The 115,063-nt window shown below is 43.4% G+C and overlaps 6 protein-coding genes and 1 pseudogene across 6 annotated transcripts; 3 read left to right on the top strand and 4 right to left on the bottom strand.

Moving 5' to 3' along the window:
- Positions 1 to 2,675: 2,675 nt before the first annotated feature.
- Positions 2,676 to 13,390, bottom strand: LOC124121966 (GATA zinc finger domain-containing protein 14-like). The gene is made up of 5 exons (XM_048395487.1): positions 13,210 to 13,390; positions 8,416 to 9,030; positions 6,803 to 7,374; positions 5,719 to 6,527; positions 2,676 to 2,973 (listed from the first exon to the last, which is right to left on the bottom strand). Exons 1-5 carry the CDS (start codon positions 13,388 to 13,390, stop codon positions 2,676 to 2,678), a joined length of 2,475 nt encoding a protein of 824 aa, XP_048251444.1.
- A 335-nt stretch (positions 13,391 to 13,725) lies between these two features.
- Positions 13,726 to 15,374, top strand: LOC125379238 (cytadherence high molecular weight protein 1-like). The gene is made up of 3 exons (XM_048395486.1): positions 13,726 to 14,901; positions 14,957 to 15,189; positions 15,371 to 15,374. The coding sequence occupies exons 1-3, from the start codon at positions 13,726 to 13,728 to the stop codon at positions 15,372 to 15,374; spliced, it is 1,413 nt and encodes a 470-aa protein (XP_048251443.1).
- LOC125371692 lies at positions 15,289 to 59,460 on the bottom strand (annotated as a pseudogene).
- Positions 59,461 to 59,823: 363 nt separating this feature from the next.
- On the bottom strand, positions 59,824 to 61,559 carry LOC125379237 (transcription initiation factor TFIID subunit 1-like). The gene is made up of 3 exons (XM_048395485.1): positions 61,547 to 61,559; positions 61,224 to 61,442; positions 59,824 to 60,392 (listed from the first exon to the last, which is right to left on the bottom strand). The coding sequence occupies exons 1-3, from the start codon at positions 61,557 to 61,559 to the stop codon at positions 59,824 to 59,826; spliced, it is 801 nt and encodes a 266-aa protein (XP_048251442.1).
- Positions 61,560 to 61,572: 13 nt separating this feature from the next.
- LOC125379236 lies at positions 61,573 to 63,216 on the top strand. The gene has a single exon (XM_048395484.1). It carries the CDS (start codon positions 61,573 to 61,575, stop codon positions 63,214 to 63,216), a length of 1,644 nt encoding a protein of 547 aa, XP_048251441.1.
- Positions 63,217 to 66,822: 3,606 nt separating this feature from the next.
- LOC125379235 (keratin-associated protein 16-1-like) lies at positions 66,823 to 68,097 on the top strand. The gene has a single exon (XM_048395483.1). The coding sequence runs from the start codon at positions 66,823 to 66,825 to the stop codon at positions 68,095 to 68,097; it is 1,275 nt and encodes a 424-aa protein (XP_048251440.1).
- A 2,628-nt stretch (positions 68,098 to 70,725) lies between these two features.
- LOC124121957 (galactoside alpha-(1,2)-fucosyltransferase 2-like) lies at positions 70,726 to 102,089 on the bottom strand. The gene is made up of 3 exons (XM_046485094.2): positions 100,959 to 102,089; positions 90,590 to 90,655; positions 70,726 to 73,423 (listed from the first exon to the last, which is right to left on the bottom strand). The coding sequence occupies exons 2-3, from the start codon at positions 90,633 to 90,635 to the stop codon at positions 72,216 to 72,218; spliced, it is 1,254 nt and encodes a 417-aa protein (XP_046341050.2). The 5' UTR covers positions 90,636 to 90,655; positions 100,959 to 102,089; the 3' UTR covers positions 70,726 to 72,215.
- Positions 102,090 to 115,063: the final 12,974 nt, after the last annotated feature.

The following is a 115,063-nucleotide window of genomic DNA, read 5'->3' as shown; positions in this document are numbered from 1 at the left end:
ATGTTTCTAAATCTATATTATTATACATAAGACATATAACGGATATATATTGGAATGTCTAATATGTTAAAAACTATAGCTGTGTTCATAAAACATTCATTCTACGTACACAATTCATAGCACTGGAATGACTACAGTGGCAATAGTGAGTGAGTGAGTGAGTGAGTATGGTTTTAGGCCGCTTCTAGCAATATTCCAGAAATATCACGGCGGGGGACACCAGAAATGGGCTTCACGCATTGTACCCATGTCGGGAGTCAAACCATACTCACTCACTCACTCACTGAAATGCTGTGGAGCAACTGAAACAATCGCTTATTATAATTGAACCGAGGCACAGTTGTGTAGCTTCTGGTCACCTTCTACACCCTGATGACAGATACTACTCTTCAGCATGTCGAGGTTTACTTATCACCCATCATAGGAAACACCGGGACAAACTAACCTGGTCTGTAGACATGTAACAGTGAGCCAATCAACGCAAGGCAAGTGTCAACATAACTAACCTGGTCTGTAGACATGTTACAGTGAGCCAATCAACGCAAGGCAAGTATCAACATAACACTAACCTGGTCTGTAGACATGTAACAGTGAGCCTATCAACGCAAGGCAAGGAACTAACCTGGTCTGTAGACATGTAACAGTGAGCCAATCAACGCAAGGCAAGTATCAACATAACACTAACCTGGTCTGTAGACATGTAACAGTGAGCCTATCAACGCAAGGCAAGGAACTAACCTGGTCTGTAGACATGTTACAGTGAGCCTATCAACGCAAGGCAAGTATCAACATAACTAATGTATAACAGACCACGTATAGAACTGTAACGTCTCCTGCTTAGATAGAAAATATATAATGGAACCAAAATATTCAAAAGTTTTAAAAAGACACCTGCCACGTTCTAACACTGGTTTCAATCATCCACTTCAACAATGGCTTTGGTGGAACAACTCCCATGGCTTTGGTGGAACAACTCCACGTTTACACGTGCTTTTCCGAACCATTTTCATGAGTAAATTAATGTAAATTTGTACAGCCCTTGTTTTGAAACAAGCAATGGTACATGACATTAAATGTCAAGATATCCAAAGTGTGCGGTGAATCCACCACTACATCTTGCGTGTGTACTTCTACCCCGGCGCCACCATCTTGCCAGTCATTCTCGAGCGTCACACCATCTTGATAGTCATTCTCGAGCGTCACACAATCTTGACAGTCAATCTCGAGCGTCACACCATCTTGACAGCCAATCTCAAACGTCACGCCATCTTGACAGTCAATCTCAAACGTCACACCATCTTGATAGTCATTCTCGAGCGTCACACAATCTTGACAGTCAATCTCGAGCGTCACGCCATCTTGACAGCCAATCTCAAACGTCACGCCATCTTGACAGTCAATCTCAAACGTCACGCCATCTTGACAGTCAATTCCAAGCGTCACCTCATCTTGAAGGTCATTGTCAAGCGTCTCCTCATCTTATCTCAACCAAAATCAAGTGTTTCCTGAAACGTCACGCCTTTTGACAGTCAAATATTTCGAGAAGCACCTCACCATCTCGACACTCGTCACCACACGTCCTGGTGGTCCACATCGTAGTGCCTCACGCCATGCAACTGTCCTGCCCGAGACCTCGGTATGCAATCCGAAGTGCCGCTTGAAACATCGCACCATCCTTATGTGCCACCCCAAGTGTCTCTTGAAACATTGCACCATCCTTATGTGCCACCCCAAGTGTCTCTTGAAACATTGCACCATCCTTATGTGCCACCCCAAGTGTCTCTTGAAACATCGCACCATCCTTATGTGCCACCCCAAGTGTCTCTTGAAACATTGCACCATCCTTATGTGCCACCCCAAGTGTCTCTTGAAACATCGCACCATCCTTATGTGCCACGCCAAGTGTCTCTTGAAACATTGCACCATCCTTATGTGCCACGCCAAGTGTCTCTTGAAACATCGCACCATCCTTATGTGCCACGCCAAGTGTCTCTTGAAACATTGCACGATCCTTATGTGCCACGCCAAGTGTCTCTTGAAACATTGCACCATCCTTATGTGCCACGCCAAGTGTCTCTTGAAACATCGCACAATCCTTATGTGCCACCCCAAGTGTCTCTTGAAACGTCCCCCACCTCGACATTCTGCCATCACAAGTGCCTCTTGAAACGTCCCCTACCTCAGCATTTTGCCATCATAAGTGTATCTTGAAACGTCCCCTACCTCGACATTCTGCCATCACAAGCGTCTCTTGAAACGTCCCCCACCTCGACATTCTGCCACCCCAAGTGCCTCTTGAAACGTCCCCCACCTCGACATTCCGCCACCCCAAGTGTCTCTTGAAACGTCCCCCACCTCGACATTTTGCCATCACAAGTGCATCTTGAAACGTCCCCCACCTCAGCATTTTGCCATCACAAGTGCCTCTTGAAACGTCCCCTACCTCAGCATTTTGCGATCACAAGTGCCTCTTGAAACACCACTTTACGTTCCCCTCAGTTGCATCCTGAGACAGCACACTACTCAGAAACGAAACAACTCGAAACTTACGAAATGGGTACAGCAGAGTTGATCACATGAGAACTGTTTCAACCTGTAACCCGCCTCATGAGTCCTCGCTTCGGTCATATCTGTTTGGTGTGACTGGGATGCACGTACACGAGCACAGCGGGGTGTCACAGCTTCCGTCTAGAGAACAACGAGACTGACACATGGTCCACAGACGGGCGAGCCTGGCCCCGCCAAAGGACCGCGTCCTGGGGCCACACTCTACAATTTGATCTTGTGGACAAAATGAGGATGATGTGGTTGTTGGTGTGGTTCTTGTCGTCTGAGGAATCGTAGATGTGGTTGTTGAGGTTGTTGTTGTTGTTGTTGTTGTTGTTGTCGATGGAGTCGTTATTGTTGTTGTTGTGGGTGTTGTTGCTGTGGTCGTTGTCGTGGTAGTGGCTGTAGATGATTGCTGTCCGGAGACTTGCATGAGACCGAAGTCCATCAGAAGGTTTTTCAAGGCATCTAAGACTCCAGGTTCCTGAAGTTGATTAGCAGCAGTAGCTGGTGTTGTGGAGGAAGTTGGAGCTGTAGCTGTAGTGGGTGTAGTGGTAGTTGCAGTAATGTCAGTAACATCTTCAGTGGAAAAGGCGCCTGAGGTCGTAGATTTAGCTGAAGTTGTTTTAGATACAATGGGTGCAGTAACAGCGGTTGCTGTAGCAGTTGTAGCTGAAGTAGTAGTGTCAGTAGCCGATGATGCTGATGTAGTAGATGTGGTTGTAGTTTTTGTTGTGGTTGGAGTACTAGAAGTGGTCAGTGTAGTAGTTGTAGAAGTTGTTGTAGTTGTTGATGTAGTAGTTGTAAGAGTTGGTGTTGTGATTGGTGTGGGAGTTGTGGGTGTTGTTGTTGTAGCAGTTGTAGTGGTTGGTGTAGTAGCTGTAGTTGTTGGTGTAGGAGTTGTAGTTGTTGGTGTAGTAGTTGTAGTTGTTGGTGTAGTTGTTGTCGTGGTCGGTGTTGTAGTTGTAGTGGTCGGTGTTGTAGTTGTAGGAGTTGTTGTAGTGGTTGGTGTGGTAGTTGTAGGAGTTGTTGTAGTGGTTGGTGTGGTAGTTGTAGGAGTTGTTGTAGTGGTCGGTGTAGTAGTTGTAGGAGTTGTTGTAGTGGTCGGTGTGGTAGTTGTAGGAGTTTTAGTGGTTGGTGTGATAGTTGTAGGAGTTGTAGTGGTTGGTGTGGTAGTTGTAGGAGTTGTAGTGGTTGATGTAGTAGTTGTAGGAGTTGTAGTGGTTGATGTAGTAGTTGTAGGAGTTGTTGTAGTGATCGGTGTAGTAGTTGTAGGAGTTGTAGTGGTTGATGTAGTAGTTGTAGGAGTTGTAGTAGTTGTAGGAGTTGTTGTAGTGATTGGTGTGGTAGTTGTAGTGGTCGGTGTTGTAGTTGTTGGTGTAGTAGTTGTAGTTGTTGGTGTAGTAGTTGTAGTGGTCGGTGTTGTAGTTGTAGTGGTCGGTGTTGTAGTTGTAGGAGTTGTTGTAGTGGTTGGTGTGGTAGTTGTAGGAGTTGTAGTGGTTGATGTAGTAGTTGTAGGAGTTGTTGTAGTTGGAGGAGTTGTTGTGGTCGGTGTTGTAGTGGTCGGTGTTGTAGTTGGAGGAGTTGTAGTGGTCGGTGTTGTAGTTGTAGGAGTTGTAGTGGTTGGTGTGGTAGTTGGAGGAGTTGTAGTGGTCGGTGTTGTAGTTGTAGAAGTTGTTGTAGTGGTCGGTGTAGTAGTTGTAGGAGTTGTTGTAGTGGTCGGTGTTGTAGTTGTAGATGTTGTTGTAGTGGTCAGTGTGGTAGTTGTATGAGTTGTTGAAGTGGTCGGTGTGGTAGTTGTGGGAGTTGTAGTGGTTGATGTAGTAGTTGTAGGAGTTGTAGTGGTTGGTGTAGTAGTTGTAGTGGTCGGTGTTGTAGTTGTAGTGGTCGGTGTTGTAGTTGTATGAGTTGTTGTAGTGGTCGGTGTAGTAGTTGTAGGAGTTGTTGTAGTGGTCGGTGTAGTAGTTGTAGGAGTTGTAGTGGTTGATGTTGTAGTTGTAGGAGTTGTTGTAGTGGTCGGTGTAGTAGTTGTATGAGTTGTTGTAGTGGTCAGTGTGGTAGTTGTATGAGTTGTTGTAGTGGTCGGTGTAGTAGTTGTAGGAGTTGTAGTGGTTGATGTTGTAGTTGTAGGAGTTGTTGTAGTGGTCGGTGTAGTAGTTGTATGAGTTGTTGTAGTGGTCAGTGTGGTAGTTGTATGAGTTGTTGTAGTGGTCGGTGTAGTAGTTGTAGGAGTTGTAGTGGTCGGTGTTGTAGTTGTAGGAGTTGTTGTAGTGGTTGATGTTGTAGTTGTAGGAGTTGTTGTAGTGGTCGGTGTAGTAGTTGTATGAGTTGTTGTAGTGGTCAGTGTGGTAGTTGTATGAGTTGTTGTAGTGGTCGGTGTAGTAGTTGTAGGAGTTGTAGTGGTCGGTGTTGTAGTTGTAGGAGTTGTTGTAGTGGTTGATGTTGTAGTTGTAGGAGTTGTTGTAGTGGTCGGTGTAGTAGTTGTATGAGTTGTTGTAGTGGTCAGTGTGGTAGTTGTATGAGTTGTTGAAGTGGTCGGTGTGGTAGTTGTGGGAGTTGTAGTGGTTGATGTAGTAGTTGTAGGAGTTGTAGTGGTTGGTGTAGTAGTTGTAGTTGTTGGTGTAGTAGTTGTATGAGTCGTTGAAGTAGTCAGTGTAGTAGTTGTAGGAGTTGTAGTGGTCGGTATAGTAGTTGTAGGAGTTATAGTGGTCAGTGTAGTAGTTGTAGGAGGTGTTGTGGTTGATGTAGTAGTTGTAGTTGTTGGTGTAGTAGTTGTATGAGTTGTTGAAGTGGTCAGTGTGGTAGTTGTGGGAGTTGTAGTGGTTGATGTAGTAGTTGTAGGAGTTGTAGTGGTTGGTGTAGTAGTTGTAGTTGTTGGTGTAGTAGTTGTATGAGTCGTTGAAGTAGTCAGTGTAGTAGTTGTAGGAGTTGTAGTGGTCGGTATAGTAGTTGTAGGAGTTATAGTGGTCAGTGTAGTAGTTGTAGGAGGTGTTGTGGTTGATGTAGAAGTTGTAGTTGTTGGTGTAGTAGTTGTAGTGGTCGGTGTTGTAGTTGTAGGAGTTGTAGTGGTCGGTGTGGTAGTTGTAGGAGTTGTAGTGGTTGATGTAGTAGTTGTAGGAGTTGTTGTAGTGGTCGGTGTTGTAGTTGTAGGAGTTGTTGTAGTGGTAGGTGTAGTAGTTGTGGGAGTTGTAGTGGTCGGTGTAATAGTTGTAGGGGTTGTAGTGGTTGGTGTAGTAGTTGAAGTTGTTGGTGTAGTAGTTGTAGTGGTCGGTGTTGTAGTTGTAGGAGTTGCAGTGGTCGGTGTAGTAGTTGTAGGAGTAGTAGTGGTCGGTGTAGCAGTTGTAGGAGTCGTTGAAGTGGTCAGTGTAGTAGTTGTAGGAGGTGTTGTGGTTGGTGTCGTAGCTGTAGTTGTTGTTGGTGTAGTAGTTGTAGTGGTCGGTGTTGTAGTTGTAGGAGTTGTAGTGGTCGGTGTTGTAGTTGTAGGAGTTGTAGTGGTTGATGTAGTAGTTGTAGGAGTTGTTGTAGTGGTCGGTGTTGTAGTTGTAGGAGTTGTTGTAGTGGTCAGTGTGGTAGTTGTAGGAGTTGTTGAAGTGGTCGGTGTGGTAGTTGTGGGAGTTGTAGTGGTCGGTGTTGTAGTTGTAGGGGTTGTAGTGGTTGATGTCGTAGTTGTAGTTGTTGTTGGTGTAGTAGTTGTAGTGGTCGGTGTTGTAGTTGTAGGAGTTGTAGTGGTAGGTGTGGTAGTTGTAGGAGTTGTAGTGGTCGGTGTGGTAGTAGTAGGAGTTGTAGTGGTCGGTGTAGTAGTTGTAGGAGTTGTTGTAGTGGTCAGTGTGGTAGTTGTAGGAGTTGTTGAAGTGGTCAGTGTGGTAGTTGTGGGAGTTGTAGTGGTCGGTGTAGTAGTTGTAGGAGTTGAAGTGGTTGGTGTAGTAGTTGTAGTTGTTGGTGTAGTAGTTGTAGTTGCAGGTGTTGTTGTAGTGGTCGGTCTAATAGTTGTAGATGTTGTAGTGGTTGATGTAGTAGTAGCTGTTGTAGTTACAGCGGCATTGGTTGTAGGTGTACTGGTAGTGGTTGTCATTGTTGATGTGGTGGTCATGGCAGTAGTACTAGTTAATGTAGTTTTAGGAGTAGTGGTAGTAGTTGTTGTCTGTGTATATGTAGATGGAGCAGTTGGTGGGATACGTATGCCCTTACGTGTTGAGGTGCTGGGTTGTGAGAAAGTATTTGATGGTGGAGATATATTAGTAGCAAAAGCAGCTACTGTAACTGTACTAGATGTTGTCGATGCAGTGGATGTAGATGCTATAGACCTAGTTTCAAAACTAGCTGGTGCAGCTAGAGACTCAGCCGATGTATTCCCAAGGTCAAGGGCAGTTGATGGGATAACTGTAGATATGGGGATGGACATCGCCGGTACAGATGCAGGGCCCGATTCTTTGGCAACTGTTAAAGAGGTGCTTCTCCTTGTCACACTAACAGAAGAATAATCAGCACCAACATCCTTGGAGGCAGGCAGTATGAAGTCACGAGGGTTTGCCAGTAGTATGCTGCCTAGTACATGGGGGTTATTCCTGAGGGAGATCGAGTCCAGTACATTCAGATCACTGCCTCTTTTATTGTTTTCACTTACAGGTTTGAATGATGTCACAACATTCCCATTACGATGAGGAATAGGGAACCCAGGATCTGCAGAATGACTCCTTGGTAATAGGTTCTTCTCGTACAGCCATGATAAAGGAGTCAGCGTATGGAAGTTTGCGAAGTTAAAGCCAGATGGTTTACTGAGAACAAAGCTGTTCCTGTTATTCTTGACGGGCATCACTGGAGCATGTCCTGTGGCATGCACTGCGGAACTTGAACCAGATCTGGTTGAAGCAATATTAATTTGCTGAATTCCTGCAGGCCCATGTCTTGTGCTGGGCACTGATGAAATGGGAGGTTCGAAATGAGGTGCCGTTGATAGAGTTAAGGTAGGGGTAAAGTGTGTTGTTCGGGGAGCTTTTGGGGCTGAGGTTGTTGGTGGTGTTGTCAATGTTGATTTTGATTTTGTAGACATTTCTGAGACATTTAAATGGGTAGTAGATTCATCACTAATTGGAAATTCTGTCGCTGCTGCTGTTAGGATTGACGTTGAAGAAGTCTTTGTGGTCGATGTTTGGGCAATGGTTGGGGTAGTTTTTGGAATAGATGTTGGCGGTGGAGTGTATGTTGTTATGGTAGGCGATCCAGTATATATTGTACTTGATGCTAGAACTGTCACCAAGGCAGGTGATTCAGTCGTTGTTCGAGACGTTGTAGGAGCAGAGGTTATGTTAGTTGTTGGGACAGCTGTTGATGTTGTTGTTGAGGTAGGTTGTGTGGCAGGTGTTGAAGATGTTGTTGTAACATTTGTTGAGACAAGTGTTGAGGTAATAGTTGTATATATAATTGGTGTAGTTGTTGAGGTAGTGGAAGTTGTTGTAAATTCAATCATTGGGATTGCTGTTGTGGTAGTTGTTGCAGAAGATAATTCAAAGGAATCTGTTGATGGCGGAACATGTGGTAGAGTTGTTGCGGACGATGGAGAGGCTGTTGTTTCAGTTAATATGGAAGTCTTTGGTAAGAATCTTGGCATAGTTATTGGAGTCACAGGGGAAGTCAAAGGTACAGCAGCTTCTTCCGTCAACCTCTGGTCCAGAGTGATATTTTGCATTAGCATTTGTTTGAGTTTTCTTAACAATTCTGCCTTCTTTCGCATTGTTAGGTTTGAATTGTCTGTTTTGTTGCTGCTACTTGGAGGTATGACACGTGTGACATATAGATCACTGGGATCATGTTTTCTTGTATGAATGTCTTCTGTGGAGGAGGGCATATTTCCTCCAGCTTGCGACGTACCTGACACAGTTGGAATGATGTCTTGCACGGCATTCTGCCTTGGAGTAGAACCAGTTGGCACAGTAGTCACCAATGATGACATTTGAGTGGTGAGTATTCCTAGTTTAGTTGTAACCTGTTGTGTTCTCGTCATTCTTCTAGACGATTCAGTTGTCATATTATGGATGAACATTTTCTTCAACTTCAGTAAAAGCTCTGTCTTCTTCTGTGTTCTTGATGTAGCTTTGGTTGAGATGCCTGAATTAATCATAGTGGTAGTTGCCTTAGGTAATGCCTCTGTCACTGTTGGGCGAAAAGTTACACTTGGTTCGAATGCAGTGGCAATCCTGTTCTGTTTACGTAGATTGTCAGAACTGGTAAGCGTCAGCCTTGTCCTTGGTGGATGAGTGGATGACATGGGTGGTGTTTTGTTTCCATGAAGGACATCCTGCTTTATACTCGCTTTCAGAGTCAGATTGCTTATCATCATCTGCCTGAGCATGTTAAGAAACTCCATCTTCTTCAGGTTCACATCAACAAGAACATCAGCAGTCATCAACGACGTAGGTGGTGTACTAGTTGAAGATGTACTTCTAGTGGTTGTACTCCTTGTAGCTGATGTTGTTGGTGTACTCGCTGGAGTATAGGAAGTTGAGTCAGTGGATGTGGATGTAGAGGTACGACTAGTTGTGTCTATATTTGTACTATGTAGCTTTGGCGTAGTTGTAGCGGTCGTAGGGGTAGTGGTTGTGGTTGTACTACGTGGCTTGGTCGTAGTTGTAGTTGTAGCAGTCGTAGGGGTAGTGGATCTGGTTGTACTAGGTGGCTTGGTCATTGTCGTAGTTGTAGTTGTAGAGGTCGTAGTAGTTGTAGGATTAATGGCAACAAAAGACATCTCTGTTTTGGTTGTTGCATTATTAGAAAGCATCTGTCTTAGTTTCCTCAACAGCTCTGCCCTATTTTTGTTTCCCATCAGAGAAGGCCGAAATTCAGAGAGCATTCTTGGTGTCTGGGGAATATTTGTCGTAGTTGTAGCGGTCGTAGAGGTAGTGGTTGTGGTTGTACTACGTGGCTTGGTCGTAGTTGTAGTTGTAACGGTCGTTGGGGTAGTGGATGTGGTTGTACTAGGTGGCTTGGTCGTAGTTGTAGTTGTAGCAGTCGTAGGGGTAGTGGATGTGGTTGTACTAGGTGTCTTGGTCATTGTCGTAGTTGTAGTTGTAGAGGTCGTAGTAGTTGTAGGATTAATGGCAACAAAAGACATCTCTGTTTTTGTTGTTGCATTATTAAAAAGCATCTGTCTTAGTTTCCTCAACAGCTCTGCCCTATTTTTGTTTCCCATCAGAGAAGGCAGAAATTCAGAGAGCATTCTTGGTGTCTGGGGAATCTTTGTCGTAGTTGTAGCGGTCGTAGGGGTAGTGGTTGTGGTTGTACTACGTGGCTTGGTCGTAGTTGTAGTTGCAGCGGTCGTTGGGGTAGTGGATGTGGTTGTACTAGGTGGCTTGGTCGTAGTTGTAGTTGTAGCAGTCGTAGGGGTAGTGGATGTGGTTGTACTAGGTGTCTTGGTCATTGTCGTAGTTGTAGTTGTAGAGGTCGTAGTAGTTGTAGGATTAATGGCAACATAAGACATCTCTGTTTTGGTTGTTGCATTATTAAAAAGCATCTGTCTTAGTTTCCTCAACAGCTCTGCCCTATTTTTGTTTCCCAACAGAGAAGGCTGAAATTCAGAGAGCATTCTTGGTGTCTGGGGAATCTTTGTCGTAGTTGTAGCGGTCGTAGGGGTAGTGGTTGTGGTTGTACTACGTGGCTTGGTCGTAGTTGTAGTTGTAGCGGTCGTTGGGGTAGTGGATGTGGTTGTACTAGGTGGCTTGGTCGTAGTTGTAGTTGTAGCGGTCGTAGGGGTAGTGGATCTGGTTGTACTAGGTGGCTTGGTAGTAGTTGTAGTTGTTGTGGTCGTAGGGGTAGTGGTTGTGGTTGTACTAGGTGTCTTGGTCATCGTCGTAGTTGTAGTTGTAGAGGTCGTAGTAGTTGTAGGATTAATGGCAACATAAGACATCTCTGTTTTGGTTGTTGCATTATTAAAAAGCATTTGTCTTAGTTTCCTCAAAAGCTCCACCTTATTTTTGATTTCAGAGAGCATTCTTGGTGTCTGGGGAGTCTTGGTTGTATTGCTGTGAGCAGCTTGACGTGCGATAGATACATGCCCGTTTTTAGGAATATCGGTATTACCTCTCCCTACATCAGGCTTGTTGAAAGATGAAGCATGGGTGGCATCCTTCCACTCAGTCATGGGCGTGGTTCTATTTGAGGCTCGTTCAGCTCCCCTAAATACATGTGTAGTAGCAAGGCCACCATCCACCGAATCAAGCATGGGCGATTTCCGGTGATCAATGGTTCTATTCGTGTTTGGTTCAATTCGTCTAGACACAGATCTACTGTCGGATTGATTCATGCGATATGTAGATGTGAATGAGGTTGCCACATCCACATCATTTTGGTTATTTGAAGAATTTGACAAAATTGTTTGTAACGTTTCTTGTGATCTGTTAGGTATAGGCTTGTTGAGGATCGCTTCACCTGTTTCGGTATTTTGATACATTCCTTTCCCTGGTACTTGGCTGGTTATTTCTTGATTTCTGGATGAGTGTTCAGTGACATTTCCTTGTACTATTCTGGGTGGTTTAACGGAAACATCCTGATGGTTAGATGACTCAACTATGCCCTGAGTGTGACTTACAGGTGCTCCACTTGTAGAATGTGGCACTGCCGCACTGCTGCCTTGTTGGTTCCAGTTGAAGCCTCCTGATGTCACCCGGCCATTAAAAGATGAGCCAATTCTTCCTGCTATAATTGGTATTCTTACTGGTGCCTTGTTGGGCCCTAAGTTATTTATGCCATGAATATTTGTTAATGGTACCCCAACTCCAACAGTGAAAGGTGCACTTTGTGGAGCTCGTTCACTGGTACTCTGCAAAGCTCGTTCAATGGTACTCTGCAAGTGATTTTTATTCAAATTTGTGTTTCTTCCATTGATATCAGAACGCACAGGTTGGTTTATAGGATTTTGAAAATGATCTATCACGAAAGAAGTATCACTCTTTTGTCTGGTTGACTGGGATGTTCTTTGCGAAAATTTATCATTCATCAGTTGAATATGGTGCTGATGACTCAACTCTTCAGATCTCCTGTTGGATGGAATGAATTGTTTCCTATTATGTGATGGCTTATGTGCTGGATTGGAGGACTGTTGTCTTGTTCTCCATTGCATGTTATCCCAAGTGCTATGACCAGACCCTATCATTGCAGGTTGATTTGTGTTTTCATTCCTTCTTCTCACAGATTGCACTGGAATGTTCAAAGAACTTCTATGATGCTGAGTAGCATACCCTCTAGTGTTTCTGAAGGTGTCTGACATTTGACTTATTGATAGACTTGACTGTCTTGAAGGAACTTGTGAAACAGTAGCATTGTTTTGGTTCATCTCATTCACTGTGCCTGATATTGTGGGACCTGCCTGCTTCCCCTGGATAGAAGATTGTGTTCTTGGTATCTGCTGAATGTCTCCATTCTCCCTTGACAAAGATTGCACAGATATAGCAAAAGATGTGTCTTCATGTCCAGAAGTCTGCAAGCTATTGTTTCTCAACTGGTTTGCCATGTGATTTCTTGGTACACTCGGTTGACTAAACAGCACTTCTGAAACATCGGAAGTGCGTTCCTGTTTTGGATCGGCTCTTTCATTAGACCTGATCCTGCCTGTTGGCATCCCACTGTTGTTGCTTGTTCTAGGGAAGGTCTTCTTCGCTGGGACTGATGCTTGTGGTCCTATTATCTGAGGAATTGTATTCATAATACTGTGATGAGAACCCGAACGGAAATGTGTATGTTCGTTTCTGATCCCTCTTCCTTTGGTAGATAGGTTCAAGGAGAGGCCCTGGGGCTCAGCTGTTGGCAAGTTATTTGCAAAAAGTGTCATCTGACGCCTTGGTGGACTTGGTCGACTTGGAGGAGCTGTTGAAACATTGGCATATTTCTCCATATTTATTTTGAGTGACGTTTTATCACGTACATTGGGTTTTGCTTCAGATGGCATAACTCTATTGTTGCTACGTGCTCTAGGTAAGGTTGCCTTTATTTGGTCTGACAATTGTGAATTTGTTCTATTTTGGATAGTTTTCCTATTACTCCTAAGGGACCATGTATTAGCTGAATTATTTCTGTTTTCAATCCTCATTCCTAAATATTGTCCAGGTGTGTTAAACAAACCATGTTGGCGTTGAACACTGTGTCCAACATTTCCTTTTAAATTGTTTAGCATTTGTCTTGACAAACTTGGTTGACCTGATGGAACTCTTGAAATACTTGAATTGTCCTCCTTCATTATGGCATTCAAATCATTCACCTTCATCTGATCTAAACTTGTGGAAACTGTTCCTAAGCTATGGCCCTCTTTGACACTGTGCTGTGCTACTCTCCCCAATTTGTTTAAAGTTGAACCATTTGCTTGAGCATCTGAAGCAGGCATTTTCCCAACACCTCTTTGTCTGGCAGTCCTATTTTGAAGAAGCTTTGTAGAGCTACCTAGTCCAGGATGGATTGGATTGGTAATCCTTGCTTTGACGTTTCTTGTAGTTAGACCTAGTTGTCTCCTAAGCTGCATAATAGAAACGTTATTCCTTACAACTGGTCTGAACTTGCTAGACGTTTTGGGTGCTTGCAGTGTAATGTTTCCTGCATTAACTCCAGGCTTCGAAATGCTGGGCGTATTTACCACCCTTTTCCTAGGTACAAAACCTGATGAAAGTCCAACCTTAGTACCTGGATCACTCGCCTGGGTACGCTTCTGATGTGCACTGTCTTGGCCCTTTTCTACCTGCTGTTCTTGTACAGGTTCCAATGATGAGTCCATCTTGTCTTTCAATTGACGAAGTAACATCAACTGTTGTTTTCTGTTGTTATTAGAGTCCGTCCATCCTGATGATTGCCCTCCAAGTCTCATGTGGAGTAGTTGCAGCCTTCGTTTATCCTGTTTGGATGTTGGTAAGAGGTGTCTTATGTTCGTCGTTTGTTGATGAGCTTGAAACCTATTCATATTGTTGTTCACAAAAGCCAATTTCCTTCTCTGGCTACTATAGTGATCTTGTTTATTTCTTGATAAGTCTTGAATTGTTTCCTTTTTATTTCCATTGTGTCCATTCTGTAACACACCTTGGAATTGTCTGTGAGATGGTGAAGGCAGACTAGGATTATGTTGACTGGACTTTGGTCGAGCTACCTGGTTCAAGTTACCTCCGCCTGGTGTGCTGTTATTAGCTTTACGGAGTTTGGCCCTGGATGAACGTAGTCTTTGTTGCATCTGCTTCTGAGACTCAATGTTTCTCCTCAGACGTAAAAGCTGTTGCCTTGTCAGACCATGTATTTGGCGCTTTTGTTTGTGTTCATGTTGAATGGCATGCTGGTTGTGATATTGCTGTTGAATCTGATGTTTGTACTGATGCTGAGGTTGGTGTTGATCCTGTCGCTGATGGGGATTTTGTGGTTGATGCTTATTCTGCAGTTGATGTTGATTCTGAGGTTGGTGTTGATCCTGTCGTTGATGGGGATTTTGTGGCTGGTGCTGATTCTGCGGTTGATGTTGATCCTGTCGTTGATGTTGGTCCTGTCGTTGATGCTGATTCTGCAGTTGATGCTGATTCTGAGGTTGGTGTTGATCCTGTTGCTGATGGGGATTTGGTGGTTGATGTTGATCCTGTCGTTGATGTTGATCCTGTCGTTGATGCTGATTCTGCGGTTGATGTTGATCCTGTCGTTGGTGTTGGTCCTGTCGTTGATGCTGATTCTGCAGTTGATGTTGATTCTGAGGTTGGTGTTGATCCTGTCGTTGATGCTGATTCTGCGGTTGATGCTGATTCTGAGGTTGGTGTTGATCCTGTAGTTGATGGGGATTTTGTGGCTGGTGCTGATTCTGCGGTTGATGTTGATCCTGTTGTTGATGTTGATCCTGTCGTTGAAGCTGATTCTGCATTTGATGCTTATTCTGAGGTTGGTGTTGATCCTGTTGCTGATGGGGATTTGGGGGTTGATGTTGATCCTGTCGTTGATGTTGATCCTGTCGTTGATGCTGATTCTGCGGTTGATGTTCAGGTTGGTGTTGATCCTGTTGCTGATTGGGATTTGACGGTTGATGTTGATCCTGTCGATGATGCTGTTTCAGCGGTTGATGTTGAGGTTGGTATTGATCCTGTTGCTGATTGGGATTTGACGGTTGATGTTGATCCTCTCGTTGATGCTGTTTCAGCGGTTGATGTTGTTTCTGAGGTTGGTGTTGATCCTGTAGTTGATGGGGATTTTGTGGTTGATGTTGATCCTGTGGTTGATGTTGATCCTGTCGTTGATGCTGATTCTGCGGTTGATGTTGAGGTTGGTGTTGATCCTGTTGCTGATGGGGATTTGACGGTTGATGTTGATCCTGTCGTTGATGCTGTTTCAGCGGTTGATGTTGTTTCTGAGGTTGGTGTTGATCCTGTAGTTGATGGGGATTTTGTGGCTGGTGTTGATCCTGTAGTTGATGGGGATTTTGTGGCTGGTGCTGATTCTGCGGTTGATGTTGATGCTGTCGTTGATGTTGGTCCTGTCGTTGATGCTTATTCTGAGGTTGGTGTTGATCCTGTTGCTGATGGGGATTTGGTGGTTGATGTTGATTCTGTCGTTGATGTTGATCCTGTCGTTGATGCTGATTCTGCGGTTGATGTTGATCCTGTCGTTGATGTTGGTCCTGTCGTTGATGCTTATTCTGAGGTTGGTGTTGATCCTGTTGCTGATGGGGATTTGGTGGTTGATGTTGATTCTGTCGTTGATGTTGATCCTGTCGTTGATGCTGATTCTGCGGTTGATGTTGATCCTGTCGTTGATGTTGGTCCTGTCGTTGATGCTTATTCTGCGGTTGATGTTGATCCTGTCGTTGATGCTGATTCTGCAGTTGATGCTTATTCTGAGGTTGGTGTTGATCCTGTTGCTGATGGGGATTTGGTGGTTGATGTTGATCCTGTCGTTGATGCTGTTTCAGCGGTTGATGTTGTTTCTGAGGTTGGTGTTGATCCTGTAGTTGATGGGGATTTTGTGGTTGATGTTGATCCTGTGGTTGATGTTGATCCTGTCGTTGATGCTGATTCTGCGGTTGATGTTGAGGTTGGTGTTGATCCTGTTGCTGATTGGGATTTGACGGTTGATGTTGATCCTGTCGTTGATGCTGTTTCAGCGGTTGATGTTGTTTCTGAGGTTGGTGTTGATCCTGTAGTTGATGGGGATTTTGTGGCTGGTGCTGATTCTGCGGTTGATGTTGATCCTGTCGTTGATGTTGGTCCTGTCTTTGATGCTGATTCTGCAGTTGATGCTGATTCTGCAGTTTATGTTGATTCTGAGGTTGGTGTTGATCCTGTCTTTGATGCTGTTTCAGCGGTTGATGTTGTTTCTGAGGTTGGTGTTGATCCTGTAGTTGATGGGGATTTTGTGGCTGGTGCTGATTCTGCGGTTGATGTTGATCCTGTCGTTGATGTTTGTCCTGTCGTTGATGCTTATTCTGCGGTTGATGTTGATCCTGTCGTTGATGTTGGTCCTGTCGTTGATGCTGATTCTGCAGTTGATGTTGATTTTGAGGTTGGTGTTGATCTTGTCTTTGATGCTGATTCTGCGGTTGATGTTGATTCTGAGGTTGATGTTGATTCAGTAGTTGATGGGGATTTTGTGGCTCTTGCTGATTCTGCGGTTGATGTTGATTTTGAGGTTGGTGTTGATCCTGTCTTTGATGCTGATTCTGCGGTTGATGTTGATTCTGAGGTTGATGTTGATTCAGTAGTTGATGGGGATTTTGTGGCTGGTGCTGATTCTGCGGTTGATGTTGATCCTGTCGTTGATGTTGGTCCTGTCGTTGATGCTGATTCTGCAGTTGATGTTGATTCTGAGGTTGGTGTTGATCCTGTCTTTGATGCTGATTCTGCAGTTGATGCTGATTCTTAGGTTGGTGTAGATTCTGTTGCTGATGGGGATTTGGTGGTTGATGTTGATCCTGTCGTTGATGTTGGTCCTTTCGTTGATGCTGATTCTGCAGTCGATGTTGATTCTGAGGTTTGTGTTGATCCTGTCGTTGATGCTGATACTGAGGTTGGTGTTGATCCTGTCGTTGATGTTGATTCTGATGCTGACGTTGACGTTGATTCTGATGCTGATGTTGATTCTGAGGTTGTTCCTGATCCTGACGTTGACGTTGATTCTGAGGTTGACGCTGATTCTGATGTTGATGCTGATTCTGTGTTTTTATCTGATCATGGCGTTGATTCTGATCCTGACGTTGACGTTGACTTTGATGTTGTTTCTGATCCTGACGTTGACGTGGCTTCTGATCCTGACGTTGCTTCTGATTCTGAGGTTGGTGCTGATTCTGAGGTTGAGGCTGATCCTGACGTTGAGGCTGATCCTGACGTTGACGTTGATTCTGAAGATGATGCTGATTCTGAAGATGATGCTGATTCTGATGTTTATACTGTTTCATATGTTGCCCTTCTTTCGACTGCAGGTGCTGAAGCTGACTTTTGTGCTGGTATTCATGGTGCCATAACTGAATATGTTGCCGATGATACAGTTGTTGCTTCTGCCCAATGTTCAGATGTTGAGATGTTAAAACTGAGACACCCTTGTTGTTTGATTCCTTTGAAGGTGGCATTTTCACACTCAGACCTGACGTAATGTGAAAATCTAGTTGTTCAAAGGCGTCATGCCCCCGTCTCGGTCCTTTCATTTTTGTTGGTGTGACTTGATAATGCGGGGTTTTCCTGTGCCTGGCTCCACTATGGTTTGTAGTTTCAGCATTCTTGTTGATGTTGTAAAGATGTTCTAACTTTCTTGTTTCATATTTATCGCTATGTTGTGATTCGTGGTGTTTCAGCCTGCTTAGAGGACAATCTGCACTTGGGAACTGCACCACCGTGGATGGGAGTGGTGCCTGGAGAACTATTACAGTTGAAGAAGGCATGATGAGCCGGACATCTGAAGTGCTCGTAGTCTCCATTACTATAGGAGTGGCTTCATGCTTTATAGCATCAGACACTGAGAGTTCAGGGCCCGGTGACGATACTCCCTTTGAAACAGTCACTGGGTCGGATGGCATCCTGGAGATAGATGCTAATGTTAATGTACCGCTCACGTCTACGTTTGATTGAAGCATAACTGACGTTCCCTCCACATCACCAGCTGCGGTGACATTTCTGGACATACGTTTGTCGGGAAGTGCATCAACAGGTTGACTGACAGAGGCACTTTGATGCATTCTTGGCGTGTGGAGATGAGTATCAGTCACGGGGAGTACAGAACTGTCGTGAGATTCTGAGAATGGATCCACATCTGAAGACTTAGTCACAAAGGTCTGTACCATGTAAGTCTCTGTTTTAGTAGGCTCGATGAACAAATGTGATGGATCTGAAATATTCACCAAGGTGTCCTCTGCATTCCCCACGCTTACAGTTCTTGTATTGTGCACAACCGCATCGTATGATGAGTGAGTGGTATTGATCATTGGTGTATGCTCCCCCCTAGACACGGAGGAACTATCACCATTGCCATCTGAAACATAGGGAAGAGTGTCCGTCTGCAGGAACTCGCTCTCTGACAAAGGGTGGGGAAAAGGGACAATTGTTGAGGAGGGCTGGATGTCAGTATGATGTGAAGGCTGAAGCTGATTTGTTGTATGAATACTATTGATAGGTACGGGCGAGTTGGACAGCATTTGAGACACACGATGGACGCCGGTTCCAGGACTGTGAGTAGTCTGGCCACTGTTCATTGCCAGGACACTATCAGCTGGGTACGCAAAGTTACTGAAGTACATTTGACTCAGTACATGTAAATAGTCCGAGTAGTGTGCTTCTGACGGTGTCTGTTGGGTCTGCCCACTGTCCTTAGATTTAGATTGGCGCTGAAGTTTATTTTTCAGGTCCTTATCGAAAGATTTAAGTAATGCATGAGGGAACCCAGTGTAGCTCTTTACGTTGGATGATGCGAATTCTGTCTTCTTATGCGTCTGTTTCTGAACATTGAAAAACCCGGAGGCCAGGTGGTGCAGCATTCGCAACTGTTCATCCTTGTTGGGTTCTTTCTGTAACTGAAAATAAAAACCAACTGTAGTTATTCTTGTTTGTTTGTTGGTTGGTTGGTTAACGCCGCACTCAGCAATATTCCAGCTATATGACGGTGGTCTGGAAATAATCGAGTCTGAACCAGACAATCCAGTGACTGACATCATGAGCATCGATCCAAACAATGGGATCGATGACATACATCAACCAAGTCAACGAGCCCGACCACCAGATCCCGTTAGTCGCCTCCTACGACAAGCATTGTCGCCGTTTATGGCAAGCATGGGTTGCTGAAGACCTATTCTATCCCGCATCTTCACGGGTCGTAGTTATTGTTGACAATTGTTCGTAAATCAACTCCATGATATTAAATACAATCATAATGTTGACTTTTTCAAGGTCATTGTGGTTGAAGAAATATTTTCCCGAAAATATTAAAGATTGGAAACAGTCATTGTTAATATTTCTCAAATTTGACCAAACTCAGTTGACCCTGTATTTATTGTTGGTATTTGAGGGTTAAAACACCTTTATTTATTTGACAAACTGAATTCCTCAGTTAATTAAATGCAGTGCAGTTGCTGATACTTGTAGACTTTCGTAGTAGTTTGTGTTTGTGTCTCTTTCAATTTTGACCATGGTAATTGTTGATAAAACAGTTTCATTATTTTCTAAACTGACTCGACCGCCTCCGTGGTCTAGTGGTAGAGCGTCCGCCCGGAGAGCGGAAGGTCCGAGGTTCGATCCCCAGCGGCGTCATACCAAAGACGTTATAAGATGGTACGTGTTGTTACCCTATCTGACGCTCGGCATTAAGGGGCTAAAACAAGGATTGGTCGGCTTGGAGTCCGTATACTGTGTCTGAGTGGGGTACTCATGTTAAACTGCGGCATGGTATCTCAGTGGACTTTCACTATAAATCGTCGTCAGTCCGGACTAGTTCAAGCAGCCACACACACGCAATAATCTTGGGCGCGCCGTTAAACCCCATTCCACCTCACCTCACCTCTAAACTGACTCTCTTAGTTAATCAAATGCAATGCTCTTGTTCACCTTTTTCAGATTGTTGTAGTACTGGTTCCAGTTATCAAATTGGTTTAGCTACGATAATAAGATGTAACGTTCACTGATGTGTATGTCTATCACGTGACATTTGGGAGAACAAATTGCTCCGAAAACCAAATCAACCTCACTTTTTTTTCTTACAGAAGTCATGAATCCTTTGATGACAATGCAATTACACACCTGTCACTCACAGTAACCCATACGCCCAGATGTAAAACAATGCTGGCTTGTTTTACTAGTCCAACATTAACGTGTTTTTCTTTGTTTGAGTATGCACATGGTTTTGTCGCTTTTCTTCTTATTGGCTACTCCCACAGCTTAAAGTACAAACCTATATAACTCCAACTATTTCACGAGATCAAAAACCCTCAGGTGCTCAAACATCCCTTTTTTGACACTCAAGAGGCGCTTTGACAGCGCAGTATCATTTATCAAATTTAAATTTCAAAGAATGTTTCCCATTCCTGCTTAACGTCAACTTGTCAGTTATAGTCACGTGACATCTGCCTTTCAACACGTGACACAAGCGTTTCCAGAAATACCACCACTTGTCAATAAAACCTGAAACGTGACCCTAGAATTAGTGAGTGAGTGAGTATGGTTTTACGCCGCTTTTAGCAATATTCCAGCAATATCACCCATGTCGGGATTCGAACGACCCTAGAATTAAGAATGACTGTTATAAAAACACTGACAAGTTAAGTCGAAGATGCTTCAACATCAATACACATATTATATGTTTAATGATAAACTCAACTTAATTAAGTGAGTGAGTGAGTATGGTTTTACGCCGCGTTTAGCAATATTCCAGCAATATCACGGCGGGGCACACCAGAAATGGGCTTCACACATTTTACCCATGTCGGGAATCGAACCCGGGTTTTCGGCGTGACGAGCGAACGCTTTAACCACAAGGGTACCCGACCGCCCCCAACTTAATTAAAAGTTAATGATATAATGTACTGATTATTTGTTTATGTCTGTATATGTGAGGCCAGCTGAAACATGTTTACATCAGGTGACGGATGAACGTGGGTGAAGAGGAAGGGTTATTTGTTCTTCTCTATTTCTTCACCGATTTAATCTCGACTCCCTGATCATTATACCCCCGGCTAAATAGGTCTTCTGTATCCCATGCTTATCGTAAGTGTCGACTAACGGGATCTGGTAGTCAGGCTCGTAAACATGGTTGGTACATGTCATCGTATCGTGACAAATATATACTCTGCAAATGTTCTGCATATCTGTCTACATCCACACAAAAAATGAGTGATTGAGTGAGTTGGGTTTAACGCCGCTATTAACAGTATTCCAGTTACATCGCGGCGTGTCTGCTTAATATGGGAGGAAAGCCCGAAGTCTCAGACTTTTACCACTTCGGTGAAACCCACGAGCACGGGTATGGTGCTGATAAACCTAGAAACATAATCAGGGCGAACCGGGATTCGAACCAACGATCATAGGTTTCTGGCGTGCCAAAGGGACGCAACTCTGCACAGCGAATCGCGGCGCCTCAGCTGACTAGGCCACCCGTGCCCCCGGACGTCGCTTTGAACGGTATTTTAGTTATTTCACGGCGTGTCTGCTTGATATGGGAGGAACACCCATAGTCTGACAGTCTGACAGTCAGACATTCAGACAGTCAGACAGTCAGACAGTCAGACAGTCAGATAGTCAGATAGTCAGACAGTCAGACGGTAGAAACCCATTGACATGGTTATAGTGCTAGAATAAACAATCTCTTTACACTGATTCATGTTCCGTGTCTGACGACTTGTATGACCGCAGTAAGCTGAAACATGACGCGTGTGTTACATATCCTACATCAAGTTTGGGAGGGCTTACTGTTACGTATTTAACTAACATTGTCATCAATAACATCATGTCAGACGGGGGATCTTTTTACTTCCGTCAACTCAACCAGAAAATCCAGTGATTGTGATCATAAGTATCAATCTACGCAATTGGGATACGAAGACGTGCATCAAACAAGTCTGCGGCCCTGACCACCCGATCCCGCTACTCGCCTCTTACTAAAAGCATAGTCGCCTTTTACGGCAAGCATGGGTTGCTGAAGACCTATTCTACTCATCGTCTTCACAGGTCGACTAGCTAAACCGTTGCTCTACTCTCAACAGTCTCTCTACCGTAGAGTGGAGGGTCCCGGGTACGATCCCCGGCCGCGTCATACCAAAAGACGTTAAAATGTGGTACTTGTTGTTTCCCTGTCTGGCGCTCGGCATTAAGGGGCTAAAACAAGGACTGGTCGGAGTCAGCATGGTATCGCTCTCTCCTCTCTCACACACACGCACGCACGCACGCACGCACGCACGCACACACACATACACACACACATTTCCGTGGCAAAATTGTAAAGATTCAAAGAGTACAATATCTATTTACATGTACATGCTTACTTGTGTGTGGCCACAGTTATGTTAATTGTGTTAACATCTCTTTCATTCATCTTGGTTTTCTGTATGTATTATACAAATGTGTGATAAACAGTCAGCACTACCATGTACTTCTGTCGTTCACGACATAGGGGTTCACCTAAACACGTGTATATCCCCTTCAACAGACAGTGGGGAGCCTGGCGTGACGAGAGAACACTTTAACCTCCAGGGATACATTTACCTACAACCCTTATACCGGCAGTGAGGAGCCTGGCGTGACGAGAGAACACTTTAACCTCCAGGAATACATTTACCTACAACCCTTATACAGACAGTGGGGAGCCTGGCGTGACGAGAGAACACTTTAACCTCCAGGAATACATTTACCTACAACCCTTATACAGACAGTGAGGAGCCTGGCGTGACGAGAGAACACTTTAACCTCCAGGGATACATTTACCTACAACCCTTATACAGACAGTGGGGAGCCTGGCGTGACGAGAGAACACTTTAACCTCCAGGGATACATTTACCTAAAACCCTTATACAGGCAGTGGGGAGCCTGGCGTGACGAGAGAACACTTTAACCTCCAGGGATACATTTACCTACAACCCTTATACAGGCAGTGGGGAGCCTGGCGTGACGAGAGAACACTTTAACCTCCAGGATTACATTTACCTACAACCCTTATACAGACAGTGGGGAGCCTGGCGTGACGGGAGAACACTTTAACCTCCAGGGATACATTTACCTACAACCCTTAAACAGACAGTGGGGAGCCTGGCGTGACGAGAGAACACTTTAACCTCCAGGAATACATTTACCTACAACCCTTATACAGGCAGTGGGGGGCCTGGCGTGACGAGAGAACACTTTAACCTCCAGGGATACATTTACCTACAACCCTTATACAGGCAGTGGGGAGCCTGGCGTGACGAGAGAACACTTTAACCTCCAGGGATACATTTACCTACAACCCTTATACAGGCAGTGGGGAGCCTGGCGTGACGAGAGAACACTTTAACCTCCAGGGATACATTTACCTACAACCCTTATACAGACAGTGGGGAGCCTGGCGTGACGAGAGAACACTTTAACCTCCAGGGATACATTTACCTACAACCCTTATACAGACAGTGAGGAGCCTGGCGTGACGAGAGAACACTTTAACCTCCAGGGATACATTTACCTACAACCCTTATACAGGCAGTGAGGGGCCTGGCGTAACGAGAGAACACTTTAACCTCCAGGAATACATTTACCTACAACCCTTAAACAGACAGTGGGGAGCCTGGCGTGACGAGAGAACACTTTAACCTCCAGGAATACATTTACCTACAACCCTTAAACAGACAGTGGGGAGGCTGGCGTGACGAGAGAACACTTTAACCTCCAGGAATACATTTACCTACAACCCTTAAACAGAAAGTGGGGAGCCTGGCGTGACGAGAGAACACTTTAACCTCCAGGGATACATTTACCTACAACCCTTATACAGGCAGTGAGGAGCCTGGCGTGACGAGAGAACACTTTAACCTCCAGGAATACATTTACCTACAACCCTTATACAGGCAGTGAGGAGCCTGGCGTGACGAGAGAACACTTTAACCTCCAGGGATACATTTACCTACAACCCTTATACAGGCAGTGGGGAGCCTGGCGTGACGAGAGAACACTTTAACCTCCAGGAATACATTTACCTACAACCCTTATACAGGCAGTGGGGGGCCTGGCGTGACGAGAGAACACTTTAACCTCCAGGGATACATTTATCTACAACCCTTATACAGGCAGTGAGGAGCCTGGCGTGACGAGAGAACACTTTAACCTCCAGGGATACATTTACCTACAACCCTTATACAAGCAGTGAGGAGCCTGGCGTGACGGGAGAACACTTTAACCTCCAGGAATACATTTACCTACAACCCTTATACAGACAGTGGGGAGCCTGGCGTGAAGAGAGAACACTTTAACCTCCAGGAATACATTTACCTACAACCCTTATACAGACAGTGGGGAGCCTGGCGTGAAGAGAGAACACTTTAACCTCCAGGGATACATTTACCTACAACCCTTATACAGGCAGTGAGGAGCCTGGCGTGACGAGAGAACACTTTAACCTCCAGGGATACATTTACCTACAACCCTTATACAGGCAGTGAGGAGCCTGGCGTGACGAGAGAACACTTTAACCTCCAGGGATACATTTACCTACAACCCTTATACAGGCAGTGAGGAGCCTGGCGTGACGAGAGAACACTTTAACCTCCAGGGATACATTTACCTACAACCCTTATACAGGCAGTGGGGAGCCTGGCGTGACGGGAGAACACTTTAACCTCCAGGGATACATTTACCTACAACCCTTATACAGGCAGTGGGGAGCCTGGCGTGACGAGAGAACACTTTAACCTCCAGGATTACATTTACCTACAACCCTTATACAGACAGTGGGGAGCCTGGCGTGACGAGAGAACACTTTAACCTCCAGGGATACATTTACCTACAACCCTTAAACAGACAGTGGGGAGCCTGGCGTGACGAGAGAACACTTTAACCTCCAGGGATACATTTACCTACAACCCTTATACAGGCAGTGGGGGGCCTGGCGTGACGAGAGAACACTTTAACCTCCAGGGATACATTTACCTACAACCCTTATACAGGCAGTGGGGAGCCTGGCGTGACGAGAGAACACTTTAACCTCCAGGGATACATTTACCTACAACCCTTATACAGGCAGTTGGGAGCCTGGCGTTACGAGAGAACACTTTAACCTCCAGGAATACATTTACCTACAACCCTTATACAGACAGTGGGGAGCCTGGCGTGACGAGAGAACACTTTAACCTCCAGGGATACATTTACCTACAACCCTTATACAGACAGTGGGGAGCCTGGCGTGACGAGAGAACACTTTAACCTCCAGGAATACATTTACCTACAACCCTTAAACAGACAGTGGGGAGCCTGGCGTGACGAGAGAACACTTTAACCTCCAGGAATACATTTACCTACAACCCTTAAACAGACAGTGGGGAGCCTGGCGTGACGAGAGAACACTTTAACCTCCAGGGATACATTTACCTACAACCCTTATACAGGCAGTGAGGAGCCTGGCGTGACGAGAGAACACTTTAACCTCCAGGGATACATTTACCTACAACCTTTATACAGGCAGTGGGGAGCCTGGCGTGACGAGAGAACACTTTAACCTCCAGGATTACGTTTACCTACAACCCTTATACAGACAGTGGGGAGCCTGGCGTGACGAGAGAACACTTTAACCTTCAGGGATACATTTACCTACAACCCTTAAACAGACAGTGGGGAGCCTGGCGTGACGAGAGAACACTTTAACCTCGAGGAATACATTTACCTACAACCCTTATACAGGCAGTGGGGGGCCTGGCGTGACGAGAGAACACTTTAACCTCCAGGGATACATTTACCTACAACCCTTATACAGGCAGTGAGGAGCCTGGCGTGACGAGAGAACACTTTAACCTCCAGGGATACATTTACCTACAACCCTTATAGAGGCAGTGAGGAGCCGGGCGTGACGAGAGAACACTTTAACCTCCAGGATTACATTTACCTACAACCCTTATACAGACAGTGGGGAGCCTGGCGTGACGAGAGAACACTTTAACCTCCAGGAATACATTTACCTACAACCCTTATACAGACAGTGGGGAGCCTGGCGTGAAGAGAGAACACTTTAACCTCCAGGGATACATTTACCTACAACCCTTATACAGGCAGTGGGGAGCCTGGCTTGACGAGAGAACACTTTAACCTCCAGGGATACATTTACCTACAACCCTTATACAGGCAGTGAGGAGCCTGGCGTGACGAGAGAACACTTTAACCTCCAGGGATACATTTACCTACAACCCTTATACAGGCAGTGAGGAGCCTGGCGTGACGAGAGAACACTTTAACCTCCAGGGATACATTTACCTACAACCCTTTTACAGGCAGTGGGGAGCCTGGCGTGACGGGAGAACACTTTAACCTCCAGGGATACATTTACCTACAACCCTTATACAGGCAGTGGGGAGCCTGGCGTGACGAGAGAACACTTTAACCTCCAGGATTACATTTGCCTACAACCCTTATACAGACAGTGGGGAGCCTGGCGTGACGAGAGAACACTTTAACCTCCAGGAATACATTTACCTACAACCCTTATACAGGCAGTGGGGGGCCTGGCGTGACGAGAGAACACTTTAACCTCCAGGGATACATTTACCTACAACCCTTATACAGGCAGTGGGGAGCCTGGCGTGACGAGAGAACACTTTAACCTCCAGGGATACATTTACCTACAACCCTTATACAGGCAGTGGGGAGCCTGGCGTGACGAGAGAACACTTTAACCTCCAGGAATATATTCACCTACAACCCTTATACAGACAGTGGGGAGCCTGGCGTGACGAGAGAACACTTTAACCTCCAGGGATACATTTACCTACAACCCTTATACAGACAGTGGGGAGCCTGGCGTGACGAGAGAACACTTTAACCTCCTGGAATACATTTACCTACAACCCTTAAACAGACAGTGGGGAGCCTGGCGTGACGAGAGAACACTTTAACCTCCAGGAATACATTTACCTACAACCCTTAAACAGACAGTGGGGAGCCTGGCGTGACGAGAGAACACTTTCACCTCCAGGGATACATTTACCTACAACCCTTATACAGGCAGTGAGGAGCCTGGCGTGACGAGAACACTTTAACCTCCAGGGATACATTTACCTACAACCCTTATACAGGCAGTGAGGAGCCTGGCGTGACGAGAGAACACTTTAACCTCCAGGGATACATTTACCTACAACCCTTATACAGGCAGTGAGGAGCCTGGCGTGACGAGAGAACACTTTAACCTCCAGGGATACATTTACCTACAACCCTTATACAGGCAGTGAGGAGCCTGGCGTGACGAGAGAACACTTTAACCTCCAGGGATACATTTACCTACAACCCTTATACAGGCAGTGGGGAGCCTGGCGTGACGGGAGAACACTTTAACCTCCAGGGATACATTTACCTACAACCCTTATACAGGCAGTGGGGAGCCTGGCGTGACGAGAGAACACTTTAACCTCCAGGATTACATTTACCTACAACCCTTATACAGACAGTGGGGAGCCTGGCGTGACGAGAGAACACTTTAACCTCCAGGAATACATTTACCTACAACCCTTATACCGGCAGTGGGGGGCCTGGCGTGACGAGAGAACACTTTAACCTCCAGGGATACATTTACCTACAACCCTTATACAGGCAGTGAGGAGCCTGGCGTGACGAGAGAACACTTTAACCTCCAGGGATACATTTACCTACAACCCTTATACAGACAGTGAGGAGCCTGGCGTGACGAGAGAACACTTTAACCTCCAGGGATACATTTACCTACAACCCTTATACAGGCAGTGGGGAGCCTGGCGTGACGGGAGAACACTTTAACCTCCAGGGATACATTTACCTACAACCCTTATACAGGCAGTGGGGAGCCTGGCGTGAGGAGAGAACACTTTAACCTCCAGGATTACATTTACCTACAACCCTTATACAGACAGTGGGGAGCCTGGCGTGACGAGAGAACACTTTAACCTCCAGGGATACATTTACCTACAACCCTTAAACAGACAGTGGGGAGCCTGGCGTGACGAGAGAACACTTTAACCTCCAGGAATACATTTACCTACAACCCTTATACAGGCAGTGGGGGGCCTGGCGTGACGAGAGAACACTTTAACCTCCAGGGATACATTTACCTACAACCCTTATACAGGCAGTGAGGAGCCTGGCGTGACGAGAGAACACTTTAACCTCCAGGGATACATTTACCTACAACCCTTATACAGGCAGTGGGGAGCCTGGCGTGACGAGAGAACACTTTAACCTCCAGGAATACATTTACCTACAACCCTTATACAGGCAGTGGGGAGCCTGGCGTGACGAGAGAACACTTTAACCTCCAGGATTACATTTACCTACAACCCTTATACAGACAGTGGGGAGCCTGGCGTGACGAGAGAACACTTTAACCTCCAGGGATACATTTACCTACAACCCTTAAACAGACAGTGGGGAGCCTGGCGTGACGAGAGAACACTTTAACCTCCAGGAATACATTTACCTACAACCCTTATACAGGCAGTGGGGGGCCTGGCGTGACGAGAGAACACTTTAACCTCCAGGGATACATTTACCTACAACCCTTTTACAGGCAGTGGGGAGCCTGGCGTGACGGGAGAACACTTTAACCTCCAGGGATACATTTACCTACAACCCTTATACAGGCAGTGGGGAGCCTGGCGTGACGAGAGAACACTTTAACCTCCAGGATTACATTTACCTACAACCCTTATACAGACAGTGGGGAGCCTGGCGTGACGAGAGAACACTTTAACCTCCAGGAATACATTTACCTACAACCCTTATACAGGCAGTGGGGGGCCTGGCGTGACGAGAGAACACTTTAACCTCCAGGGATACATTTACCTACAACCCTTATACAGGCAGTGAGGAGCCTGGCGTGACGAGAGAACACTTTAACCTCCAGGGATACATTTACCTACAACCCTTATACAGGCAGTGGGGAGCCTGGCGTGACGAGAGAACACTTTAACCTCCAGGAATCTATTTACCTACAACCCTTATACAGACAGTGGGGAGCCTGGCGTGACGGGAGAACACTTTAACCTCCAGGGATACATTTACCTACAACCCTTATACAGACAGTGGGGAGCCTGGCGTGACGGGAGAACACTTTAACCTCCAGGAATACATTTACCTACAACCCTTAAACAGACAGTTGGGAGCCTGGCGTGACGAGAGAACACTTTAACCTCCAGGAATACATTTCCCTACAACCCTTAAACAGACAGTGGGGAGCCTGGCGTGACGAGAGAACACTTTAACCTCCAGGGAGACATTTACCTACAACCCTTATACAGGCAGTGAGGAGCCTGGCGTGACGAGAGAACACTTTAACCTCCAGGGATACATTTACCTACAACCCTTATACAGGCAGTGGGGAGCCTGGCGTGACGAGAGAACACTTTAACCTCCAGGAATACATTTACCTACAACCCTTATACAGGCAGTGAGGAGCCTGGCGTGACGAGAGAACACTTTAACCTCCAGGGATACATTTACCTACAACCCCTATACAGGCAGTGAGGAGCCTGGCGTGACGAGAGAACACTTTAACCTCCAGGGATACATTTACCTACAACCCTTATACAGGCAGTGGGGAGCCTGGCGTGACGGGAGAACACTTTAACCTCCAGGGATACATTTACCTACAACCCTTATACAGGCAGTGGGGAGCCTGGCGTGACGAGAGAACACTTTAACCTCCAGGATTACATTTACCTACAACCCTTATACAGACAGTGGGGAGCCTGGCGTGACGAGAGAACACTTTAACCTCCAGGAATACATTTACCTACAACCCTTATACAGGCAGTGGGGGGCCTGGCGTGACGAGAGAACACTTTAACCTCCAGGGATACATTTACCTACAACCCTTATACAGGCAGTGAGGAGCCTGGCGTGACGAGAGAACACTTTAACCTCCAGGGATACATTTACCTACAACCCTTATACAGGCAGTGAGGAGCCTGGCGTGACGAGAGAACACTTTAACCTCCAGGAATACATTTACCTACAACCCTTATACAGGCAGTGGGGAGCCTGGCGTGACGAGAGAACACTTTAACCTCCAGGGATACATTTACCTACAACCCTTATACAGGCAGTGGGGAGCCTGGCGTGACGAGAGAACACTTTAACCTCCAGGATTACATTTACCTACAACCCTTATACAGACAGTGGGGAGCCTGGCGTGACGAGAGAACACTTTAACCTCCAGGGATACATTTACCTACAACCCTTAAACAGACAGTGGGGAGCCTGGCGTGACGAGAGAACACTTTAACCTCCAGGAATACATTTACCTACAACCCTTATACAGGCAGTGGGGGGCCTGGCGTGACGAGATAACACTTTAACCTCCAGGGATACATTTACCTACAACCCTTATACAGGCAGTGAGGAGCCTGGCGTGACGAGAGAACACTTTAACCTCCAGGGATACATTTACCTACAACCCTTATACAGGCAGTGGGGAGCCTGGCGTGACGAGAGAACACTTTAACCTCCAGGAATACATTTACCTACAACCCTTATACAGGCAGTGGGGAGCCTGGCGTGACGAGAGGACACTTTAACCTCCAGGATTACATTTACCGTCAACCCTTATACAGACAGTGGGGAGCCTGGCGTGACGAGAGAACACTTTAACCTCCAGGGATACATATACCTACAACCCTTAAACAGACAGTGGGGAGCCTGGCGTGACGAGAGAACACTTTAACCTCCAGGAATACATTTACCTACAACCCTTATACAGGCAGTGGGGGGCCTGGCGTGACGAGAGAACACTTTAACCTCCAGGGGTACATTTACCTACAACCCTTATACAGGCAGTGAGGAGCCTGGCGTGACGAGAGAACACTTTAACCTCCAGGATTACATTTACCTACAACCCTTATACAGACAGTGGGGAGCCTGGCGTGACGAGAGAACACTTTAACCTCCAGGGATACATTTACCTACAACCCTTAAACAGACAGTGGGGAGCCTGGCGTGACGAGAGAACACTTTAACCTCCAGGAATACATTTACCTACAACCCTTATACAGGCAGTGGGGGGCCTGGCGTGACGAGAGAACACTTTAACCTCCAGGGATACATTTACCTACAACCCTTATACAGGCAGTGAGGAGCCTGGCGTGACGAGAGAACACTTTAACCTCAAGGGATACATTTACCTACAACCCTTATACAGGCAGTGGGGAGCCTGGCGTGACGAGAGAACACTTTAACCTCCAGGAATACATTTACCTACAACCCTTATACAGACAGTGGGGAGCCTGGCGTGACGAGAGAACACTTTAACCTCCAGGATTACATTTACCTACAACCCTTATACAGACAGTGGGGAGCCTGGCGTGACGAGAGAACACTTTAACCTCCAGGGATACATTTACCTACAACCCTTAAACAGACAGTGGGGAGCCTGGCGTGACGAGAGAACACTTTAACCTCCAGGAATACATTTACCTACAACCCTTATACAGGCAGTGGGGGGCCTGGCGTGACGAGAGAACACTTTAACCTCCAGGGATACATTTACCTACAACCCTTTTACAGGCAGTGGGGAGCCTGGCGTGACGGGAGAACACTTTCACCTCCAGGGATACATTTACCTACAACCCTTATACAGGCAGTGGGGAGCCTGGCGTGACGAGAGAACACTTTAACCTCCAGGATTACATTTACCTACAACCCTTATACAGACAGTGGGGAGCCTGGCGTGACGAGAGAACACTTTAACCTCCAGGAATACATTTACCTACAACCCTTATACAGGCAGTGGGGGGCCTGGCGTGACGAGAGAACACTTTAACCTCCAGGGATACATTTACCTACAACCCTTATACAGGCAGTGAGGAGCCTGGCGTGACGAGAGAACACTTTAACCTCCAGGGATACATTTACCTACAACCCTTATACAGGCAGTGGGGAGCCTGGCGTGACGAGAGAACACTTTAACCTCCAGGAATCTATTTACCTACAACCCTTATACAGACAGTGGGGAGCCTGGCGTGACGGGAGAACACTTTAACCTCCAGGGATACATTTACCTACAACCCTTATACAGACAGTGGGGAGCCTGGCGTGACGGGAGAACACTTTAACCTCCAGGAATACATTTACCTACAACCCTTAAACAGACAGTTGGGAGCCTGGCGTGACGAGAGAACACTTTAACCTCCAGGAATACATTTCCCTACAACCCTTAAACAGACAGTGGGGAGCCTGGCGTGACGAGAGAACACTTTAACCTCCAGGGAGACATTTACCTACAACCCTTATACAGGCAGTGAGGAGCCTGGCGTGACGAGAGAACACTTTAACCTCCAGGGATACATTTACCTACAACCCTTATACAGGCAGTGGGGAGCCTGGCGTGACGAGAGAACACTTTAACCTCCAGGAATACATTTACCTACAACCCTTATACAGGCAGTGAGGAGCCTGGCGTGACGAGAGAACACTTTAACCTCCAGGGATACATTTACCTACAACCCTTATACAGGCAGTGGGGAGCCTGGCGTGACGAGAGAACACTTTAACCTCCAGGAATACATTTACCTACAACCCTTATACAGGCAGTGGGGAGCCTGGCGTGACGAGAGAACACTTTAACCTCCAGGATTACATTTACCGTCAACCCTTATACAGACAGTGGGGAGCCTGGCGTGACGAGAGAACACTTTAACCTCCAGGGATACATATACCTACAACCCTTAAACAGACAGTGGGGAGCCTGGCGTGACGAGAGAACACTTTAACCTCCAGGAATACATTTACCTACAACCCTTATACAGGCAGTGGGGGGCCTGGCGTGACGAGAGAACACTTTAACCTCCAGGGGTACATTTACCTACAACCCTTATACAGGCAGTGAGGAGCCTGGCGTGACGAGAGAACACTTTAACCTCCAGGATTACATTTACCTACAACCCTTATACAGACAGTGGGGAGCCTGGCGTGACGAGAGAACACTTTAACCTCCAGGGATACATTTACCTACAACCCTTAAACAGACAGTGGGGAGCCTGGCGTGACGAGAGAACACTTTAACCTCCAGGAATACATTTACCTACAACCCTTATACAGGCAGTGGGGGGCCTGGCGTGACGAGAGAACACTTTAACCTCCAGGGATACATTTACCTACAACCCTTATACAGGCAGTGAGGAGCCTGGCGTGACGAGAGAACACTTTAACCTCAAGGGATACATTTACCTACAACCCTTATACAGGCAGTGGGGAGCCTGGCGTGACGAGAGAACACTTTAACCTCCAGGAATACATTTACCTACAACCCTTATACAGGCAGTGGGGAGCCTGGCGTGACGAGAGAACACTTTAACCTCCAGGATTACATTTACCTACAACCCTTATACAGACAGTGGGGAGCCTGGCGTGACGAGAGAACACTTTAACCTCCAGGGATACATTTACCTACAACCCTTAAACATACAGTGGGGAGCCTGGCGTGACGAGAGAACACTTTAACCTCCAGGAATACATTTACCTACAACCCTTATACAGGCAGTGGGGGGCCTGGCGTGACGAGAGAACACTTTAACCTCCAGGGATACATTTACCTACAACCCTTTTACAGGCAGTGGGGAGCCTGGCGTGACGGGAGAACACTTTAACCTCCAGGGATACATTTACCTACAACCCTTATACAGGCAGTGGGGAGCCTGGCGTGACGAGAGAACACTTTAACCTCCAGGATTACATTTACCTACAACCCTTATACAGACAGTGGGGAGCCTGGCGTGACGAGAGAACACTTTAACCTCCAGGAATACATTTACCTACAACCCTTATACAGGCAGTGGGGGGCCTGGCGTGACGAGAGAACACTTTAACCTCCAGGGATACATTTACCTACAACCCTTATACAGGCAGTGAGGAGCCTGGCGTGACGAGAGAACACTTTAACCTCCAGGGATACATTTACCTACAACCCTTATACAGGCAGTGGGGAGCCTGGCGTGACGAGAGAACACTTTAACCTCCAGGAATCTATTTACCTACAACCCTTATACAGACAGTGGGGAGCCTGGCGTGACGGGAGAACACTTTAACCTCCAGGGATACATTTACCTACAACCCTTATACAGACAGTGGGGAGCCTGGCTTGACGGGAGAACACTTTAACCTCCAGGAATACATTTACCTACAACCCTTAAACAGACAGTTGGGAGCCTGGCGTGACGAGAGAACACTTTAACCTCCAGGAATACATTTCCCTACAACCCTTAAACAGACAGTGGGGAGCCTGGCGTGACGAGAGAACACTTTAACCTCCAGGGAGACATTTACCTACAACCCTTATACAGGCAGTGAGGAGCCTGGCGTGACGAGAGAACACTTTAACCTCCAGGGATACATTTACCTACAACCCTTATACAGGCAGTGGGGAGCCTGGCGTGACGAGAGAACACTTTAACCTCCAGGAATACATTTACCTACAACCCTTATACAGGCAGTGAGGAGCCTGGCGTGACGAGAGAACACTTTAACCTCCAGGGATACATTTACCTACAACCCTTATACAGGCAGTGAGGAGCCTGGCGTGACGAGAGAACACTTTAACCTCCAGGGATACATTTACCTACAACCCTTATACAGGCAGTGGGGAGCCTGGCGTGACGAGAGAACACTTTAACCTCCAGGGATACATTTACCTACAACCCTTATACAGGCAGTGGGGAGCCTGGCGTGACGAGAGAACACTTTAACCTCCAGGATTACATTTACCTACAACCCTTATACAGACAGTGGGGAGCCTGGCGTGACGAGAGAACACTTTAACCTCCAGGAATACATTTACCTACAACCCTTATACAGGCAGTGGGGGGCCTGGCGTGACGAGAGAACACTTTAACCTCCAGGGATACATTTACCTACAACCCTTATACAGGCAGTGAGGAGCCTGGCGTGACGAGAGAACACTTTAACCTCCAGGGATACATTTACCTACAACCCTTATACAGGCAGTGAGGAGCCTGGCGTGACGAGAGAACACTTTAACCTCCAGGGATACATTTACCTACAACCCTTATACAGGCAGTGGGGAGCCTGGCGTGACGAGAGAACACTTTAACCTCCAGGGATACATTTACCTACAACCCTTATACAGGCAGTGGGGAGCCTGGCGTGACGAGAGAACACTTTAACCTCCAGGATTACATTTACCTACAACCCTTATACAGACAGTGGGGAGCCTGGCGTGACGAGAGAACACTTTAACCTCCAGGGATACATTTACCTACAACCCTTAAACAGACAGTGGGGAGCCTGGCGTGACGAGAGAACACTTTAACCTCCAGGAATACATTTAACTACAACCCTTATACAGGCAGTGGGGGGCCTGGCGTGACGAGATAACACTTTAACCTCCAGGGATACATTTACCTACAACCCTTATACAGGCAGTGAGGAGCCTGGCGTGACGAGAGAACACTTTAACCTCCAGGGATACATTTACCTACAACCCTTATACAGGCAGTGGGGAGCCTGGCGTGACGAGAGAACACTTTAACCTCCAGGAATACATTTACCTACAACCCTTATACAGGCAGTGGGGAGCCTGGCGTGACGAGAGAACACTTTAACCTCCAGGATTACATTTACCTACAACCCTTATACAGACAGTGGGGAGCCTGGCGTGACGAGAGAACACTTTAACCTCCAGGGATACATATACCTACAACCCTTAAACAGACAGTGGGGAGCCTGGCGTGACGAGAGAACACTTTAACCTCCAGGAATACATTTACCTACAACCCTTATACAGGCAGTGGGGGGCCTGGCGTGACGAGAGAACACTTTAACCTCCAGGGGTACATTTACCTACAACCCTTATACAGGCAGTGAGGAGCCTGGCGTGACGAGAGAACACTTTAACCTCTAGGGATACATTTACCTACAACCCTTATACAGGCAGTGGGGAGCCTGGCGTGACGAGAGAACACTTTAACCTCGAGGAATACATTTACCTACAACCCTTATACAGGCAGTGAGGAGCCTGGCGTGACGAGAGAACACTTTAACCTCCAGGGATACATTTACCTACAACCCTTATACAGACAGTGGGGAGCCTGGCGTGACGGGAGAACACTTTAACCTCCAGGAATACATTTACCTACAACCCTTAAACAGACAGTGGGGAGCCTGGCGTGACGAGAGAACACTTTAACCTCCAGGAATACATTTACCTACAACCCTTAAACAGACAGTGGGGAGCCTGGCGTGACGAGAGAACACTTTAACCTCCAGGAATACATTTACCTACAACCCTTATACAGACAGTGGGGAGCCTAGCGTGACGAGAGAACACTTTAACCTCCAGGAATACATTTACCTACAACCCTTAAACAGACAGTGGGGAGCCTGGCGTGACGAGAGAACACTTTAACCTCCAGGAATACATTTACCTACAACCCTTATACAGACAGTGGGAAGCCTGGTGTGACGAGAGAACACTTTAACCTCCAGGGATACATTTACCTACAACCCTTATACAGACAGGGGAGCCTGGCGTGACGAGAGAACACTTTAACCTCCAGGAATACATTTACCTACAACCCTTATACCGGCAGTGAGGAGCCTGGCGTGACGAGAGAACACTTTAACCTCCAGGAATACATTTACCTACAACCCTTATACAGGCAGTGGGGGGCCTGGCGTGACCAGAGAACACTTTAACCTCCAGGAATACATTTACCTACAACCCTTATACAGACAATGGGGAGCCTGGCGTGACGAGAGAACACTTTAACCTCCAGGAATACATTTACCTACAACCCTTATACAGGCAGTGAGGAGCCTGGCGTGACGAGAGAACACTTTAACCTCTAGGGATACATTTACCTACAACCCTTATACAGGCAGTGGGGAGCCTGGCGTGACGAGAGAACACTTTAACCTCCAGGAATACATTTACCTACAACCCTTATACAGGCAGTGAGGAGCCTGGCGTGACGAGAGAACACTTTAACCTCCAGGGATACATTTACCTACAACCCTTATACAGACAGTGGGAAGCCTGGTGTGACGAGAGAACACTTTAACCTCCAGGGATACATTTACCTACAACCCTTATACAGACAGGGGAGCCTGGCGTGACGAGAGAACACTTTAACCTCCAGGAATACATTTACCTACAACCCTTATACCGGCAGTGAGGAGCCTGGCGTGACGAGAGAACACTTTAACCTCCAGGAATACATTTACCTACAACCCTTATACAGGCAGTGGGGGGCCTGGCGTGACCAGAGAACACTTTAACCTCCAGGAATACATTTACCTACAACCCTTATACAGACAATGGGGAGCCTGGCGTGACGAGAGAACACTTTAACCTCCAGGAATACATTTACCTACAACCCTTATACAGGCAGTGGGGGGCCTGGCGTGACGAGAGAACACTTTAACCTCCAGGGATACATTTACCTACAACCCTTATACAGGCAGTGGGGAGCCTGGCGTGACGAGAGAACACTTTAACCTCCAGGGATACATTTACCTACAACCCTTATACAGGCAGTGGGGAGCCTGGCGTGACGAGAGAACACTTTAACCTCCAGGATTACATTTACCTACAACCCTTATACAGACAGTGGGGAGCCTGGCGTGACGAGAGAACACTTTAACCTCCAGGGATACATTTACCTACAACCCTTAAACAGACAGTGGGGAGCCTGGCGTGACGAGAGAACACTTTAACCTCCAGGAATACATTTAACTACAACCCTTATACAGGCAGTGGGGGGCCTGGCGTGACGAGATAACACTTTAACCTCCAGGGATACATTTACCTACAACCCTTATACAGGCAGTGAGGAGCCTGGCGTGACGAGAGAACACTTTAACCTCCAGGGATACATTTACCTACAACCCTTATACAGGCAGTGGGGAGCCTGGCGTGACGAGAGAACACTTTAACCTCCAGGAATACATTTACCTACAACCCTTATACAGGCAGTGGGGAGCCTGGCGTGACGAGAGAACACTTTAACCTCCAGGATTACATTTACCTACAACCCTTATACAGACAGTGGGGAGCCTGGCGTGACGAGAGAACACTTTAACCTCCAGGGATACATATACCTACAACCCTTAAACAGACAGTGGGGAGCCTGGCGTGACGAGAGAACACTTTAACCTCCAGGAATACATTTACCTACAACCCTTATACAGGCAGTGGGGGGCCTGGCGTGACGAGAGAACACTTTAACCTCCAGGGGTACATTTACCTACAACCCTTATACAGGCAGTGAGGAGCCTGGCGTGACGAGAGAACACTTTAACCTCTAGGGATACATTTACCTACAACCCTTATACAGGCAGTGGGGAGCCTGGCGTGACGAGAGAACACTTTAACCTCGAGGAATACATTTACCTACAACCCTTATACAGGCAGTGAGGAGCCTGGCGTGACGAGAGAACACTTTAACCTCCAGGGATACATTTACCTACAACCCTTATACAGACAGTGGGGAGCCTGGCGTGACGGGAGAACACTTTAACCTCCAGGAATACATTTACCTACAACCCTTAAACAGACAGTGGGGAGCCTGGCGTGACGAGAGAACACTTTAACCTCCAGGAATACATTTACCTACAACCCTTAAACAGACAGTGGGGAGCCTGGCGTGACGAGAGAACACTTTAACCTCCAGGAATACATTTACCTACAACCCTTATACAGACAGTGGGGAGCCTAGCGTGACGAGAGAACACTTTAACCTCCAGGAATACATTTACCTACAACCCTTAAACAGACAGTGGGGAGCCTGGCGTGACGAGAGAACACTTTAACCTCCAGGAATACATTTACCTACAACCCTTATACAGACAGTGGGAAGCCTGGTGTGACGAGAGAACACTTTAACCTCCAGGGATACATTTACCTACAACCCTTATACAGACAGGGGAGCCTGGCGTGACGAGAGAACACTTTAACCTCCAGGAATACATTTACCTACAACCCTTATACCGGCAGTGAGGAGCCTGGCGTGACGAGAGAACACTTTAACCTCCAGGAATACATTTACCTACAACCCTTATACAGGCAGTGGGGGGCCTGGCGTGACCAGAGAACACTTTAACCTCCAGGAATACATTTACCTACAACCCTTATACAGACAATGGGGAGCCTGGCGTGACGAGAGAACACTTTAACCTCCAGGAATACATTTACCTACAACCCTTATACAGGCAGTGAGGAGCCTGGCGTGACGAGAGAACACTTTAACCTCTAGGGATACATTTACCTACAACCCTTATACAGGCAGTGGGGAGCCTGGCGTGACGAGAGAACACTTTAACCTCCAGGAATACATTTACCTACAACCCTTATACAGGCAGTGAGGAGCCTGGCGTGACGAGAGAACACTTTAACCTCCAGGGATACATTTACCTACAACCCTTATACAGACAGGGGAGCCTGGCGTGACGAGAGAACACTTTAACCTCCAGGAATACATTTACCTACAACCCTTATACCGGCAGTGAGGAGCCTGGCGTGACGAGAGAACACTTTAACCTCCAGGAATACATTTACCTACAACCCTTATACAGGCAGTGGGGGGCCTGGCGTGACCAGAGAACACTTTAACCTCCAGGAATACATTTACCTACAACCCTTATACAGACAATGGGGAGCCTGGCGTGACGAGAGAACACTTTAACCTCCAGGAATACATTTACCTACAACCCTTATACAGGCAGTGGGGGGCCTGGCGTGACGAGAGAACACTTTAACCTCCAGGAATACATTTACCTACAACCCTTATACAGACAGTGGGGAGCCTGGCGTGACGAGAGAACACTTTAACCTCCAGGAATACATTTACCTACAACCCTTATACAGACAGTGGGGAGCCTGGCGTGACGAGAGAACACTTGAATCTATTTGCTTTGATTTATTACCGCCGAAGGACAAACAAATGACGACGAGTGATTCCATGGCGTCAAGCCTAGAGTGATTATTAATATATTTATAACACATCAAAGATTATTACAAGACAGTCAAGCTTTTTTTTAATTGCTGATTGAAATTGATAGAACGGGGCATAAAAAGAACAATGGTGACTACGAATCAAGCTTTTACAGTGAGTGAGTGAGTGAGTGAGGGAGTGAGTGGGTTGGTGGGTTGATGGCTTGGTGGGTGGGTGGGTGGGTGGATGGGTGGGTGGATGGGTGAGTGAGTGAGTGAGTGAGTGAGTGAGTGAGTGAGTGAGTGTCCAGTTAATGTGGAGGGGGTACTTGCAGTATTTCCTATATTTCTACCACCGGTAAGAATAACGAGCACGGATATGACAGCAGTTCCTTCCATCAGTCGGGGCGGTCGGGTAGCCTAGTGGTTAAAGTGTATGCTCGTCACGCCGAAGACCCGGTTTTGATTCCCGACATGTGTACAATGTGTGAAGCCCATTTCTGGTGTCCCCGCCGATATATTGCTGGAATATTGTGGGTGGGTGGATGGGTGAGTGAGTGAGTGAGTGAGTGAGTGAGTGAGTGAGTGAGTGAGTGAGTGAGTGAGTGAGTGAGTGAGTGAGTGAGTGAGTGAGTGAGTGAGTGAGTGAGTGAGTGAGTGAGTGAGTGAGTGAGTGAGTGAGTGAGTGAGTGAGTGAGTGAGTGAGTGAGTGAGTGAGTGAGTGAGTGAGTGAGTGGGTGGGTGGGTGGGTGGGTTGGTGGGTGGGTGAGTGAGTGAGTGAGTCACTTCAATCAGTAAGGGAGGCAACTCTGCATAATGAATCCCTGCCTTTCTGAATGTGTTATAACTGACGATAACTAGTAATAAAGACCTGGGATAATGACGTGACGTCACTGAGTCAATGAACTTATAAACAGGATGATGACAAACCTCAACTTCCAAGCAGGAGTAGACGATAATATTTACAAAGTATTTCAACCCGATTAATTGACAGTTATACATTGAAATTTCACATTTCAAACACACCACACCCACACGTGTGACAGCTGTGACAGGCGAGGGGGAGGTGGGGGTGGTGGAGGGTGCGATGCATAGCAGACAAAGCGCCTTTCTTCTTAACTCCGTGGGGGACTAGTGGGTCTTGATGGGGCGCCCCTCAGGTGTGTCTAAGTCATGATCGCTGCATGATTGAGAGTGAATTAGGACGGATATGAAAGTAGTGACAAGTTAGTAACAAGGGAAAGTAGTGACACGACGTTGTTTGTGTCACCGGTGTGGTGCACGGTTACAGCGATGAGTGAGTCCCCAGACTGTTTCAGGACATTCATCTCTAATTACAACCGCATTGTTTGATGAGGTGAGGTGAGGTGAGGTGAGGTGAGGTGAGGTGAGGTGAGGTGAGGTGAGGTGAGGTGAGGTGAGGTGAGGTGAGGTGAGGTGAGGTGAGGTGAGGTGAGGTGAGGTGAGGTGAGGTGAGGTGAGGTGAGGTGAATCTGTGTGTAAGACGCTCTATCCACTAGACCACGGAGGCGGTCTCCGAGTAGACGCTCTATCCACTAGACCACGGAGGCGGTCTCCGGGCAGTCGCTCTATCCACTAGACTACGGAGGCGGTCTCCGGGCAGACGCTCTATCCACTAGACCACGGAGGCGGTCTACGGGCAGTCGCTCTATCCACTAGACCACGGAGGCGGTGTCCGAGCAGACGCTCTATCCACTAGACCACGGAGGCTGTTCCCGGGCAGACGCTCTATCCACTAGACCACGGAGGCTGTTACAGGGCAGACGCTCTATCTACTAGACCACGGAGGCTGTTACAGGACAGACGCTCTATCCACTAGACCATGGAGGCTGTTCCAGAACAGACACTCTATCCACTAGACCACGGAGGCTGTTACAGGACAGACGCTCTATCCACTAGACCACGGAGGCTGTTACAGGACAGACGCTCTATCCACTAGACCATGGAGGCTGTTCCAGGACAGACTCTCTATCCACTAGACCACGGAGGCTGTTCCAGGACAGACACTCTATCCACTAGACCACGGAGGCTGTTACAGGGCAGACGCTCTATCCACTATACCACGGAGGCGGTCTCCGAGCAGACGCTCTATCCACTAGACCACGGAGGCGGTCTCCCGGCAGACGCTCTATCCACTAGACACACGGAGGCTGTTACAGGACAGATGCTCTATAAACTAGACCACGGAGGCGGTCTCCGAGCAGACGCTCTATCCACTAGACCACGGAGGCGGTCTCCGGTCAGACGCTCTATCCACTAGACCATAGAGGCGGTCTCCGGGCAGACGCTCTATCCACTAGACCACGGAGGCGGTCTCCGGGCAGACGCTCTATCCACTAGATCACGGAGGCGGTGTCCGGGCAGACGCTCTATCCACTAGACCACGGAGGCGGTCTCCGGGCAGACGCTCTATCCACTAGACCACGGAGGCGTATAAGTATAATTTGGTTACTAAGTTGATCACTAAGTAAAGCACAGAACAAACTCTTCGAGACGAGTGCTTAGATTTCAGCAACGTTCCAGTCACATGGCTTTCACGCAAGAATCGCATATGGGGAAATCGACATTGAACACGCTTCAAAGTTATACTGATATCGCTTCTCCGAAACATAAAAGAAGCGAGGTCTTCTACAAGTGTCATATCACTTCGATATTCTTATTTCATGTAAAGGGTGTGGATATTTAGATTTCTCGAGGTCTTGGGTGACTGAGTTTAATTTAAAGGCACTGTGTACAGTGTTCCAGTTATTTCACGGCGTGTCAGCTTGATGTTGGAGTATTCCCGTTATATCACGGCGTGTCAGCTTGATGTGGGAGTATTTCAGTTATATCACGGCGTGTCACCTTCATGTGGGAGTATTTCACGTATATCACGGGGTGACAGTTTGATGTGGGAGTATTTCACTTATATCACGGCGTGTCACCTTCATGTGGGAGTATTTCACTTATATCACGGGGTGACAGTTTGATGTAGGAGTATTTCAGTTTTATCACGGGGTGTCAGCTTGATGTGGGAGTATTTCAGTTATATCACGGCGTGTCAGCTTGATGTTGGAGGAAAGCCCGAAGTGACTATGAAACACCCATGCCCTGTCGGGTAAGTTAACCTGCAGTGGTGCCAGGAGAGATGTTTTCAGTATTTTGTCTACCTCCACACATATCACACCGACTGTGCCAGCAAGCTGTCCCCAACCGACTGATAGCGAGGATCTGGACATGACTGACGCCATGAACTGTGATCACACGATTCTCGTGTCAGGGGATTTAGTCATCCGTATGTACGTCATCAAACAGTGTCTATGAATCCCTACCCAACAGTGGTGATACCAGGTGTCCGCCCCCATCATTAGCAAGTGTCTATGAATCCCTACCCAACAGTGGTGATACCAGGTGTCCGCCCCCATCATGAGCAAGTGTCTTTGAATCCCCACTCAACAGTACTGATACCAGGTGTCCGCCCACATCATTAGCAAGTGTCTATGAATCCCCACTCAACACTGGTGATACCAGGTGTCCGCCCACGTCATGAGCAAGTGTCTATGAATCACCACTCAACAGTACTGATACCAGGTGTCCGCCCACATCATTAGCAAGTGTCTATGAATCCCTACCCAACAGTGGTGATACCAGGTGTCCGCCCCCATCATTAGCAAGTGTCTATGAATCCCTACCCAACAGTGGTGATACCAGGTGTCCGCCCCCATCATGAGCAAGTGTCTTTGAATCCCCACTCAACAGTACTGATACCAGGTGTCCGCCCACATCATTAGCAAGTGTCTATGAATCCCCACTCAACACTGGTGATACCAGGTGTCCGCCCACGTCATGAGCAAGTGTCTATGAATCACCACTCAACAGTACTGATACCAGGTGTCCGCCCACATCATTAGCAAGTGTCTATGAATCCCTACCCAACAGTGGTGATACCAGGTGTCCGCCCCCATCATTAGCAAGTGTCTATGAATCCCTACCCAACAGTGGTGATACCAGGTGTCCGCCCACATCATTAGCAAGTGTCTATGAATCCCTACCCAACAGTAGTGATACCAGGTGTCCGCCCACGCTGAGTGAGTGGGTATGGTTTTACGCCGCTTTTAGAAATATCACGGAGGAGGACACTAGAAATTGCCTTCGCACATTGTACTCATGTCGGGAATCGAACCACACTGAATTAGTGAATGAGTGAGTGAGTATGGTTTTACGCCGCTTTTAGCAATATTCCAGCAATATAACGGCGGGGGACACTAGAAATGGGCTTCACACATTGTACCTATGTCGGGAATCGAACCACACTGAATGAAGCAATATGACAGACAAAACCTGTTTTTTAAGAACACGGCCGCATTGGCTGTAAATACTTGGCATCTGCGAGTGTGACAGGGCGTGACGTACGTAATCACATGCATGGTCAACGCTCCTTTCTTCTTCCGTACGATGACGGCGGCAAACCCGGTCTGATTGATGGCTGACGAAGATGAATGTCTTTTGTGGCCATGTAATATAGGGCACAGGTGTGTCTTATTTTAAACCTTATTAGAAACATACTCATCAGTCCTTGATTTGCATGCTCTAAGCGACAGATTTTTATTCGAATATAACTTCCGGTGCGTGCACGCCCCAGTCGCTTATAACAAAGGGCTATTGTTATTCTTACAGGTACATATATATGTTCTCTGCTTCATTGCACTGATGAAGGAGTAAGCATATACTCCGAAACGTTGTGTTCCTGATAATAAAGACATTGACATCAATAAATTCTCTTCCTGTTGTTACTGTAGGCATAGTGCAGATATGAGGTTGTTCATTCAAGCATTGTTATTGTTCACCAAACTTTCTACATGCCATCTTCTAATCTGGTATATTTAGCTTTATTAACAAATACTATTTTTTACCAAATGTAAAGAAATACTGCTAAACATATGTTTCAACGTTGCCAAAACCCTTTATCATATGCTAAAGCCGTCGCGCATGAATGGATGGTAACGACCCTTTGAACAGAATCTAAATTATATCATGGCTTTCCTGCTTGATGCGGAAGGGAAGCTCGAAGTGCTTGACTTATGTTCTCGTTTCTTTTCAGATTTACAATTGACTTGCCCTTGCATGTGTTTGTGACGGGTGTCCCCTCTAGGACAGGATTCGCTCACTATTTCGTGATTAACCAATTAACAACAATCGACTGCATCTAACATCGCTGCTGTAAAAGTACAGCGTAATTCAAATCATTGCTTAACCTGGAATTTATCGAATGAAATACATTGTACACGAAGATTCTTGAAAAAATAATCATGGTTCATATTATTCGGAATAAAAGAAATTGAGAGACAAGATAATTGTCTGCCATAAAAGTGTCAAGAAAGAAAAGATTTGAGTTGAGCTTAAATAAAAAACTATTTTCTGGTTTTGTCTCCCCCTGCGATTTTGAAAACAAACAGCAAACCATGACATTAAACATGAGGCCTTACGTCAATTAAATTCCTGAAAATGGAAAGCGTGAATAATAATAATAATAAAATAATGTTCTCCGTGTTCAGCTTGTCACCCATCAGAAGCCAGACATGACCATGGTGTGACAGTCGCAGTGATCTGGCTCCTGGTAGGAGCTCATCTACTGGGACAGCTGCCAGCGTTGCCGCATACAAGTGTGGGGGGAACAATCTGGCAGGAAAGAGACAACTGAGGCTGCCTCATCTGTTCATAATTTTAGATCTGTGCATTGAAATTCCGAGTGATACAACTATCCACAAGTGCGTATGACAAGATGGGTGACTTCAATGTTCACTTTATGTCGAGCAATACGCCATCTGCGTCACGCTGCGGTTTAGACATCTTACACCTTTTGTTTGAGGTTCTTTCTGCGAGATTTCAATGAACATCATGTGACTCTTGCTCAAACTTGTTTGATCAGGGTAACAACGCTCAAAGCCTGAGTTAAGCTTTCAAAAAGTTGGATAGTAAATATGGAGGACAGTTTAACTTTGACGCATCAGTGACAAAAATTATGTCCGATTCATTTCCCTATTTTAACCTGACCATACATTCCGTTTTCAGGCGAACATTTGTCTTGCCTTTGCATGTGTCAATGGTTGAAGTTACCAATGACAGGATACGCACTAATTGTCGCGAACACCTGTGTCATCAGTATTTGATAGTGATTCATATACACATGTTCATGGTCTAGACGGACTCACACAGTCAGCAGTTATTTCTTTAACGTGTGCAAATGTTGTTGTTTTTAGTATTCAATATTATGCTATTACATGTGTCAATACACGAGTACACGCCTACCAACTGTTTGACACAATAATACACCATACTATACGCCTACTAACTGTTTGACACAATAATAGACCATACTACGCGTCTGCCAACTGTTTGACACAATAATACACCATACTACACCCCCTACTAACCGTTTGGCACAATAATACACCATACTATACGCATAAAAACTGATTGACACGATAACAGACGATACTATACGGCTGTCAATTGTCTGACACAATAACACACTATAAAATATACCTATCAATTGATTTTAATAATAACACAATACTATACACCTGTCAACTGATTTATACAATAACACACCATTCTATATACCTATCAATTAATTTTCATATTAACACACCATACTATACACCTATGGTCTGATTTTCATAATACCACACCATACTATGCACCTATCAACTGAGTTACACAATAACACACCATTCTATATACCTATCAACTGATTGACACAATAACACATCATACTATATGCCTATTAACTGTTCGACACAATTACACATCCAATAAACTGAAGTGAGAGATTGTTTGTGACAAGAACTCTTTATTTTGGTCCACCAGTGACATTACCATCACATAAACATGTGAAATGTTCCAATAAAGACGTGTTTCCCTGGGGCGCCATCACACGGCCGCTGCTCGGGGCACCGTGATTATTGTCCGCCAACACGGTGTCATCATTAGCTCATGACTGTTCCCGTGACATCTGCAAGCAATGCCTCGAGTGATGGTTTCATTGTACGCGTGTTGTGAAAGGTGTGAAGAGGACATGCCGCGGTAGGTAAGACAGCAGTTAATCAACAATGTAACACCGATGATCTATTAACACCAGCATCCCTCCACAGGCTATCGGTAACCACATCAGTATGTCCACTTCAGTGACAGTTCGTCCGTGTATTATTTTCACTGTCAATCTTGTATCTTTCCGTAAGAGAAAACGAATAGGCGGTCTCATCTGATTGCTTTCAACTTCTACAATATATATCAAACACTTGGTGCAGTGTTATAACATCTGATTACCTACAACTTCTACAATATATATCAAACACTTAGTGTAGTCTTATAACATCTGATTACCTCCAACTTCTACAATATATATCAAACACTTAGTGTAGTCTTATAACATCTGATTACCTACAACTTCTACAATATATATCAAACACTTAGTGTAGTCTTATAACATCTGATTACCTCCAACTTCTACAATATATATCAAACATTTGGTGCAGTCTTATAACATCTGATTACCTCCAACTTCTACAATATATATCAAACACTTAGTGTAGTCTTATAGCATCTGATTACCTACAACTTCTACAATATCTATCAAACACTTAGTGCAGTCGTATAGCATCTGATTGCCTCCAACTTCTACAATATATATCAAACACTTAGTGCAGTCGTATAGCATCTGATTGCCTCCAACTTCTACAATATATATATAACACTTGGTGCAGTCTTATAGCATCTGATTACCTACAACTTCTACAATATATATCAAACACTTAGTGCAGTCGTATAGCATCTGATTGCCTCCAACTTCTACAATATATATCAAACACTTGGTGCAGTCTTATAGCATCTGATTACCTACAACTTCTACAGTATATATCAAACACTTAGTGTGGTCTTATAGCATCTGATTACCTACAACTTCTACAATATATATCAAACACTTAGTGCAGTTTTATAGCATCTGATTACCTCCAACTTCTACAATATCTATCAAACACTTGGTGTAGTCTTATAACATCTGATTACCTACAACTTCTACAGTATATATCAAACACTTAGTGTAGTCTTATAGCATCTGATTACCTACAACTTCTACAATATATATCAAACACTTAGTGCAGTTTTATAGCATCTGATTGCCTCCAACTTCTACAATATATATCAAACACTTGGTGCAGTCTTATAACATCTGATTACCTCCAACTTCTACAATATCTATCAAACACTTTGTGCAGTCTTATAACATCTGATTACCTCCAACTTCTACAATATCTATCAAACACTTTGTGTAGTCTTATACCATCTGATTACCTCCAACTTCTAAAACATATATCAAACACTTAGTTTAGTCCTTACATATTGCAGTTCGACCCTTAAAGGAATAACAAACAACTTTCCCAGAACATTACCGTTTGGTGTCTTAAACAAGGACGAGGATATATTGGTTTAGGAAGCATCCAGTCTTGTGTAATGTTACGCTTACTCGTGCCAGTACCGGTTAAGAACGAAAGGGTTCCCGGGCAGTGAGAGCATTCGCTCCCAAGCCCCGGGACCGGTTCTACACTATCTATGGCATTGTTCGAAAATCTCTGTGTTGAAGATTGCATTTAGCAAAGGGGGTGGTCGGGTAGCCTAGTGGTTAAAGCGTTCGCTCGACGCCGAAGAACCGGGTTCGATTCCCGACATAGGTACAGTGTGTGAATCCTATTTCTGGTGTCCCCGCCGTGATATTACTTGAATATTGCTAAAAGCGGTGTAAAACCTCAATCACTCACTCACTCATTTGTCAAATTGACGACCAGAACAGTTTATGTCAACAAGATTATGTAGTGACTGTGTTACGTTGAAGACAGCTTAGAAATGTGTTTGGGATATATTACCGTGTGTCTGCTTTGGAGGAACGTGCAGATATTGAACGATTTACCAGTTTGGTCCAACACACGGCCATGATGGAACCAAACCCAGGACGAGTCTGGGGCCTGAATCCAACATCAGAGGTTTCTGGGAGCGGAAGTGACGTGAACTGCGGCGCCTTGGACGAAATGACCAGCTTACTTTTCACAAGTTCACAATCTTGTAACATACGCACGCACAGCACACACACACACACACACACACACACACACACACACACACACACACACACACACACACACACACACACACACACACACACACACACACACACACACACACGCACGCACGCACGCGCGCGCGGATTGGCTGACAAGTTATGACTCTCACATGGACGGAATGGATCGTGAAATCTTTTGTTGTCAAAGAGGCATATCCAAAAACACGTCACACAACTGAGAAAATTGTCGGTAAAATAGACAGGGCATAAACCTCGGAAAAGGGACAAATTTGTGGAACGTTCAGTGATTCACAACTTGCAAAAATAGGGCTAAACACCAACACGCCATTCACAGACAATACAAGAGAAGGGTGCATCTGCCTGTCTCCCCCCAAGCGTAGGCACCAGAGATATAAGGACAATACAAGAGAAGGGTGCATCTGCCTGTCTCCCCCTAAGTGTAGGTACCAGAAATATAATGACAATACAAGGGAAGGGTGCGTCGTCCTGTCTCCCCCCAAGCGTAGGCACCAGAGATATAAGGACAATACAAGGGAAGGGTGCGTCGTCCTGTCTCCCCCCTAGCGTAGGCACCAGAGATATAAGGACAATACAAGGGAAGGGTGCGTCGTCCTGTCTCCCCCAAAGTGTAGGCACCAGAGATATAAGGACAATACAAGGGAAGGGTGCGTCGTCTTGTCTCCCCCCAAGCGTAGGCACCAGAGATATAAGGACAATACAAGGGAAGGGTGCGTCGTCTTATCTCCCCCTAAGTGTAGGCACCAGAGATATAAGGACAAAACAAGAGAAGGGTGCGTCGTCCTGTCTCCCCCCAAGCGTAGGCACCAGAGATATAAGGACAATACAAGGGAAGGGTGCGTCGTCTTGTCTCCCCCCAAGCGTAGGCACCAGAGATATAAGGACAATACAAGGGAAGGGTGCGCCGTCTTGTCTCCCCCCTAGCGTAGGCACCAGAGATATAAGGACAATACAAGGGAAGGGTGCGTCGTCTTGTCTCCCCCCAAGCGTAGGCACCAGAGATATAAGGACAATACAAGGGAAGGGTGCGTCGTCTTGTCTCCCCCCTAGCGTAGGCACCAGAGATATAAGGACAATACAAGGGAAGGGTGCGTCGTCTTGTCTCCCCCAAAGTGTAGGCACCAGAGATATAAGGACAATACAAGGGAAGGGTGCGTCGTCTTGTCTCCCCCCAAGCGTAGGCACCAGAGATATAAGGACAATACAAGGGAAGGGTGCGCCGTCTTGTCTCCCCCCCAAGCGTAGGCACCAGAGATATAAGGACAATACAAGGGAAGGGTGCGTCGTCCTGTCTCCCCCTTCGGGTAGGCACCAGAGATGTACGGACAATACAAGGGAAGGGTGTCTGTCTCCCCACAACGGTTTTCACCAATGTGTGGCAGGGGAGTCGTGGAGGTAATGCCGGGGAATGTCCGAGGGTCAACTTGCTAGTTCGGTAGGCATCCAGAAAAGAGTACACTTCATTATTACAGAAACAGGCCCAGGCTACAAAGCATGTATCAGTTGTTGGGTTCCACATCTTCTGACATCTTATCAAAACGCACCAGGCACAACGTGTCTGGTGATAATGCAGCTCTGTTTGAAGCTGACCCAGAACGGTTCTTGCAACGATTTATAACTATGGATGAAACCAACTCCATTATGACTCCCAACAACAATCGAAACAGTAGAAGCATTTGCCAGCATCACCACGGAAGGTAAAGACTGTCCTATCCAGTGAAATGATCAAAACAGTTATGACCACCTTGTCCTGGGATGCCGAGGGCGTCACCTTAGTGGACTATCTTCCAAAAGGCCAAACAATACACGGAGCATATCATGTTGCACTTTGAGAACATTACTTGATGAAATTAAAACTAAGAGACGTGGGAAGCTGGGAAAAGGTGTGCTCTTCCATCAGGACAATGTGCTCGTGCACAAATCAGTCATTGCCATGGCTTCTTTGCACGAGTGTGGATTTGAACTCATTCAGAACCAACCTTATTCTCCTAAAATTCATTTCGACTCGAACGAAGACGTCATAGCAGTTCTGGAGAACTGTTTGGACAGACAAGTATATGCATAACATTCTTCCAGCCGCGTTGACGAAAGTTGATCAATGTGGATGGGAGCTCTGTTGAAACTAAATAGAGAATTTCACCCGAAAGTCTTTTGGTATCTTAGTTGATAAAAGTTTAAAACTCCGAGGCTTGCCAGGGAGTTTAAACTTTTATCGAAGAATGTTGATATTTTTTATATCAAAAGACTCAAGGGTGAGATTCTATTTATCATCCAACATCATTCTTCCAACTTCTTCAGTTTCTAAACAGTAATAAGCAGTGTCTAAAGTGTAAAAAGTACAGCTAACAGCTTCAGTAGCAGAGCCAATAGTGATGTCATTTGATTGTGACGTCATGGTAACCAATGACGGGACAAGCGTCTGCAACATGACGTCGCAATGATCTCACCCAAGCGATATCTCATGGGGGGCCAGTTTTGGAATAAATCATTTTAATGTCTACAGGGCTTTCTTTGTGAGACTTAGAACAGATCAACCATTCCTCGTACGTTGACATCCATACGAAGAAAGTGTTGACCTGATCATTTCCAGCTGCCCACTGTATGAGGAATATCTAGTGGTATATTGACATCCACACCATGTACACACGTACTAGCGAATTTCATATTCATGTCAGTAAATATACATTATCAATGCTAGAGAATAACCAGCGTAGATTTTCTACTGAATCAGATTCAACTTGGCGTAAAGGGCAAATAGTTGTGGAGATTATGTGAATGGGCCACTGTCCTGCCCTACCGGCAACACCCGCCACTCATACAATCCGAATAAAACAAAGTAAGTATTTATTGCCAGACGAAGCACAGCAGTACCCCTGCCATGCGACGTCAGCCTGTGAACAAACCAGACAATCAAGTGATTGATGAACCAGAAAAGCCAGTGACACGAGAGTACCATTATTGATTTTGTTGAAACTTAAAAAAACGGTAGGTTAACAACTCGACTCAGCATAACATGACAATCGTCGTGTCGTTCTAGGTAACTGGTACATAAACATTATCTAGACAAGTGTACAGTGTATCAATAGTTCAGATGGAACTGAGATGTAGCGAAAGATCAAGGCCCAAAATATTCAAAATATGCTCCAATGAACTTATTAACAGGAAACGGATCCCGTCACGATTTTAATAACTTATTCGTTTATTAATTCTTTTTAATGACGCATTCAGCCATATTCCATATACAGGAATGGGGCTTATGCACAATGCAGTATGGACCAGGACAAGCGAAGACTGTCCCCGCAGACACGCACTCAGGCACGTAACCGAGCCTGACCATCCAATCCCTGGAGTCGCCTTCACGACCAGTAAAAGTTGTTTGGGATCTATTCCCACCCGGAATTCCCCACGGGGACAACTGCAAGAAACACCCGACGAGGCATTGAGATTAAATAGCGTTGTTAACAGTGAACAAAATTGAGATTTCTACTCACCAAATTGTCCTGAACTCCAAGCCCGCTATATCCTTGGACACCCCTCTCCCCGAGACCCTTCCCGCCGCGCCCTGCACCCCACGAATGTAACGCTAGGGAGAAGACGGATCCCGGGCCGGGGGCAGAGGGCGAGGCAAGTGCTTGGGTGACTAGGAAGCACGCCACGAGATACATTGACATGGGCCCGATGGACTAACACACATTTTGTCTGCAGTTCCCTGGGAGGTGATGGAGACGCTGTAGGTGGTGTTCCTTGGGAGGTGATGGAGACACTATTGGTGGTGTTCCGCGACTTCCTCCTAGTGCCGTAAATTACCCGCGTCATGATCAGGTCGGTTAGACGTTGACAGGCGGACTGATTGACGAGCACTATGACCCGCTAACAGGTACATCTCAACCTCGTCAAGGTACAGAGGACCTTCTTAGATTTATTGTCTTACGAAATATTTCTGTGCATGTTTCCGTCACTCCCGTATTGCACACATTGTAAATGGTGTTGTGTTCTGAAGTAGGATATTTAATTACAAGAAGGAAAATCTGATATACGTTGTTCTGATGTTCCAAATCGATGTGTGCGGTTGAAGTGTGGATGGCAAATGTATTCCCTGTTTATGTGTAGCCTTCTGGTCTTCACTCCTGATTCAACCCTTACGTGGAATTTTATTATAAATTATATACCGATTGAAAAAATGTTTAATGATTTTAGTTGCATTTCGAAGATTTATTGCCAGTAGAGACAAAGAAACCAACCACAAACCTGCCAACATGATTGATGAGGCTGTGGTGTAGACGTTTGTGCACCAGGTTCAGTAACCCGGTAAGTTCTAACAATTGTACAGATGTTGTCCTTCAAGACGTAATACAGAGACTGTCACCTTGTAGCCCCGGAGCGATGCCAGGCTTCATAATATTTACAGACCATTGGATAATCTGGGGAAAGCCTGTGACATTGTTTTTAAAAAGATAACATGTTTCAGAAAACTATCATTATTTCTCCTCTTTCAGCTTCCATACTGACTTCCTGCAGAAGCCAAATCTGATTTCAATAGATTCCGTATAAAATCCCTGCGAGCTCCTTACTGCCCCATGGTCCCCTGCGCGCGAGCTTTAGCAAACATTTCACTCCCAAGTTAATTCCTCAGTCCATCCTGAAGTGTTCTCATAACGTCCCACTGCTGTCCATGTGATTCAATGGACAACCAACTTATTTCTGTTGTTGCTTTCCATATCCCGACAATACATTCAGTATATCCTTCTTATAGCCTATTCCTATACCGCTCATATATTCTATATGTCCTTCTTATAGCATCCTAAACGTATTCCTATACCGCTCATATATTCTATATATGCTTCTTATAGCCTCCTAAACGTATTCCTATACCGCTCATATATTCTATATATGCTTCTTATAGCCTATTCCTATACCGTATATATATTCTATATGTCCTTCTTATAGCCTCTTCCTATACCGCTCATATATTCTATATGTCCTTCTTATAGCCTATTCCTATACCGCTCATATATTCTATATGTCCTTCTTATAGCATCCTATACCTATTCCTATACCGCTTATATATTCTATATGTCCTTCTTATAGCTTCTTCCTATACCGCTCATATATTCTATATGTCCTTCTTATAGCCTATTCCTATACCGCTCATATATTCTATATATCCTTCTTATAGCATCCTATACCTATTCCTATACCGCTCATATATTCTATATGTCCTTCTTATAGCCTATTCCTATACCGCTCATATATTCTATATATCCTTCTTATAGCATCCTATACCTATTCCTATACCGCTTATATATTCTATATGTCCTTCTTATAGCCTCTTCCTATACCGCTCATATATTCTATATATCCTTCTTATAGCCTCCTAAACCTATTCCTATACCGCTCATATATTCTAAATATCTTTCTTATAGTAGCCTATTCCTATACCGTTCATATACTCCATATAATCCTTCTTATAGCCTCCTGAACCTATTCCTATACCGATCATATATTCTATATGTCCTTCTTATAGCCTCTTCCTGTACCGCTCATATATTCTATATATCCTTCTTTTAGCCTATTCCTATCCCGCTATATATTCATTGTAAACTTCTTATTGCCTTCTTAACCTATTCCGCTCATATATCATTATATATCTTTCTGACAGCCTCCTAAACCGATTCTTATTCCCCTCATATATGTTTTATATATCTACTTATAGCCGCCTAAAACTATTCCTATCCAGCTCATATATTCTATCATGATATATCATCTTAGAACCCCTAAAATTATTCTTATCCCGTTCATATATACTATATAACAGTTCCTGGAGTGTCTGTGGCGGTGGTTGACGGTGACGGACACGACGATCCAGCACGTCCTACATATGTTCAATAGGGGACAAGTCTGGCGAGCGGGCAGACCAGGGTAGCGTAGGCACGTTGTTCTGACGCAGAAATTCTGTGCAAACACGTGCGACGTGGGGTTTGGCGTTGTTCTGCTGAAAGTTGTCGCCATTGACGTTGATGAAGGGGACAACGTGGCGCTGCAGGATCTCGCCTCGGTAGCGTAGACAATTCAGAGCACTATCCACTCTCATAAGTGCTGTCCAGCCACCGTGATGAATGCCTCACCCCACCATGACGCTTCCCCATCCAAAACGATCCACTTGCAGAACGCAATTTTCAGCGTAACGTTCGTTACGACGTCGGTACACACGGGCACGTTCATCAGCACGTCTCAGCAGAAAACGGGACTCGTCTGTGAACTGAACACGTGTCCATCTTGCTTGAGGCCGTGCGGCTCTCTGACGACATCACTGCAGACGTTCTGATCCGATATTCGACGTAGTCCCGGTACTTGTGAGGCTGTTGGCGTCGCTGTGATGAAACGGTCCCGAATGTGTCGTACCCGATGTAGCGATCTTAGCCAGGCGTTGTAACGGGAGGTCGTCCTGACCTTGGCCTGTCACGAACGTTGCCGTTGGAGTTGTAACGTCTTCACAAGTTAGAGATGGTCAATCTGGCCACACCCATTACCTGCGCCACATGCTGTTGTGTTTCACCCGCTTGCAGTCGCCCGATGGCGTTGTTGTGTTGTGCTTCTGATAGACGTGGCATTTTAACGGCTCGTTTTCTGATTTTTTGATGTGTGTGTCAGCAGTCGTCGTCCTTGCCTTTTGAATCTTGCCGACAGAGGAATAGTCACGACAGTTCAGAAAACTGACATGCTGCACGTATTTGGCATTGCAGTTGCGTTTTGGTGAATTGATCCGTCGCGACGTCACAACATAACGTTTCGGGCAACCTGCATGTTTACTCGAACATGTAATGAACCTTATTGATTACTTAAGAAACAAAATTAAATTTCAACCATACAAAACGATTTATGCATTTATAGTTTTCTTTTTTTTTGAATAGTACAATAACACTGAGTGCTGTCTGCCTCTCTGTGTCAGTAAGCGAATGGACCAGTCCATGAACTGAATGACTGTATTGTCAGAGCCCTAAATAAAGTAAACATAGATTTGCCATCATCTGAATCTCCGACTTTTTCAATTTAGATTGCGTTGTTTTGTTCAGAATATATATTTTCAGAGATTAAGCATTAGTCTGTCACGACTACGGTGCCTTCTACGTCACGACCTCCAAAAATCTGCACCTCGAATATGCCTCATGATATTGGGGCAGTGGGTCTGCCTCGTGTTGAAGACGTTCACTCATCACGTGGTCTGCACGTGTGCCGCAACACATGGTTACCCTACTTGGTTACCCCACTGATTACCCTACTTGGTTACCCCACTGGTTACCGTACTTGGTTACTCCACTTGGTTACTCCACTTGGTTACCCCGCTTGGTTACCCCGCTTAGTTACCCCACTTGGTTACCCAACTGCTTATCCTACATGGTTACTCAACTTGGTTACTCCACTTGGTTACCCCGCTTGGTTAGCCCGCTTGGTTACCCCACTTGGTTACCCAACAGCTTATCCTACATGGTTACTCAAGTTGGTTACCCATCTTGGTAACGCCACATGGTTACCCCACTGGTTACCCCACTTGGTTACTCCACATAGTTACCCCACTTGGTTACTCCACTTCGTGACCGCGCTTGGTTACAGAACTTGGTTACCCCACTGGCTACCCTACTTTGTTATCCCACTTGGTTACCCCGCCCGGTTACCCTACTTGGTTACCCCACTCGGTTACCCTACTGTGTTATCCCACTTGGCTACCACGCTTGGTTACCCCATTTGGCTACCCCGCTTGGATACCCTACTGTGTTATCCAACTTGGCTACCACACTTGGTTACCCCATTTGGCTACCCCGCTTGGTTACCCTACTTAGTTACCCCACTTGGTTCCCCCCTTTGCCCCACTTGGCTACCTTACTTTGTTACCGTACTTTTTTATCCCACTTGGCTACCTCACTTAGTTACCCTACTTGGCTACCCCACTTGGTTACTCCACTTGGCTACCCCACTTCGCTACCACACTTGGTTATCCCACTTCGCTACCCCACTTGGTTACTCCACTTGGTTATCCCACTTCGCTACCACACTTGGTTACCCCATTTGGCTACCCCGCTTGGTTACCCTACTGTGTTATCCCACTTGGCTACCACACTTGGTTACCCAAGTTGGCTACCCCGCTTGGTTACCCCGCTTGGTTACCCTACTGTGTTATCCCACTTGGCTACCACACTTGGTTACCCTACTGTGTTACCCCGCTTGGTTACCCCACTTGGCTACCCCGCTTGGTTACCCTACTGTGTTACTCAACTTGGTTACCCCGCTTGGTTACCCCATTTGGCTACCCCGCTTGGTTACCCCGCTTGGTTACTCCACTTGGTTACCCCAGTCGGTTACCCCACTTGGCTACCTAAATTGGCTACCTCACTTAGTTACCCTACTTGGCTACCTCACTTAGTTACCCTACTTGGCTACCTCACTTAGTTACCGTACTTTTTTATCCCGCTTGGCTACCTCACTTGGTTACTCCACTTGGTTACCCCACTTCGCTACCCCACTTGGTTACCCCACTTCGCTACCCCACTTGGTTACTCCACTTGGTTACCCCACTTCGCTACCCCACTTGGTTACCCCACTTCGCTACCCCACTTGGTTACTCCACTTGGTTATCCCACTTGGCTACCACACTTGGTTACCCCATTTGGCTACCCCGCTTGGTTACCCCGCTTGGTTACCCTACTGTGTTATCCCACTTGGCTACCACACTTGGTTACCCTACTGTGTTACCCCGCTTGGTTACCCCACTTGGCTACCCCGCTTGGTTACCCTACTGTGTTACTCAACTTGGTTACCCCGCTTGGTTACCCCATTTGGCTACCCTGCTTGGTTACCCCGCTTGGTTACCCCATTTGGCTACCCCGCTTGGTTACCCCGCTTGGTTACTCCACTTGGTTACCCCACTCGGTTACCCCACTTGGCTACCTAAATTGGCTACCTCACTTGGTTACCGTACTTTTTTATCCCACTTGGCTACCTCACTTGGTTACCCTACTTGGCTACACCACTTGTTTACCCAGCTTGGTTACCCTACAGGGCTACCCCACTAGAGCGCTAGTTAGAGCACACGGTTTGAGCATGTGGTTTGAGCACTGGTTAGAGCACGTGGTTTGAGCATGTGGTTTGAGCACTGGTTAGAGCACGTGGTTTGAGCACGTGGTTACAGCACAGGTTACAGCACTGGTTAGAGCACGTGGTTAGAGAACGTGGCTAGAGCACGGGCTTAGAGCACGAGGTTAGAGCACATGGTTAGAGCACGAGGTTAGAGAACGAGGTTAGAGCAGGGGGTTTGAGCACGGGTTCAGAGCACGAGGCTAGAGGATGGGGTTAGAGCATGTGGTAAGTGCACGAGGTTGGAGCACGGGGTTAGAGTACGTGGTTTGAGCACGTGGTTACAGCACAGGTTACAGCACTAGTTAGAGCACGTGATTAGAGAACGTGGCTAGAGCACGGGGTTAGAGCACGAGGTTAGAGCACAAGGTTAGAGCACATTCACCAGATGTGTCATCGTTAAAACCAAGTTCCCTGTGTCTGACACGTCCATTTCGCTCTTTAGTGCCGCGGGTTGTGAAATTCATGTCCCGGGGCAAGTACACAATTCATGATGGACCAACTCGAGCATATCTATCGATGACATATTTACCCATGCTGATGTGCCTGTTATGAAAAGTCTCAGTCCTCATCAAGAAAAGTGTAACAAACTAAACAACTCACAAGCAGCCCCTTTACCACACAGATTATCTGCTGGGCTTGGAGCTGTGCCAGAAGACTACATTCGTTAGCCCTCCGTCAGAATTCGCGGGTTCGAATCCCGCTGGCGAAACACAGGTTGTTCTATCATCATGGTAATATACAGGAGGGAAAAGAAGTTCCGTCATTGCCAGGAGGCGTTTAACTCACAATTCTCAGTACGGAGAGAGGGGGCCAGGGGGCGTGCGTATACGTGCCCGTCATCACCCTGATGACATGAGACGGCATGGTGTGCCTCGTGACGTGTGATAAGTGATGTAGCACGGCTCATTAACACCTCCCTGTACTAGTGCTGCCATTAAACATGAATGGATCACATGCCGTCAGAGTTAGGAAATGGACGTGTGTCAGCGTTAGATTACTGCAGGGATTAGCAAATATCCGGGAAAACGAGTTAGTTGAATTGGTAGGAGTTAGTGAGTAAGTATGCTTTTACACCACTGTGAGCAATATTCCGTTTGTATGTCCGGTTCGGCTAATGATATTGCTCCGGAATGAGGGCATCCTACAGGGACATCGATAACAGCAATCCTGGCACTTAGATTCAATGAAACGTCAGTAAAATATCGTTCTCGTGACACCAAACCGAGATCATTGAGACAAGGTGTTTTTGTATGTTTGTTTGTTGGTTTGTTTGTTTAACGCTGAACTCATCAATACTCCACCTACATTTATATGACGGTGGTACTCACACAATCGAATCTGGACCAGACAATCCAGTGATTGGCCACATGCGCATCGATCGATCCACGCAGTAGGGATACGATGACATGCATCAACCAATCTTTGACAAGCATGGGTTGCTGAAGACCTGTTTTCTACCCGGATTTCCACGGTTCGGCTGTTCATGTGCTCTTTACCATCATGCTCTGTACCACCATGTTCTGTACCACCATGTTCTGTACCGCCATGTTCTGTATCGCTATGTTCTGTACTGCCATGTTCTATACTGCCATGTTCTGTATCGCCATGTTCTGTATTGCTATGTTCTGTACCACCGTGTTCTGTACCACGATGTTCTATATCGCCAGGTTCTGTATCGCTATGTTCTGTACCGCCATGTTCTGTACCGCCATGCTCTGTATCGCCATGTTCTATATCGCTATGTTCTGTACTGCCATGTTCTGTACCACCATGTTCTGTACCGCCGTGTTCTGTATCGCTATGTTCTGTATCGCTATGTTCTATATCGCCATGTTCTGTATCGCCATGTTCTGTATCGCTATGTTCTGTACTGCCATGTTCTGTACCACCATGCTCTGTATCGCCATGTTCTGTATCGCCATGTTATGTATCGCTATGTTCTAAATCGCTATGTTCTCTATAGCTATGTACCTACCGCCATGTTCTGTATCGCTATGTTCTATATTGCCATGTTCTGTATCGCTATGTTCTATATTGCTATGTACTGTACCGCCATGTTCTGTATCGCTATGTTCTATATTGCCATGTTCTGTACCACCATGTTCTGTATCGCTGTGTTCTGTACTGCCATGTTCTATACCGCCATATTCTGTATCGCCATGTTCTGTATTGCTATGTTCTGCACCACCGTGTTCTGTACCGCCATGTTCTGTATCGCTATGTTCTGTACTGCCATGTTCTATATCGCCATGTTCTGTATTGCCATGTTCTGTATTGCTATGTTCTGCACCACCGTGTTCTATATCGCCATGTTCTGCACCGCCATGTTCTATCTCGCTATGTTCTGTACCACTATGTTCTGCATCGCCATGTTCTGTACCGCCGTGTTCTGTACCGCCGTGTTCTGTATCGCCATGTTCTGTACTGCCATGTTCTGTATCGCCATGTCCTGTACCGCCATGTTCTATATCACCATGTTCTGTATCGCCATGTTTTGTATCACTATGTTCTGTACCGCCATGTTATGTACAGCCATGTTCTATATCGCTATGTTCTCTATCACCATGTTCTGTACCGCCATGTTCTGTACTGCCATGTTCTGTACCGCCATGTTCTCTACTGCCATGTTCTATATCGCTATGCTGTGTACTGCCATGTTCTATATCGCTATGTTCTGTATCACCATGTTCTGTATCGCTATGCTCTGTACCGCCATGTTCTGTATCGCCATGTTCTGTACCGCCATGTTCTAAATCGCCATGTTCTGTAACGCCATGTTCTGTATAGCTATGTTCTCTACCACCATGTTCTGTAGCACCATGCTCTGTACCGCCATGTTCTATACCACTATGTTCTGTATCGCTATGTTCTGTTCCACCATGTTCTGTACCGCCATGTTCTATATCGCTATGTTCTGTACCACCATATTCTATATCGCTATGTTCTGTATGTCCATGCTCTGTACCGCCATGTTCACTATCGCTATGTTCTGTACCGCCATGTTCTGTACCACCATGCTCTGTATCGCCATGTTCTGTATCGCCATGTTATGTACAGCCATGTTCTGTGTCGCCATGTTAGGTACAGCCATGTTCTAAATCGCCATGTTCTGTTCCGCCATGTTCTGTATCACTATGGTCTCTACCGCCTTGTTCTATACCGCCAGGTTCTATATCGCTATGTTGTGTACTGCCATGTTCTGTACCGCCATGTTCTTTACAGTCATGCTCTGTACCGCCATGTTCTGTATCGCCATTTCCTGTACCGCCATGTTCTGTATCGCTATGTTCTGTAACGCCATGTTATGTATCGCTATGTTCTGTACTGCCATGTTCTGTACCTCCATGCTCTGTACCGGCATGTTCTATACAGCCATGCTCTGTACCATCATGCTCTGTGCCACAATGCTCTGTGCCAGCATGTTCTGTATCGCAATGTTCTATATCGCTATGTTCTGTACCGCCATGTTCTATATCGCTATGTTCTGTACCGCTATGTTCTATATTGCTATGTTCTATACCACCATATTCTATATCGCCATGTTTTCTACCGCCATGTTCTGTACCAACATTTTCTATATTGCTATGTTCTGTACCACCATATTCTATATCGCCATGTTCTGTACCATCATGTTCTATATCGTTAGATTCTGTATGGCTATGCTCTGTACCGCCATGTTCTATATCACTATGTTCTGTACCGCCATGTTCTATATCGCTATGTTCTGTACCGCCATGTTCTATATTCCTATGTTCTATACCACCATATTCTATATCGCTATGTTCTGTATCGCCATGTTCTATATTGCTATGTTCTGTACCACCAAATTCTATATCGCTATGTTCTGTACCGCCATGTTCTATATCACCATGTTCTGTACCGCCATGTTCTCTACCGCCATGTTCTCTACCGCCATGTTCTATAGCGCTATGTTCTGTACCGCCATGTTCTATATCACCATGTTCTGTACCGCCATGTTCTCTACCGCCATGTTCTATACCGCTATGTTCTGTACCGCCATGTTCTATATTGCTATCTTCTGTACCACCAAATTCTATATCGCCATGTTCTATATCGCTATGTTCTGTACAGCCATGTTCTGTATGGCTATGTTCTGTACCACCATAGTCTATATCGCCATGGTCTGTATCGCTATGTTCTGTATCGTTATGTTCTGTATGGCTATGTTCTCAATCGCCATGTTCTGTTCCGCCATGTTCTGTATCACTATGGTCTCTACCGCCATGTTCTATACCGCCAGGTTCTATATCGCTATGTTGTGTACTGCCATGTTCTGTACCGCCATGTTCTTTACAGTCATGCTCTGTACCGCCATGTTCTGTATCGCCATTTCCTGTACCGCCATGTTCTGTATCGCTATGTTCTGTAACGCCATGTTATGTATCGCTATGTTCTGTACTGCCATGTTCTGTACCTCCATGCTCTGTACCGGCATGTTCTATACAGCCATGCTCTGTACCATCATGCTCTGTGCCACAATGCTCTGTGCCAGCATGTTCTGTATCGCCATGTTCTATATCGCTATGTTCTGTACCGCCATGTTCTATATCGCTATGTTCTGTACCGCTATGTTCTATATTGCTATGTTCTATACCACCATATTCTATATCGCCATGTTTTCTACCGCCATGTTCTGTACCAACATTTTCTATATTGCTATGTTCTGTACCACCATATTCTATATCGCCATGTTCTGTACCATCATGTTCTATATCGTTAGATTCTGTATGGCTATGTTCTGTACCGCCATGTTCTTTATCACTATGTTCTGTACCGCCATGTTCTATATCGCTATGTTCTGTACCGCCATGTTCTATATTCCTATGTTCTATACCACCATATTCTATATCGCTATGTTCTGTATCGCCATGTTCTATATTGCTATGTTCTGTACCACCATATTCTATATCGCTATGTTCTGTACCGCCATGTTCTATATCACCATGTTCTGTACCGCCATGTTCTCTACCGCCATGTTCTCTACCGCCATGTTCTATAGCGCTATGTTCTGTACCGCCATGTTCTATATCACCATGTTCTGTACCGCCATGTTCTCTACCGCCATGTTCTATACCGCTATGTTCTGTACCGCCATGTTCTATATTGCTATCTTCTGTACCACCAAATTCTATATCGCCATGTTCTATATCGCTATGTTCTGTACAGCCATGTTCTGTATGGCTATGTTCTGTACCACCATAGTCTATATCGCCATGGTCTGTATCGCTATGTTCTGTATCGTTATGTTCTGTATGGCTATGTTCTCAATCGCTATGTTCTGTACTGCCACGTTCTATACCCCCATGTTCTGAATCGCCATGTTCTGTACCGCCATGTTCTGTACCACAATGCTCTGTACAGCCATGTTCTGCATCGATATGTTCTGTATCACTATGTTCTGTATTGCTATGTTCTGTATGGCTATGTTCTGTACCACAATGCTCTGTACCGCCATGTTCTGTATCGCTATGTTCTTTATCACCATGTTCTGTACCCGCATGTTCTTTAGCGCCATACTCTGTACCGCCATTTTCTGTACCACCATGCTCTGTACCGCCATGTTCTGTATTGATACGTTCTGTATCACTATGTTCTGTATCGCTATGTTCTGTATGGCTATGTTCTGTACCGCCATGCTCTGTATCGCCATGTTCTGTATCGCTATGTTCTGTATCACCATGTTCTGTACCGCCATGTTCTGTATCACCATGTTCTGTACCACCATATTCTATATGGCCATCTTCTGTACCGCCATGTTCTGTACCACTATGTTCTGTACTGCCATATTCTATATGGCCATCTTCTGTACCGCCATGTTCTGTACCACTATGTTCTGTACTGCCATGTTCTATACCGCCATGTTCTGTATCGCCATGTTCTGTATTGCTATGTTCTTCACCACCGTGTTCTGTACTGCCATGTTCTATATCGCCATGTTCTGCACCGCCATGTTCTATATCGCTATGTTCTGTACCACTATGTTCTGTATCGCTATGTTGTGTACTGCCATGTTCTGTACCGCCATGTTCTTTACAGTCATGCTCTGTACCGCCATGTTCTGTATCGCCATTTCCTGTACCGCCATGTTCTGTATCGCTATGTTCTGTAACGCCATGTTATGTATCGCTATGTTCTGTACTGCCATGTTCTGTACCTCCATGCTCTGTACCGGCATGTTCTATACAGCCATGCTCTGTACCATCATGCTCTGTGCCACAATGCTCTGTGCCAGCATGTTCTGTATCGCCATGTTCTATATCGCTATGTTCTGTACCGCCATGTTCTATATCGCTATGTTCTGTACCGCTATGTTCTATATTGCTATGTTCTATACCACCATATTCTATATCGCCATGTTTTCTACCGCCATGTTCTGTACCAACATTTTCTATATTGCTATGTTCTGTACCACCATATTCTATATCGCCATGTTCTGTACCATCATGTTCTATATCGTTAGATTCTGTATGGCTATGTTCTGTACCGCCATGTTCTATATCACTATGTTCTGTACCGCCATGTTCTATATCGCTATGTTCTGTACCGCCATGTTCTATATTCCTATGTTCTATACCACCATATTCTATATCGCTATGTTCTGTATCGCCATGTTCTATATTGCTATGTTCTGTACCACCATATTCTATATCGCTATGTTCTGTACCGCCATGTTCTATATCACCATGTTCTGTACCGCCATGTTCTCTACCGCCATGTTCTCTACCGCCATGTTCTATAGCGCTATGTTCTGTACCGCCATGTTCTATATCACCATGTTCTGTACCGCCATGTTCTCTACCGCCATGTTCTATACCGCTATGTTCTGTACCGCCATGTTCTATATTGCTATCTTCTGTACCACCAAATTCTATATCGCCATGTTCTATATCGCTATGTTCTGTACAGCCATGTTCTGTATGGCTATGTTCTGTACCACCATAGTCTATATCGCCATGGTCTGTATCGCTATGTTCTGTATCGTTATGTTCTGTATGGCTATGTTCTCAATCGCTATGTTCTGTACTGCCACGTTCTATACCCCCATGTTCTGAATCGCCATGTTCTGTACCGCCATGTTCTGTACCACAATGCTCTGTACAGCCATGTTCTGCATCGATATGTTCTGTATCACTATGTTCTGTATTGCTATGTTCTGTATGGCTATGTTCTGTACCACAATGCTCTGTACCGCCATGTTCTGTATCGCTATGTTCTTTATCACCATGTTCTGTACCCGCATGTTCTTTAGCGCCATACTCTGTACCGCCATTTTCTGTACCACCATGCTCTGTACCGCCATGTTCTGTATTGATACGTTCTGTATCACTATGTTCTGTATCGCTATGTTCTGTATGGCTATGTTCTGTACCGCCATGCTCTGTATCGCCATGTTCTGTATCGCTATGTTCTGTATCACCATGTTCTGTACCGCCATGTTCTGTATCACCATGTTCTGTACCACCATATTCTATATGGCCATCTTCTGTACCGCCATGTTCTGTACCACTATGTTCTGTACTGCCATATTCTATATGGCCATCTTCTGTACCGCCATGTTCTGTACCACTATGTTCTGTACTGCCATGTTCTATACCGCCATGTTCTGTATCGCCATGTTCTGTATTGCTATGTTCTTCACCACCGTGTTCTGTACTGCCATGTTCTATATCGCCATGTTCTGCACCGCCATGTTCTATATCGCTATGTTCTGTACCACTATGTTCTGTATCGCTATGTTGTGTACTGCCATGTTCTGTACCGCCATGTTCTTTACAGTCATGCTCTGTACCGCCATGTTCTGTATCGCCATTTCCTGTACCGCCATGTTCTGTATCGCTATGTTCTGTAACGCCATGTTATGTATCGCTATGTTCTGTACTGCCATGTTCTGTACCTCCATGCTCTGTACCGGCATGTTCTATACAGCCATGCTCTGTACCATCATGCTCTGTGCCACAATGCTCTGTGCCAGCATGTTCTGTATCGCCATGTTCTATATCGCTATGTTCTGTACCGCCATGTTCTATATCGCTATGTTCTGTACCGCTATGTTCTATATTGCTATGTTCTATACCACCATATTCTATATCGCCATGTTTTCTACCGCCATGTTCTGTACCAACATTTTCTATATTGCTATGTTCTGTACCACCATATTCTATATCGCCATGTTCTGTACCATCATGTTCTATATCGTTAGATTCTGTATGGCTATGTTCTGTACCGCCATGTTCTATATCACTATGTTCTGTACCGCCATGTTCTATATCGCTATGTTCTGTACCGCCATGTTCTATATTCCTATGTTCTATACCACCATATTCTATATCGCTATGTTCTGTATCGCCATGTTCTATATTGCTATGTTCTGTACCACCATATTCTATATCGCTATGTTCTGTACCGCCATGTTCTATATCACCATGTTCTGTACCGCCATGTTCTCTACCGCCATGTTCTCTACCGCCATGTTCTATAGCGCTATGTTCTGTACCGCCATGTTCTATATCACCATGTTCTGTACCGCCATGTTCTCTACCGCCATGTTCTATACCGCTATGTTCTGTACCGCCATGTTCTATATTGCTATCTTCTGTACCACCAAATTCTATATCGCCATGTTCTATATCGCTATGTTCTGTACAGCCATGTTCTGTATGGCTATGTTCTGTACCACCATAGTCTATATCGCCATGGTCTGTATCGCTATGTTCTGTATCGTTATGTTCTGTATGGCTATGTTCTCAATCGCTATGTTCTGTACTGCCACGTTCTATACCCCCATGTTCTGAATCGCCATGTTCTGTACCGCCATGTTCTGTACCACAATGCTCTGTACAGCCATGTTCTGCATCGATATGTTCTGTATCACTATGTTCTGTATTGCTATGTTCTGTATGGCTATGTTCTGTACCACAATGCTCTGTACCGCCATGTTCTGTATCGCTATGTTCTTTATCACCATGTTCTGTACCCGCATGTTCTTTAGCGCCATACTCTGTACCGCCATTTTCTGTACCACCATGCTCTGTACCGCCATGTTCTGTATTGATACGTTCTGTATCACTATGTTCTGTATCGCTATGTTCTGTATGGCTATGTTCTGTACCGCCATGCTCTGTATCGCCATGTTCTGTATCGCTATGTTCTGTATCACCATGTTCTGTACCGCCATGTTCTGTATCACCATGTTCTGTACCACCATATTCTATATGGCCATCTTCTGTACCGCCATGTTCTGTACCACTATGTTCTGTACTGCCATATTCTATATGGCCATCTTCTGTACCGCCATGTTCTGTACCACTATGTTCTGTACTGCCATGTTCTATACCGCCATGTTCTGTATCGCCATGTTCTGTATTGCTATGTTCTTCACCACCGTGTTCTGTACTGCCATGTTCTATATCGCCATGTTCTGCACCGCCATGTTCTATATCGCTATGTTCTGTACCACTATGTTCTGTATCGCTATGTTCTGTATCACCATGTTCTGTACCGACATTTTCTGTATCACCATGTTCTGTACCACCATATTCTATATCGCCATCTTCTGTACCACCATCTTCTGTACCGCCATGTTCTGTATCGCTATGTTCTGTATGACCATGTTCTGTACCGACATGTTCTGTATGACCATGTTCTGTACCGCCATGATCTGTACCGCTGTTCTGTACCGCCATGTTCTGTACCGCCATGTTCTGTACCGACATGTTCTGTACCACTATGTTCTGTGCAACCATGCTCTGTACCGCTGTGTTCTGTATCGCTGTTCTGTATCACCATGTTCTGTACCGACATGTTCTGTACCACTATGTTCTCTACCACCATGCTCTGTACCGCTATGTTCTGTATCACCATGTTCTGTATTGCTGTTCTGTTTCACCATGTTCTGTACCCCCATGTTCTGTATCGCTGTTCTGTACCGCCATGTTTTGTACAGCCATGTTCTGTACTGCCATGTTCTGTACCGCCATGCTCTGTATCGCTGTTTTCTACCACCATGTTCTGTACCACCATGCTCTGTACCGCTATGTTCTGTATCACCATGTTCTGTATTGCTGTTCTGTATCACCATGTTCTGTACCGCCATGTTCTGTACCGCCATGTTCTGTACCGCCATGCTCTGTACCGCCATGTTCTGTATTGCTGTTCTCTACCACCATGTTCTGTACAGCAATGTTCTGTATTGATATGTTCTGTATTGCTATGTTCTGTACCACCAAATTCTATATCGCCATGTTCTATATCGCCATCTTCTGTACCACCATGTTCTGTACCACTATGTTCTGTACCGCAAAATTCTATATGGCCATGTTCTATATCACCATGTTTTGTACCACCATGTTCTGTATCACCATGTTATGTACCACCATGTTCTGTACCACCATGTTCTGTACCACCATATTCTATATGACCATGTTCTGTATCCCCATGTTCTGTATCACTATGTTCTGTACCACCATGTTCTGTACTACCATATTCTATATGACCATGTTATGTACCGCCATGTTCTGTACCACAATGTTCTGTACCACCATATTCTATATGACCATGTTCTGAACCCCCATGTTCTGTATCACTATGTTCTGTACCACCATGTTCTGTACCACCATATTCTATATGACCATGTTATATACCACCATGTTCTGTACCGCCATGTTCTTTATCGCCATGTTCTGTATCACTATGTTCTGTACCGCCATGTTCTGTATCACTATGTTCTGTATCACCATCTTCTGTATCGCCATGTTCTGTACCGCCATGTTCTGTACCGCCATGTTCTGTACAGCCATGTTCTGTATGGCTATGTTCTGTATCGCTATGTTCTGTATCGCCATATTTCTGTGCTGCCATGTTCTGTACCCCCATGTTCTGTACCACCATATTCTATATGACCATGTTATGTACCACCATGTTCTGTACCGCCATGTTCTTTACCGCCATGTTCTGTATCACTATGTTCTGTATCACCATATTCTGTATCACTATGTTCTGTACCGCCAAATTCTATATCGCCATGTTCTATATCACCACTTTTTGTACCACCATGTTCTGTATCACCATGTTATGTACCACCATGTTCTGTACCACCATATTCTATATGACCATGTTCTGTACCCCCATGTTCTGTATCACTATGTTCTGTACCACCATGTTCTGTACCACCATATTCTATATGACCATGTTATGTACCGCCATGTTCTGTACCACCATGTTCTGTACCACCATATTCTATATGACCATGTTCTGTACCCCCATGTTCTGTATCACTATGTTCTGTACCACCATATTCTATATGACCATGTTATGTACCACCATGTTCTGTACCGCCATGTTCTTTACCGCCATGTTCTGTACCGCCATGTTCTGTACCGCTATGTTCTGTATCACTATGTTCTGTATCACCATATTCTGTATCACCATGTTCTGTACCGCCATGTTCTGTATCCCTATGTTCTGTATCACCATCTTCTGTATCGCCATGTTCTGTACCGCCATGTTCTGTACCGCCATGTTCTGTATGGCTATGTTCTGTATCGCCATGTTCTGTATCGCCATGTTCTGTACAACCATGTTCTGTACCGCCATGTTCTGTACCGCCATATTCTGTACCGCCATGTTCTGTACCGCCATGTTCTGTACTGCCATGCTCTGTACCGCCATGTTCTAAACCACCATGTTCTGTACCACCATGTTCTATACCATCATGTTTTGTACCACCATGTCCTGTACCGCCATGTTCTATACCACCATGTTCTGTACCGCCATGTTCTGTACCGCCATGTTCTCTACCGCCATATTTCTGTACCGCCATGTTCTCTACCACCATGCTCTGTAATACCATGCTCTGTACCGCCATGTTCTGTACCGACATGTTCTGTACCACTATGTTCTGTACCACCATGCTCTGTACTGCCATGTTCTCTACAGCCATATTTCTGTACCGCCATGTTCTGTACCACCATGCTCTGTACCACCATGTTCTGTACCACCATGTTCTGTACCGCTATGTTCTGTATCACCATGTTCTGTATCGCTATGTTCTGTACCGCCATGTTGTGTACTGCCATGTTCTCTACCGCCATATTTCTGTACCGCCATGTTCTGTACCACCATGCTCTGTGCTAACATGCTCTGTACCGCCATGCTCTGTACCGCCATGTTCTGTATCGCTGTTCTGTACCACCATGTTCTGTACCGCCATGTTCTGTACCTCTATGTTCTGTACCTCTATGTTCTGTACCGTCATGCTCTGTACCGCCATGCTCTGTATTGCTATGTTCTGTACCACCATGTTCTGTATCGCTGTTCTGTACCGCCATGTTCTGTACCGCCATGCTCTTTACCGCCATGCTCTGTACCACCATGTTCTGTACAAGAATGCTCTTCAAAAAATGGAAGCGCAAAGCCAGATTTATGTGAGATAGGAAAATACATTTTCAGTGCCCGCAGCTCCGTGGCCCGTTTGTTTATGCACTGGGTGCGTTTTTCCGAATCGTACGTGTTTCTCGACTAATGGTTTGCATGTCCTTGTTGTTATCATTTTGATCCTGGAAATTTGTCACTGACACTAGAACACACTAAACATCTTCATTTTGCACCCTTGGTCCGCTTTTATGGTCAAAAATATCCGTATCGCGTTTCTTTTTTTTAGAGTATATGATTTTTGGCTATATTACTATATGTAATTATTGACTAGGATGCTGCGGAACTGGATACACATAAGAAGTGTGCTGTAAAGCTAACTACACATCTAAATGTGTATATCTTTGGCGTCTCAACAAGACACAACATAAATTTTAAAAATTAAAAATGCATTTGTCGCAACATATCTTTTAGTCGTTCAATCAAACACAGCCATAATCCACATGAGTCACGAAGAAAACAACAAGGGAGGTAACTGCATGCCACTGTAGAAGCCTCGTTTGAGAAGTATAACAACGGTCGTACAAAAAAGTCAATGCCTGATTGTTCAACATTTGCACAAAATAGTCAATGCATGTTTTTTCAAAATTTGCACAAAACAGTCAATGCATGTTAGTTCAGCATTAGCGCCAAAATAGTCAATGCATGTTAGTTCAACACTTGCACCAACTGGTCAGTGCATGTTTGTTCAACACTTGCACCAACTGGTCAATGCATGTTAGTTCAACACTTGCACCAACTGGTCAATGCACGTTTGTTCAACTTTTGCACCATCTGGTCAATGCATGTTAGTTCAACACTTGCACCAACTGGTCAATGCACGTTAGTTCAACATTTGCACAAAATAGACCAATGCATGTTTGTTCAACACTTGCACCAACTGGTCAATGCACGTTTGTTCAACATTTGCACAAAATAGTCAATGCCTGATTGTTCAACATTTGTACAAAATAGTCAATGCCTGATTGTTCAACATTTGCACCAAATAGTCAATGCGCGTTTGTTCAACATTTGCACCAAATAGTCAATGCACGTTTGTTCAACATTTGCCCACACGTCCAATACTGCAGGACCAAGCGGCGTAAAACCCAACTCACTCACTCATTATTATCTTAGAGAACCACACTTCCATTGGAAATACGCCTTCAACTTGGTCTTTAGGTTTGCATCTCTTGAACACTACACAGGTGTTCAACTATTGCACTGAATGTTTCAGTAGACATGTGTCCTCGAACTTCACCAACTTGGATACAGGCGTTTTGTTGACCATTACCCTTGTCTCGGGGATTACAAAGGTGTTCAACTATTGCACTGAATGTTTCAGTAGACAAGTGTCCTCGAACTTCACCAACTTGGATACAGGCGTTATGTTGAGCATAACCCTTGTCTCGGGGATTACACAGGTGTTCAACTATTGCACGAAAGGTCTTCAGGAATTGCATTTGTAGGGCTAAGGCACACGTGTGGTTGGGCACTGGGCAATACTCCTGTGACTTCTGTTCTCAATTATCGCGTGTGTGTGTGCGTGTGTGTGCGCGTGTGTGCGTGTGTTTTTTGTTGTTGTTTAACGCCGCACTCAGCAATATTTCAGCTATATGACAGAATATGACGATTATAAATAATTTGAGTCAAGACCAGACAATCCAGTGATTGATATCATGAACATCGATACACGCAACTGGGATATAATGACATGCATGAACCAAGTCAGCGAGCCTGACCACCCGATCCCGTTAGTCGCCTCTTAAGACAAGCATAGTCGCTGACCTATTCTATCCCGGATCTTCATGAGTCTTCAGTTATCGAGAAGCGCCACAAAGATGTCTTGTCCTGAGAGAAAGGAGAAACAAGGGCTGCCTTCTATCAGTCACAAACCATCACTTCAAATCATAGCTATCCATCCCGGGTACGCAAATTCGGAATTATATTTAGCATACCATTTGGACATAGACGTGTTGTTTCTGAACGGACGGTCATAATACACAGTTGTCCCCCCTGCCAGGAAACCTGCCCACCAACCAAAACTCCCGACACTCATGATAGTATGATTGCACATGCTCAAAACACAAAGGTCCACTTCCGGCAACTCCCTCTGCAGCACAACGACATCAACGGCGGCGATATTACGATTCACCCAACTTCCGTCATCTCCCCCAACAACGAACAAAGCATTGGGGTATATAGCTCGGAAATAGTTCATCGCATGGATGTAGTACTCCGCTGGTGGAGTGGTACGTCCCTGGCGTTTACTGAGTGACGCTATATAGTCCCCTCGTCTCACATGCACCCCAATATAGGTCAGGTTCACGGGCGGAGTGGTCGACACATTTAAAATCCTGTGTCCATCTTGTTTCAAGTCTTCTGTAGCGTTTGACAGTTTTGTGGTCATCCGTGAAGCATCCTTCATCCTTGTAAAGAACTCGAGTCTCACAGAGAACAATTTCTTAGCAGCCTTGTCAGCAATGGAAGTTTTGAAGGTGAACTGTCTTCGTATGCTCTCCTCGACAGGGTGAAAAAACTTCCACGACTGGAGGAAGCCGCCGACACTTTGACAAGTCCTGCTGTCGAGCCTTGCCGCCAGCTGTGGGTCGTAGAGACAGCAGGGGGCGGAGACCGGCTGCCACCCGCCACACCCCTGAAACGTCACGGTCTCCGAGTCCAGGGGAAACAGGCGGTTGAGGGCGTGGCTCCTGGCAATGTACAGAGACTTATTCGTCGCTCTCGCGAGGGCGTACGTGGAGGCGTATTCAAACATAGCGTTGCCAAGGCGACCAATAAACTGAGGCGTGAGAATTGGCATCTCTTTCCATGTTTTCTCCCCTGGTTTAACCCCGTGTTTCATTCCGTTACTTGCTGCTATTGACGTGTGTGAGTGACTGACTGCTGATTGTGTCTTACCGCCGGGAATCATAGTGGTTGCTGATTTTGGAACCGTTGATGATTTGTTTTCGTTCTGGACTTGACTATCCATGATTCTGGCTTGTCTGGTATCCATGGCAACAATATATGGTCTCCAACTGAATTTTTTGTACAAAAAGGCACCGTAGGCAAGGCACATGTAGATGACGATAACTCCCAGTATCTTCATTGCTGAAACACACTCAGCTATTTATCATACAGACACATACTCAGTTATTTATCATACAGAAACATACTCAGCTATTTATCTTACAGACACATACTCAGTTATTTATCATACAGAAACACACTCAGCTATTTATCTTACAGAAACATACTCAGCTATTTATCTTACAGAAACATACTAAGCTATTTATCACACAGACACATACTCAACTATTTTTCTTACAGACACATACTCAGCTATTTATCACACAGACACATACTCAGTTATTTATAACAAAGACACATACTCAGCTATTTATCTTACAGACAAACACTCAGTTATTTATCACACAGACACATACTCAACTATTTATCTTACAGAAACATACTCAGTTATTTATCTTACAGAAACATACTCAGCTATTTATCAAACAGACACATACTCATTTATTTATAACAAAGACACATACTCAGCTATTTATCTTACAGACACACACTCAGCTATTTATCATACAGACACATACTCAGTTATTTATCATACAGAAACATACTCAGCTATTTATCTTACATAAACATACTCAGCTATTTATCTTACAGACACATACTCAGTTATTTATCATACAGAAACACACTCAGCTATTTATCTTAAAGAAACATACTCAGCTATTTATCTTACAGAAACATACTAAGCTATTTATCACACAGACACATACTCAACTATTTATCTTAGAGACACATACTCAGCTATTTATCACACAGACACATACTCAGTTATTTATAACAAAGACACATACTCAGCTATTTATCTTACAGACACACACTCAGTTATTTATCACACAGACACATACTCAACTATTTATCTTACAGAAACATACTCAGTTATTTATCTTACAGAAACATACTCAGCTATTTATCATACAGACACATACTCAGCTATTTATAACAAAGACACATACTCAGCTATTTATCTTACAGACACACACTCAGCTATTTATCATACAGACACATACTCAGTTATTTATCATACAGAAACATACTCAGCTATTTATCTTACAGAAACATACTCAGCTATTTATCTTACAGACACATACTCAGTTATTTATCATACAGAAACACACTCAGCTATTTATCTTACAGAAACATACTCAGCTATTTATCTTACAGAAACATACTAAGCTATTTATCACACAGACACATACTCAACTATTTATCTTACAGACACATACTCAGCTATTTATCACACAGACACATACTCAGTTATTTATAACAAAGACACATACTCAGCTATTTATCTTATAGACACACACTCAGTTATTTATCACACAGACACATACTCAACTATTTATCATACAGAAACACACTCAGCTATTTATCTTACAGAAACATACTCAGCTATTTATCTTACAGAAACATACTAAGCTATTTATCACACAGACACATACTCAACTATTTTTCTTACAGACACACACTCAGCTATTTATCACACAGACACATACTCAGTTATTTATAACAAAGACACATACTCAGCTATTTATCTTACAGACAAACACTCAGTTATTTATCACACAGACACATACTCAACTATTTATCTTACAGAAACATACTCAGTTATTTATCTTACAGAAACATACTCAGCTATTTATCAAACAGACACATACTCATTTATTTATAACAAAGACACATACTCAGCTATTTATCTTACAGACACACACTCAGCTATTTATCATACAGACACATACTCAGTTATTTATCATACAGAAACATACTCAGCTATTTATCTTACATAAACATACTCAGCTATTTATCTTACAGACACATACTCAGTTATTTATCATACAGAAACACACTCAGCTATTTATCTTACAGAAACATACTCAGCTATTTATCTTACAGAAACATACTAAGCTATTTATCACACAGACACATACTCAACTATTTATCTTAGAGACACATACTCAGCTATTTATCACACAGACACATACTCAGTTATTTATAACAAAGACACATACTCAGCTATTTATCTTACAGACACACACTCAGTTATTTATCACACAGACACATACTCAACTATTTATCTTACAGAAACATACTCAGTTATTTATCTTACAGAAACATACTCAGCTATTTATCATACAGACACATACTCAGCTATTTATAACAAAGACACATACTCAGCTATTTATCTTACAGACACACACTCAGCTATTTATCATACAGACACATACTCAGTTATTTATCATACAGAAACATACTCAGCTATTTATCTTACAGAAACATACTCAGCTATTTATCTTACAGACACATACTCAGTTATTTATCATACAGAAACACACTCAGCTATTTATCTTACAGAAACATACTCAGCTATTTATCTTACAGAAACATACTAAGCTATTTATCACACAGACACATACTCAACTATTTATCTTACAGACACATACTCAGCTATTTATCACACAGACACATACTCAGTTATTTATAACAAAGACACATACTCAGCTATTTATCTTATAGACACACACTCAGTTATTTATCACACAGACACATACTCAACTATTTATCTTACAGAAACATACTCAGTTATTTATCTTACAGAAACATACTCAGCTATTTATCATACAGACACATACTCAGCTATTTATCACACAGACACATACTCAGCTATTTATCTTACAGACATACTCAGTCATTTATCTTACAGACACACACTCAACTATTTATCTTACAGAAACACACTGAGCTATTTATCATACAGAAACATACTCAACTATTTATCTTACAGAAACAGCCTCAGCTATTTATCTTACATAAGCACCCTCAGCTATTTATCGTACAGAAACATACTCAGATATTTATCATACAGACACATACTCAACTATTTATCTTACATAAACATACTCAGTTATTTATCTTACAGAAACATACTCAGCTATTTATCACACAGACACATACTCATTTATTTATAACAAAGACACATACTCAGCTATTTACCTTACAGACACATACTCAGTTATTTATCACACAGACACATACTCAACTATTTATCTTACAGAAACATACTCAGTTATTTATCTTACAGAAACATACTCAGCTATTTATCTTACAGACACATACTCAGCTATTTATCACACAGACACATACTCAGGTATTTATCTTACAGACATACTCAGTCATTTATCTTACAGACACATACATGTACTCAACTATTTACCTTACAGAAACACACTGAGCTATTTATCATACAGAAACATACTCAACTATTTATCTTACAGAAACAGCCTCAGCTATTTATCTTACAGAAACACACTCAGCTATTTATCTTAGAGATACATACTCAGCTGTTTATCTTACAGAAACACACTCAGCTATTTATCTTACAGATACATACTCAGTTATTTATCATACAGAAACACACTCAGCTATTTATCTTACAGACACATACTCAGCTATTTATCACACAGACACATACTCAGTTATTTATAACAAAGACACATACTCAGCTATTTATCTTACAGACACATACTCAGTTATTTATCACACAGACACATACTCAACTATTCATCTTACAGAAACATACTTAGTTATTTATCTTACAGAAACATACTCAGCTATTTATCTTACAGACACATACTCAGCAATTTATCACACAGACACATACTCAGCCATTTATCTTACAGACATAATCAGTTATTTATCTTACAGACACATACTCAACTATTTATCTTACAGAAACACACTGAGCTATTTATCATACAAAAACATACTCAACTATTTATCTTACAGAAACAGCCTCAGCTATTTATCTTACATAAACACCCTCAGCTATTTATCATACAGAAACATATTCAGCTATTTATCATACAGAAACACACTCAGCTATTTATCACACAGAAACACACTCAGCTATTTATCATACAGAAACACACTCAGCAATTTATGTTACAGACACATACTCAGCTATTTATCACACAGAAACACACTCAGCTATTTATCATACAGAAACACTCAGCTATTTATCTTACAGAAACACACTCAGCTATTTATCACACAGAAACACACTCAGCTATTTATGTTACAGAAACACACTCAGCTATTTATCACACACAAACATACTCAGCTATTTATGTTACAGACATATATTCAGCTATTCATCTTACAGAAAGTCACTCAGATATATATCATACAGAAACACACTCAGCTATTTATCTTACAGAAACACACTCAGATATTTTTCATACAGAAACATGCTCAGCTACTTAACATAGAGAAACTTACTCAGCTATTTATCTTACAGAAACACACTCAGCTATTTATCACACAGATACATACTCAGCTATTTATCACACAGACACATACTCAACTATTTACAATACATAAACACACTCAGTTATTTATCACACAGAATCACACTCAGCTATTTATCATACAGAAACATAATCAGCTATTTATCTTACAGAAACATGCTCAACTATTTATCATAGAGACACATACTCAGCTATTTATCATCCATAAACACACTCAGCTATTTATCTTACATAAACACACTCAGTTATTTATCACACAGAATCACACTCAGCTATGTATCATACATACACACAATCAACTACGTATCTTACAGAGACATGCTCAGCTATTTATCATACAGAAACATACTCAGTTATTTATCACACAGAATCAAACTCAGCTATTTATCATACACAACCGTGCTCAGTTATTTATCATACATCAACACACTCACCTTTTTATCATACAGAAACACACAATCAGCTATTTATCATACAAAAAGACACTCAGCTATTCATCTTACATAAACACACTCAGCTATTTATTATACATAAACATATTCAGCTATTTATCTTACAGAAACACACTTAGATATTTATCTTACAGAAACACACTGAGCTATGTATCTTACAGAAACACACTCAGATAGTTATCTTACAGAAACATCCTCAGCTATTTATCTTACAGAAACACACTGAGCGATTTATCATACAGACAGATGCTCAGCTATTTATCTTACAGAAACACACTGAGCGATTTATCATAGACAGATACTCAGCTCTTTATCTTACATAAAGACACTCAGCTATTTATCATACATAAACACACTGAGCGATTTATCATACAGACAGATGCTCAGATATTTATCTTACAGAAACACACTCAGATATTTATCTTACAGAAACATGCTCAGCTATTTATCTTACAGAAACTCACTTAGCGATTTATCATACAGACAGATGCTCAGCTATTTATCTTAGAGAAACACACTCAGTTATTTATCTTAGAGAAACATGCTCAGCTATTTATCTTACAGAAACACTCAGCGATTTATCATACAGACAGATGCTCAGCTATTTATCTTAGAGAAACACACTCAGTTATCTATCTTACAGAAACATGCTCAGCTATTTATCTTACAGAAACACACTGAGCGATTTATCATACAGACAGATGCTTAGCTATGTATCTTAGAGAAACACACTCAGTTATTTATCTAACAGAAACATGCTCAGCTATTTATCTTACAGAAACACACTGAGCGATTTATCATAGAGACAGATGCTCAGCTATTTATCTTAGAGAAACACACTCAGTTATTTATCTTACAGAAACATGCTCAGCTATTTATCTTACAGAAACACACTGAGCGATTTATCATAGAGACAGATGCTCAGCTATTTATCTTAGAGAAACACACTCAGTTATCTATCTTACAGAAACATGCTCAGCTATTTATCTTACAGAAACACACTCAGATATTTATCATACAGACAGATGCTCAGCTATTTATCTTACAGAAACACACTCAGATATTCATCTGACAGAAACATGCTCAGCTATTTATCTTACAGAAACACACTGAGCGATTTATCATACAGACAGATACTCAGCTATTTATCTTAGAGAAACGCACTCAGCTATTTATCTTAGAGAAACACACACAGATATTTATTATACAGAAACACACTAAGCTATTTATCATACAGACAGATGCTCAGCTATTTATCTTACGGAAAAACACTCAGATATTTATCATACAGAAACACACTGAGCTATTTATCATACAGACAGATGCTCCGCTATTTATCTTGGAGAAACACAGTCAGATATTTATCATACAGAAACACACTCAGCTATTTATCATACAGAAACACGCTCAGCTATTTATCATACAGACAGATGCTCCGCTATTTATCTTGGAGAAACACAGTCAGATATTTATCATACAGAAACACACTCAGCTATTTATCATACAGACAGATGCTCAGCTATTTATCTTAGAGAAACACACTGAGCTATTTATCTTACAGAAACACACTGAGCTATTTATCATACAGAAACAAGCTCAGCTATTTATCTTACAGAAACATGCTCAGCTATTTATCTTCGAGAAACGCATTGAGCGATTTATCATACAGACAGATACTCAGCTATTTATCTTACAGAAACACACTGAGCGATTTATCATACAGACAGATGCTCAGCTATTTATCTTAGAGAAACACACTCAGATATTTATCATACAGAAACATACTCAGCTATTTATCTTACATAAACATACTCAGCTATTTATCTTACAGACACATACTCAGTTATTTATCATACAGAAACACACTCAGCTATTTATCTTACAGAAACATACTCAGCTATTTATCTTACAGAAACATACTAAGCTATTTATCACACAGACACATACTCAACTATTTTTCTTACAGACACATACTCAGCTATTTATCACACAGACACATACTCAGTTATTTATAACAAAGACACATACTCAGCTATTTATCTTACAGACAAACACTCAGTTATTTATCACACAGACACATACTCAACTATTTATCTTACAGAAACATACTCAGTTATTTATCTTACAGAAACATACTCAGCTATTTATCAAACAGACACATACTCATTTATTTATAACAAAGACACATACTCAGCTATTTATCTTACAGACACACACTCAGCTATTTATCATACAGACACATACTCAGTTATTTATCATACAGAAACATACTCAGCTATTTATCTTACATAAACATACTCAGCTATTTATCTTACAGACACATACTCAGTTATTTATCATACAGAAACACACTCAGCTATTTATCTTACAGAAACATACTCAGCTATTTATCTTACAGAAACATACTAAGCTATTTATCACACAGACACATACTCAACTATTTATCTTAGAGACACATACTCAGCTAGTTATCACACAGACACATACTCAGTTATTTATAACAAAGACACATACTCAGCTATTTATCTTACAGACACACACTCAGTTATTTATCACACAGACACATACTCAACTATTTATCTTACAGAAACATACTCAGTTATTTATCTTACAGAAACATACTCAGCTATTTATCATACAGACACATACTCAGCTATTTATAACAAAGACACATACTCAGCTATTTATCTTACAGACACACACTCAGCTATTTATCATACAGACACATACTCAGTTATTTATCATACAGAAACATACTCAGCTATTTATCTTACAGAAACATACTCAGCTATTTATCTTACAGACACATACTCAGTTATTTATCATACAGAAACACACTCAGCTATTTATCTTACAGAAACATACTCAGCTATTTATCTTACAGAAACATACTAAGCTATTTATCACACAGACACATACTCAACTATTTATCTTACAGACACATACTCAGCTATTTATCACACAGACACATACTCAGTTATTTATAACAAAGACACATACTCAGCTATTTATCTTATAGACACACACTCAGTTATTTATCACACAGACACATACTCAACTATTTATCTTACAGAAACATACTCAGTTATTTATCTTACAGAAACATACTCAGCTATTTATCATACAGACACATACTCAGCTATTTATCACACAGACACATACTCAGCTATTTATCTTACAGACATACTCAGTCATTTATCTTACAGACACACACTCAACTATTTATCTTACAGAAACACACTGAGCTATTTATCATACAGAAACATACTCAACTATTTATCTTACAGAAACAGCCTCAGCTATTTATCTTACATAAACACCCTCAGCTATTTATCGTACAGAAACATACTCAGATATTTATCATACAGACACATACTCAACTATTTATCTTACATAAACATACTCAGTTATTTATCTTACAGAAACATACTCAGCTATTTATCACACAGACACATACTCATTTATTTATAACAAAGACACATACTCAGCTATTTACCTTACAGACACATACTCAGTTATTTATCACACAGACACATACTCAACTATTTATCTTACAGAAACATACTCAGTTATTTATCTTACAGAAACATACTCAGCTATTTATCTTACAGACACATACTCAGCTATTTATCACACAGACACATACTCAGTTATTTATCTTACAGACATACTCAGTCATTTATCTTACAGACACATACTCAACTATTTACCTTACAGAAACACACTGAGCTATTTATCATACAGAAACATACTCAACTATTTATCTTACAGAAACAGCCTCAGCTATTTATCTTACAGAAACACACTCAGCTATTTATCTTAGAGATACATACTCAGCTGTTTATCTTACAGAAACACACTCAGCTATTTATCTTACAGATACATACTCAGTTATTTATCATACAGAAACACACTCAGCTATTTATCTTACAGACACATACTCAGCTATTTATCACACAGACACATACTCAGTTATTTATAACAAAGACACATACTCAGCTATTTATCTTACAGACACATACTCAGTTATTTATCACACAGACACATACTCAACTATTCATCTTACAGAAACATACTTAGTTATTTATCTTACAGAAACATACTCAGCTATTTATCTTACAGACACATACTCAGCAATTTATCACACAGACACATACTCAGCCATTTATCTTACAGACATAATCAGTTATTTATCTTACAGACACATACTCAACTATTTATCTTACAGAAACACACTGAGCTATTTATCATACAAAAACATACTCAACTATTTATCTTACAGAAACAGCCTCAGCTATTTATCTTACATAAACACCCTCAGCTATTTATCATACAGAAACATATTCAGCTATTTATCATACAGAAACACACTCAGCTATTTATCTTACAGAAACACACTCAGCTATTTATCTTACGGAAACACACTCAGCTATTTATAATACAAAAACATACTCAGCTATTTATGTTACAGAAACACACTCAGCAATTTATGTTACAGACACATACTCAGCTATTTATCACACAGAAACACACTCAGCTATTTATCATACAGAAACACACTCAGCAATTTATGTTACAGACACATACTCAGCTATTTATCACACAGAAACACACTCAGCTATTTATCATACAGAAACACTCAGCTATTTATCTTACAGAAACACACTCAGCTATTTATCACACAGAAACACACTCAGCTATTTATGTTACAGAAACACACTCAGCTATTTATCACACACAAACATACTCAGCTATTTATGTTACAGACATATATTCAGCTATTTATCTTACAGAAAGTCACTCAGATATATATCATACAGAAACACACTCAGCTATTTATCTTACAGAAACACACTCAGATATTTTTCATACAAAAACATGCTCAGCTACTTAACATAGAGAAACTTACTCAGCTATTTATCTTACAGAAACACACTCAGCTATTTATCACACAGACACATACTCAACTATTTATCATACAGAAACATACTCAGTTATTTATCTTACAGAAACATACTCAGCTATTTATCAAACAGACACATACTCATTTATTTATAACAAAGACACATACTCAGCTATTTATCTTACAGACACACACTCAGCTATTTATCATACAGACACATACTCAGTTATTTATCATACAGAAACATACTCAGCTATTTATCTTACATAAACATACTCAGCTATTTATCTTACAGACACATACTCAGTTATTTATCATACAGAAACACACTCAGCTATTTATCTTACAGAAACATACTCAGCTATTTATCTTACAGAAACATACTAAGCTATTTATCACACAGACACATACTCAACTATTTATCTTAGAGACACATACTCAGCTATTTATCACACAGACACATACTCAGTTATTTATAACAAAGACACATACTCAGCTATTTATCTTACAGACACACACTCAGTTATTTATCACACAGACACATACTCAACTATTTATCTTACAGAAACATACTCAGTTATTTATCTTACAGAAACATACTCAGCTATTTATCATACAGACACATACTCAGCTATTTATAACAAAGACACATACTCAGCTATTTATCTTACAGACACACACTCAGCTATTTATCATACAGACACATACTCAGTTATTTATCATACAGAAACATACTCAGCTATTTATCTTACAGAAACATACTCAGCTATTTATCTTACAGACACATACTCAGTTATTTATCATACAGAAACACACTCAGCTATTTATCTTACAGAAACATACTCAGCTATTTATCTTACAGAAACATACTAAGCTATTTATCACACAGACACATACTCAACTATTTATCTTACAGACACATACTCAGCTATTTATCACACAGACACATACTCAGTTATTTATAACAAAGACACATACTCAGCTATTTATCTTATAGACACACACTCAGTTATTTATCACACAGACACATACTCAACTATTTATCTTACAGAAACATACTCAGTTATTTATCTTACAGAAACATACTCAGCTATTTATCATACAGACACATACTCAGCTATTTATCACACAGACACATACTCAGCTATTTATCTTACAGACATACTCAGTCATTTATCTTACAGACACACACTCAACTATTTATCTTACAGAAACACACTGAGCTATTTATCATACAGAAACATACTCAACTATTTATCTTACAGAAACAGCCTCAGCTATTTATCTTACATAAACACCCTCAGCTATTTATCGTACAGAAACATACTCAGATATTTATCATACAGACACATACTCAACTATTTATCTTACATAAACATACTCAGTTATTTATCTTACAGAAACATACTCAGCTATTTATCACACAGACACATACTCATTTATTTATAACAAAGACACATACTCAGCTATTTACCTTACAGACACATACTCAGTTATTTATCACACAGACACATACTCAACTATTTATCTTACAGAAACATACTCAGTTATTTATCTTACAGAAACATACTCAGCTATTTATCTTACAGACACATACTCAGCTATTTATCACACAGACACATACTCAGTTATTTATCTTACAGACATACTCAGTCATTTATCTTACAGACACATACTCAACTATTTACCTTACAGAAACACACTGAGCTATTTATCATACAGAAACATACTCAACTATTTATCTTACAGAAACAGCCTCAGCTATTTATCTTACAGAAACACACTCAGCTATTTATCTTAGAGATACATACTCAGCTGTTTATCTTACAGAAACACACTCAGCTATTTATCTTACAGATACATACTCAGTTATTTATCATACAGAAACACACTCAGCTATTTATCTTACAGACACATACTCAGCTATTTATCACACAGACACATACTCAGTTATTTATAACAAAGACACATACTCAGCTATTTATCTTACAGACACATACTCAGTTATTTATCACACAGACACATACTCAACTATTCATCTTACAGAAACATACTTAGTTATTTATCTTACAGAAACATACTCAGCTATTTATCTTACAGACACATACTCAGCAATTTATCACACAGACACATACTCAGCCATTTATCTTACAGACATAATCAGTTATTTATCTTACAGACACATACTCAACTATTTATCTTACAGAAACACACTGAGCTATTTATCATACAAAAACATACTCAACTATTTATCTTACAGAAACAGCCTCAGCTATTTATCTTACATAAACACCCTCAGCTATTTATCATACAGAAACATATTCAGCTATTTATCATACAGAAACACACTCAGCTATTTATCTTACAGAAACACACTCAGCTATTTATCTTACGGAAACACACTCAGCTATTTATAATACAAAAACATACTCAGCTATTTATGTTACAGAAACACACTCAGCAATTTATGTTACAGACACATACTCAGCTATTTATCACACAGAAACACACTCAGCTATTTATCATACAGAAACACACTCAGCAATTTATGTTACAGACACATACTCAGCTATTTATCACACAGAAACACACTCAGCTATTTATCATACAGAAACACTCAGCTATTTATCTTACAGAAACACACTCAGCTATTTATCACACAGAAACACACTCAGCTATTTATGTTACAGAAACACACTCAGCTATTTATCACACACAAACATACTCAGCTATTTATGTTACAGACATATATTCAGCTATTTATCTTACAGAAAGTCACTCAGATATATATCATACAGAAACACACTCAGCTATTTATCTTACAGAAACACACTCAGATATTTTTCATACAGAAACATGCTCAGCTACTTAACATAGAGAAACTTACTCAGCTATTTATCTTACAGAAACACACTCAGCTATTTATCACACAGATACATACTCAGCTATTTATCACACAGACACATACTCAACTATTTACAATACATAAACACACTCAGTTATTTATCACACAGAATCACACTCAGCTATTTATCATACAGAAACATAATCAGCTATTTATCTTACAGAAACATGCTCAACTATTTATCATAGAGACACATACTCAGCTATTTATCATCCATAAACACACTCAGCTATTTATCTTACATAAACACACTCAGTTATTTATCACACAGAATCACACTCAGCTATGTATCATACATACACACAATCAACTACGTATCTTACAGAGACATGCTCAGCTATTTATCATACAGAAACATACTCAGTTATTTATCACACAGAATCAAACTCAGCTATTTATCATACACAACCGTGCTCAGTTATTTATCATACATCAACACACTCACCTTTTTATCATACAGAAACACACAATCAGCTATTTATCATACAAAAAGACACTCAGCTATTCATCTTACATAAACACACTCAGCTATTTATTATACATAAACATATTCAGCTATTTATCTTACAGAAACACACTTAGATATTTATCTTACAGAAACACACTGAGCTATGTATCTTACAGAAACACACTCAGATAGTTATCTTACAGAAACATCCTCAGCTATTTATCTTACAGAAACACACTGAGCGATTTATCATACAGACAGATGCTCAGCTATTTATCTTACAGAAACACACTGAGCGATTTATCATAGACAGATACTCAGCTCTTTATCTTACATAAAGACACTCAGCTATTTATCATACATAAACACACTGAGCGATTTATCATACAGACAGATGCTCAGATATTTATCTTACAGAAACACACTCAGATATTTATCTTACAGAAACATGCTCAGCTATTTATCTTACAGAAACTCACTTAGCGATTTATCATACAGACAGATGCTCAGCTATTTATCTTAGAGAAACACACTCAGTTATTTATCTTAGAGAAACATGCTCAGCTATTTATCTTACAGAAACACTCAGCGATTTATCATACAGACAGATGCTCAGCTATTTATCTTAGAGAAACACACTCAGTTATCTATCTTACAGAAACATGCTCAGCTATTTATCTTACAGAAACACACTGAGCGATTTATCATACAGACAGATGCTTAGCTATGTATCTTAGAGAAACACACTCAGTTATTTATCTAACAGAAACATGCTCAGCTATTTATCTTACAGAAACACACTGAGCGATTTATCATAGAGACAGATGCTCAGCTATTTATCTTAGAGAAACACACTCAGTTATTTATCTTACAGAAACATGCTCAGCTATTTATCTTACAGAAACACACTGAGCGATTTATCATAGAGACAGATGCTCAGCTATTTATCTTAGAGAAACACACTCAGTTATCTATCTTACAGAAACATGCTCAGCTATTTATCTTACAGAAACACACTCAGCTATTTATCATACAGACAGATGCTCAGCTATTTATCTTACAGAAACACACTCAGATATTCATCTGACAGAAACATGCTCAGCTATTTATCTTACAGAAACACACTGAGCGATTTATCATACAGACAGATACTCAGCTATTTATCTTAGAGAAACGCACTCAGCTATTTATCTTAGAGAAACACACACAGATATTTATTATACAGAAACACACTCAGCTATTTATCATACAGACAGATGCTCAGCTATTTATCTTACGGAAAAACACTCAGATATTTATCATACAGAAACACACTGAGCTATTTATCATACAGACAGATGCTCCGCTATTTATCTTGGAGAAACACAGTCAGATATTTATCATACAGAAACACACTCAGCTATTTATCATACAGAAACACGCTCAGCTATTTATCATACAGACAGATGCTCCGCTATTTATCTTGGAGAAACACAGTCAGATATTTATCATACAGAAACACACTCAGCTATTTATCATACAGACAGATGCTCAGCTATTTATCTTACAGAAACACACTGAGCTATTTATCTTACAGAAACACACTGAGCTATTTATCATACAGAAACAAGCTCAGCTATTTATCTTACAGAAACATGCTCAGCTATTTATCTTCGAGAAACGCATTGAGCGATTTATCATACAGACAGATACTCAGCTATTTATCTTACAGAAACACACTGAGCGATTTATCATACAGACAGATGCTCAGCTATTTATCTTAGAGAAACACACTCAGATATTTATCATACAGAAACACAATCAGCTATTTATCATACAGACAGATGCTCAGCTATTTATCATACAGAAACACAATCAGCTATTTAGCATACAGACAGATGCTCAGCTATTTATCTTACAGAAACACACTGAGCTATTTATCATACAGAAACAAGCTCAGCTATTTATCATACAGAAACACACTGAACTATTTATCTTACAGAAACACACTGAGCTATTTATCATACAGAAAAAAGCTCAGCTATTTATCTTACAGAAACATGCTCAGCTATTTATCTTCGAGAAACGCACTGAGCGATTTATCATACAGACAGATACTCAGCTATTTATCTTACAGAAACACACTGAGCGATTTATCATACAGACAGATGCTCAGCTATTTATCTTAGAGAAACACACTCAGATATTGATCATACAGAAACACAATCAGCTATTTATCATACAGACAGATGCTCAGCTATTTATCATACAGAAACACAATCAGCTATTTAGCATACAGACAGATGCTCAGCTATTTATCTTACAGAGACACACTCAGATATTTATCACACAGAAACACACTGAGCTATTTATCTTACAGAAACATGCTCAGCTATTTATCTTACAGAAACATGCTCAGCTATTTATCTTACAGAAACACACTCAGCTATTTATCATACAAAAACACACTGAGCTATTTATCATACAGAAACACACTCAGCTATTTATCTTACAGAAACATGCTCAGCTATTTATCATACAAAAACACACAGCGATTTATCATACAGACAGATGCTCAGCTATTTATCTTAGAGAAACACACTCAGATATTTATCATACAGAAACACAATCAGCTATTTAGCATACAGACAGATGCTCAGCTATTTATCTTACAGAGACACACTGAGCTATTTATCTTACAGAAACACACTGAGCTATTTATCATACAAAAACACACTGAGCTATTTATCACACAGAAACACACTGAGCTATTTATCTTACAGAAACATGCTCAGCTATTTATCTTACAGAAACATGCTCAGCTATTTATCTTACAGAAACATGCTCAGCTATTTATCATACAAAAACACACTGAGCTATTTATCATACAGAAACACACTCAGCTATTTATCTTACAGAAACATGCTCAGCTATTTATCATACAAAAACACACTGAGCGATTTATCATACAGACATATACTCAGCTATTTATCTTACAGAAACACACTGAGCGATTTATCATACAGACAGATGCTCAGCTATTTATCTTAGAGAAACACACTCAGATATTTATCATACAGAAACACAATCAGCTATTTAGCATACAGACAGATGCTCAGCTATTTATCTTACAGAGACACACTCAGATATTTATCTTACAGAAACACACTGAGCTATTTATCATACAAAAACACACTGAGCTATTTATCACACAGAAACACACTGAGCTATTTATCTTACAGAAACATGCTCAGCTATTTATCTTACAGAAACATGCTCATCTATTTATCATACAAAAACACACTGAGCTATTTATCATACAGAAACACACTCAGCTATTTATCTTACAGAAACATGCTCAGCTATTTATCTTACAGAAACATGCTCAGCTATTTATCTTACAGAAACATGCTCAGCAATTTATCATACAAAAACACACTGAGCTATTTATCATACAAAAACACACTGAGCTATTTATCATACAAAAACGCACTGAGCTATTTATCATACAAAAACACACTGAGCTATTTATCATACAGAAACACACTCAGCTATTTATCTTACAGAAACATGCTCAGCTATTTATCTTACAGAAACATGCTCAGCTATTTATCTTACAGAAACATGCTCAGCTATTTATCATACAAAAACACACTGAGCTATTTATCATACAGAAACACACTCAGCTATTTATCATACAGAAACGGAGACACGTCCTGGCAGCCACAAACCAGTGTTTAAAAGAGGTCTTCAGCAACCCATGCTTGTCGTAAGAGGCGACTAACGGGACGGGTGGTCAGGCTCGCTTACTTGGTTGATGGATGTCATCGTATACCAACTGCGTAGATCGATGTTCATGACGTCAGTCACTGGATTGTGTTGTCCAGAATCGATTATTTACAAACCGCCGTCATTTAGCTGGAATATTGCTGAGGGCGGCGTTAAACAACAATCACCATCACCAAGCAGCCGCACACACACGCACATGCACACGCACAGCCAAGCGGACACACAGATTGCAGTTGCACATCGCTTTATGGGTGAAATAATCTTGATTGCGACGTTTAACCCAGTTTCACCTCACCTGGGTTCTGACGGACGACTCAGGTGGGGAGTGTGGTGGTGAACACTCATAGTACGTTAAGTAGGGGTAGATAGTAATAAAGAGTTTGGGATCAATAATAAACAATATTTCAACTTACGTTGCCCCAATGGCATCCAGCGCGTGTTAGCGACACAAGGTAGCATATTAACTCAGTTCCGCCCACCTGCAAATCACGAAAAAGAAACCCGATTAGCAGGTGATGAATGACACTCCATTTTATACACTGCGTGTCGACGGTGTCGCAGGCTTGCTGTGTGGTCACAGACGGGTGCTACAAGGTCTACTCAAACAATCGATGTCGCCATTCCACCGTCAAAACGATGTCAGATATATAACTAATATTAAAGTAAATGTGTCACGAGACGAGGTGTTGGCTTTCGACCATTGCGTGTCAACATCAAATCTAATGTAGTCTTCGGTGTGAATTAAACCAGCATTCAACCCGGAAAATACACAGGCTCTCTTGTCTATTTGAATAAAAGGCGTTGAATGGGTTTAACATGAAGGCGCATTGGTTGTTGAGCTTCCGTATTGAAACCAAATGCATTTATAATGCGCACGAAAAGAACCACTATCGGATTTGAATACGTCCACAGTCGCTCTGGGAAACACGGTTATTTACTACGTTAATAAAACACACTATATGCACACTAATTTGCCGACACTAATTCCGACAAAGCTTATTTTCATTCATCCGACCCGCACTTCATGTTTTTATCAAGGAGTTAAGTTGGGTGGTTGAGTGAGTGGTTGGTTGAGTGAGGGATTGGATAGGTGAGGGGTGAGTTTGTGAGTAGTTGGTTGAGTGAGTGGCTGGTTGATTGAGAGGTTGAGTGAGTGGTTGGTTGAGTGAGTGGTTGTTTGAGTGAATGGTGGTTGAGTGACTGGTTGGTGAGTGAATTAGTGAGTGTTTGGTTGAGTGAGTGGTTGGTTGAGTGAATGGTGGTTGAGTGACTGGTTGGTGAGTGAATTAGTGAGTGGTTGTTTGAGTGAGTGGTTGGTTGGGTGAGTGGTTGTTTGAGTGAGTGGTTGGTTGAGTGACTGGTTGGTGAGTGAGTGGCTGGTTGATTGAGGGGTTGAGTGAGTGTTTGGTTGAGTGGTTGTTTGGTTGAGCGAATGGTGGTTGAGCTATTGGTTGGTGAGTGAGTGGCTGGTTGATTGAAGGGTTGAGTGAGTGTTTGGTTGAGTGGTTGTTTGGTTGAGTGGATGGTGGTTGAGTGATTGGTTGGTGAGTGAGTGAGTGTGTTAGTGAAACATAATCAGGACAAAACAGGATTTGAACCAACGATTTCATGACCAGGCCCTACAATACCAGATTTTGATTGTTGCCCCGACATGACCAGGCCCAACAATAGCTGATATAGGGTGTGACCCGGGAAGACCCGAGCGGCTATATGCAGGTGGACATCATCAACTAACTGTATGTCATTGTGTTAGTGACAGTTACTTCAATACCGGAGATGTTATTTAAATATAACTGATTTATAAATATGTATTCAATTAAAACTGTTTCAATCACATGCTTTAACTAAGAAAACACTTTGCAAAAATGTCTTGTTTGTGGCAGATGTGGCAGTCTGATGCATAATTATTTGTTTCAATCGTTTTCGGGAACAGTTAATTGCTTTAGATTAACTCCCAGGTGACATTTTCACATCGATTGGCGGAATTCAAACGCTTAAAACGTTCTGATCAATAAGTGTAGTGTTACAACAATATATGTAATTAGAAATACAATACTATGAACACAGGCAAACACACATTCAGAATTTAATATGCGTGTTCAAATTGTGTAGACACACGGTCGGCCATGACTACTGTACTCTGATTGTAGTCATGTGACATGTGGCATGATGGCTATTGTAGTGATATGAGTAAATATAATTGTTTTAATTGTGACTATTTTGTCAAAATATGTTATTTAGCTATAAATTAATTCCCTTGGGACCCGTGAAGATCCGGCGTAAGATAGGTCTTCAGCAACCCTTGCTTGCCGTAAAAGGCGACTATGCTTGTCGTAAGAGGCGACTAACGGGATCGCGTGGCCAGGCTCGCTGACTAGGTTGATGGATGCCGTCGATCGAAATTGCGTGGATCAATGCTCATGATGTCAGCCACTGGATTGTCTAGTCCAGACTCGATTATTTACAAACCGCCGTCATATAGTTGGAATATTGCTGAGTGCGGCGTTAAGCAACAAAGAAACAAACTCTATACCTTCCCTGAAGTGATAACAAAGTTGCTGATAAAACATCATGTGTGACCATTGCCTCCTTTGATAGAGTGCCACGTGTATACATTTGTCTGACAGTGTACAGGTCGTGTTGTAGTCGGACACACCCTATACATTTTGTGAAAAGCTCCTTGTCATATGTATGTATAATTTAAGTAATCTATATATTGTTTGGCCGTTTCTACAAAGTTAGAGGTTCTGAACGTGAAAGTCTCAGTATTTGGGACGAAACCTTGCTTTCAGACCTCGTACTGATGAAGATACAATACAGCCTGATTGATCGACTTCAGGACAATCGTTGTTCTGTGGGCTTCAAGATCAATATACTATTCTCATTTAATGCATACATCCGCTAGATATTGTGAATCATCTACTCTGCCACGAGACAGTTCAATGGAGCAAATAAATGTCAGCCTATCGATCTGCAGCCAATATCAGTGATCAATTATTGATCAAATCAATATCGGAAATGAAAAGATATATAGAACTTCAAGGTTTGACGGTTTGACAACCGGGTAGATTAATTTAGACTGCCAGAGTTTCGCAGTTTCGCTATACACGTATCTTACACATCATCTGGAAACTTTTACCCAACAATAAACATTTCCTAAACATTGTATTTCGACAGAAAACAAAGTTCGTCAAGACAATGAGTTTGCATGGACCACGTTTGTTCGTTTGTTTGTTTGTTTAAAAAAAGACGCACTCAGCAATATTCCAGCTATATGACGGCGGTCTGTAAATAGTCGAATCTGGAACTGACAACCCAGTGATTGACATCATGAGCATCGATCCACGCAACTGGAATACGATGACATGCATCAACCAAGTCAGCGAGCCTGACCAGCCGCTCCCGTTTGTCGCTTTACGTCAAGCATGGGTTGCTGAAAACCTGTTCCACCCCGGATCTTCACGGGTCGGCAGAAGCCACGTTACTGGGATAACATTATACACCCGTGCTTGAACTTACAGTGTGACCTTTGATCCCTGGCAATTATCTCAGGAAAATGTGAATATTGAACCTTAGTCATTGTTGGCCTTTCTGTTTTCTGGTACCGCTTCTATCTCCAGGCCAGGTTTTCCAGGTCGGACATATTCGGAAGGGAGATCACTCTCGAATAATTACGACAAAGTAAATTCTGTCCTTTACATAAACCGGTAGTGTGTAAGAAGATCGAGCCTCACTGGTAATTTACATTCTATAAAATCACATTTTTGTTCTTGTTTGTTTTATGCTGATGTATTTTGTGTCCGATTGATAAATATGAAAAAAATTCAAGGAATGTTTCACCCATGACAGGAGTGTCTGGTACAGACTCGATTATTTACAGACCGCTGTCATATAACTGGAATATTGCTGAGTGCGGCGTTAAACAACAAACCAACCAACCAACCAACCAAACAACCAACCAATCTACCACTTCATGAAACACATGAGCACAGGTAACACAGAACAACGGTTTGCATCCGAAAATCCGTACACCCGTTTATCCCCACACCCGGTATCCCTAACGCCCGTTCTCCCATACACCCGTTATCCCTAACACCCGTTATCCCTAACACCCGTTCTCCCTAACACCCGTTCTCCCTAACACCCGTTCCCCCATACACCCGTTCTCCCTAACACCCGTTATCCCTAACACCCGTTCTCCCATACACCCGTTATCCCTAACACCCGTTCTCCCTAACACCCGTTATCCCTAACACCCGTTCTCCCCAACACCCGTTATCCCTAACATCCGTTCTCCCTAACACCCGTTATCCCTAACACCCGTTCTCCCATACACCCGTTATCCCTTACACCCGTTATCCCTAACACCCGTTATCCCCAACACCCGTTATCCCATACACCCGTTATCCCTTACACCCGTTATCCCCAACACCCGTTATCCCTAACGCCCGTTCTCCCTAACACCCGGTATCCCCAACACCCGTTAGCCCATACACCCGTTATCCCTAACACCCGTTATCCCTAACACCCGTTATCCCTAACACCCGTTATCCCTAACACCCGTTCTCCCATACACCCGTTCTCCCATACACCCGTTATCCCTAACACCCGTTATCCCTTACACCCGTTATCCCTAACGCCCGTTATCCCTAACACCCGGTATCCCCAACACCCGTTATCCCATACACCCGTTATCCCTAACACCCGTTCTCCCATACACCCGTTCTCCCATACACCCGTTATCCCTTACACCCGTTATCCCCAACACCCGTTATCCCTAACGCCCGTTCTCCCTAACACCCGGTATCCCCAACACCCGTTATCCCATACACCCGTTATCCCTAACACCCGTTCTCCCATACACCCGTTCTCCCTAACACCCGTTCACCCATACACCCGTTCACCCATACACCCGTTCACTCATTCACCCATATCTACCTTCAGTGTGACAAAACATGTTCCAAGGGACATTGATACAATTTCATTTTGAAAAGAGATTAAAGCAAAATGGTAGGTGATGGGGCAAGTCTGATACAAAAGATTTAAGAAAGTATTTGAATAAGGCAACAACTTGTAGTATTATGGGTTTGTAGTGAGTGAGTGGGTTTTAGCAATATTCCAGAAATATCACGCTGGGGGGGGGTGGGGGGGGGGGGGGGTGAGGGCGGCAGAAAAGGGGCTTCTCAATATTGTACCCATGTCGCGAATCGAACCCGGGTCTTCGGCGTGAAGAGCGAACGCTTGAACCACTAGGCTACTCGACCGCCCCTATTTCGGTTTGTAAACTCAACTGTCAGATAGCTGTATCGTATGGGAACCGATCATATTAACCTTTGGTGAATTCATCCGTAATGAGATCAAAATCCACGTGTGTGTGTGCCTGAACGTTTTGTGGCAGATATCTTGCATTTGTTCAGCTCAAATATTGCCTTGCCTTTGCATGTGTTTGTGATGGCTGTCACCGGTGGGGCAGGATACGCTTGCCTGTTCACGAACACCTGGTGTCATCACTCTTTGTTGGAGCTTCGTCAACACATGTTTATCATTAAGTCGGAATCGTACAATGCACCCCACTGATTATGTTTCAGGGGATTATAGACAGAATTTTGTCACTTTTGTTTTGATCAGCATAATGCAATGGTACGCGAGGGGTAATGGTTACATACTGTTCAGAATCAGTGTAATTACGCAAACAGCTTATTGCTATTTTAATTAAATATCCTATTCTAGCTGAGACATGGGGTGATGGCATTATTGAGGTCAACTGTTCCGGGTAATCGGGATTTAATCGAAAAAATAGTTGTCCCTGAAATGTTTGAAAAAAATATGCTACAAACTGCAACAAAATGCTGCAAGACGTTTTTTTGTTAAATTCAGCCTCATAGTTTTACATGTAATTAAAAGAATATGCAGTGGTTGGTTGAGCGCATATGCAGATGAGCTGAAAAAAATATCTGGTCACAGATAACACAATAACATAGACTAACAAATCGTTCGTCCCTTCCTGATGCGTGACGGCATCTGTGGTACATTGATCCTTGATACCACACAGCGTCGCATGTTGCTTGATGGCTTCAGGGATCGGGAACAAACAGACATTAATATTTAACACCAGCATCGAAATAAAGGCCTCAAGTTGTCCATTGTTTAAATTTTAAACGTGTACGCCAGGGAATAATAAGTCGGGATTATCGGCCGAAACATTCTACTGCGTGTTAAAGACAAAATAGAGGGGGAAAAAATGAATGGAACACTGAAAATCAATGAAGGCAGCAGGTGATCATTTCTATACAATGCACCACATCAATGTAGAGTGCGTATCTCTCACTAGCGTGTTGCACTCCTTGCATTTTGATATATTTGTGTAAGGTAAACACACACAAAATTACAGGGAATGGTGCGCGTGGCATCGCTGGATGTAAATAACGGGGATAACACTGGGATAACAAGGGAAATAACATGGGAGAAAGCACGGGAATAACACTGGGATAACAAGGGAAATAACATGGAAGAAAGCACGGGGATAACACGGGGATAACAAGGGAAATAACATGGGAGAAAGCACGGGGATAACACTGGGATAACAAGGGAAATAACATGGGAGAAAGCACGGGGATAACATGGGGATAACAAGGGAAATAACATGGGAGAAAGCACGGGGATAACATGGGGATAACAAGGGAAATAACATGGGAGAAAGCACGGGGATAACAAGGGAGATGAAAGGGGATAACAAGGGACTCGGGATATAACAAAGGGGTAACAAAGAAGATACCAAGAGGACAACAAGGGGATATAACAAGGATATATACAGGGAAAAACAAGGTTAAACACGGGGTATAACAAGGGAGATAACATGGGCACAATAAGAGAGATAACAAGGGTATAACAAAAAGATAACACGCGGAAACACGGGTACCAATCTCATTAAAATCAGATCTTATTTCTTGCTACCGCTAAACAAAGATCTGAAGACATCCCATTAGGGGTCACCTCAGAACGACCTTTCATCCGACCAATCAGAGCCTCGCTTACCAGATTATGAAAGTGACAGTTGGAATGTGATTTCTAATCATGCAACCTCGAAAACTTTAATATGGGGTATTCCGAACGTTAGTTACGGGTTTAACGACTGAGTCTTTACAATTTAGACCATCTATTAGCCATTCCATAATGTTTTTTGTTCAGGTTTCAAATTGTTATCGAGAATTTGTCACAATATGTTTCGAAGCGTAGTCGCCAATTTGGAATTAGTGTCGTAAATCATGCGAAAGCTACATTCCGATTGGTCATTCCATTGGTCGGTCAAAGTTAGCGCAAGATCGGTCTGACATGCCCCGTAATGGGATTTCCTCAGATCTTTGCTTAGCGGTAGCGAGAACTTAGGTCTGATTTTAATGAGATTGCACGGGTATCATATTATGTAACTAGGGAATAGCACGAACATCACACCGGTGTGGCAAGGAGATAACAAGGGTATAGCACGAACATCACACCGGTGTGGCAAGGGGATAACAAGGGTATAGCACGAACATCACACCGGTGTGGCAAGGGGATAACAAGGGTATAGCACGAACATCACACCGGTGTGGCAAGGGGATAACAAGGGTATAGCACGACCACCACACCGGTGTGGCAAGGAGATAACAAGGGTATAGCACGAACATCACACCTGGTGTGGCAAGGGGATAACAAGGGTATAGCACGACCACCACACCGGTGTGGCAAGGGGATAACAAGGGTATAGCACGAACATCACACCGGTGTGGCAAGGGGATAACAAGGGTATAGCACGACCATCACACCTGGTGTGGCAAGGGGATAACAAGGGTATAGCACGAACATCACACCGGTGTGGCAAGGGGATAACAAGGGTATAGCAAGAACATCACACCGGTGTGGCAAAGAGATAACAAGGGTATAGCACGAAGATCACACCGGTGTGGCAAGGGGATAACAAGGGTATAGCACGACGATCACACCTGGTGTTGCAAGGGGATAACAAGGGTATAGCACGACAATCACACCTGGTGTTGCAAGGGGATAACAAGGGTATAGCACGACCATCACACCTGGTGTGGCAAGGGGATAACAAGGGTATAGCACGACCATCACACCTGGTGTTGCAAGGGGATAACAAGGGTATAGCACGACCATCACACCTGGTGTTGCAAGGGGATAACAAGGGTATATCACGACCATCACACCTGGTGTGGCAAGGGGATAACAAGCGTATAGCACGACCATCACACCTGGTGTGGCAAGGAGATAACAAGGGTATAGCACGAACATCACACCTGGTGTGGCAAGGAGATAACAAGGGTATAGCACGAACATCACACCGGTGTGGCAAGGGGATAACAAGGGTATAACACGAACATCACACCGGTGTGGCAAGGAGATAACAAGGGAGATAATAAGGAAGATAACAATGGCATAACAAGGGAGATAACACGAAAACAACACAATGGTAACAGGGGATAGAAAGGGGATAACCAGGGCGCGGGGTAGGGGGGGGGGGGGGGGGGGGGGGGGGGGGGGGTAGGGGGGTTAACCAGTGCAGACACAACGTGAGTGATGTTTTATGCCGCAGTCACCACTATTTCATCTAAACCAGGACGAGCGATGTCCTAGTGGCACGGGGTCGGTGGGGTAGCCTGGTGGTTAAAGCGTTCGCTCGTCACGCTCAAGAACCAGGTTCGATTCCCGACATGGGTACAATGTGCGAAACCCATTTCTGGTGTCCCCTGCCGTGATATTGCTGGAATATTGCTAAAACCATACTCACGTACAGCTAGTGGCACACAGTCATCTGCGTCTGATACCCTAGCCACACCAACCCGATTTCTTCGTATTTTACGAAAAGCAAGGGGACATATTCTGACCCTCAATCCACACAGGGAGACAAGCATGAGGTATTGGGGACATATTCTGACGCTCGATCTCCAGAGGAAGACAAGCGTGACGTATTGGGGACATATTCTGACCCTCGATCTACAGAGGGAGACAAGCGTGAGGTATTGGGGACATATTCTGACCCCCAATCTATAGAGGGAGCCAAGCGAGAGGTATTGGGGACATATTCTGACCCTCGATCTACAGAGGGAGACAAGCGAGGGGTATTGGGCACATATTCTTACCCTCTATCACCGGGGGGAGACAGGCGAGGGGTATTGGGGACATATTCTGACCCTCACTCACCCTAGAGAGACACGCGAGTGGTACTGAGGGGCTATTCTGACCCTCGATCACCATAGGGAGACAGGCGAGGGGTACTGGGAGGCTATTCTGACCCTCGATCACCACAGAGAGACAGGCGGGGGTACTGGGAGGCTCTTCTGACCCTCGATCACCACAGGACGACACGCGAGGGGTACTGAGAGGCTATTCTGACCCTCGATCACCACAGGACGACACGCGAGGGGTACTGAGAGGCTATTCTGACCCTCACTCACCACAGGACGACACGCGAGGGGTACAGGGAGGCTATTCTGACCCTCTGTCACCACAGAGAGACAGGCGGGGGTACTGGGAGGCTATTCTGACCCTCGATCACCACAGAGAGACAGGCGGGGGTACTTGGAGGCTATTCTGACCCTCGATCACCACAGAGAGACAGGCGGGGGTACTGAGAGGCTATTCTCACCCTCACTCACCACAGAGAGACAGGCGGGGGTACTTGGAGGCTATTCTGACCCTCGATCACCACAGAGAGACAGGCGGGGGGTACTGGGAGGCTATTCTGACCCTCTGTCACCACAGGGAGACAGGCGAGGGGTACTGGGAGGCTATTCTGACCCTCTGTCACCACAGAGAGACAGGCGAGGGGTACTGGGAGGCTATTCTGACCCTCGATCACCACAGAGAGACAGGCGGGGGTACTGGGAGGCTATTCTGACCCTCGATCACCACAGAGAGACAGGCGGGGGTACTGGGAGGCTATTCTGACCCTCGATCACCACAGAGAGACAGGCGGGGGTACTGGGAGGCTATTCTGACCCTCGATCACCACAGAGAGACAGGCGGGGTACTGGGAGGCTATTCTGACCCTCGATCACCACAGAGAGACAGGCGGGGGTACTGGGAGGCTATTCTGACCCTCGATCAGCACAGAGAGACAGGCGGGGGTACTTGGAGGCTATTCTGACCCTCGATCACCAACAGGGAGACACGCGAGGGGTACTGAGAGGCTATTCTGACCCTCGAGAATTATTACTGAACTATTAGTTCGCGCTGAATTGTAGATTGTTCGCTTGCCTGCTGTTTAACACTGCACGTAATAGCTTTTTGACGGTGGTCTGTAAATAATCGAATCTTAAACAGACAATCCACTGACATAGTATGAGCAACGATCCACGCCTTTGGGGTACGATGACTCACAGTGTAGTTACCTAGTCTGACCACCCGATCCGTGTATTCGGCTCTCACAACCAGCACTGGTTGCTGGAGGACCCACAGTAAGCAGGCACCCACAGTAAGCAGGCACCCACAGTAAGCAGGCACCCACAGTAAGCAGGCACCCACAGTAAGCAGGCACCCACAGTAAGCAGGTACCCACAGTAAGCAGGAACCCACAGTAAGCAGGCACCCACAGTAAGCAGGCACCCACACTAAGCAGGCACCCACAGTAAGCAGGCACCCACAGTATGCAGGCACCCACAGTAAGCAGGCACCCACAGTAAGCAGGCACCTACAGTAAGCAGGCACCCACAGTAAGCAGGCACCCACAGTAAGCAGGCACTCACACGTGTGCATGGCCAGATACTTAACGATAATACTCACCGGGGAGTCGAAGGTGTCAGTGATGCCAAAGGTGTCAGTGATGTCCTAGGTGTCAGTGATGTCCTAGGTGTCAGTGATGTCCTAGGTGTCAGTGATGTCCAAGGTGTCAGTGATGTCCTAGGTGTCAGTGATGTCCTAGGTGTCAGTGATGTCCAAGGTGTCAGTGATGTCCAATTTGTGTTGTCAGTGATTTCCAAGTTGTGTAGTCAGTGATGTCCAAGGTGTCAGTGATGTCCAATTTGTGTTGTCGGTGATATCCAAGTTGTGTTGTCAGTGATGTCCAAGTTGTGTTGTCAGTGATGTCCAAGGTGTCAGTGATGTCCAATTTGTGTTGTCGGTGATATCCAAGTTGTGTTGTCGGTGATATCCAAGTTGTGTTGTCAGTGATGTCCTAGGTGTCAGTGATATCCAATTTGTGTTGTCAGTGATTTCCAAGTTGTGTTGTCAGTGATGTCCAAGGTGTCAGTGATGTCCAATTTGTGTTGTCGGTGATATCCAAGTTGTGTTGTCAGTGATGTCCAAGTTGTGTTGTCAGTGATGTCCAAGTTGTGTTGTCAGTGATGTCCAAGTTGTGTTGTCAGTGATGTCCAAGTTGTGTTGTCAGTGATGTCCAAGTTGTGTTGTCAGTGATGTCCAAGGTGTCCAAGGTGTCGGTGATGTCCAAGTTGTGTTGTCAGTGATGTCCAAGTTGTGTTGTCAGTGATGTCCAAGTTGTGTTGTCAGTGATGTCCAAGTTGTGTTGTCAGTGATGTCCAAGTTGTGTTGTCAGTGATGTCCAAGTTGTGCTGTCGGTGATGTCCAAGGTGTCCAATGTGTTCTAGGTGTTACACTGGAGATACCCCTCGGTAAGACCTCATCTCTCCATGGTCCAGCACAACATCCCATTAAGTGAACTGTATTCATCCGCCCAGCTGCTGGCTGGAAAGACTTCTCTAAGTCACCAGAACGTTGCATCTTAAACGCGCCAGGCAAGGATACGCATAACTGACGACAAGGACAGTGCCGCTGTCACTAACGTGATTCCTCCCTTGGCGGCCGTCACTGACGAGTCTTTGTGACCGTCGTCATAGCAGCTAATGTTTTTTAACAACTGTTCTTAGTTCGAAAGGAAATTATCGAATTTTTAGATCAATACTTATGTCTATATAAACGCCAACTGTTGCGTAAAACCTACTTTGATAACTTGATAACAAATATTGATTGCTGGAAATGAGGTGTTTTCAAGCGGTTTGACAAGGTGCAGTGACAGACGTGGGCGACTAGACAACAGCATGTGATACCTGCCATAACGTCCTCTGTCAGGCCGGCTTGTAATGATTTTTACACCCTTGGGTATGGAGCACAGAAAGAAACTGACATATTTCCCAACAGACTACGCTCTGCCAGGAATCGATAGATGTCTTTGTTTACGGTTGTAAATAGATTGTATACGGTTGTAACTGAGAGGGCACCCGTCCGACCTGTCTATCGTCTCGGTAACGTCGTAAATAACCCGATAGTAGACTCAGTCGATGTGGGGGGTCCATGTTTTATTTAACTATCCTCTATGCAATGAAATAGTGATCACATTTACTCTGAAGTTACCATACCTAAACGCAATATCCTTTTTACCTTGAACCCGACCTGTGGCGTTGCCATGACAATTTTTAACAAGCATCGTGTTGGACTATATATCGATAGTGTCAACATATGTTAGCAGACAGAGTTTAATACCTGGTTCCGCCCCTCCACGAACACGCAGGACGTTGTAAACAGAGCCGATGGTCGTCTCGGGTACATCGATCAGCAGTAGCAGACAAGGTTCCTTGTTATTCTACAATAAAGCAGTTAGTCGTTCGACCCTTGATGAGTTTGTGAGTTAAGTTAAGAGTTAAGATTTAACGTCAGTATTTCAGCCATATCGTGACGAGTCCCTTGATGAGGTTAGAACAAGGGATAGTAATGAATTCCATATAAGGAAGTGCTTACTACGACATGGAAGGAAAAAAAGTCATCGAACAAAATTAGGGGTGGGTTTCTTTGTCCCCAGACAAGCTGTCGAGCGTTGACCTGGCCTGGAGGGGAAGTGAAGCTGGCTGGGAAAGCAACCTCAGGAAAATACCTCCGACACTCCCAAAGCACCAGTTTATCTGAGATGTAAAACGGTTCCTACATATTCGGTCTTAACACAGTTTAAAGTGATCCTTGTGGATAATAAGAAGAAGAATACAGTCTTCATCTGAAACGTTGCAAGGTAGAAGAAGGAGGATCAGTTAAGCTGGGGTAGGCGTTATTTGCCATCTCGTGGAAGGTCAGGCCTACAGGTAGGGACAAACTCTAGAATGCCAATATCAAGGAAACACTTCGGGCAGAGTACAAATGTAGACTCAAGATAATCTGGAGTTCAGAGCTGAACGCACACAATGAAGTCAAAGCCATAAATACGTATGCTGTACCCGACCTTTCGTATTCTTTTGGGGTGATGTTGATTGGACGAAACAGGAAATTTATCGAATTGACAAACCAAAACGAAGACAACGGATCCCCCCACCCTCGCTCTTCCCTCAATCGCTTATCTTTACAAATTATGTTGGGATGGCGTTATTTGATTAAGGCGGATGCTCTTCATGATAGAATTGGATTCAGTTGTCTGATGATCCTCTTGTGAAGCATGTCAAGAATCATGAGGAGAACAAGGCTTTCTACAGTTTCCTTAAACGAGCTAAGAATGTAGGACATAATCTCACAGGCAATGTTAATTTTGTTGATGGTTCTGTACTGCTGGAGGGTACATAAATTAATGTCTACCAAGCGAATTGCTATATCAAATCGACTCAGTTTTACAAGGAGAGGCTATCTGAACGACCACTGCATCGAGTTTATACGCAGTGTTGACAAGATCAGCAACCCTGCAGAGTCATTGACTTGGATGACCTATCCAGGCCAACAAACCTGATGTTGTCCTTTTTTTATAAATCCAATGAAGACATTAATATCATTGAAATTTCTGTCCCTTTTGGCACTGATGTGATTGACAAGATTCAGGGAAAACATGGCAAATATGCTTTAGGTTTGGTGCCTCCCAATATGTTGACTGACATTGGGAGAGTACCCTGGCTTGATACCAGAAATACAGCACTTCTGACTGTATAGTGTTCGGGAGTCCTCAATTTCTCCGAAAGGTTCTACACTTGAAAGACACACCTGTGTCCCCTCTGTTCTGATCGACTAATCCCCCATGTGCCAGTATCCAGGTGAATGTGGTCATTCGAGTTTCAAACTGACCGACATTGGTAGAACTGGATCTACGTCCAGTACAATCTGTGCAGAGGTCGCCAGCCTGACGTGTTGCCCTCAGTTCACACGAGCCAAATAGAGGTCGATACTAAATTGACAAAATGGTCGTGAAATCCTAGTTTTCACGATTGAAAATTCCATTCACATGTCCATACCCTTCTCTGTTCTACTTAGCCAATCTCTCTTTTAACAGCCAATGAATTTAAATGAAGTTATTCCAAGATATGACGCATGCGCACATCCGTTTGCCGTTCCATTCAACCATTCAATGTCTCATCGTGGTGACAATGACAGCAGACACTCGAGTTGTGAAACCTTTGCAGACAGACAGGGTGGACCGCTGACAGGCCAAGAACAGGCAGACCCAGGGTGACCACGCCCCATGATAACCGGTACTTGCGTACCTTGCACCTCCTGTGACTGGATAAAGTCGATATATTTAATTGAATATCATAGATACAAATATGAAATTTTGGACCTCGATAGTCACATATCGTCGTTGTACAAAGGCATTGAAAATTGTTCATTGACATGTCACATAAGGCCACAAGGTTGCACTAAAATCAGTATCTCGTGTGACCGCCCGGGACAGCAATCACGGTTCTGCATCTCCTCTGCACTGACTGGATAAATGTACGAATTCTGTCCTGCTGAATTCGGCGCCATTTTGCTTGTAACGCGTTGGCCAGTTGTGGAGTGTCTGCGGCGGTTCTGACGTTGACGTACACGTCGATCGAGTTCATCCCAGAGTTGTTCCATTGGGTTGAGATCTGGAGATTTCGACGGCCAGGGCAGGCCGTTGATGTTTGCATTAGGAGGTAGTCTACCGTGACACAAGCTGTGTGCAGTGGGACGTTGTCCTGTTGAAACAGCTCCCTCTGGCGGTCAATGATTGGAAGAAGGTGAGGTGGAAGAATTTGATTCATGTAGCGATTTGATGTCAACTTTCCCTGAACCACAACCAAGTCAGATCTCGTGTTGTAGGATATATATATATATATATATATATATATATATGATGTAGCTAAGGTACGTGCACGTGTTAAAACTGTATTTTGCTGTCAACCAAAGAAGATCTTCAACACCTTCAATTGTAAACTGTTTTGAAATGTCTCGCCTCATGAACACGTTCCTTATTTCAATATTGTATTCAGTTCCACACATGGCTGTACACAACATTTATATATTTTACATGTATACGACGGCTACATGGGCAAGCATAACGGTAAACACAAACGTGTGTTTGTTTAACATTTTTGTGTGTTGAAACACGTAATATTTTAAAGGGAAATATAAACATTTAGTCTGGTCGGGTTACTAACTCTGACTATTGTTTCCTGAATAAAATATTATTTACTTCAGATATACCTCTTTTTTTTTTGGTTTCATGTGACACCAGATGTTGTTATCAACCAATACTCCTGTATAGAAATATGAAACATCAATGCTTGAGATGCTAGTGAATAACCAATTTGGATTTGCCAAGGAAACAAATTCCTGACAACGTTGACAATAGCGGTAAGAATATAGTCATGGATCAGTGATGACCCTAGTTGTTTGCAAAAAGAAGCTGTTGCCTCAGATGAATAGATGAAGTTATGCCGAAACAGTAAGCTCTTAGAACTCTTGTTTGCCAGCTGGGACCATGTCAATACATCTTGTATGAAATGGATGTACATGTTGAACGCATTGACAGACAGTATTATTATCTTGAACGAATTCTGCAAACGAAGTAGACATTTGGGATTCCATTTATGCACACGACGATGTTTCATTTATCAAAATATGCCTATGTTTGTTTCAAGGGAACATGTTCTTCACCGACTTTGCTGCAGGCTTCAATGCAGGGTTGGAGTACACAAAAACTATTCAGAGACAATCAATTCAATTAATTAATCAGTATAACTACCAGTGCAAATGAAGAATGTTTATTATAACATGTCATTCTGTGATTATGCGAATTCTGATTGGCAAGCGCTGCATGTTTCGACTTAAACCGTAATAAACGCGAGATTGCGAGATCGCGACACCTGACCAATGTTGTTATCTCGCGATCTCGTGCTTTTGTGCCAATTGGCTATGCAGTTATATGTTATTAGCTTTAATAGGCCATTCCGGAATAAAATAGTTCCCCCAAAAGCGAGGAACATCTGTTTTAGTTTGTTTACAAGAAATATATTCCCAAAAATATCCTCATTAGATGAGATGGTCTGTTAAGGACTACCTCAGTAAGTCAATCACAATGACAGAGCGTCGTAATACATTATATTTACATCAAGTACAAGACGTCAAAATGGCCGACACGATAAACATGACGGGAGATATTTCCGAAGTTGTTAATTAGCCTGAGGCGATTTCAAGCCTTTGTGAACACTGATCAATTGGCCGATCATTGAAAGGTGATTGTAAAGATGTGTCAAATAGATACTAAGGTAATTTCATAGATTGCTTTAGATTGTCACTACGATAGTTTGGATTTTGGGGTTTTATTTCTCTAGGAAGGGTTGAAGCGAGGGTATCCTTGAACGGGCATGCAACCAAACTCTATGACTTATCTCAGAGTATGCTAAGACGCTACGTTCAAAATTAAAGGGTCTAAATGGTGAGAAACAACGCTTCTGTATGAATTCGTACTAGGGAATTCCCAGGGTGTTCCCCAGGAATGTGGAAGTAGTCAGTGCTTACATAATTTCAAGAATACAGTCATGTGACCCACCTCTCGTCCTATGGAAAAGCCATATCGTGTAAACTTCACATTACAAAATTAGTTACTGTTATAACCAAATGAAACACAACCCATTATCCGATAGAGGTAACTGTGCATAGCGGAGGGATATCTTATCTCAATAAACTTGGTACATGGTTTGGTTTGACTTCTTGGCGCGTGTCTGAATTCCATTAACATGTTACATATCCTAAAACTGACTAATCAGCAAATCTCGCTGCGCGCGACAGATACTAGAGCAAGGCATGCCAGAAATACGAAACCTAATGCTTCCGAAAGGAAGCCTTCTGCATCACGTGCGTCGGGGGACCAGCGCCATGTGATTGGCCGTTAACAGTTGTACAAGGCAGAGCAAAAAGCATCGTTTTTCCGTCCATTTTACGCTTGAAAAACTCGACGCTTTTCCGGACACTTTCTAGACACTAACCAATTAATCAATTTTAATGAATTTTTAGTCGTTTTTACGTCCAATGACCACATACGGAAAAAACGACGTTTTCGTGTTTGCCGTGTTGGCTCATCATGGTGACAATGACAGCAGACACTCGAGCTGTGAAACCTTTGGCTCATTGTGGTGACCATGACAGCAGACACTCGAGCTGTGAAACCTTTGGCTCATTGTGGTGACAATGACAGCAGACACTCGAGCTGTGAAACCTTTGGCTCATCGTGGTGACAATGATAGCAGACACTCGAGCTGTGAAACCTTTGGCTCATTGTGGTGACAATGACAGCAGAAACTCGAGCTGTGAAACCTTTGGCTCATCGTGGTGACAATGACAGCAGACACTCGAGCTGTGAAACCTTTGGCTCATCGTGGTGACAATGACAGCAGACACTCGAGCTGTGAAACCTTTGGCTCATCGTGGTGACAATGACAGCAGACACTCGAGCTGTGAAACCTTTGGCTCATCGTGGTGACAATGACAGCAGACACTCGAGCTGTGAAACCTTTGGCTCATCGTGGTGACAATGACAGCAGACACTCGAGCTGTGAAACCTTTGGCTCATTGTGGTGACAATGACAGCAGACACTCGAGCTGTGAAACCTTTGGCTCATCGTGGTGACAATGACAGCAGACACTCGAGCTGTGAAACCTTTGGCTCATCGTGGTGACAATGACAGCAGACACTCGAGCTGTGAAACCTTTGGCTCATCGTGGTGACAATGACAGCAGACACTCGAGCTGTGAAACCTTTGGCTCATCGTGGTGACAATGACAGCAGACACTCGAGCTGTGAAACCTTTGGCTCATCGTGGTGACAATGACAGCAGACACTCGAGCTGTGAAACCTTTGGCTCATCGTGGTGACAATGATAGCAGACACTCGAGCTGTGAAACCTTTGGCTCATCGTGGTGACAATGACAGCAGACACTCGAGCTGTGAAACCTTTGGCTCATCGTGGTGACAATGACAGCAGACACGTTCGTACTGTTTTAGTTCAAGTTCTCTCCATTCAGTCAACTAATAGATTTCCAGTACAGATTTATAAATAGAGCTCTATACACCAAAAAGGAATTATGGAAAATGAAGTTAATAGATGACGATATATGCTCATTTTGTGTCTCTGAATCTGAAAACATATACCATATGTATGTAGAATGTGTATTTGTAAATGAATTTTGGTTAGAAATTAAAATGTACCTAAACTCGAAACTTGCACATGATATTAATATTACCATTCTGGATAAGTTATTTTGCTACAAGAAAAACAACTACCTATTCAACCACATAATTCTTCTTGCAAAAAAATACATTCACCAGTCAAGCACTAAAAAACTCCATTATGCTTTCCTTTTTTCATAAAATATTGAAAGATGTATGTAAAATAGAAAAATTCATCCCAGTGAAAAATAGTAGTATTAAAAATCGACAGAAAATGGAAGGAATTATCAACCTACTTATTATAATTTCTCAGTCAATCAATAGATGTACCTACCCATATCTGATCATGTTTTAAGATTCTGTGAATTGCTACATGTATATACCTCATGTACTGATGTTACATATATGACTACTGAATTGAAATAAAAATATTTTTAAAAAACACTACGCTGCTGTCATTCATGTCGATGATAAAGATTGTATAACTGTGCTGCACAGTATGACCTGTGTAGACAGGCCGCGACAATTGGAGATTGGGACACAGCCGAGCAGAGCAGAAGCGACTTGGTGAAGGTGTGAGACAATTTCACCTATGGAAGTGGGACAGAGTAAGCTGTGATGTGGTGCGAAAAGCATCTCTCGCCGAATATCGTCAGTCTGTTAACTTAAAAGATACCCTGAGGAACACGTATCTTGGAAGTCTCGTAGAGGCTAGTCCTTATGATACGCGTTGGGATGTTGGACTATCTCTTTACATGGCCCGAGTGTTGTATTTCCATCCAATGGAGAGGGGAGAATTTACGAGGCGTAATATTAAAGGAAGTGAGGGACATGCTCCTGGGTATTCCATCTACAAGGGAGACACATAATGAAAGAGTCATTTTCTACATTGAAATATCGAGCAGCCACTCACCTCAACGAAGTAGTTGTTTGTCGTCACAGTGGTTCATGACCGACATGAGAGTGTGCAAGATGCTTAGACCAAGTCCCATGACGATATGGAAGCAGCCACGCGGGTCATCGTCAAGAAAATACGTCCAGAGAAAGTTCTTGTAGATGAAGTTGAAGCTGTTTGTGTGATCCAGTACATTGAATCCTTGCTGACATTGTGTTATGGTATGGAACTCCGTTAACGTCCTACAACATCTCGGTGAATCATGCTTTGGTTGTGTGCGAGACGGAGAAGGAGAACAAGTCCTACAACATCTCGGTGAATCATGCTTGGTTGTGTGCGAGACGGAGAAGGAGAACAAGTCCTACAACATCTCGGTGAATCATGCTTTGGTTGTGTGCGAGACGGAGCAGGAGAACAAGTCCACACCTGGTGTGATTTGTCTGAACAAAATAAAGTCAATCAGTTCTTTAACTTGGCATGTCTAAGGTCAATGATGATCACGTGATTGTAAAGTGGATTCAACTGGTTCGAGACAACCCCTCTTTAACGCACGTGTTGGCACGTGTCGGCATTCACGTATGTCAATGTATAGATTATCGAATGCACAATTTAAGACAGCTCAGTGGATTGCAAGTTAAGTACACGTGTTGTAAAATGTTGCAATCAGAATGAGTGTGTATATGTAAAATGTTGCAATCAGAATGAGTGTGTATCTGTAAAATGTTGCAATTAGAAAGAGTGGGTATGTGTAAAATGTTGAATGAGAATGAGTTTGTATGTGTAAAATGTTGCAATCAGAATGAGTGTGTATGTGTAAAATGTTGCAATCAGAATGAGTGTGTATGTGTAAAATGTTGCAATCAGAATGAGTGTGTATGTGTAAAATGTTGCAATCATAATGAGTGTGTATGTGTAAAATGTTGCAATCAGAATGAGTGTGTATGTGTAAAATGCGCTCATAAAAACTTTTCATTGATTTGTGTTTATTATTTATTTTTTTATCAATAGATGTGATCAGTTTTTATTTAAACATATTATTTATGTGGACATTCATTTGCTATTTCTGATGCATGACAGACAAATACCAGTGAGAGTTTGCTATTTTAACCCCGTGATAGCGTTACAGGAAAACACAAAACAGTTTCATATCCATAAAGTTGTTCATAATTTACAGATAAGAAGACCAACACTTCCAGTCGATTTTTTGTCATCCCTCGAGATAAGAAACAGGAAACGACGACAAGATTATATTGTGCTCAGTCAAACTGTTGGCTAAGCGAACAGATTTGACTCCCTTGTGGGGACGATGTGCCAACCTTGCGTCAGCTCTCCTGCCGCCTAAATGTTGGGGGTGGGGGTGGGGGTGGGGGGGGGGTGGGGGGGGGAGGAGTGGGTCATGTTCATTTGTCACCACTTGCCCCTTTCCGTAACCTGCAAGAAGACTCGTCCCCCTATCGATGAATGTTATGTGCGAAAATACGACAAACCAATCAGAATGCGCGTATGATTTCAAGTTCTTCGTCAGAGAATCCCTCAGAAATAAGTTTTGATTTTACACATGTTTTGCTTCTAAAAATATACCCAAGACACAATTAAATGTGTTCAATCATACTGTATAATTCCCGATGTGCTTTAAATTGCATCTGAAATATATATAATATATGGGGAAATATATGTGAACCATTACGCAACGAGTTGATAATTGTTTTAGGTATGCCCGTTTGCGCTAAGACGGAACCCAAAATGGCCATGAGAGGGGTACGAGTCGCTATTCGGCTTGTCCCGGAATAACACGAGTTGGTCACGAATGGGTCATGTTGGTTAAATATAATGTCGATCCCATTCACTCTGAACTTTTAATTGTTTATATTTAAATATCTGCAAGATGATTTGATGATAAAAGAATCATTTTGTTCATGCATGACCTCATTTGATATTTTATTAGTTTCAGAAAATAATTAATGATTTAAATATGTTTGGTTTGAAAATTTCCATGTTGCACAGATTTTCACACTAAAAACATCATGATTAACCAGTGCAGACAATTTCACGTGAAAAAAATGGAGAGAAATTAAATACCTTTGTTTCAAAACATGTTTCCTCTTTTGTACTCTATCTGAAAATGTTTCAGTGAAAATATTCCGTTTCGTCAAAGATAACAACAAATAAGAAAACAAAACTGAAAAACCTGTTATCGTACTATCGTCATATCCTCGTTCGCAGCCACGATTTTGTTAATAAATAGTACAATTAACCACCAAACATAGCATAGCTCAGATACTTTTCCCAAGTCTGTGAACAATGTCTTTTTTTCTAGGGGCGGTGGGGTAGCCTAGTGGTTAAAACGTTCGCCCGTCACGCCAAAGACCCGGGTTCGATTCCGGACAATGTGTACAATGTGTGGAGCCCATTTCTGGTGTCCCCCGCCGTGATATAGCTGGAATATTGCTAAAAGCGGCGTAAAACAATACTCGATTATTCACCTTTTTCTATTTTAACAAGTCTGTTTGGACATCTACATCGAATCAGGTGACACTTTTTGATTGTCACTCTTTAAACGTTAACTACCGGGCAAAAGAAAGTTTTCACTATAAAAATAGTTGTATAAAAAGCAAAAAAACTGGTACAGGTTTGAACCCCAAAAGAAAACATTCGCCCCAATGCGACATGATCACAACCACAACGCAGATTTTCGAAAGCAGCTTTTCAAATGATGCATTGTTGAAAACGTGTAAAACGTGATTTTTAGACATTGGTCCAAATGCACGTTTGTGATTGTGGCATAAATACCGACGTTGGAAAGAGTAGGCATTTAGTAAGCAAAAACCCACCAAGAATATGCCCAGACTTACACAAGCGCAACGAGACAGAGCGATCGGTATGGCCAATATGGGGGCTACTCAACGTCAGATAGCCAGAACCTTCAACTGCTCCCAGACCACCATCAGCAAGTTGATAATCCGCTACCAACAGACAAGACAGACTCAAGACCGGCCAAGATCGGGAAGACCGAGAGTGACAACACCGGCCGAAGACCGCTACATCCGGCAGATTCACCTCCGAAACAGATGTGTGACGGCGACGTTAACGGCGGCAACAGCACTAGGGCATGCCATCAGCAGACGAACAGTCCTTCGACGACTTTGTACGGCTGGTATACGAGCCTACCGACCCTTCCGTGGAATGGCCTTGACCCGTCTACACCGTCAACGCAGACTGCAATGGCCACGAACTGTACGTCGGTGGCAGCGACGTGACTGGGCGAGAGTGCTCTTTACAGGTGAAAGTCGGTTCCGCTGTTCAGGAACGATGGCAGAGTTCGAGTTTTTCAACGAACGGGAAAGCGACTGGCGCCAAACTGCATTAGAGAAGTTCACCCGTCTGGAGGTGGAGGCGTCATGGTATGGGGTGGCATTTGTGGCCAGATTACAACACGGCTGGTTATCATCCGAAGAAACCTGAATGCTCAGCGATACAGGGATGAAGTGTTGAGACCTGTTGTGGTGCCCTTTATCCAACCAAGAGGATTAATTTTGCAACAAGACAACGCAAGGCCTCACACCGCCCGAATTGTTCAAGACTACCTGAACAACGATAACGTCAACGTATTGCCCTGGCCACCTTGTTCCCCAGACATGAACCCCATTGAACATCTCTGGGATCATCTTGATCGTCAGCTGAGACAACATGTACCGCCAACAGCGAACCGACAGGAATTTGAACAGACTCTATTGTACTTATGGAACAGGATTCCTGTTGGCGTTATCCGCCGACTGACGACGTCAATGAGGAGGTGTGTGTTGGCGTGCATGGATGCCCAGGGTGGTCACACTCGCTATTGATGACGTGTTACCTGACTACTGTGTCATTAATGGACTCTTCATTCACTTTTTCAATGAACTCTGATTTGTGTAATTTTTAATTTGGACCCCTTGAATCTTTCTGTGTGTATTGCGGAGGATGCAGTATCGGCATTACAATGCATTTACATTCTAATTCATGGAATATGATTTCTGTTTATAAATTAATCATCATAAATCTCACATATGCCTTTGTTTTTGGTGTTGGGTCAAGTGAAGTCGATGAACACTTTCTTTTGCCCCGTAGTTTAGTAAACGGAGACACAGGACATTCATCTCCGCGTAAGGGTTTAGACAATTCCAATTTTAACCCTCGTATTCCGGATGCGCTCTTTGGTCCGATACTATTCCAACAAGCGTTACAGAAACAAAGAAAACGCAAGTACTGTGTCAAGAAAATAGGACAATTTTTAAATGACAAACAGGCTTAGTCCCTGTAGGATCAGATGGAACGGATATTTCCCCGTCTGAGAGTTCGAGTGAACGGTCGAGATAAAATGCAGGAAATTGATCTTACAAATGTGAGTCGGTATGCTGAGCCAAATGACGAAATGTGATATTACTATCGCTATTGATATCCTCTCGAGGTATTTGTGGGCTGCCCTTTTACTGGATGGGAAGCCTGTCACTGACCTGAGGGATTGAAAACAATCTTCGAAGAGGTGAGGTGAGGTGAAATGGGGTTTAACGTCGCGTCCAAGATTATTGCACTTATATAGCGACGTGCATGTACGTGTGTGTGTTTGTGTGGCTTCTTGTACTAGTCCGGACTGATGCCAATTTATAGTGCTAGCTCACTGAGATACCATGCCGCAGTTTAACATGAATACCCCACTCAGACACAGTATACTGACTCCGAGCCGACCAGTCCTTGCTTTAACCCCTTAATGCCTAGCGCCAGACAGGGTAACAACTAGTACCATCTTTTAACGTCTTTTGGTATGACGTGGACGGGGATCGAACCCCGGACCTTCCCCTCTCCGGGCGGACACTCTACCACTAGACCACGGAGGCGGTCTGTATTACTATAACCAGACTGTACACGGCAGCCTCGGAACATTATACACTCCGGATCCGAAGACGTTTATCAAGTATTTAGAAAATCGTACGAGGAAGACATTCCAACCTACACTAAACAAAGGTCGTCGTAGATCAAACATTTGTTTTGTTATTCTTTAATATAAAATGTTTTTATTACCCTAACAAATATATTTTTACATTCACATGTGTCACATACAATTTTCCATACATCATTAACATCATCACCGTGTCACGTTGTGTTATGTATATACATGCGTACATTTCACCACACCAGAAGGACCATAACACGAGTTATTGATGTAGCGGTTGTACAGACACTATGTATTGTGCACTGGACACAGGTATTTGTCCTTCTAGACTGACTAACTTTTTAACAAACTGTAGATATCCAACAACCCCTAGTAACTGCTTCTCGTAATTATTATATTTATGCAAATGCAGCAGGCTAAAGTGAGTGAGTGAGTGAATATGGTTTTACGCCGATTTTAGCAATGCTCCAGCAATATCACGACGGGGGATACCAGAAATGGACTTTACACATTGTACCCACGTCGGGAATCGAACCCGGGCCTTGGGCGTGACAAGCGAACGCTTTAATATATACACTCTGTTTAACAATAAGACTAATCACATGTAACGGATTATCATTTTTTTATAAGTGAATTATTCCCTCAGAGATTGTATTTAGCCAGTCCGTACC

This window comes from Haliotis rufescens, unplaced genomic scaffold (genome assembly GCF_023055435.1).
Source record: "Haliotis rufescens isolate VD_foot unplaced genomic scaffold, xgHalRufe1.0.p SCAF_14, whole genome shotgun sequence".
Classification (NCBI taxonomy): Eukaryota; Metazoa; Mollusca; class Gastropoda; order Lepetellida; family Haliotidae; genus Haliotis; species Haliotis rufescens.
Note: the sequence above shows the minus strand (reverse complement) of the source record. Positions and strands in the feature narration are given on the sequence as shown.

Bases quoted from the DNA above. Each gene is read 5' to 3' on its own strand.
- LOC124121966 (XM_048395487.1), bottom strand. From the start codon at position 13,390: ATGAGACTTGGAGGGCAATCATCAGGATGGACGGACTCTAATAACAAC. The intron at 9,031-13,209 runs GTACTAAGGTTG...CCTATACTCCAG, and splicing joins TACCCAGGCGAGTGATCCAG to CGAGTACACCAACAACATCA. The intron at 2,974-5,718 runs CACCTACCACTA...GTCTCATGCAAG, and splicing joins TACAACTCCCACAACTACTA to TCTCCGGACAGCAATCATCT.
- LOC125379238 (XM_048395486.1), top strand. From the start codon at position 13,726: ATGAACGTAGTCTTTGTTGCATCTGCTTCTGAGACTCAATGTTTCTCC. The intron at 14,902-14,956 runs GTTGGTGTTGAT...TTGATCCTGTAG, and splicing joins CGGTTGATGTTGTTTCTGAG to TTGATGGGGATTTTGTGGCT.
- LOC125379237 (XM_048395485.1), bottom strand. The intron at 60,393-61,223 runs GTACAGAACATG...ATGGCGGTACAG, and splicing joins TGCCGGTACAGAGCATGGAG to AACATAGTGATACAAAACAT.
- LOC125379236 (XM_048395484.1), top strand. From the start codon at position 61,573: ATGTTCTGTACCGCCATGTTCTATATCGCTATGTTCTGTACCGCCATG.
- LOC125379235 (XM_048395483.1), top strand. From the start codon at position 66,823: ATGCTCTGTACCGCCATGTTCTGTATCGCTATGTTCTTTATCACCATG.
- LOC124121957 (XM_046485094.2), bottom strand. From the start codon at position 90,635: ATGCTACCTTGTGTCGCTAACACGCGCTGGATGCCATTGGGGCAAC. The intron at 73,424-90,589 runs GTAAGTTGAAAT...AGTGTGTTTCAG, and splicing joins CTGGATGCCATTGGGGCAAC to CAATGAAGATACTGGGAGTT.